This window comes from Oncorhynchus tshawytscha, linkage group LG12 (genome assembly GCF_018296145.1).
Source record: "Oncorhynchus tshawytscha isolate Ot180627B linkage group LG12, Otsh_v2.0, whole genome shotgun sequence".
NCBI classification, from domain to species: Eukaryota; Metazoa; Chordata; class Actinopteri; order Salmoniformes; family Salmonidae; genus Oncorhynchus; species Oncorhynchus tshawytscha.
The window spans coordinates 16,740,107-16,862,002 of record NC_056440.1 but is presented as its reverse complement, the minus strand read 5'-3'; the positions used below and the strand labels follow the sequence as shown (position 1 = coordinate 16,862,002).

At 43.5% G+C, this 121,896-nt stretch overlaps 7 protein-coding genes and 1 long non-coding RNA gene across 10 annotated transcripts in view; 5 read left to right on the top strand and 3 right to left on the bottom strand.

Annotated features, from left to right (window-relative positions):
• Positions 1-640: 640 nt before the first annotated feature.
• Positions 641-58,073, bottom strand: LOC112262620 (G protein-coupled receptor kinase 5). Of its 3 annotated transcripts, none has more exons than XM_042331390.1 (17): positions 57,353-58,073; positions 41,538-41,564; positions 19,801-19,896; positions 19,564-19,676; positions 7,155-7,232; positions 6,979-7,076; positions 6,499-6,591; positions 6,223-6,286; positions 5,989-6,129; positions 5,666-5,856; positions 5,356-5,393; positions 5,140-5,229; positions 4,740-4,948; positions 4,365-4,502; positions 3,926-4,063; positions 3,603-3,757; positions 641-1,677 (listed from the first exon to the last, which is right to left on the bottom strand). In XM_042331390.1, exons 1-17 carry the CDS (start codon positions 57,402-57,404, stop codon positions 1,629-1,631), a joined length of 1,770 nt encoding a protein of 589 aa, XP_042187324.1. In that variant the 5' UTR covers positions 57,405-58,073; the 3' UTR covers positions 641-1,628. The 3 variants fall into 3 exon arrangements, with proteins under 3 accessions (XP_042187324.1, XP_042187323.1, XP_042187325.1); XM_042331389.1 differs by having other exon boundaries at positions 3,626-3,757; positions 57,353-58,072; XM_042331391.1 differs by lacking the exon at positions 41,538-41,564 and having other exon boundaries at positions 3,626-3,757; positions 57,353-58,071.
• LOC121847924 lies at positions 21,591-25,062 on the bottom strand. Its single transcript, XR_006084795.1, has 3 exons — positions 23,468-25,062; positions 22,482-22,729; positions 21,591-22,380 (listed from the first exon to the last, which is right to left on the bottom strand). It is a non-coding gene; the product is annotated as an uncharacterized LOC121847924 (long non-coding RNA).
• Positions 58,074-61,155: 3,082 nt separating the features above from the next.
• Positions 61,156-63,477, bottom strand: LOC112262619 (U6 snRNA-associated Sm-like protein LSm1). The gene is made up of 4 exons (XM_024438261.2): positions 63,317-63,477; positions 62,975-63,043; positions 62,683-62,798; positions 61,156-61,696 (listed from the first exon to the last, which is right to left on the bottom strand). The coding sequence occupies exons 1-4, from the start codon at positions 63,360-63,362 to the stop codon at positions 61,526-61,528; spliced, it is 402 nt and encodes a 133-aa protein (XP_024294029.1). The 5' UTR covers positions 63,363-63,477; the 3' UTR covers positions 61,156-61,525.
• Positions 63,478-63,874: 397 nt separating this feature from the next.
• LOC112262618 (BAG family molecular chaperone regulator 4) lies at positions 63,875-68,536 on the top strand. The gene is made up of 5 exons (XM_024438260.2): positions 63,875-64,158; positions 64,744-64,866; positions 65,079-65,321; positions 65,407-65,676; positions 65,925-68,536. The coding sequence occupies exons 1-5, from the start codon at positions 64,030-64,032 to the stop codon at positions 66,396-66,398; spliced, it is 1,239 nt and encodes a 412-aa protein (XP_024294028.1). The 5' UTR covers positions 63,875-64,029; the 3' UTR covers positions 66,399-68,536.
• A 5,066-nt stretch (positions 68,537-73,602) lies between these two features.
• LOC112263969 (dual specificity protein phosphatase 26) lies at positions 73,603-78,437 on the top strand. Its single transcript, XM_024440593.1, has 3 exons — positions 73,603-74,102; positions 74,611-74,822; positions 77,657-78,437. Exons 1-3 carry the CDS (start codon positions 73,924-73,926, stop codon positions 77,866-77,868), a joined length of 603 nt encoding a protein of 200 aa, XP_024296361.1. The 5' UTR covers positions 73,603-73,923; the 3' UTR covers positions 77,869-78,437.
• A 2,107-nt stretch (positions 78,438-80,544) lies between these two features.
• Positions 80,545-84,755, top strand: LOC112262616 (gamma-glutamyl hydrolase). The gene is made up of 9 exons (XM_024438259.2): positions 80,545-80,716; positions 81,231-81,345; positions 82,527-82,577; positions 82,698-82,782; positions 82,946-83,084; positions 83,448-83,554; positions 83,653-83,746; positions 84,075-84,212; positions 84,392-84,755. The coding sequence occupies exons 1-9, from the start codon at positions 80,611-80,613 to the stop codon at positions 84,508-84,510; spliced, it is 954 nt and encodes a 317-aa protein (XP_024294027.2). The 5' UTR covers positions 80,545-80,610; the 3' UTR covers positions 84,511-84,755.
• A 1,233-nt stretch (positions 84,756-85,988) lies between these two features.
• Positions 85,989-107,451, top strand: rnf122 (ring finger protein 122). The gene is made up of 5 exons (XM_024438258.2): positions 85,989-86,372; positions 95,006-95,162; positions 102,913-103,000; positions 103,681-103,763; positions 104,777-107,451. Exons 1-5 carry the CDS (start codon positions 86,348-86,350, stop codon positions 104,889-104,891), a joined length of 468 nt encoding a protein of 155 aa, XP_024294026.1. The 5' UTR covers positions 85,989-86,347; the 3' UTR covers positions 104,892-107,451.
• A 7,456-nt stretch (positions 107,452-114,907) lies between these two features.
• LOC112262614 (chondroitin sulfate N-acetylgalactosaminyltransferase 1) overlaps positions 114,908-121,896 on the top strand; it is a 7,963-nt gene continuing 974 nt past the window's right edge. Inside the window, exons 1-10 of the mRNA XM_024438257.2 lie at positions 114,908-115,086; positions 116,760-117,352; positions 117,468-117,568; positions 117,714-117,886; positions 118,167-118,383; positions 119,987-120,088; positions 120,773-120,954; positions 121,065-121,159; positions 121,266-121,347; positions 121,447-121,896. The exon at positions 121,447-121,896 is cut by the window's right edge and continues 974 nt beyond it. Coding sequence (XP_024294025.1) covers positions 116,879-117,352; positions 117,468-117,568; positions 117,714-117,886; positions 118,167-118,383; positions 119,987-120,088; positions 120,773-120,954; positions 121,065-121,159; positions 121,266-121,347; positions 121,447-121,739 — 1,719 coding nt within the window. The 5' untranslated portion in view covers positions 114,908-115,086; positions 116,760-116,878 and the 3' untranslated portion in view covers positions 121,740-121,896. The remainder of the gene's footprint in view (positions 115,087-116,759; positions 117,353-117,467; positions 117,569-117,713; positions 117,887-118,166; positions 118,384-119,986; positions 120,089-120,772; positions 120,955-121,064; positions 121,160-121,265; positions 121,348-121,446) is intronic.

The window sequence follows — 121,896 nt, the reverse complement described above, 5'->3', positions numbered from 1 at the left end:
CCCTCGGAGAGTGGGGTCACGGCCAGGGACAGAAAGGCTAGTGACCTTTCGGTTACTGGCCCAACGCTCTAACCGCTAGGCTACCTGCCACCCCCGTGTGTGGGTGAATCATAAAGGAACAGATCCCAAGACTAAAAAACTTGTAAAACATTTCTGTGCACGTCATCTGGGAGAACAGGCTAACAAAGAGGCACTTTCGATTCTTAATTTGTGAAATTATTTCGGAATAATGTGTTAGGACACTTGCTTAATGTGATGAACTATTTATTGTCCAGTAAAATGAACATATATCAAATTCTAAAACCAAAGCTGTTCTTCCCTTTTGTTTGGGCGTGTTGGAAGGATTGTCTTAGTGTGGTCCCTTCACCAAGGACACTACCAGAGCCAAGGCATCTCACTAGTTTAACACGGCGTCCTCTCTTTGTCTCCTTTCCTTCATCTGAACTGGACTGGTTAAAGCTTATTCCCTGTAGGCATTGACCATATTTCTGCCAGGAATCCTAACCTTTCTTTTATGATCAGTGCAGACAAAGGAAAGGAGATGAGAGAAATGCCCCCATTGAAACGATTGAGATACACCCATGGTCATGATGGCAACACAAACATAAAACAGCACCAGCTCATTGTATATGACAACGGGTATATCACAGTAATATTTATTTAATGTCAGAGGTAAAACAACATATTTACTGTTAAAACATCTTAATTGGTGTATAAATGGTTCACTACTGGTTTGAAAAGACATCTCTTTTTGCTCAAGGTCAACAGGATGCCTGTGGTGGGGTATTAGCATGAGGGCTATGCAGGTGTGAGGATACTACACCTGTCTGGTCTCACACGTTTGTCCATGGTGTGAAAACACACTTGTTTGATTGTTACTTAGGTGTAACATAGCTGCAGATTCAATTAGTGATTGAATAAAGACCAAGCCATCCTCCAAAATCAATATGGCAACAATGACAGGCACACAACTGAGCTATGTCTTTGGCCTGAGGGTATACAAGGCAATATGCACATTGTTTCTTGAGGTTGGTGATGTTGTTGGTTGCATGCATATAAGTGATTAGAGTAGTGGGGGAAAGAGAAAGAGAAAGAGAGAGAGAAAGAGAGAAAGAGAGAGAGAGAGAGAGAGAGAAATAGATGAACAAATACAGAGTGCATTTGAGTGTGAATTAGTATTTATGCAAGGAATAAAAAATAAAAAAGCTACAACATTTCAACAAAGACCCCATCTTGTATTCCCTGTGGTGGTCTTTCTTAGACAGTGGATCCCCTGAATTAGATCGTTTTTTTCTTATTCATCAACAACCTCAGTGGCTCTTCTCTACTCCAGCAATCATGAGGGTAAGTGAAATGTCTGAGCATCGTTCTCAAAACGTCTTTGCATCATTGAACGTCCCTCTAATCATTTCCCATGGGTCGGTCTCTCAGGCCCCGGGTCATGGTCAGCATTTCCCCTAGGCTGACCGTGGGCGTGGGAGGGGTGCCTCCGGATGACTGACAGCTGGTCAGGCCGGGTGTAAACCAACCAGCAAGGAGGAGATCCTACAGGCTCCTCCTCTGTCTGTGTGGCGCCACACAGGGCCCTGGCCACTAGGGGGCAGAGTTTGACATGGAGTCCACCGAGTTCACACTGCAGGAAGACAAGCGGCTGTTGGCAATGGACACCTCGGGGTGCTGGAGGGAGAGAGAGAGACAAGAAGGGCCTTCTACGCCATCAAAAGGAACATAAAATTTGACATACCAATTAGGATCTGGCTAAAAATACTTGAATCAGTTGTACAACCAACCAAGAATTCACAAAATGGGACAAACACAAAATTGAGACTGCATGCAGAAATCTGCAAAAATATCCTCTGTGTACAACATAAAATACCAAATAATGCATGCAGAACAGAATTCGGCATATACCCGCTAATTATCTAAATCCAGAAAAGGGACGTTAAATTCTACAACCTCCTAAAAGGAAGCGATTCCCAAACCTTCCATAACAAAACCATCACCTACAGAGAGTTGAACCTGGAGAAGAGTCCCTTAATTATGTTGGTCCTGTGGCTCTGTTCACAAACACAAACAGACGCCACAGAGCCCCAGGACAACAACACAATTAGACCCAACCAAATTATGAGAAAACAAAAAGATCATTCTTTCCAATGTGTCAAGTAATTAACAAAAAAACTGAGCAAACTAGAATGCTATTTGGCCCTAAACAGAGAGTACACAATAACAGAATACCTGACCACTGTGACTGACCCAAAATTAAGGAAAGCTTTGACTATGTACAGACTCTGTGAGCATAGCCTTGCTATTGAAAACGGCCTCTGTGGGCAGACCTGGCACTCAAGAGAAGACAGGCTATGTGCACACTGGCTACAAAAGAAGGTGGAAACTGAGCTGCACTTCCTAATCTCCTGCCAAATGTATGACCATACTAGACCATACATATTTCCCTGAGATTACACAGACCCACAAAGAACTTGAAAACAAATCCAATTTTGATAAACTCCCATATCTACTGGGTGAAATACCACAGTGTGCCATCACAGCAGCAAGATTTGTGACCTATTGCCACATGAAAAGAACAACCAGTGAAGAACAAACACCATTGTAAATACAACCCATATTTATAGTGAGAGAGAGGGGGAGCGAGAAAGAGAGGGGGTGAGAGAGGGGGAGCGAGAAAGAGAACAGTGTGTGGGGGTGAGAGAGTAACTGGGGGAGCGAGAGAGACTAACTGTGCAGTGTGAACAGTGTGTGTGGATGTAACTGTGCAGTGTGAACAGTGTGTGTGGATGTAACTGTGCAGTGTGAACAGTGTGTGTGGATGTAACTGTGCAGTGTGAACAGTGTGTGTGGATGTAACTGTGCAGTGTGAACAGTGTGTGTGGATGTAACTGTGCAGTGTGAACAGTGTGTGTGGATGTAACTGTGCAGTGTGAACAGTGTGTGTGGGATGTGCAGTGTGAACAGTGTGTGTGGATGTGCAGTGTGAACAGTGTGTGTGGATGTAACTGTGCAGTGTGAACAGTGTGTGTGGATGTAACTGTGCAGTGGGAACAGTGTGTGTGGATGTAAATGTGCAGTGGGAACAGTGTGTGTGGATGTAAATGTGCAGTGTGAACAGTGTGTGTGGATGTAACTGTGCAGTGTGAACAGTGTGTGTGGATGTAAATGTGCAGTGTGAACAGTGTGTGTGGATGTAACTGTGCAGTGTGAACAGTGTGTGTGGATGTAACTGTGCAGTGTGAACAGTGTGTGTGGATGTAACTGTGCAGTGTGAACAGTGTGTGTGGATGTAACTGTGCAGTGTGAACAGTGTGTGTGGATGTAACTGTGCAGTGTGAACAGTGTGTGTGGATGTAACTGTGCAGTGTGAACAGTGTGTGTGGATGTAACTGTGCAGTGTGTGTGGATGTAACTGTGCAGTGTGAACAGTGTGTGTGGATGTAACTGTGCAGTGTGAACAGTGTGTGTGGATGTAACTGTGCAGTGTGAACAGTGTGTGTGGATGTAACTGTGCAGTGCGAACAGTGTGTGTGGATGTAACTGTGCAGTCGGAACAGTGTGAGACAGAGTATTGGTATATGTGTGTAAGTATGTACCGATCCTGTGTGTGTGCCCTCACATGTCTCCTGAAGATCCTGTCCAGCAGGCTGCGTCGGGGAGGCTCGGGGGGGGTGTTCCAGTCCAGATCTGGGGGTCTGGTCCCCTGGGGCCCAAACACGTTCAGATCACTGAAACACTCTGTATCTATCATCTATTCGGAGGGAGAGAGAACGAGGAGGGAGAGGGGTTCAGTATATTAGAGTTAGTTTAAGGACAGTATATCAAAACCACCAATAATTCAGTCTTTCAGGTTACGTTGCAGACTACCTCTGAGAAGAAACCAGAGGAGAGGGACAGACGTCTCAGTTAGTTCACCCACCTCGTGCTGCCATGGGATGGACACGCAGCCTGTAGAGAATTTGAAGTAAAAGTCGTTGTCGGTTTGGTCCAGATTTACTCCCTTGACTGTAGAGAACTGCTCAATGTCCAACACATCCTTACAGTACACCGCCCGGGGCTGATAGAGAGAAGAGAGGAATGGAGGAAGAGAGGGAATATGTATGGAGGGAAGAAGAAGAGAGGGAGGGAGAAGAGAGGGTAATATGTATGGAGGGAGGGAGGGGAGGGAAGGGAGGGAGGGGAGGGAGGGGAGGGAGAAGTAGAGGTAATCAACCCTGTTCCAATTCACATATTCATCCAGTCATGAATGTAACTGATTGAAACAGTTGGTTGGTTATATATTGAACACTTCCTGGACTTGTGTTTCTACTGCTGAAGCAAGACCAGAGATACAATCCTCCTCCTCCTCTTCTACTTACGTCCGGTACGAAGGAGGGCTCCTGGATGCCTGCCTCCAGCCTTTTAAAGTTGATGTTCCTGAAGAAGCAGTGAGCCTTCACCCCTGATGACCCCTCTGCTGTACAGCCCAGTCTCTGCTTAGGATCTTTGGTCAACAGCTGGAGAGAGAGAGAGAGAAGTATAAACGATGATGCAATGTACAGTTGCTTATTTTAAAATATAAATGGGATCAGCTACTCAGGGTGATTATCCAATATAGTCTGAGGATCCTGACGACACACTAACTAGGCCTCCGTCTGAGGTTCCTGACGACACACTAACTAGGCCTCCGTCTGAGAATCCTGACAACACACTAACTAGGCCTTAGTCTTATCAATCAATCAATGTGCTCTCACCACCCTACAGATGGCCTTGGTGTCTTCTGTAAACTTGTCGCTGTACTCCTCCTCTTCCTCTTGCACCCTCTTCTCCACCTCCTCCCGCTTCACTCGTTCTTTGCGTGCGCGGAAGGGTGAGCGTCCAGCGGTCATCTCGTAGATGAGACATCCCAGCCCCCACCAGTCTGGACTCATCCCATAGCGCTCGTTGTTGATCACCTCCGGAGCTACACACACACAGCACAGTACAACACCAGATTGTCCCAATGCCATGTTCTCATCATGCAGGTTTGATGATATCTTATTTGTATGGTAAAAGGTATAAATTGATAATGTATTACTATAATGTAAGGTTTTTGTTCAATGATTTTATAGATGTATTATAAATGTATTGTAATAGCATATGGAGGTGTCTCACCCATGTAACCCACTGTTCCCACTCTGCCTCGTATGGGGTCCCCTTCAGCCACTTTGATGGCCAGGCCCAGATCTGAGATCCGGATGTGTCCTACAGCATAGGGGAAGAGGTCAGGGGTCAAAGATCAGTCATAGTTAGCAGAGAGCCTCTCTGAGTTCAGACATTATCCCAGTAATTACTGTATGCTATTGTACAGTAGGAAGAAGGTTAACTCACCATTATCATCTAATAAAATATTCTCTGGTTTTAAATCCCTGAGAAAAAGTTCAAAAACCACAGTTAGTTTGGTGCATTTGACATTGGGACTAAACCCAATACATCATGTGTTGACATCACGTGATCTCTGTAGACATTGGTATAGCGAATGACAATCAGAAGAACAGACAGTTAATTAGGGTATAGGTGGAAGTAGATAGCAATGGGTTGCCCCCAACTGATCTGAAATATCTTGCAATCTGGAACTAGATCTGTGTTTAAGGGCACCTTCTATTCTGTGAGTGTAGGTGCTATGATAAAAAGCTGTCACCTGTAGACGATGGATTCCTGGTGTAGGTGGTCCAGGCCGCAGCAGATCTGGGCAGCATAGAACTGGACCCTGTCCTTCTCAAAGCCTGGAGTCCCCATGCTATAGATGTGGAACTTCAGATCTCCTCCATTCATTAAGGTCAACACTAGACACAGAGCGTCTTTGGTCTCATAGGCATACGCTAAACTCACCTAGAGAGAGGGGGCAAAGACAGAGGGGCAGAGATCAGAGATCAGACAGAGAGACACAGAGAGACAGAGGGAGAGAATAAAGTGAAAGTGTATTGTGTATGGTCATTTATCCTAATAAATGACAGGACTCACAACAAATCTGCTGTTGACCTTCTCTAGTATTTGTTTCTCATTGAGGGCCATGGACTCTCCTTTCCTCTTCTTAATCCTCTTCTTCTCTAACTTCTTACAGGCATACATCTTCCCTGTGGCTCGCACCTGGCACGCACACACCTGATAGAACGCACACAGTGTTATACCATGGGCCAGTTAATCTCACAATCACAATTTTCTAATAATTCTCCTCAGAGGAAAAATGTGCCTCACCTCTCCGAATCCACCTTTCCCCAGTACTCTGTACTGTCGAAACGTATCCTTGGCTATTGGCTGCCTGAAAACACACATCGGCCATTAATGTACAGCTGAATAATAGTACACCGTACATCATGGAGCATAATAATACTAGCCTGGGTGCAAGCCTGATCCTGCTTTAGCCAACTTGTAATGTTGCATGGAGAAAGTACCAGGCTAATAGTGAACAAATATTCTCTAAAAACATCAGACATTTATTTGATTTTGTAGGAGTTTTTAGGTAGCACTCACCTCTCCAGCATCTTCCACTGTAGGAAACGGTCAAAGTACATGCTGTTCTGATAGTCCAAGAAGGGAGCTCCTCTCAGGTAGTGATGGAGAGCTCTGAGAGCACAGACAACAAGAGGTTACTGGTTAAAGCCCTGAGACAACAGACAGCAGCTGCAGTTACAGTTAACAAGGGGCTAAGCCAGCTGGTGGTCCCTCCAGGGTGTTAGTGCTTCAGCCAACCCCTCTCTGTGTTTCTTCATTGTCAAACATGAACTTGTCCCCAGGTTCTTCCACAAGTGCATATACAGTGCTATGAAAAAGTATTTGTCCCCTTCCTAGTTCTCTACTTTTGTATATTTTTGATACTGAGTGTTATCTAATCTTCAACCAAGATCTAATATTAGGTAAAGGGAACCTGAACGAAGGGGGGAAGGAACAAGCTGTTTAATAATAAGATCATAGTTGATCAGATGTAATGCGAACAAAGGAAGATTCCCTTACTTGCGACAGTCACTGAAGATCTCCTTGCAGGGGTGGAGCTCCAGGTTCTCTCTACACTGCTCAGCAAGGCTCTCTGCTGCCTCCACACACTCGGACGACTACACACACACACACAAGTTATATTTCTCTAATAGCTACACATCTACATTCACCAATCCTCCTTTAGACTGACAAACCTGTTTAGACAGGAACTTCCCAATAATCTGATCTCCTCTGCTTTTCCGTTTCTCATCAGGCACCAGCTCATAGTCGTCCTAAAGAACACAACATCCCATTATTAAACACTGACAGTACATATCAGACCTGGATCAACACAACATCCCATTATTAAACACTGACAGTACATATCAGACCTGGTTCAACACAACATCCCATTATTAAACACTGACAGTACATATCAGACCTGGTTCAACACAACATCCCATTATTAAACACTGACAGTACATATCAGACCTGGATCAACACAACATCCCATTATTAAACACTGACAGTACATATCAGACCTGGTTCAACACAAAATCCCATTATTACACTGACAGTACATATCAGACCTGGTTCAACACAACATCCCATTATTAAACACTGACAGTACATATCAGACCTGGTTCAACACAAAATCCCATTATTACACTGACAGTACATATCAGACCTGGTTCAACACTACATCCCATTATTAAACACTGACAGTACATATCAGACCTGGTTCAACACAACATCCCATTATTAAACACTGACAGTACATAGCAGACCTGGTTCAACACTACATCCCATTATTAAACACTGACAGTACATATCAGACCTGGTTCAACACAACATCCCATTATTAAACACTGACAGTACATAGCAGACCTGGTTCAACACAACATCCCATTATTAAACACTGACAGTACATATCAGACCTGGTTCAACACAACATCCCATTATTAAACACTGAGAGTACATATCAGACATGGTTCCAAATATTATCAGTTCTTTGAAATACATCATGCACTAGCAATGTATCGCATAATGCAACAAATGGAATAGTCCCAAAAGTGAAAACCAAATCCAACTGGCATGCTGGGAAAAGTAAGCTAAGCAACTGTAGCATTTGAAAGAAAACAGTATACTATTTTGACCGAGGTCTGACTGGTACATAAAATAATATTCCATAATCAGGGGCAATATATAGACTAAACCATGTTTTGAATGATAGACATTATTGTGTGGCTATCAGTGTTGTGCAAACATGCAACTAGACAGTTTGGACTGCCTTTACTTGAAAATGATCAGTCATTATCTATACCCTTAGTAGCTTAGATATAGGAGAGGGAGAAGTGTATTGTTTGTGTAGTGTGGCAAGGTGAAAACTGTACTTTGTTACGAGTGCTAATTATGCATTTAATTGTTAAATGCAATTGATTTGTTTAATGTAAAGGGAGATACCTAGTCAGTGGTACTGAATGCATTCAACTGAAATGTGTCTACCACATTTAACACAACCCCTCTGAATCAAACATGTGCTTTGTGCACAGCACACATTCTTGATTTGATGTCTTCTAAGCCCGTACGGCTGGGCACCAACGGTTGTAAAGGTGTATACAGATGGAGAAATTCAGATAGGGTGTCATTGTTTTAGCACTATAAAAATAAATGAAGAGAGTCGCACACTCTATATAGATAAACTACCAGTCATTTATTGGGTAAAACACCAATAAATAATTGTTTTAGCACCATTCAGAGTTTCTATCCTACTGCGTGCAACATGGTTCAATGTGCCAGTAAATCTGCACAATCTACTTGTTCATTTTTTCAAATTGTCGCCGTCTTGGAGCTAGAATCAGGATCATGTAAACTCAGCTAATGCCCATACAAAAAAAGAGTAACGGAGAGCAATGTACAACACGGCGATCTGAACAAACAAGGCATTTGTAGTAAGTACATGGGGACCGCCATCTTTATGCCCCTTCGCCATTGGTGTACAACAATCAATCAATCATATATCAGCCACGAGTGTGAGAGTATTGAGTGTAGTTCAGCATTGCTAGGGCTGGAGGATAGTCTAGAGGTGAGTAGGTCAGCTGATTTGGGCATTGCTAGGGCCGGGGGATAGTCTCGAGGTGAGTAGGTCAGCTGACCTGGGCATTGCTAGGACTGGGGGATAGTCTCGAGGTGAGTAGGTCGGCTGTTCTGGGCATCGGTGATAATCCTTCACTCCCTGATCATTCTCTCTCCTCTCAATCCCCATTACGCAAGACGCTCCACTAGCCCACCTGCCCTGAAACACACACACACACACACACACACACACACACACACACACACACACACCTCTTTAACCCACAATCTGTTATTAACAGACACTCTCTATACTCCATATGTAATCCTGCGTTGCCTGGCAACCACAGTCAACACGGCAGGATTCCATGAGGTCCTGGAGTGTCACAGTGTGTCAGACCAGCATCACCAGCTTTCCAACACACACACACACACACACACGTCTAGAGTTTCTCTCCTGACCCGGGCTGTGGCACACTCTAGAGTGATCTACTCTGCTCTGAGACACAGACAGAGAGAAACAGAGCCAGAGAGAGAGAAACAGAGAGAGAGAGAAACAGAGAGAGAGAGAAACAGAGAGAGAGAGAAACAGAGCGAGAGAGAAACAGAGCCAGAGAGAGAGAAACAGAGCGAGAGAGAGAAACAGAGAGAGAGAGAAACAGAGAGAGAAACAGAGAGAGAGAGAAACAGAGAAACAGAGAGAGAGAGAAACAGAGAGAGAGAAACAGAGAGAGAGAAAGAGAGAAACAGAGAAACAGAGAGAGAAACAGAGAAACAGAGAAACAGAAACAGAGAAACAGAGAAACAGAGAAACAGAGAAACAGAGAGAGAGAGAAAAGAGAGAGAGAGAAACAGAGAGAGAGAAACACAGAGAAACAGAGAAACAGAGAGAGAAAAGAGAAACAGAGAGAGAAAGAGAAACACAGAGAGAAAGAGAAACAGAGAGAGAAAGAGAAACAGAGAGAAAGAGAAACAGAGAGAGAAAGAGAAACAGAGAGAGAAAGAGAAACAGAGAGAGAAAGAGAAACAGAGAGAAAGAGAAACAGAGAGAGAAAGAGAAACAGAGAGAGAAAGAGAAACAGAGAGAGAGAAACAGAGAGAGAGAAAGAGAAACAGAGAGAGAAAGAGAAACAGAGAGAGAAAGAGAAACAGAGAGAGAAAGAGAAACAGAGAGAGAAAGAGAAACAGAGAGAGAAAGAGAAACAGAGAGAGAAAGAGAAACAGAGAGAGAAAGAGAAACAGAGAGAGAAAGAGAAACAAAGAGCCATAGAAAGAAAGAGCCATAGAAAGAAAGAGCCATAGAAAGAAAGAGCCATAGAAAGAAAGAGAAAGAAACAGAGCCATAGAAAGAGAGAGAAACAGAGCCATAGAAAGAAAGAGGGAAAGAGAAACAGAGAGAGAAACAGAGCCATAGAAACCGAGAGAAAGAGAAACAGAGCCATAGAAAGAAAGAGAGAAACAGAGCCATAGAAAGAAAGAGGGAAAGAGAAACAGAGCCATGGAAAGAAAGAGAAAGAAACAGAGCCATAGAAAGAAAGAGAGAGAGAGAAACAGAGAGAGAGAGAAACAGAGAGAGAGAGAAACAGAGAGAGAGAGAGAGAGAAACAGAGAGAGAGAGAGAGAAACAGAGAGAGAGAGAGAGAAACAGAGAGAGAGAGAGAAACAGAGAGAGAGAGAGAAACAGAGAGAAAGAGAGAAACAGAGAGAAAGAGAGAAACAGAGAGAAAGAGAAACAGAGAGAGAAAGAGAAACAAAGAGAGAAAGAGAAACAAAGAGAGAAAGAGAAACAAAGAGAGAAAGAGAAACAAAGAGAGAAAGAGAAACAAAGAGAGAAAGAGAAACAAAGAGAGCCATAGAAAGAAAGAGCCATAGAAAGAAAGAGAAACAGAGCCATAGAAAGAAAGAGAAACAGAGCCATAGAAAGAAAGAGGGAAAGAGAAACAGAGAGAGAAACAGAGCCATAGAAGAGAGAAACAGAGCCATAGAAAGAAAGAGAGAAACAGAGCCATAGAAAGAAAGAGGGAAAGAGAAACATAGCCAGAGAGAGAGAGAAACAGAGAGAGAGAAACAGAGAGAGAGAGAAACAGAGAGAGAAACAGAGAGAGAGAAACAGAAACAAAGAGAGAGAAACAGAGAGAGAGAAACAGAGCCATAGAAAGAAAGAGAGAAACAGAAACAGAAAGAAAAGGAAAGAGAAACAGAGAGAGAAACAAAGAAAGAGAAAGAAACAGAGCCATAGAAAGAAACAGAGAAAGAGAAACATAGCCAGAGAGAGAGAAACAGAGAGAGAGAAACAGAGCCAGAGAGAGAAACAGAGAGAGAAACAGAGAGAGAGAAACAGAGAGAAACAGAGAGAGAGAAACAAAGAGAGCAACAGAGAGAGAAACAAAGAGAGAAACAGAGAGAGAAACAGAGCCAGAGAAAGAAACAGAGAGAGAGAAACAGAGCCAGAGAGAGAAACAGAGAGAGATAAACAGAGAGAGAGAGAAACAGAGAGAAACAGAGCCAGAGAAAGAAACAGAGAAACAGAGAGAGAGAGAAACAGACAGAGAGAGAAACAGAGAGAGAAACAGAGAGAGAAACAGAGAGAGAAACAGAGAGAGATAAACAGAGCCAGAGAGAAACAGAGCCAGAGAAAGAAACAGAGAGAGAGAAACAGAGAGAGAGAGAGAGAGAAACAGAGAGAGAGAAACAGAGAGAGAGAAACAGAGAGAGAGAAACAGAGAGAGAGAAACAGAACCAGAGAAAGAAACAGAGAGAAACAGAGAGAGAGAAACAAAGAGAGAGAAACAGCACCATAGAAAGAAAGAGGGAGAATCAGAGAGAGAAACAGAGCCATAGAAAGAAAGAGTGAGAAACAGAGAGAGTAACAGAGCCATAGAAAGAAAGAGTGAGAATCAGAGAGAGAAACAGAGCCATAGAAAGAAAGAGTGAGAATCAGAGAGAGAAACAGAGAGAATCAGAGAGAGAAACAGAGCCATAGAAAGAAAGAGTGAGAATCAGAGAGAGAAACAGAGCCATAGAAAGAAAGAGTGAGAATCAGAGAGAAAAACAGAGCCATAGAAAAAGAAAGAGACACAGGGCCATAGAAGAGAGAGAAACAGAGAGAGAGAAACAGAGAGAGAGAAACAGAGAGAGAAACAGAGCCATAGAAAGAAAGAGGGAGAATCAGAGAGAGAAACAGAGCCATAGAAAGAAAGAGTGAGAATCAGAGAGAAACAGAGCCATAGAAAGAAAGAGGGAGAATCAGAGAGAGAAACAGAGCCATAGAAAGAAAGAGTGAGAATCAGAGAGAGAAACAGAGCCATAGAAAGAAAGAGTGAGAATCAGAGAGAGAAACAGAGCCATAGAAAGAAAGAGTGAGAATCAGAGAGAGAAACAGAGCCATAGAAAGAAAGAGTGAGAATCAGAGAGAGAAACAGAGCCATAGAAAGAAAGAGTGAGAATCAGAGAGAGAAACAGAGCCATAGAAAGAAAGAGTGAGAATCAGAGAGAAACAGAGCCATAGAAAGAAAGAGAGGGAGAAACAGAGAGAAACAGAGCCATAGAAAGAAAGAGTGAGAATCAGAGAGAGAAACAGAGCCATAGAAAGAAAGAGAGAGAAACAGAGAGAAACAGAGCCATAGAAAGAAAGAGTGAGAATCAGAGAGAGAAACAGAGCCATAGAAAGAAAGAGTGAGAATCAGAGAGAGAAACAGAGCCATAGAAAGAAAGAGTGAGAATCAGAGAGAGAAACAGAGCCATAGAAAGAAAGAGTGAGAATCAGAGAGAGAAACAGAGCCATAGAAAGAAAGAGTGAGAATCAGAGAGAGAAACAGAGCCATAGAAAGAAAGAGTGAGAATCAGAGAGAGAAACAGAGAGAATCAGAGAGAGAAACAGAGCCATAGAAAGAAAGAGAGAGAAACAGAGAAACAGAGCCATAGAAAGAAAGAGTGAGAATCAGAGAGAGAAACAGAGCCATAGAAAGAAAGAGAGAGAGCCAGAGAGAGAAACAGAGCCATAGAAAGAGAGAAAGAGACACAGGGCCATAGAAGAGAGAGAAACAGAGAGAGAAACAGAGAGAGAGAAACAGAGAGAAAAACAGAAGAGAGAGAGAGAGAAACAGAGAGAGCCAGAGAAGAAACAGAGAGCCAGAGAGAGAAACAGAGAGCCAGAGAGAGAAACAGAGAGAGAGAGACAGAGAGCCAGACAGAGAGAGAGCCAGAGAGAGAGCCAGAGAGAGAGAAACAAAGAGAGAGAGAAACATAGAGAGAGAGAGAAACAGAGAGAGCCAGAGAGAGAGAAACAAAGAGAGAGCCAGAGAGAGAGAAACAGAGAGAGAAACAGAGAGAGCCAGAGAGAGAGAAACAGAGAGAGAGAAACAGAGAGAGAGAAACATAGAGAGAGAAACATAGAGAGAGAAACAGAGAGAGCCAGAGAGAGAGAAACAAAGAGAGAGCCAGAGAGCGAGAAACAAAGAGAGAGCCAGAGAGAGAGAAACAAAGAGAGAAACAGAGAGAGAGAAACAGAGAGAAAAACAGAGCCAGAGAGAGAAACAGAGAGAGCCAGAGAGAGAAACAGAGAGAGAGAGAAACGAGCCAGAGAAAGAAAGAGAGAGCCAAACAGAGCCAGAGAAAGAAAGAGCCAGAGAGAGAAACAGAGAGAGAGAAACAGAGAGAGAGAAACAGAGAGAGAGAAACAGAGAGAGAGAAACAGAGAGAGAGAAACAGAACCAGAGAGAGAGAGAGCCAGAGAAAGAAACAGAGAGAGAAACAGAGAGAGAAACAGAGCCAGAGAAAGAAACAGAGAAAGAAACAGAGAGAGAAACAGAGAGAGAGAAACAGAGAGAGAGAAACAGAGAGAGAGAAACAGAGAGAGAGAAACAGAGAGAGAAACACAGAGAGAGAAACAGAGAGAGAGAGAAACAGAGAGAAAACAGAGCCAGAGAGAGAAACAGAGAGAGAGAAACAGAGAGAGAGAAAGAGAGAGAGAAACAGAGAGAGAAAAGAGAGAGAGAAACAGAGAGAGAGAAACAGAGAGAGAGAAACAGAGAGAGAGAAACAGAGAGAGAGAAACAGAGAGAGAGAAACAGAGAGAGAGAAACAGAACCAGAGAAAGAAAGAGCCAGAGAAAGAAACAGAGAGAGAAACAGAGAGAGAAACAGAGCCAGAGAAAGAAAAGAGAGAGAAACAGAGAGAGAGAAACAGAGAGAGAGAAACAGAGAGAGAGAAACACAGAGAGAGAAACAGAGAGAGAGAAACAGAGAGAGAGAAACAGAGAGAGAGAAACACAGAGAGAGAAACAGAGAGAGAGAGAAACACAGAGAGAAACAGAGAGAGAGAAACAGAGAGAGAGAGAAACAGAGAGAGAGAAACAGAGAGAGAGAGAAAAGAGAGAGAGAAACAGAGAGAGAGAGAAACAGAGAGAGAGAAACAGAGAGAGAGAAACAGAGAGAGAGAAACAGAGAGAGAGAAACAGAGAGAAACAGAGCCATAGAAAGAAAGAGTGAGAAACAGAGAGAGAAACAGAGAGAAACAGAGAGAGAGAAACAAAGAGAGAGAAACAGCACCATAGAAAGAAAGAGGGAGAATCAGAGAGAGAAACAGAGCCATAGAAAGAAAGAGAGAGAAACAGAGAGAGAAACAGAGCCATAGAAAGAAAGAGTGAGAATCAGAGAGAGAAACAGAGCCATAGAAAGAAAGAGTGAGAATTAGAGAGAGAAACAGAGCCATAGAAACCGAGAGAAAGAGACACAGGGCCATAGAAGAGAGAAACAGAGAGAGAGAGAAACAGAGAGAAAAACAGAGAGAGCCAGAGAGAAAAACAGAGAGAGAGAAACAGAGAGAGCCAGAGAGAGAAACAGAGAGCCAGAGAGAGAGAAACAGAGAGAGACAGAGAGAGAGCCAGAGAGAGACAGAGAGAGAGCCAGAGAGAGAGCCAGAGAGAGAGAAACAAAGAGAGAGAGAAACATAGAGAGAAAGAGAAACAGAGAGAGCCAGAGAGAGAGAAACAAAGAGAGAGCCAGAGAGAGAGAAACAGAGAGAGAAACAGAGAGAGCCAGAGAGAGAGAAACAGAGAGAGAGAAACAGAGAGAGAAACAGAGAGAGCCAGAGAGAGAGAAACAGAGAGAGAGAAACAGAGAGAGAGAAACAGAGAGAGCCAGAGAGAGAGAAAGAGAGAGCCAGAGAGAGAGAAACAAAGAGAGAGCCAGAGAGAGAGAAACAGAGAGAGAGAGAAACAGAGAGAGAGAAACATAGAGAGAGAAACAGAGAGAGCCAGAGAGAGAAACAGAGAGAAAGAGAGAGCCAGAGAGAGAGAAACAAAGAGAGAGCCAGAGAGAGAGAAACAAAGAGAGAGCCAGAGAGAGAGAAACAAAGAGAGAGCCAGAGAGAGAGAAACAAAGAGAGAAACAAACAGAGAGAAAGAAACAGAGCCAGCCAGAGAAACAGAGAGAGAGAGAAACAGAGAGAAAAACAGAGCCAGAGAGAGAAACAGAGAGAGCCAGAGAGAGAAACAGAGAGAGAGAGAAACCGAGCCAGAGAAAGAAAGAGCCAGAGAGAGAAACAGAGAGCCAAACAGAGCCAGAGAAAGAAAGAGCCAGAGAAAGAAACAGAGAGAGAAACAGAGAGAGAAACAGAGCCAGAGAAAGAAACAGAGCCAGAGAAAGAAACAGAGAGAGAAACAGAGAGAGAAACAGAGAGAGAGAAACAGAGAGAGAGAAACACAGAGAGAGAGAAACAGAGAGAGAGAGAAACAGAGAGAGAGAGAAACAGAGAGAGAGAGAAACAGAGAGAGAGAGAAACAGAGAGAGAGAGAAACAGAGAGAGAAAAACAGAGAGAGAAACAGAGAGAGAAACAGAGAGAGAGAGAAACAGAGAGAGAGAAACAGAGAGAGAGAAACAGAACCAGAGAAAGAAACAGAGAGAGAGAAACCAGAGAGAGAAACAGAGAGAGAAACAGAACCAGAGAATGAAACAGAGAGAGAAACAGAGCCATAGAAAGAAAGAGTGAGAATCAGAGAGAGAAACAGACATAGAAAGAAAGAGAGAGAATCAGAGAGAGAAACAGAGAGAAAGAAAGAGTGAGAATCAGAGAGAGAAACAGAGCCAGAAAGAAAGAGTGAGAATCAGAGAGAGAAACAGAGCCATAGAAAGAAAGAGTGAGAATCAGAGAGAGAAACAGAGCCATAGAAAGAAAGAGTGAGAATCAGAGAGAGAAACAGAGAATCAGAGAGAAACAGAGCCATAGAAAGAAAAGTGAGAATCAGAGAGAAACAGAGCCATAGAAAGAAAGAGTGAGAATCAGAGAGAGAAACAGAGCCATAGAAAGAAAGTGAGAATCAGAAACAGAGCCATAGAAAGAAAGAGTGAGAATCAGAGAGAGAAACAGAGCCAAAGAAAGAAAGAGTGAGAATCAGAGAGAGAAACAGAACCAGAGAATGAAACAGAGAGAGAATCAGAGCCATAGAAAGAAAGAGTGAGAATCAGAGAGAGAAACAGAGCCATAGAAACCGAGAGAAAGAGACACAGGGCCATAGAAGAGAGAGAAACAGAGAGAGAGAAACAGAGCCAGAGAAAGAAACAGAGAGAGAGAAACAGAGAGCGAGAAACAGAGAGAGCCAGAGAGAGAAACAGAGAGAGCCAGAGAGAGAGAAACAGAGAGAGACAGAGAGAGAGACAGAGAGAGACAGAGAGAGAGCCAGAGAGAGACAGAGAGAGAGCCAGAGAGAGAGAAACAAAGAGAGAGAGAAACAGAGAGAGAGAGAAACAAAGAGAGAGAGAGAGAGAAACATAGAGAGAGAGAGAAACAGAGAGAGCCAGAGAGAGAGAAACAAAGAGAGAGCCAGAGAGAGAGAAACAGAGAGAGAGAGAAACAGAGAGAGAGAGAAACATAGAGAGAGAAACATAGAGAGAGAGAGAAACAGAGAGAGAGCCAGAGAGAGAGAAACAGAGAGAGAAACAGAGAGAGCCAGAGAGAGAGAAACAGAGAGAGAGAAACAGAGAGCGAGAAACAGAGAGAGACAGAGAGAGAGCCAGAGAGAGACAGAGAGAGAGCCAGAGAGAGAGAAACAAAGAGAGAGAGAAACAGAGAGAGAGAGAAACAAAGAGAGAGAAACATAGAGAGAGAAACATAGAGAGAGAGAGAAACAGAGAGCCAGAGAGAGAGAAACAAAGAGAGAGCCAGAGAGAGAGCCAGAGAGCGAGAAACAGAGAGAGAGAAACAGAGAGCGAGAAACAGAGAGAGCCAGAGAGAGAGAGAGCCAGAGAGAGAGAGAGAACAGAGAGAGAGAGAGAGAGACAGAGAGAGAGAGAGAGAACAGAGAGAGAGAAACAGAGAGAGAAACATAGAGAGAGAAACATAGAGAGAGAGAGAAACAGAGAGAGAGCCAGAGAGAGAGAAACAGAGAGAGAAACAGAGAGAGCCAGAGAGAGAGAAACAGAGAGAGAGAAACAGAGAGAGAGAAACATAGAGAGAGAAACATAGAGAGAGAGAGAAACAGAGAGAGAGCCAGAGAGAGAGCCAGAGAGAGAGAAACAAAGAGAGAGCCAGAGAGAGAGAAACAGAGAGAGAAACAGAGAGAGCCAGAGAGAGAGAAACAGAGAGAGAGAAACAGAGAGAGAGAAACAATAGAGAGAGAAACATAGAGAGAGAAACAGAGAGAGAGAAACATAGAGAGAGAAACATAGAGAGAGAGAGAAACAGAGAGAGAGCCAGAGAGAGAGCCAGAGAGAGAGAAACAAAGAGAGAGCCAGAGAGAGAGAAACAGAGAGAGAAACAGAGCCAGCCAGAGAAAGAGAGAAACAAAGAGAGAGCCAGAGAGAGAGAAACAAAGAGAGAGAGAAACAGAGAGAGCCAGAGAGAGAGAAACAAAGAGAGAAACAGAGAGAGAGAGAAACAAAGAGAGAAACAAACAGAGAGAGAGAAACAGAGCCAGCCAGAGAAAGAGAGAAACAGAGAGATAAACAGAGCCAGAGAAAGAAACAGAGAGAGAGAAACAGAGAGAGAGAAACAGAGAGAGAGAAACAGAGCCAGAGAAAGAAAGAAAGAGAGAAAGAAACAGAGCCAGAGAAAGAAAGAGAGAAAGAGAAAGAAACAGAGCCATAGAAAGAAAGAGAGAAAGAAACAGAGCCATAGAAAGAAAGAGAGAAAGAAACAGAGCCATAGAAAGAAAGAGAGAAAGAGAAAGAAAGAGCCATAGAGAAAGAAAGAGAGAAAGAAACAGAGCCATAGAAAGAAAAGAGAAAGAAACAGAGCCATAGAAAGAAAGAGAGAAAGAAACAGAGCCATAGAAAGAAAAAGAGAGAAAGAAAGAGCCATAGAAAGAAAGAGAGAAAGAGAAAGAAAGAGCCATAGAAAGAAAGAGAGAAAGAAAGAGCCATAGAAAGAAAGAGAGAAAGAGAAAGAAAGAGCCATAGAAAGAAAGAGAGAAAGAGAAAGAAACAGCCATAGAAAGAAAGAGAGAAAGAAACAGAGCCATAGAAAGAAAGAGAGAAAGAAACAGAGCCATAGAAAGAAAGAGAAAGAAACAGAGCCATAGAAAGAAAGAGAAAGAAACAGAGCCATAGAAAGAAAGAGAGAAAGAAACAGAGCCATAGAAAGAAAGAGAGAAAGAGAGAAAGAGAAAGAAACAGAGCCATAGAAAGAAAGAGAAAGAAAGAGAGCCATAGAAAGAAAGAGAGAAAGAGAAAGAAAGAGAGAAATAGAAAGAGAGAAAGAAAGAGAAAGAGCCATAGAAAGAAAGGCATGGGGTGAAAAGGCCAGACTTCAGTGATTAGATCTGTTCCTCTGACCTTAGTGGTGTGTGTGTGTGTGTGTGTGTGTGTGTGTGTGTGTGTATATATAAGGGTGTATACACAAGTCTGCCAAAAAGCCAAGGGGGCGTCTCCGTTTCCCTTCAGCTAACCCCTAGGGGTAACAATTGGGAAGCTCATTCTGTGTAGTTGTGTGTGTGTGTGTGTCAACGCATACAGACTTTGGCCAACAATAGCCAATCATAATTCGCCAGCAATCACACATACCCCCCTCCCTCTGCACTGACGTCAGAGGAACCACAGGGACCCCAGGCACATTCCTTCCTTCCTTCCTTTGCTCTCTCCCTCTCTCTCTTGTCCTCGCTTATACAGTATAGTATCTGTTTCTCCTTCACAAAAAAATGACCCCACAAGAGTATTTGGGTGATGGAATCTAGATGTCTGATTCCATCATCTCTTCTTTCTCATAACATTGTGTTTTACCCTCAGATCTAGTGTGTGCGAGGGTAATTTCCCTCTGAGCGCGTGACGGTCCTTTTTAGGTTGGTGGGAAGGGGTGCGGATGGGAAGGGGGGTCTGACCAGAAACAATCCTCTCATCCAGTCACATGATAATGGGGAGGCTGAGGGCCACTGTTGATATTGGGTCTGATGGTTTCTTCTCTACAATGTAAAACCTGTCATCTGGAACACTGTGTCTCTGAGTAAAGGAGAGGCTGTTAGTATAATCCCTTCTCAATTTGATTATCTTCTCTCAGTCAACTGAACATGATCAGTCATTTTTGAGATAGTGTTTAATCCAAGTGTGTGTGTTTACCATGGCGTCCAGTAGGTGGATGCATCGTAGCAATTCAGGTCTGGTCTCACAGTACAGGCGGAACAGCAGTCTGCCGATAGGCTGCTTCTCACACAGGCTTATGTAGTCCCGATCTGCCACAAACAAACAAACCACACACACATTTGGATAGACCTAGGCACGTTTACAAACACTTACAGCACACCAGCAAAGTGGCACACAAGTAATACTTGCAAAAACACACACACAGTAATGTACCGATGCTGTTGCCCAGCTCAGTGCATTGGCTGATGTGGGGGAAGCGAAGGATCTCCTTCCATTTCTTACTCCTCCCTTTCCGCTTCCCTCCTCCACCTGCAGAGAGAGAGAAAACAAGGGATGAGGGGGACGATCAACTACAACAACTGAGGTTCTGTGCTCACACACACACCAACAACTGATATGTTCTGTGCTGAGGCGCACACACACACGCACGCAAAGAGAGAAAGAGATGGAGAGCTCTGCAACTGACAAATGAGTGCAGATCAGGGCTCTGAATGAACTCATAGCCATTGTGTTTATGTATCATTTATACATTATGTCTCACTTCCTCTCCAAATCCCTTCTCTCCCTTTCCTTTTCGTCCTCTGTGTAATGTGCCGGGGAATGTGGCCCCCGAGGCAGAACAGTGTGCGTGTGTGTTTAACAGGGCTTCCATCCCAGTCAGACAGATTCCGGTCGGAACATAGAGCTTGGCCAAAGCAGATTCCATCACTAAATAACCCAGAATATGCTTCCAGCAGAGGGCTCTCACACACACACACGCATCAATATCATATGATTAACCATGTTTGCTACTGAAATGGTGCTAATGTTCGCTAGGTTTGCCCTTCCCCGTCTCACACTCACATTGTGTAGGATAGTCTGGTATGAGAGTGATGGAGAGCGAGGTAGAGGAGAGAGCGAGATGGAGAGCGAGGTAGAGGAGAGAGCGAGGTAGAGGAGAATAGCGAGGTAGAGAAGAATAGCGAGGTAGAGGAGAATAGCGAGGTAGAGGAGAGAGCGAGGTAGAGGAGAGAGCGAGGTAGAGGAGAGAGCGAGGTAGAGGAGAGAGCGAGGTAGAGGAGAGAGCGAGGTAGAGGAGAGAGCGAGGTAGAGGAGAGAGCGAGGGCTACAGACAGATGGACATCTTTAATCAATAATCCAGGAACACTCCAACAGGTATGTAATGTGTTAACCACTCACTGTGTGTAAACGCTTTAGCAGCTTTTACATCCCTTTCCTCTTTACTTACCCCCCCAAACTCTTTCTTGCACACTGACTGCTGCCACCAGACCCTCCCCTCAGGCATCAGTCTAACCTAGGTTACACAACAGGCCTCCCTCCTCACCTCAGGCATCAGTCTAACCTAGGTTACACAACAGAACTCCCTCCTCCCCTCAGACCTCAGTCTAAACAGGGTTACACAACAGAACTCCCTCCTCACCTCAGGCATCAGTCTAAACAGGGTTACACAATGGGCCTCCTTCCTCCCCTCAGACCTCAGTCTAAACAGGGTTACACAACAGGCCTCCCTCCTCCCCTCAGACCTCAGTCTAAACAGGGTTACACAATGGGCCTCCTTCCTCCCTCCCCTCAGACCTCAGTCTAAACTGGGTTACACAACAGGCCTCCCTCCTCCCCTCAGGCATCAGTCTAACCTAGGTTACACAACAGGCCTCCTCCCCCCTCAGACCTCAGTCTAAACAGGGTTACACAACAGGCCACCCTCCTCCCCTCAGACGTCAGTCTAAACTGGGTTACACAACGGGCCTCCCTCCTCCCCTCAGACCTCAGTCTAAACTGGGTTACACAACAGGCCTCCCTCCTCCCCTCAGACCTCAGTCTAAACTGGGTTACACAACGGGCCTCCTTCCTCCCCTCAGACCTCAGTCTAAACTGGGTTACACAACGGGCCTCCTTCCTCCCCTCAGACCTCAGTCTAAACTGGGTTACACAACAGGCCTCCCTCCTCCCCTCAGACCTCAGTCTAAACAGGGTTACACAATGGGCCTTACACAATCCTCCATCCTCCCTCCCCTCAGACCTCAGTCTAAACTGGGTTACACAACAGGCCACCCTCCTCCCCTCAGACCTCAGTCTAAACAGGGTTACACAATGGGCCTCCTTCCTCCCTCCCCTCAGACCTCAGTCTAAACTGGGTTACACAACGGGCCTCCTTCCTCCCCTCAGACCTCAGTCTAAACAGGGTTACACAATGGGCCTCCTTCCTCCCTCCCCTCAGACCTCAGTCTAAACTGGGTTACACAACAGGCCTCCCTCCTCCCCTCAGACCTCAGTCTAAACTGGGTTACACAACAGGCCTCCCTCCTCCCCTCAGACATCAGTCTAAACTGGGTTACACAACGGGCCTCCCTCCTCCCCTCAGACGTCAGTCTAAACTGGGTTACACAACAGGCCTCCATCCTCCCCTCAGACCTCAGTCTAAACAGGGTTACACAACAGGCCACCCTCCTCCCCTCAGACCTCAGTCTAAACTGGGTTACACAACAGGCCTCCCTCCTCCCCTCAGACCTCAGTCTAAACTGGGTTACACAACGGGCCTCCTTCCCCTCAGACCTCAGTCTAAACTGGGTTACACAACAGGCCTCCTTCCTCCCCTCAGACCTCAGTCTAAACTGGGTTACACAACGGGCCTCCTTCCTCCCCTCAGACCTCAGTCTAAACTGGGTTACACAACAGGCCTCCCTCCTCCCCTCAGACCTCAGTCTAAACTGGGTTACACAACAGGCCTCCCTCCTCCCCTCAGACCTCAGTCTAAACTGGGTTACACAACAGGCCTCCCTCCTCCCCTCAGACCTCAGTCTAAACTGGGTTACACAACGGGCCTCCCTCCTCCCCTCAGACGTCCAGTCTAAACTGGATTACACAACAGGCCTCCCCCTCCCCTCCCCTCAGACCTCAGTCTAAACAGGGTTACACAATGGGCCTCCTTCCTCCCTCCCCTCAGACCTCAGTCTAAACTGGGTTACACAACGGGCCTCCTTCCTCCCCTCAGACCTCAGTCTAAACTGGGTTACACAACGGGCCTCCTTCCTCCCCTCAGACCTCAGTCTAAACTGGGTTACACAACAGGCCTCCCTCCTCCCCTCAGACCTCAGTCTAAACAGGGTTACACAATGGGCCTCCTTCCTCCCTCCCCTCAGACCTCAGTCTAAACTGGGTTACACAACAGGCCACAGGCCTCCCTCCTCCCCTCAGACCTCAGTCTAAACAGGGTTACACAATGGGCCTCCTTCCTCCCTCCCCTCAGACCTCAGTCTAAACTGGGTTACACAACAGGCCTCCCTTCCTCCCCTCAGACCTCAGTCTAAACAGGGTTACACAATGGGCCTCCTTCCTCCCTCCCCTCAGACCTCAGTCTAAACTGGGTTACACAACAGGCCTCCCTCCTCCCCTCAGACCTCAGTCTAAACTGGGTTACACAACAGGCCTCCCTCCTCCCCTCAGACCTCAGTCTAAACTGGGTTACACAACGGGCCTCCTCCTCAGTCTAAACTGGGTTACACAACAGGCCTCCCTCCTCCCCTCAGACCTCAGTCTAAACTGGGTTCAGACCTCACAACTGGGCCAACGGGCCTTCCTCCCCTCAGACCTCAGTCTAAACTGGGTTACACAACAGGCCTCCCTCCTCCCCTCAGACCTCAGTCTAAACTGGGTTACACAATGGGCCTCCCTCCTCCCCTCAGATGTCCGTCTAAACTGGGTTACACAACAGGCCTCCTCCTCCCCTCAGACCTCAGTCTAAACAGGGTTACACAATGGGCCTCCTTCCTCCCTCCCCTCAGACCTCAGTCTAAACTGGGTTACACAACAGGCCTCCTTCCTCCCCTCAGACCTCAGTCTAAACTGGGTTACACAACAGGCCTCCCTCCTCCCCTCAGACCTCAGTCTAAACTGGGTTACACAACAGGCCTCCCTCCTCCCCTCAGACCTCAGTCTAAACAGGGTTACACAATGGGCCTCCTTCCTTCCTCCCCTCAGACCTCAGTCTAAACTGGGTTACACAACGGGCCTCCTTCCCCTCAGACCTCAGTCTAAACTGGGTTACACAACAGGCCACCCTCCTCCCCTCAGACCTCAGTCTAAACTGGGTTACACAACGGGCCTCTTTACTCCCCTCAGACCTCAGTCTAAACTGGGTTACACAACGGGCCTCCTTCCTCCCCTCAGACCTCAGTCTAAACTGGGTTACACAACGGGCCTCCTTCCTCCCCTCAGACCTCAGTCTAAACTGGGTTACACAACGGGCCTCTTTCCTCCCCTCAGACCTCAGTCTAAACTGGGTTACACATTGGGCCTCCTTCCTCCCCTCCTTCACCTCACTGAACTGACATTGAATTGACAGGTGAAAGCTATGTATTGGAACCCTTGCAGAGGTAAGCCTTCCAGGCAACACATGCCCTGACCAGGAAAAACAGACAGGCTATAACTATGACCCAGAGATGTTCCTGGTTGGGTCACATGGAATATAAGGGAAATGTAACTCCAACAAGTCAACAGGTGTAACTAGTGAATTATTAACCCTGACCTTAAACATCCTAAAATAACTATTGGGCCTAAGCAACAGTAACTATGACATTCTTACCCCAGCCCACTTCCCTAGCTACGTTCACACAACTTCTCAGAGAACAGAAATACAACTCTTTTTGATTCAAATGGGGGAAAGTAATGAATAAGTGACAGACAGGTGAGACGCAGTCAGGCTTCTCAGAAGGCTAGGCTGGTTAGAGCAAGAGACTATGGTGGACATCATATCATAGATGGTAAACATGTAGTCTACGAGGCTCATAACAGAATGAGGCCCATCAAATAGAGAATTACAACATATCTAATTCTCTCTCCTTCTCCACAGTGTTCTCTCATTCATTCCCTTCATGGATTTACAATGAATAAACAGGTGTAAGAAAGATGGTGTAAATAGCTTGGTCCTCCACCCTGTCTTTCAATACAACACGATGCTGTTGTTACACTGTAACAACACTGTAAGAGCAGAATCAACAACCTCTGCATAATCAAAACAGTTGCTTTGTGAGATGTTAAAGTTCACAGTTGGCCATTGTTATGTAAATGCAGGGTTAAAAGTACCAGTGGCCTGGCTTTGGCCCCAGGTGAGAGAAGGTCCACCGAAGCCATGACCCAGTCAGACGACAGGGGTGTCAGCCTGCGTAGGTGGAAACATAAAAGTCTGATCCTTTTGGGTAAAAACACTAGGGTAAATTGGGTAAAACACTAGTGTAAATCCTGTATGGATGTACTTGACCACAATACTCCTCCTTCCCTCTGTGGTGGGCAAACGTTTTGGCTCGTTTTCGAAATTCAAAGGGTGGCCGCACAGATTTTTGAGGATTGATTTGTTTGCAGGCCAGAAAAAAAGGGCAATTATTTAAAAATATATACGTTCATTATAATTTCTGCATACTTTCTATCTAGTTGCAGACATTCAAGAGAAGCTTGGAGTGGTTTTGGCACATAATAATACCCCCCGGATTGAATGGGCTCGCAGGCCGGAACATATAAAAAATCCTACAATGTGATTTTCTGGATTTTTTTCTCATTTTGTCTGTCATGGTTGAAGTGCACCTATGATGAAAATTACAGGTCTCTCTCATCTTTTTAAGTGGGAGAACTTGCACAATTGGTGGCTGACTAAGTACTTTTTTGCCCCACTGTATATCTGAGATGCAGTAAGGAATGGTTCAACTTATACAGAGTTTTTAGTCATTCGATGTGCAATTGTCAGGAGTGAAATGTATAGTTATATATTTAGCATATCAGTCCATTGTTTAAAAAAATTATTTGTTAAAGGACCACATTAATAGATTTCTAATTCTATGGTTAGGACAACGCAAAATAACCATAAACTTGCCCTTTAAAAGTCATTGAGAAAACCTACTGATCAAAGCACAAAGAACAAGTGTGTCTATGGGCAAATGAAACCTGAAAAGTATCTGAGTGACTTTTACTTTGGTGTTCAGCTGAAACTAACAGGGACAAAGTCTACATGAAGGAACAGGCTCAGGCCTCTGTGTGTGTGTGTGTGTGTGTGTGTGTCATTTGAAAGAAAGCATTTAGAACTGCTTAGCAAACTCTACCAGTACTAATTTCAGTGCAGTTAATTGTTAGCCGTAACAAACAGCCTTAGGATGATCCCATCTAAGAGTACAGGTGATGGATGCTATAGATCTTAAGAAACAGCGGAACCAGGGGCCAACACTTAGAACATTACTTGCAAGCCAGTACTGCCATCAAAGAGAGCCCAAACTAAATACTGTGTTGAGGGGTGGGCTCCATGAATTCACTTCACAGATTCCAGACAACATTAAAACAATGACCAAATCAGGCACACACACAGCATCACAGAAACACAGAGAGGAAGCTATTGGGGGGATCAATAAATGACACACTAAAGTGTGACAAAGAGACTTTAAAATACATTACCAGTATAATTCTAGTGCATAGTATGTCATTACAGCATGAAATTAAACTACATGGTAGCAGTGTAACTAAAGAATGGTTTCAAACTAAAATCCATTCTGGGAACACATTTTCTTTTTTACAATAGCAACCTCACCAGAAGTGTGTATAGCATTCAGTGCTACCTACAGCATGTAGACAGGAAGACAAAATAACCGTACTTTTCATGACAATAAGTCTGCGCCATATTGGGAGCAGAAAACATGACCCCATTACTTTCACGAGTTATCATTTTATGTTACTTCCATGGCAGCTGGCCATCGCTGCCTAATGAAGGGGAAACATTAACATGAACATTCCAAGACCGTCTGCAATGGAATGCATCTGGCACTGTGTGATAGTGCTAAGCCTTTGTGGAAATGTGAAACTATAATAAATGAATATGCTCAGATTTCTAACCATAGTATAATGTTTAAGTTCAGTAAAAGCCTGTGTCAAGCAGCACAGTGTCTGGGTTTGTTACTGTAGCTTTCTGTTTGACAAAGTTGGGTTGTAAAAGTATGAATAGAGTCATAAAAGTCTTATGTAAACTTTCTCCTCTCTCTATCACTCTATTCTGTAGCTCCCTTTCTCACAGTGTGTTACTCTCTCACTCACTCACTCGCTCGTACACACACACACACATTCCGGTGTGCGCTCATTGCGTACAGGAACCCGTCAGTGTAATTTGTTCCATGCGGGTTATGCGGACTACTCCCTTTGTGTGTTTCTGGTTTACAGCTCTGACATCATCAGTGCGAGCCGAGCAAAGTAAAAATAATGTCAGAGAGAACTACATCTGTAGAGAATCTGGAGAGAAACCAGGGGGTTACCATCATCATACTCACGTGTGCGTTTTCAGTGTTAGTTAAATAAAAATAAATAAAAATGTAATTAGAGAGGAGGGTGTGTACCATCATCCTACTGTCCTAAGTAAAGGGAACTTTGTGAAGTGTGTGTGTGTGTGTGTGTGAGTGAGAGAGAAAGTGAAGTTTGAGGAGTACTGTGAGCGAAGAGAGCTCCACTGTGGACTTTGTAGCGATGAGCTCATCCTGACTACGTGGGATGGCAGGCCAGGAGAGGCCTCGGGCACAGTAGGTATGTACTGGATCTGTCACACACAGTTAACAAAAAATAATAATATATAAAAAATTATATATATTTATATATATACACATAAATAAATAAAAGACACATGATCAACACAACACAAACCTCACAATCTAATGTAAAAGTGATTGCTAGAAAACCACATCCTGACATTTTAGACCAGGGGAAGGAAACAAATTGACAACAACTAAGTCCCCCAAAAATGTGCATTTGTAAATAACAATAATTTCCTACCTTGATCGCATTGAGACACGATCGAGACTCTTTTTTGATTCGTAGGAATATTTGGGAACAGATTTCCTAAATTAAACAAATGTTTTGCTCTGTTCCTGGTGATTTCCTGGTGATTTTCCTGGTGACTGCATATGCTGCCATAGAAATATAATTAATATACCGCACATCCCCATTCAAGTCAATGATGGCATAATGGGTGGACTAGAGGCTATTGTGAGTGTATCCATAAGGGCAAAGCAGGAAGTAAAAGCAGGAAGTAAAAGCAGCAAGTGTACCCATCGATATAGATGCGGTAAAGAGGTCACTCAAACTCGATCAAAACAATGGATTTACTATGGAAACACATGGGGAAAGGGCCATGGGGGGGGGGATCCAGTCTCCTCATTTCTCCCCTGCAAAATGTCTGTATGCTGGCTATGCTAAACAGCTTAAACCAAATGGGAGTTAGCATTCACTTCTAAACATGAAAAAGGACAGCTTCTATATGTTATGCAGTGAAAACAGCCTAATATATCCAGATCGGACTTTAGTAACCACATTGTGGGCCTATTAGAATACATGCAGGCCTTTAGAAAGTATTCACACCCGTTTCATTTTTTCAGATTTTGTTGTGTTACAGCCTGAATTTAAAATATATTTAATTTAGATTTTTTGGGGGCACTGGCCTACACACAATAACCCATAATGTCAAAGTGGAATTATGTTTTTTGAGTTTGAGTCAATAAGTATTTAACCCCTTTCTTATGGCAAGGTTAAATAATTTCAGGAGTAAAAATGTGCTTAATAAGTCACATAATAAGTTGCATGGACTCAATGTGTGCAATAATAGTGTAATTGTGAATGACTACCTCATCTCTGAACCCCACACATAAAATGATCAGTAAGGTCCCTCAGTTGAGCAGTGAATTTCAAACACAGAAATCAGGAAGGTTTTCCATTGCCTCACAAAGAAGGGCACCCATTGGTAGATGAGAAAGAAAATAAAGCATACATTGAATATCCCTTAGAGCATAGAAAAGTTATTCATTACACTTTGAATGGTGTATCAATACACCCAGTTACTACAAAGATACAACCGTCCTCCCTAACTCAGTTGCCGGAGAGGAAGAAAACCACTCAGAGATTTCACCATGAGGCCAATGGTGACTTTAAAAGAGTTACATTGTAGTCCCCGTGCTGTGTACGAAGACCAAACAAACATGTATACCAAACACAGGGTTGAGACCCAAACAAAATAGCCAGGAGTACCTTGACTAAATACACAGTCGCACAATGATTATCACATGGGACGAGACCCGTAATTATCGGCACAATACACGTGGCACGAAAGCCAAAACAATACAGCACAGGTACTCACACGACCAACGGACATTGGAACAATAAATCGACAAGACAACGGTGAACAAAGGGCACACTTATACAATTACTAATCAATGGGAATAGGGGCCAGGTGTGCGTAATGACAGTTCCGGAGGGATCCGTGACAAGAATACCAATATTACAAAACATGTATTCTGTTTGCAACAAGGCACTAAATGAATACTGCAAAAAATGTGGCAAAGCAATTCACTTTTTGTCCTGACAACAAAAGTGTTATGTTTAGGGCAAATCCAATACATTACTGAGTACCACTCTCCATATTTTTAAGCATAGTGGTGACTGCATCATGTTATGGGTATGCTTGTAATCATTAAGGACTTGGGAGTTTTTCAGGATAAAAATAAATGGAATGGAGCTAAGCACAGGCAAAATCCTAGAGGGAAACCTGGTTCAGTCTGCTTTCCACTCGACACAGAGATTAATTCACATTTCAGCAGGACAATAACCTAAAACTCAAGACCAAATCTACAATGGAGTTGCTTATCAAGAAGACAGGGAATGTTCCTGAGTGGCCGAGTCACAGTTTTGACTTAAATCTACTTGAGAATCTATGGCAAGACCTGAAAATTATTTTCTAGCAATGATTAACAACCAATTTGACACAAAGTTTGAAGATTTTTTTTTAAATAAATGGGGATACGTTGCACAATCCAGGTGTGGAAAGCTCTTAGAGACTTACCCATCAAGACTCACAGCTGTAATTGCTGCCAAATGTGTTTCTACAAAGTATTGACTCAGAGATATGAATACTTATGTAAATACTATATTTCTGTTTTTAATTTTCAACACATTTGCAAACATTTCTAAAAACATGTTTTCACTTTGTCATAATGGGGTATTGTGTGTAGATGGGTGAGAAAAATAATATTTAATCCATTTTTAATTCAGGCTGTAATAACAAAATGTGGAATAAGTCAAGGGGTATGAATACTTCCTGAAGTCATTGTAAATAAAATACTATTTTATTTGTCACATGTGTCGGATACAACAGGTCTAGACCTTACAGTGAAATGCTTATTTACAAGTCCTTAAACATCAATGCGTCAAGCAGTTAAGAAAAATAAGTGTTTAAGTAAAAAATTGAAAATAAAAATGTTAAGTTACAAATAATTAAACAGCAGCAGTAAAATAACAATAGCGAGGCTATATACAGGGGGTACCGGAACAGAGTCAATGTGCGTGGGCACCATTTAGTCGAGGTAATATGTACATGTAGGTAGAGTTAAAGTGACTATACATAGATAATAACCAGAGAGTAGCAGCAGCGTAAAAGAGGGGTCTGGGTAGCCCTTTGATTAGCTATTCAGGAGTCTTATGGAATGTGGGTAGAAGCTGTTAAGAAGCCTTTTGGACCTAGACTTGGCGCTCCGGTACCGCTTGCCGTGCGGTAGCAGAGAGAACAGTCTATGACAAGGGTGGCTGGAGTCATTGACAATTTTTAGGGACTTCCTCTGACACCAACTGGTATAGAGGCCCTGGATGGCAGGAAGCTTGGCCCCAGTGATGTACCGGGCCATACGCACTACCCTCTGTAGTGCCTTGCGATCAGAGGCAGAGCAGTTGCTATACCAGGCAATGATGCAACCAGGATGCTCTCGATGTTGCAGCTGTAGAACCTTTTGAGGATCTGAGGACCCATGCCAAATCTTTTCAGTCTTCTGAGGGGGAATACGTTTTGTCGTGCCCTCTTCACGACTGTCTTAGTGTGTATGGACCATGAGAGTTTGTTGGTGATGTGGACACCAAGGAACTTGAAGCTCTCAACCTGCTCCATTACAGCCCCATTGATGAGAATGGGGGCGTGCTCGGTCTTCCTTTTCCTGTAGTCCATAATCATCTCCTTTGTCTTGAACACGTTGAGGGAGTTGTTGTTTTCACCACATGGCCAGGTCTCAGACCTCCTCCCTATAGGCTGTCACATCGTTGTCAGTGATCAGGCTTACCACTGTTGTGTCGTCAACAAACTTAATGATGATGTTGGAGTCGTGCCTGACCATGCAGTCATGAGTGAACAGGGAGTACAGGAGGGGACTGAGCATGCACGCCTGAGGGGCCCCCGTGTTGAGGATCAGCGTGGCGGATGTGTTTTTACCTACCCTAACCACCTAGAGGCGGCCTGTCAGAAAGTCCAGGATCTAGTTGATGAGGGAGGTGTTTATTCCCAGGGTCCTTAGCTTAGTGATGAGCTTTGAGGGCACTAATGGTGTTGAACACTGAGCTGTAGTCAATGAACAGCATTCTCACATAGGTGTTCCTTTTGTCCAGGAGGGAAAGGCAGTGTTGAGTGCAATAGAGATTGCATCATGAGTGGATCTGTTGGGGCAGTATACAAATTGGAGTGGGTCTAGGGTTTCTGGGATGATGGTGTTGATGTGAGCTATGACCAGCCTTTCGAAGCACTTCAAGGCTACAGACGTGAGTTCTACGGGTTGGTAGTCATTTTGGCAGGTTACCTTAGTGTTCTTGGACACAGAGACTATGATGGTCTGCTTGAAACATGTTGGTATTACAGACTCAGTCAGGGACAAGTTGAAAATGTCCGTGAAAACACATGCTAGTTTGTCAGCGCATGCTCGGAGTACACATCCTGGTAATCCGTTTGGCCCTGCGGCCTTGTGGATGTTGACCTGTTTTAAGGTCTTTCTCACATCCGCTAAGTAGAGCGTGATCATAACAGTCATGTTACTTGCCTCGAAGTGAGCATAGAAGTAATTTAGCTCATCTGGTTGGCTTGTGTCAATGGGCAGCTTGCGGCTGTGCTTCCGTTTATAGCCTGTAATAGTTTGAATGCCCTGCCACATCCTACAAGCGTCGGAGCAGGTCTAGTATGATTCAATATTAGTCCTGTATTGACTGCTTGATGGTTCGTCGGAGGGCATAGCGGGATTTCTTATAAGATTCCAGGTTAGAGTCCCGCTCCTTGAAAGCAGCAGCTCTACCCTTTGGCTCAATGCGGATATTGCCTGTGATCCATGGCTTCTGGTTGGGGTATGTACGCACGGTCACTATGGGAACCGTACGTGATGGATTTGACGAATATCCACTTTGTTGGATCAGATTTGTTGAATATGCGCCAATCCGGTCAATGGAACGTCTGTGTTCCATTGACCTTTATCGCATCTACTGTATGGGAAAAGACCCATTCAATATGTGCTGTGATTTGTTGATACAAATCAACTGACATTCCACTGCATGAGCCACATCAATTAACATCATTTGAATGAAAATTCTACATTACCAAAGAAACTATTGCATCACAATACCAGGCAGCCATTGTGGGTGTACATATGACATTACCAGTCATGGGTACAGTTGCCAGGGTATTTGCCAGGGTTAGAGATTCCAAGCCCGTTCTATTCATTCTAGGCAACCGGAGACTCGAATGCAACAACAGGTTGTGAAGAGTCCATGTTACCGCAGAAACGGACTCAACCACACAAATGCCAGGCTGTCCCGTCTTCAGACAGCTGTTTGTTTCAAAAAACAAAACACATGACATTCTTCATCCATAACCATCGGTTACACAGTTACACGGTAACTGTGCCAGCTCTACCTGATAGACCAGTGGTAGTAAATAGTGTGTGCAATGTGTAACCTCTGGATCGTTGGGAAGGGCTTCTTAGTAAGCATTTCACGTAAGAAAGGCTACACCCATTGTACTCAGTGCATGTGACAAATAACATTTGATATAATTTGACAGAACCGAAGGACAAATTAATTTCCTGTGTTGAATGACAGTGGGCTCCTTCAATGAACGTTCAGTTCCATTTCTGTTCTAGTTCCCTTGGCCCTTAAACCTTCAAATGTTCCCCGATGTGAACCATTGAGACCATTAGGTAACTAACTATATTAGGTACTGAACCAAACACCCAGCAGCAGGACCATAAGCAGAGCTATAGGTAAAACTAATCACCATAATGTCCCCACGTTAATATAAGCCAAAGCAATCCTGTCCTTTCCCTGGGCAGCACCGTGAGGTGTCAGACATGTCAGTGACCTGACTCCTTCTCACAATCAGGATGCAAACACTGTTTTATACTGAGCAAAAATATAAAAACGCAACATGCAACAATTTCAAAGATTTTACTGAGTTACAGCTCATGTAAGGAAATCTGACAGTTTAAATAAATTAGCACCTAATCTATTGATTTCACATGACTGGGCAGGGGCGCAGTCATGGGTGGGCCTGGGAGGGCATATTGTCCCAAGCACCTGTATAATGATCATGCTGTTTAATCTGCTTCATGATATGCCACACCTGTCAGGTGGATGAATTATCTTGGCAAAGGAGAAATGCTCACTAACAGGGATGTAAACAAATTTGTGCATTACATTTTAGAGAAACAAGCTTTTTGTGAGTATGGAACATTTCTGGGATCTTTAATTTCAGCTCATGAAACATGGGACCAACACTTTACATGTCGCGTTTATATTTTGTTCAGTGTAATAAGAGATGTCACAAATTATAACATTGCCTAACAAGCTTTTTCGGATTATTGTAAACGGGATATGATGTTTATATGCATTAACTCACAAACTGAATAGTTGAATATCCAGAATAATAAGGGGATCTTGCTGTGCATGTAAATGTGGTCAGTGTTATCCTGAGAAAGTACATGCATGGTGGTCAGAGGATAGGGAGGTGTTCTTTCAGGTCTGTGCTTCACACACTGCCAATGCAAAACTAACAGGCTGAATTACCAGGTAGGTAAACTGGATTAACTTGATATCAAGGGAGGATTGTTGACTCTGAAAGATCCATTGGTTAGCCAAAACAAACATCATATCCATTTCTCCTCAGAAGGACATGGCGATAAGAGATCTTTATCCTTCCACTGAAACAAAGAGCACACTGAGTGCACAGGGCTAACACAGGCGTACTTGGAAATACACGTCAGACTGTTTCCAGCACACATGCTTTAGGCTATGTGTTAGCCAGGTGTGTGTGTGTGTGTGTGAGATACTGAGAAATGCTCTGTCCCGCAATCAGAGTGAAACGGGGGACTATGGGAGGAAGAGCTAGCTATGTGTTGCCCAGTTCCTCCGTAGTAATGTCATTGTTAGTATTTTGGGGGATTATAAAAAGGGACCTGGTGATAAATTGTCTTTTAGTAATAATGAGATGTTCCAAGCAGCTGTAACATCTGTTAGTGCACTTTAAGCAAACATCAATGACGTACGCATGGCCGTAGCATTCACACGGTACTATTCTTCGGAGTGTCTTTTGTCTCATTGTAAACTACTTAGTGGGGGTCATAGACTTAATATTTTTCATAGCTAGGGCCAGTAGTTTTTTACTGGTCATGTGAGCTGAGCAGGAAAAACTCTGGACTGACCAGTCCCGTCTACTTATAGCCTGAGTATGTGACCTCAGCTGACTAGGAAAAACTCCTGGCTTTACTCATAGACGATTAATGAACACAGAAAGAATGACATACACTGAGTGTATAAAACAATAAGAACATCTGCTCTTTCCATGACAGACTAACCAGGCAAAATCTATGATCCCTTATTGATGTCACGTGTTAAATCCACTTCAATCCGTGTAGATGAAGGGGAGGAGACAGGTTAAAAAAAGGATTTTTAAGTCTTAAGACAATTGAGACAAGGATTGTGTATGTGTGCTATTCAGAGGGTGAATGGGCAAGACAGAATATTTAAGTGCCTTTGAACGGAGTATGGTAGAAGGTGCTGGGCTTTTCATGCTCAACCGTTTCCCATGTCTATCAAGAATGGTCCACCACACAAAGGACTTCCAGCGAACTTGACAACTGTGGGAAGCATTGGACTGAAGATGGGCTCATGCACCGACGAATTGAGGCTGTTCTGAGGGTAAAAGGGGGGGCTACTCAATATTAGGAAAGTGTTCTTAATGTTCTGTACACTCAGTGTATGTTCCATGCAATACATATGTTGCTACAACTTAAAGCTGTGGTCACCAACCTTTTTGGAGTCGAGATCACTTTGCGAGTCAAAATGCAAGCCGAGATCGCTCGTCATTCTTTTTAAACATGAACCTATTTTAAAAAAGAGTACTGTAGTAATGAGGTGTGTGCAGTAGGCTATAGGCCCAAAACATTATCACAGCATAATGGCTTTGCTTGAATTTCCCTGCCAATGCATTCTTCTCAGACCATTTGTTTTAAATAAATATTTCAACATTTGAGGTAAGCTATATGGAGGTAGGCTATATGGAGGTAGGCTATATGGAGGTAGGCTATATGGAGGTAGGCTATATGGAGGTAGGCTATATGGAGGTAGGCTTTATGGAGGTAGGCTATATGGAGGTAGGCTATATGGAGGTAGGCTATATGGAGGTAGTCTATATGGAGGTAGGCTTTATGGGGGTAGGCTATATGGAGGTAGGCTATATGGAGGTAGGCTATATGGAGGTAGGCTTTATGGAGGTAGGCTATATGGAGGTAGGCTATATGGAGGTAGGCTTTATGGAGGTAGGCTTTATGGAGGTAGGCTTTATGGAGGTAGGCTATATGGAGGTAGGCTATATGGAGGTAGGCTATATGGAGGTAGGCTATATGGAGGTAGGCTATATGGAGGTAGGCTATATGGAGGTAGGCTATATGGAGGTAGGCTATATGGAGGTAGGCTATATGGAGGTAGGCTATATGGAGGTAGGCTTTATGGAGGTAGGCTATATGGAGGTAGGCTATATGGAGGTAGGCTTTATGGAGGTAGGCTATATGGAGGTAGGCTATATGGAGGTAGGCTTTATGGAGGTAGGCTATATGGAGGTAGGCTTTATGGAGGTAGGCTATATGGAGGTAGGCTATATGGAGGTAGGCTTTATGGAGGTAGGCTATATGGAGGTAGGCTATATGGAGGTAGGCTATATGGAGGTAGGCTTTATGGAGGTAGGCTATATGGAGGTAGGCTATATGGAGGTAGGCTATATGGAGGTAGGCTATATGGAGGTAGGCTATATGGAGGTAGGCTATATGGAGGTAGGCTATATGGAGGTAGGCTTTATGGAGGTAGGCTTTATGGAGGTAGGCTTTATGGAGGTAGGCTATATGGAGGTAGGCTTTATGGAGGTAGGCTATATGGAGGTAGGCTATATGATAACACCGGTAATGTATCAGTTGTTGCATTACTCGTGAGGCACATCTGAGTGATCATACATATAAATCCTTTCCTTTTTATTTTACTGGGTAGAAGGAGAGAGCAGCAGACTAAGGGTCCGCCTCTCAACGTCCCTCCCCTCTCCCTTTCCTCCACTGACACTGACCAAAAGGGGACACAGTCTTCCAGCTGATGGCAAAACTCAAGTCACATTATTTCTGCCTCTGCACAAATTCATGTTGTTATTCCTATGACCAGAGAAAGTGAAATATTCCTCTATATAAAGAAGACCCAAACCGCTAATAATAACAACGCAAGCTTATGGATCCACTTTCCTACTCATTCATTACAACTGCAGTGCTGCAAGTAGGAAGAACGCACATTTTATGGTTTATAAAAGTGTTGAATACAAAGTGTTGACAGTGCTGAGTGAGAACTTAAACATGAACTCACTCAAAAACAGCATCTCTGGGCGGAGCTAGCATGTTGGAGTGAACGGCTGTGCGTGAGAGGCTCCTGCAACTTTTTTGTGAAATAATCTAATTTAACCTACTTTATGACACTTTTTACAACAAACGTTTCTTTCTAATACAAGATTGTAACTTTTTATATGAAAATGCCGAATAATAAGCGACCAAAGGACAATAAATCCACAGCGGAGGCCTACTCCCCACTAAACAACGAGACAGACATGGCGGGAGGCACATGCAACAACGTGACACTTACAGAACTTACCCGGGCTCTGGGGGAGCTACGTTTTGCTATAGCTGAGGATCTTAAGGCCACTATTGCTGAGCTGGACACCAAAATCGAGAGCGTCATTCGAACGGTCGCTTCACATGGCCAGAGTATTGTGGACCTTGAGAAAGCTTCTGAATTCAACCCTGGTAGGATCGACGAGTTAGAGAAGCTATGCACGTCATTGCAGGATACTGTGCAGAGGCTTTCTGTGAAAGTGGTGGACCTGGAGGGCCGATCCAGACGTAATAACCTTCGCGTTGTTGGTCTGGCAGAGGGGGTAGAGACGGGCTCTCGCCCCACTGACTTCTTCGCCAAGCTATTGAAGGATGCAATGGGATCGGATGTTTTGGATTCGGATCCCCAGCTGGACCGCGCACATCGCTCCCTTGTCCCAGTGCCTGGACCGGGCCAACGTCCTCGCCCAGTAATCATCTGTTGTCACAGTTTCAAGACCAAGGATCTTATCCTGCGTGAAGCTCGAATGAGGGGCAACCTGTCACATAAAGGGCATCCACTCCGTATCTATGAGGATTATGCGCCCAATGTGGCAAAGCATTGCGCCGACTACAGAGATGTCATGACCAAACTCTACAAACTCCATCTTCGCCCAGCCTTACTCTTCCCTGCAAGACTAAGAATTACCCCGCCTTCCGGTGAGAAGATTTGGCTCTCCTCGGTTTTGGACGCAGAGAAGTTTATCCGGGGATATACACCAATCCCCCGTACAGGTTAGAGTGCCTTGTTATTGCGTGTTAGGGTCTGCTCAAGGACTCGAATCCATACTATACCATATTGGGTGAAAACGTATTAAACGGGCTCAACAAGGGCTACCGAACATGTAAGACGCTGAGCAGACCAATGAATGGCGGTCAGAGCTCTCATTTAACATTAAATTCACTTTCATCCCGGCTGTGGTCAGAGCGATGCATATTTTTTACTTCCAGGTTTGATCACTAACACCTTCGGACGGATATACATATATTCCCCCACTTTCGTTTTGTTTCGTTATTTATTTTACAATCCTTACATTATTCTTACTACCATACCAGTTATTTATTGCTTGCGGGGGACTGGGGGTGATGGTTGGGAGGGGGCAGACACCTGGTTAGCAAGTTGATGTTTTGTGCCGTTCTGCCTTTGTCTGGCCGTGGGCCTCTCTCCCGACTAGAGTCCCACCAGCCCTCTGCAGTGCTTATGTCTGTGTAGGTGTGCGTACATATAATTACTATTTGTACTTTATTACTATTTTCTCTTAGCATTATGTATGTGTATATTTTAAATCAGTGTAGATTGTTATTCTGGGGTATGAATGTGTGTATATGTGCATATGGATGTATATACATATTCTTTAAATATATATTTTTTATATATGATTTTTTTGTGTGGGTATATGTACATACATGTATATAGGTGTGTATGTATGTATATGTATGTATATGTGTGTATGTATGTGTGTGTATGTATGTGTGTGTATGTGTGTATGTATGTATATGTGTGTATGTATGTATGTATGTGTGTGTATGTATATATATGTATATATGTACCGTGCTTCTACACCTGCATTGCTTGCTGTTTGGAGTTTTAGGTTGGGTTTCTGTACAGCACTTTGAGATATCAGCTGATGTACGAAGGGCTATATAAATACATTTGATTTGATATGTGTGTATGTATGTATGTATGTATGTGTGTACATGTGTGTGTGTGTATGTATATATACACAGTGCCTTGCGAAAGTATTCGGCCCCCTTGAACTTTGCGACCTTTTGCCACATTTCAGGCTTCAAACAAAGATATAAAACCGTATTTTTTGTGAAGAATCACCAACAAGTGGGACACAATCATGAAGTGGAACGACATTTATTGGATATTTCAAACTTTTTTAACAAATCAAAAACTGAAAAATTGGGCGTGCAAAATTATTCAGCCCCTTTACTTTCAGTGCAGCAAACTCTCTCCAGAAGTTCAGTGAGGATCTCTGAATGATCCAATGTTGACCTAAAGGACTAATGATGATAAATACAATCCACCTGTGTGTAATCAAGTCTCCGTATAAATGCACCTGCACTGTGATAGTCTCAGAGGTCCGTTAAAAGCGCAGAGAGCATCATGAAGAACAAGGAACACACCAGGCAGGTCCGAGATACTGTTGTGAAGAAGTTTAAAGCCGGATTTGGATACAAAAAGATTTCCCAAGCTTTAAACATCCCAAGGAGCACTGTGCAAGCGATAATATTGAAATGGAAGGAGTATCAGACCACTGCAAATCTACCAAGACCTGGCCGTCCCTCTAAACTTTCAGCTCATACAAGGAGAAGACTGATCAGAGATGCAGCCAAGAGGCCCATGATCACTCTGGATGAACTGCAGAGATCTACAGCTGAGGTGGGAGACTCTGTCCATAGGACAACAATCAGTCGTATATTGCACAAATCTGACCTTTATGGAAGAGTGGCAAGAAGAAAGCCATTTCTTAAAGATATCCATAAAAAGTGTTGTTTAAAGTTTGCCACAAGCCACCTGGGAGACACACCAAACATGTGGAAGAAGGTGCTCTGGTCAGATGAAACCAAAATTGAACTTTTTGGCAACAATGCAAAACGTTATGTTTGGCGTAAAAGCAACACAGCCCATCACCCTGAACACACCATCCCCACTGTCAAACATGGTGGTGGCAGCATCATGGTTTGGGCCTGCTTTTCTTCAGCAGGGACAGGGAAGATGGTTAAAATTGATGGGAAGATGGATGGAGCCAAATACAGGACCATTCTGGAAGAAAACCTGATGGAGTCTACAAAAGACCTGAGACTGGGACAGAGATTTGTCTTCCAACAAGACAATGATCCAAAACATAAAGCAAAATCTACAATGGAATGGTTCAAAAATAAACATATCCAGGTGTTAGAATGGCCAAGTCAAAGTCCAGACCTGAATCCAATCGAGAATCTGTGGAAAGAACTGAAAACTGCTGTTCACAAATGCTCTCCATCCAACCTCACTGAGCTCGAGCTGTTTTGCAAGGAGGAATGGGAAAATATTTCAGTCTCTCGATGTGCAAAACTGATGGAGACATACCCCAAGCGACTTACAGCTGTAATCGCAGCAAAAGGTGGCGCTACAAAGTATTAACTTAAGGGGGCTGAATAATTTTGCACGCCCAATTTTTCAGTTTTTGATTTGTTAAAAAAGTTTGAAATATCCAATAAATGTCGTTCCACTTCATGATTGTGTCCCACTTGTTGTTGATTCTTCACAAAAAAATACAGTTTTATATCTTTATGTTTGAAGCCTGAAATGTGGCAAAAGTTCGCAAAGTTCAAGGGGGCCGAATACTTTCGCAAGGCACTGTATATATGTATGCATATATTTTTCTTTCTTTCTTATTAAACATGTTTTTTATGGGGGGAACGTTTAATTTAACAAATCCTTGTTCCGATCTCCTGACCCACAGTACGTAAAGGTACGGCTGACTATGTCGGTTGCGGATGGTTTATTTTTTGACCGGCAGTGCTTAGCAATATAATCTTGAGGCTATATCTTGCTTATCTCTGGGATTGACCCAGGATGATGCTTAAATGCGCAATATGTTTAAGTTGCAACTTATTCGGTTTAGGTTTATTAGATGCTACCTGAACACTTAACTCGCGGGAGCCTCCTCAGTTCATATGTTAGTAGAAGTTCTAGGATAGTGAGAGGTGAACGTATAGTTGGGATTTTATTTTTGTTTTACCTCTTGTTCGAGGTCGCGCCATGCTTTTTTGGCATCGGCCAGACAATGTGTTTATTATTTTTATTTTTCCTTTTTTTTCTCCTGTTTGTACATGCCTGTTAAATGTGGGTTGATGGGGGGGTAAGTGTTGGGGAAATTAGGGGTACAGGGTGGGAAGTAAAGGTGCTTGCAGGGGGGAGGGGTGGGTTGGATACTGCTCGGGTGTAGGTGCTACATATGCTGATCGTGATGGTTTGGTGCGCTTTCTTACCTTTTTATCAAGTTACATGGTATGCAGGCCACCATAGGAACTACAAACGAGAGGAGGGCGGGGCTTACATTCACTTCCTGGAATGTCAAGGGTTTAAACGAACCAATTAAGAGGGGCAAGGTCATAGCCCACTTGAAAGCACTCTCGTCTGATATTATATTTTTGCAAGAAACCCATCTGAAGAATAACTCTCATTGCAGACTTAAGTGTAGGTGGGTGGGGCAAGTGTATCGGAAAGGAATTCCCTTTCTACATAAAACCACTATTGCGGATAAAGAGGGTCGGTATGTGATCGTAATAGGAGAAATCCACTCTACCTCAGTAACTCTACTAAATATCTATGGGCCAAACATTGACAACCCCTCTTTTTTCAAAAGAGTCCTTGCCCTGATTCCAGATATCTCCCATACTAACCTGGTCATTGGAGGGGACCTTAACTGTGTGCTAGACCAATATTTGGATAGATCCTCTACCCGGCGAACCCCTACCTCCTATTCAAGCGAATTCTTGAATACCTACATTAAAAAAAAAAATCGAACTTATTTGATATATGGAGGATCGCTAACCCTACGGGTAGGGAATACTCCTTTTACTCTCATGTTCACAAGGTTTACACTCGAATTGACTACTTTTTGTTGGATGCTAGACTACTCCCCTATACCTGTAATGTGAGGTATCATGATATTATAATCTCCGACCACAGTCCACTCACCTTCTCCCTGAGATTGGGTGACATTGTACCAAATGAGAGGGTCTGGAGGTTGAATCCTCAGCTCCTCACAGAACCAACATTCTGTGAATATCTTAAAGACCAAATTACATTTTTCTTTGATACCAATGACAACACAGAGACCTCCCCAGCATTATTGTGGGAAACACTGAAGGCTTATCTGAGAGGCTGTATCATCTCCTTTCAGGCTGCCAGGAGTAGGTAAAACAGAGGAAAACTGGAAGAACTGGAGGGACAAATTCACTTACCGGATAGGGAGAATGCTAGCCACCCATCTATGGAGAAACATAAAAAAATTACCTCTTTAAAATTTGAATATAATCAGATTCTCTCAGCTAAAATTGCTAAATATTTTCTCTATGCCAAGCAAAAATATTTTGAGTTTGGTGACAAACCACACAAATTACTCGCTAGACAACTTCGAAAAAATGTGAGTGACCGAATGATTCACAGGGTTAAATCTGCATCTGGGGAATTACTCTCTTCCCCCAAAGACATCAATGACAGATTCCGGCAGTTTTATGAGACTCTATATACATCTAAAGCGGATCCTAACCCCTTAATTATGCAAACATTTTTGGAGGACTGTAATCTTCCTGCCCTGAACCAGGAAGATTCTAACTTCCTGAATAAGGAAATATCTCGATGAAATTCGAGAAACAATTAAATCTCTAAAGAGTGGCAAGACCCCGGGCCCAGATGGACACCCTGGTGAATTCTATAAAACATTCAGCAACATGCTCTCTCCCTACCTGCACAAAATGTTGGTTCAGGCCAATGAGGATGGAGCTCTCCCTTCTACTTTGGACGAAGCGTTCATTACAGTTATATATAAGAAGGGTAAAGATCCAGAAGAGGTAGGGTCATACAGACCAATATCTCTCCTTAATACAGACCAAAAGATTTTAGCAAAAACTCTGGCTAACAGGCTTAGCACTTTAATTGGCAAATTGGTCCATTCGGATCAGACCGGCTTTATCCCTAACAGAAACTCATTCTTCAATCTCAGGCGCCTCTTCAATATTATGTATTCTCAGAGGTTACCCAACGTGGACCTTGCCGTCATATCTCTTGACGCCGAAAAGGCCTTTGACCAAGTTGAGTGGCCCTATCTATTGAAGGTCCTACAGAAATTTAATATTGGAGATAGCTGGATCCAATTTATGAACCTTTTATATAGGAACCCCTGTGCCAGAATACTCACTAACCAATCATTGTCGCCCCGATTTAACCTCAATAGGGGGACAAGGCGGGTTGTGCGCTGTCGCCTATGCTCTTCACCCTAATTATCGAACCGCTCGCTCAGACGATTAGATCTCATGCAGCAATACACAGCTATAATACTAAAGATACCCTAAATAAGATCTCCCTATACGCAGATGACATCCTCCTCTATGTAACAGAACCCCAGGCTAGTATTCCAGCTATTCTTGATGTGATCAATTTGTTTGGTACCTTCTCGGGATACAGAATAAATTGGAACAAGAGGGAATTAATGCCCATACGGTCGCAAAACACCTCCTGGCTAGAACATCTCCCATTTAAGTTATCTTCAGAAAAATTTACCTACAAAGGAATTGTAGTTACCAAACAATACTCTTTACTATTTAAAGAGAATTTCCCCTCTCTGATACAAAAACTCAAAGCAAACATACTATTTTGGAGAACTCTACCAATTTCTCTGCTCGGAAATATTAATGCCATTAAAATGGTCTTCCTCCCACAACTGCTCTAGCTATATCAGAACATCCCAGTATTCATACCTAAATCCTTTCATAAACAACTGGACTCAATTATCAATCCTTTCATCTGGGATTATAAAACACACAGGATAGATAAAAAACACCTCTGTAAATCCAAGATGGAGGGAGGATTGTCTCTCCCAAATGTTATATTTTATTACTGGGCCGCTAACCTCCGCGTTGTTACGTTTCTGTTGGACGACGTACTTCCGGCATCCAGTTGGCTTAGCATGGAACGTGAGGAGTGTCACCCCTTCTCTATTGGCGCTGTGATTTTGTCACCTGTCAATCTGGAGATGTCACTTTATTGTAACAATCCTACTATACATAGCACAGTCCGAATCTGGAAGCAAATTAAAGTCCACTTTGAGCTTAGACCAATGTCATTCATGCTCCCTGTCGCCAGGAATCCCTCCTTTGCTCCTTCTAACCTTGATAACACCTTTGAGCGATGGGGAGAGTTGGGGATAAGTACCGTAGGGGATTTATACATAGAGGGGACCTTTGCTTCCTTTGAGTTGCTGAGGGAAATTTATAATCTTCCCAGAAGTAATTTTTTCAGATACCTACAAATTAGAGACTATGTTAGAAAACACCTCCCAACATTTGGGAATGCTAAACCTTCCATGTTTGACGGATGCATAAAAATATGCCCCACCTCAGATAAACTGATATCGTGTCTATATGATGCTTTTCAATCTGTTAGCACACCTTCTACAGATGCCATCAAGGCAAAATGGGAGGAAGAACTAGGGACTGACATCTCGGTGGCAGACTGGGAAGAGAGCTTGGAGTATATCCACACATGCTCCATTAATTCCAGACATCGTCTCACACAATTCAAGGTATTACACAGATTACACTATTCCAAAACTAAACTGCATAGGATATTTCCTGACACATCCCCTACATGTGATAAATGTCAGGCTGCACAGGGTACACTACTCCACTGCTTTGCCCTATGCTCTAGCTTGCATGGTTATTGGTGTGGAATTTTTGGGATCCTCTCTGAAGTTTTGGAGACTTCAATAGATTCAGACCCGCTTCTGATAATCCTGGGAGTATCTGAGTCCCTAAACGGATTAACCAACCCCCCAAAACAGCTAATCTCGTACGGTCTCATCTCGGCAAAAAAACTAATCTTGTTGTTTTGGAAAAGGAGGGAAGCGCCCTCTACCAAATTATGGCTCAGTGAATTGGCAAACACTGTACACTTAGAAAGAATTCGATATATTCTGAACAATAAATTATCAACATTTGATCAAATCTGGCAGCCTTTCCTCTCCTACTTGGACAAGTCGGCGCTGTGAATTTGTACTTATTAACGCACTCTCAATTGTAATATTTTAATCTACCTTTGGGCAGCATGTGCTGGCCCTGCCACCCGAGCAGTTGGGAGGGGGGGGGGATAGGGGATGGGATCTTCCCTCTTTCTTTCTACGTGTCCTTGTTTTGTATGTCGTGTTTTGTATAATTTGTTCTGCACCCAGAACTCTGGGTCTTGTTGTTCCTATGTGCTCTTTATGTTTAGATAATAATTGTATACCTGTCTTGTATACCTGTACACCATTCTTGTGTGTGTTTAATAAAAATATTTGAAACAGAAAAAAAAACAGCATCTCTTTGCTGTATTCATTGACCGTCTCTCTAGTCATGGTTTTAAAAGTTTAGAAATCTCAGTATCAGCTTTGCTGTAACTTTCTTTTACGCCTGCTACCTTGCTGCAGACACGGTAATCTGAGCCAGCTGATTGGCCAGTGATAGGTCTATAGTGCACTTGATTTGCTCGCCACGGGCCCGCCAGAAAGCCAGTTTGTACCTTCAGACATATGAAATGGTTCAAGGAATGCCTTGGTTGGTGACCACTGACTTAAAGCATAGTTTGGTACAGTGACAATGACTTCTGTTTTGGTGTTGTTAAATTGTGTGATTTTTTAAATTTATTGAGATCACACAGTCATACAGGGGAAAAATAAAGACCGATAACAGGATTTACACTCTGTTACATGACATACTTTGTACAAATCATGATCAATATATCAAACGTCAAAAATGTACAGAGTAACAAAATAAAAATAGTAGTTTCATCAACCAACTCCAGGGAATTAATTCTGAACACAATGGCCTGAGCGTAACAGGTTGGATCTCTTCGCGCGTTTCGCGGCGTCTTGGCAACCAACGGTGATGTTAGAAATAGCGTCTGTCTGAGGGCTCTAGCTGTCGGCCTGTTAACGCAGGCTTGCCTAGAGAGGCCTTTGACAGAGGTGGTCAGACCGGCCCCTGACCTCACAACCTCTGAGATCTGATGCTTGTCTCTCTTACAACACTGTGTGTCTGTGTGTGTGTGAAGTCCCCACAAGAATAGTAAACAAACAACAATTTGACCAACTGGGGACAAATGCCTTCAACTGAAATGTGTCTTCTGCATTTAACCCAACCCCTCTGAATGAGAGAGGTGCAGGGGGCGCTGCCTTAAATCGACATCCACGTCTTCGGCGCCCTGGGAACAGTGGGTTAACTGCCTTATTTCTAGGGGGTTTAAGGTTAAGGTTACAGTTAGTGTTAGAATTATGTTTAAGGTTTTAGGCTCTCGAGTGGCGCAGCGGTCTAAGGCATTGCATCTCAGTACTAGAGGCGCGTCACTGCAGACCCTAGTTCGATTCCACGCTGTATAACAACCGGCTGTGATTGGGAGTCCCATATGGCGGCGCACAATTGGCCCAGTCGTCCGGGTTAGGGTTTGGCTGGGGTAGGTCGTCATTGTAAATAAAAATGTGTTCTTAACAGACTTGCCTGGTTAAATAAATAATAAGGTAAAGTATAGGTTAGGGAAAATAGGATTTTGAATGGGACTGAACTGTCAGCTGTACAAGATTGTGTGTGTGGACTAATAAACAAAAAAAAATTGACCAACTGGGGACATTTTGTTAGTCCCTACAAGGTCAAATGCTATTTCTAGGGGGTTTAAGGTGAAACTCTTAAGGATCCGCCCCTTTATTTCAATTTCTGCCTAAAATTACATACCCAAATCTAACTGCCTGAAGCAAGGATATGCATATTCTTGGTACCATTTGAAAGGAAACAGTTTGAAGTTCGTGGAAATGTGAAAGGAATGTAGGCAAATATAACACAATGGATCTGGTAAAAGATAATACAAAGAAAATAAAAAACGTTCTTTTGTATTTTTTTGGTATCATCATCTTTGAAATGCAAAAGAAAGGCCATAATGTATTATTTCAGCCAAGGTGCAATTTAAATGTTGGCCACTAGATGGCAGCAGTGTATGTGCAAGGTTTTAGACTGATCCAATTAACCATTGCATTTCTGTTAAAAATGATTTATCAAGACTGCCTAAAATGTGCCTAATCTGTTTAATAACTTTTTATGTTAAAAATTGTGCACTCTCCTCAAACAATAGCATGGTATTCTCTCATTGTAATAGCTAATGTAAATTGGACAGTGCAGTTAGATTAACAAGAATTTAAGCTTTCTGACAATATTAGATATGTCTATATCCTGGGAAATGTTCTTGTTACTTCCAACCTCATTCTAATCACATTAGCCTACGTTAGCTCAAGCATCCCGTGGAAGGGACACCAATCCCGAATACATTTTTTAAGGTTAGAATTGGAGAGTGAGTGAAAGAGGAGGGGGGGGTTACTCTCCTGTACGGGAAAGTGTCAGGTGTCACAATTTTCCTGTTCTATAAATATACCACACATGAAAAGTGATAAAAAATTGCATTGTGACAGCTGAGGGCACACTGGGTGACATACGCTATACATCTACAAGAGAGGAACAGAACAGTCCACCAGCACTAGGCCTACTGCTCTGAATCCTCCAAAAGGAACAAATGGTACAGACTAAACCTTTGACCTGATCCAATCTTAGGTCAAAAAGATCAAATAGGGGGCACTTAAATTTGCCCTGTTTCACACATGTACATAACCTCTACAAGTGTGTGGTGAAATGGAAATGTGTTTTTTTGCATATCCCATTCTCCCTGAGACTCCCTTGGAGAGTGAGGTCATGAAATGGGATCACCCAGATAATACATTAAGTTCGTTGGAAGTTGAGGGTACGTACGTTTTTGGTTTCCCATTGGTTCTGGGAAAAAGCCATAAGTTTCCTGACCGTTTTTAACGGTGTCAATTTTGCCTGTTCTGGGAACATACATGTCTAGGTTGTAGGGACGTTCTGAGAACATTTTACCATGGTTTGCTGAAAGTTTTCCTGGGAGGTTTTATTAACATTCTGAGAAAGGAAACTCTGAGTTATTTTAAGGTAATTAAATCATGTTCTGAGAACATGTTTCATTTAGGTTAACTGTTTTGAACCCTTAGCACTGATAGGACACATGGAAATGTATTTGCTTAGGCATTAATCATGCAAACAAATTCCTTTTTTGATTGTGGCATGGCATCAGTGAGATTCAAACCTACGATCTTCTGTTCTTTAGTCCTGGAATTAGTCCACTGCGACACCAGGACAGAGCTAGCATTCCATTTTTTTGTGTGTTTAAAAAAAAAACTCATACAAAGCTCTTAATTTCAGTCTATTCAGACAGACCCCATTTCAAAGAAAACAAGGCACAGCCAACACACCTGAACACACTAACCAAGATAGCAGATATTAAGTTTTGTTGATGCTGACATTCTGAACATTACTCATTTTTTCTTGTGGTTTTTATGGAAAGTTTTATTCATGTGCTGAGAACATGACTTTAAATAGAACCATGAGGAAACCTGTAGAAAACGTTATGCTGAAGTACTGAATTTTCCACAGAAGAAAACTGTTTCTTAACATTCTCTGAACAATTTGAAAACATTTTAAATAGAACCATGAGGAGACCTGTAAGAAACATTATGCTGAAGTACTGAAAATCCCACCTACGAAAAACATGGTTCTGAGAACATTATGTGCTAGCTGGGCAGCCATTATTGACAGCACTCTGTGAGCAATTAGGGCTAAGGTGGGCAGATTGTTTTACAAAGTCAGTTCACGGATTCGAACTAGTAACTTTTTGATATCTGGCCCAACGCTCTAAACACTAAACACTGCTGCCCCAGGATAGGACTGATTCTGTCCAAAAGGCTATTGTCTCCAACACACACAAACAGACAACCATCAAACCACAACACACAAATAAGTGCACAGCTCACGCGCATGGACACACAGACACACAAAATGACAAAATCAAAGATAGTTGCCTCACACAGCAATTCCGGAAACAGGGTTAAAGTGATTACGATGGCCCTCTCTAGGCTCTTCACTTCCTCTACAGCTGTTCTCCATATCCTTTCCTGTGTGTACACAAACACACACTTCCTCTGTCTGAATGCTCAAATCCTCTTCTCTCTATGAAAGCTCATCCATCCTCTTTCTTCTACCAGAGTTCACCCTCTCTTGGTTCATCAACCTCTCCTCTCCTGGTTCACCCCCTCTCCTCTCCTGGTAGATACCTTCACCTATCCTCTCCTGGTTCACCCTATCCCCTCTCCTGGTTCACCCCCTCTCCTGGTTCACCCTCTCTCCTCGTAGACCCCATCACCTCTTCTCTCCCCTTTCCTCTCCTGGATCGCCCCCTCTCTTCTCTTGGTTCACCCCTCTCCTCTCCACTCTTGGTTCACCCCTTCTCCTCTCCATTCCCCCATCTCCTCTCCACTCTTGGTTCACCCCTTCTCCTCTCCTGGATTCGCCCCATCTCCTCCTCTCCTCTCCTGGTTCGCCCCATCTCCTCTCCTCTCCTCTCCTGGTTCGCCCCCCATCTCCTCTCCTCTCCTGGTTCGCCCCATCTCCTCTCCTCTCCTGGTTCGCCCCATCTCCTCTCCTCTCCTGGTTCGCCCCATCTCCTCTCCTCTCCTGGTTCGCCCCATCTCCTCTCCTGGTTCGCCCCATCTCCTCTCCTCTCCTGGTTCGCCCCATCTCCTCTCCTCTCCTGGTTCGCCCCATCTCCTCTCCTCTCCTGGTTCGCCCCATCTCCTCTCCTCTCCTGGATCGCCCCCTCTCCTCTCTTGGTAGACCCCCTCTCCTCTCTTGGTAGACCCCCTCTCCTCTCTTGGTTCACACCCTCTCCTCTCTTGGTAGACCCCCTCTCCTCTCCTCTCTTGGTTCACAACCTCTCCTCTCTTGGTTCACAACCTCTCCTCTCTTGGTTCACAACCTCTCCTCTTCTCTCCTGAATCGCTCCCCTCTCCTCTCCTGAATCGCTCCCCTCTCCTCTCCTGAATCGCTCCCCTCTCCTCTCCTGAATCGCTCCTCTCTCCTCTCCTGGATCGCTCCCCTCTCCTCGTTTGTCCCCCTCTCGTTATTTGCCCCCCTCTCCGGGTTCACACTCCCTCTCCTCCCCTGGTTCACCCCCTTTCCTTTCCTCTCCTGGTTCTCCCACTCTCCTGGTTCTCCCGCTCTCCTGTGTGATTAATGGATACAGAACACAGTCAGATTGTTTGTTCATCTGAAGAGAGTAGTGTTAACTGCCTGGTCATGCACTGCTGAAACCAAACACATCTGAAAGTCCAGTGTCACTGCTGCAGTATGCCAAATACCACACAAGACATTCCCTCTCAGGAAAAATAACCAAGGTAATTTGATATTTGGAATATATGGTAGTGATCTCCTAAATAGCTCATTCTGTTGTGCCTTCCCCTGACCTCCACTCTCTCTCGCTTTGTATGCCAACATTCTCATACAAGTATCGGACTTGCAACCCTCTTCTTCTTAATATACCCTTTCTGTGTCGTGCTGGGGGCTCTAAAATTAGTGATGGATCTGGGGCATACCAATGGACTCAGGAATACCAAAAACAGCCTTTAAATAGATAACTCTGATAAGGTCTGGGAACTGGGAAAACAGCCCAAATTTAACAACACTAAGAGGCCACTGGGTCAATGTCTACCACTTAACTACTACATGTTCATTCCCTTTTCTGGTGTGTGTGTGTGTGTGTGTGTGTACACAGTGAATGTACACAAGCCAAACTCAGAGATGAGTAGTCCTATAGATATTGATAATTTTCCACTTCAAACATTAAATATTCATCGGGTTTGTCTAAAGAGATTCAACATAGATGCACGGACAGACACTAAAATAACAAAGACAATTCTCCTACACAAGGCAACACATGACAGCACAAAGTATAGAACCATAGCTACCTTTCAGCTTCATGAGGGTGGGGGCTTGTTCATGAGGGTGGGGGCTTGTTCATGAGGGTGGGGGCTTGCTCTGTAGCTATGTGTGAGCGACAGCTAGTATGTAAAACATTTTCCGTATTTTTCTCTGTGTCCACACAAACAAACAGAAGCACACAGAGAGGAAACGGGCTGGCCTGGGCCTCTCAACTATTCTTTCATGGATGGGATTCTCCTCCCATTAACGATCTTCAGTTGTCTCCTGAATAAAACTCCTCAGCATTATGTCATGGCTCAGCCCTCTGAGAGAAGCCCTGAGGGAACACACTCCAGGCTGCACACACAAATGCACTGCATAGTGGATAGGTGTTCATCATGACTGATCCTGCCAGATTAGTCACCATGGAAGTCAGGACACGAGAAGGTAATAAGCTTTTTTAGGAAAAACTACTGCAAAATAGCCAATGATGTCTGAAACTAGACATGATTCTTTAGGGAGCATAAATCCTGTTTTTTTTTCTCCTGTGGCTTGCTGAGACTTGTGCTATAACACGATCGAGCAGCATTTTCTCACCTTACAACAAAGGCTCCTCACAAAGTAAGCCTGAGGTGAGATCCATCCGTATTTCTTTTGTATTATTATTATTATTTTTTAATACTCTGCATCGTTGGGAAGGGCTCGTAAGCAAGCCTTTCACGGTAAAGTCTACATCCGTTGTATTCGGTGCATGTGACAAATAAGAAAAAACCTGTAGCTAGATAGTGCCTAGTTGACAATCTAACCACAGTTGTCTGGAGCGTGCATGGTGCTTGCAGTACTACAGTAGTTGGATTCCTGCATGGGCCACATATACTATACTGAATGTGTTGACTGTGCATCTACTACCATTTTACACTTTGCAGGTATATTTTTAAGACAAAATCACTCTCACTTGCAGTAATAACTACTATCCAAATGTTTATCAAGGATTTTTATTTTTACCGCTCTACCATGATAGGGTTTTTCACACACCCTACACCTTCCAGCACCCTACACCTTCCAGCACCCTACACCTTCCAGCACCAGCACCCTACACCTTCCAGCACCAGCACCCTACACCTTCCAGCACCCTACACCTTCCAGCACCAGCACCCTACACCTTCCAGCACCCTACACCTTCCAGCACCAGCACCCTACACCTTCCAGCACCAGCACCCTACACATTCCAGCACCAGCAGCAATGTTCCCTCTAAACTGCGCGGCCACGCAGCAGCCCCGAGACTGCTGCACAAAGCCCAGAAGAACTATCAGCCCAAGGAGAGAAGCATGAGATTTTACTTCACTCAACTTCGTAGAGTTTTCCCTGTTAGTTAACACTATCAACGTTTCCCTTTACTGTGGCAATTGTGATCGAATCATCTCAATATTAGCCACTTCCCATTCAACATACCGAAACAAAATGAACTATGCAAGAGATTTTGCTGAAGACAGAAAACATCAGAGTAGGATTCTACTGAGCACGACTCAGCCTGTACTCTACACAGACCGCTGCAGCATAACCAAATAACGCTGCAAAAGGCCTGTATGCAAATAGACCATTGCCATATACGGATCTGTGCCATACAGCTGTGGTCGTGAGTAGTTTAGCTTCTTTTGAGATCAAAGCAAGAGCTGCATGTAGCCTCGTGTGCACATTTTGTTTATATCCTTTGCTAGTTAGTGAGTTATTAGCCCAGTTAGGTAAAGGGGCAGTGTTGTATTTTGAGACTGTCTTGAATAAGCTAAGTAGCCAATAGGCAGAGGGTAGCATCATTTGTCTGATTCTCTGTAATAATGGTATGGGAATAATAATGCATTTTATTTTGTAAAGTGGTTTCTTGCATCAAACAACAAAAAAACATTTTCAGTCACCTCCTTGTCTGAAGGACAAGTGGATAAACAGGTTTAATGCCAAGCCCTGCAAGTTTTTCCTCAAAAGGCTCATGGAATGCAGGCCTACATTGAACACCACACATTGGCTGGAAGTTGCACAGAATTTTCAATATTCAAGTTTGCGCTCAGCAGACCGGAAATTTGCTCAGTACCCCAAAAGATTTGAGGCAACATTGACCAGCAGGCATCTTCTATTACCTAAAACTGTCCTTTTCCAATATTGTTAGAATGTATTATTAATAGTCTCATAATGTTCAACTTCCTTCATGGGCACTGCCAGTATAACCAATGAACCACTCAGCACAAGTCAGCTGACAAGACAGCGTGGACATGGTCACACCGTAATCAGTCAGCTATGACATGCAGGACTACATCGGGTTTAGTGACAGAGTTAGTGGCTCACACTATTTCACAATGCCCAGTGCCCACTGTGTACACTCACTCTTTTACTCTGTCTGTCTTGCTTTCCTTCAAAACCATCTTAAAGATCCATCATCTTGTCTGTGTCTATCTCATTACATATTGCTGAAGTAAAACCCACTGATTCAGCAAACAGCCATATTATCTTGTGCCTGGGAATAAATGGTGATTAACATTCCAATAGCATTCATCTGCATAGATGTAACCGCCATTTAACTAGGCAAGTCAGTTTAGAAAAAATTCTTATTTACAATGATGGCCTAGGAACTGTGGCAGAACGACCTTATCAGCTCGGGGATTCAATCTAGCAATTTTTCGGTTACTGGCCCAACGCTCTAACCACTAGGCTACCTGCCGCCCCAGAGTGGCAGGTACCTGCCGCCCCAGAGTGGCAGGTACCTGCCGCCCAGAGTGGCAGGTACCTGCCGCCCAGAGTGGCAGGTACCTGCCGCCCAGAGTGGCAGGTACCTGCCGGCCCAGAGTGGCAGGTACCTGCCGCCCCAGAGTGGCAGGTACCTGCCGCCCAGAGTGGCAGGTACCTGCCGCCCCAGAGTGGCAGGTACCTGCCGCCCAGAGTGGCAGGTACCTGCCGCCCCAGAGTGGCAGGTACCTGCCGCCCCAGAGTGGCAGGTACCTGCCGCCCCAGAGTGGCAGGTACTTGCCGCCCCAGAGTGGCAGGTACTTGCCGCCCCAGAGTGGCAGGTACCTGCCGCCCCACGTCAGAGGTAGCTGTTGGCTTTAGAAAGACAGCTGCCATTTTCTCACCATGTTTCTCCTCAGTAGAAGTGAGGGGAATGCTTGTCTGTGTTTGTGACCTTTCAATGACAGACAGATGGTGTTGTTTGTACTACAATGTTTGGTTTATTGTCTGTTTTGCCAGTTTAAGATAGAGCCCTAAAATCTGCATGTTTGTTTTCATCAGACGATCCATCAATTCATTCCTTTTCCTCTATTCAAGAAAACTTCTCAGTTTAAGAACATGTTCGCATTTCATTCTAGATACAACACTCGTCCCTTCATTCTAGAACATTTGTTCCTTCACTCTAGAACACCTTTTATTCTAGAACAGAGGTTGAACAAGACAATTGCCTCAGGTAAGAGGAGGCCATCCATCCAACATAGCTTTGTTACCAACTTCCTCGATTAAAAAAGGGCAACAGTATCTGAAAACAGGGAAGACATGGATCGGCAATGCTATTCTCTTAGCCTGTTCTGTTGGCCAACAACGGAGGCATGAATCTAAAATCGCAGGCTGGCACCTAGGCTACAATTCTGTTGCTACACGTCTGCTATCCCAACAACACATCGGAATTCAACAACACTTTTCCCTGTACTCTCCTTCATTTAAACCGCTGATGACGTTCGTTCAGGTGGCTTGGGTTCCACGGCTGCTGCCAATGTGACAGTTGTGAATGGGGAAGCGCGTATACACATATGCAGGCATCATGAGCACAGGGTCTACTGCAGGATGTTGCCCTCGTCAGAGCTAAGATTACACACACACACACACACAGGAATTCACACGCTCCTTACACACACATGGCGATGCCTCCCTTCCACAGCTCAGCGAATAGAAGAAGCAGATCTCAGAGGAAATGCTTCCTAAAAAATCAAGAACAAGTGACGCTTAGTATTTTAACAGGAAGAAACACTGCTGCCCTCGCTGTTCTATAACCCTTCCAGGGTAGTCTGACATGTAAAACACTTCTGCTTTCACATTGATGAAACTAGCATTTAAGGCACAATGCGGATGCTCAACTTCCAGTTACTATGTCTTCTCAAGACGTTTTGGAGGACTGAGGGGAAAGGTCTTTGTGAGTGCAAAGGCACAAAATGCAGAGGAACAGGACAACAAGCGCAGTAATTGTGTGTTTTAATTCAAATTGACTGTTTGCACTTTCCCCATTGTCACAAGAGAAGTAGAAGTTTTGGATTGTACCTTTATTATTTCTATGTTCAACACGTCAGCATCTTCCAACACTGTGGGCTGTGACTGGTAATATGAGCTGTTAGGTGATCCTCAGCAGAGATGAGATGGCTGAATGGAGGTTTGGATTTCACTGCATCATCCCCTCAGGATCCTCCACAAAAACAAGAATACTGGACACCAGGGAGAAACGGAGGGAGATTTCCTGATTCTGAATTATACTCCGGTCTTACTAGCTACTCTGTTGTTTGTTGGTATTTGAGACAGAGCAGGTGAGATAAACTTCCTGGAATCTCAACTGTGATGTCATCAAAGGTCCTCTTCAGCAGGCCTGAATAAGTTCTACTCCATCCTCTGGCCCCTTAACAAATCCTCCCTTGTGATCACTTATCTTACATGACTGAATTGGCTATCGTGAAGCTGCGCTTAGACCAACTCAGTCGTGTCAGATTAGTGATGATTACTTACTTCAAAGGAATACAGGAGAACAGAGGGATGCATTTACCAAGTACTGGAATAGGGTCTCTCTCTCCCTGGTCAGCTCTGCAGAAGGCAGGGGATATTGATGGCTTTTTATTTCTCTGCTTGGCTACAGTTCACTTTATTCCAGTGATTTGGGAAGTGTGAGGACGCTGGCGTAAACACTGGGAGCTGAGTGGAAACTGGGCTTTACTGTTGTCTCTCTGACTCTGGGAGCATTCGGACAGGGAATGAGGATCTCTCCGTTCAGCCTTGGCTGAGACACACTTGCATAAACAAACAGGAATATGTATGGTTCTCTCTTCTCCATTCACATTCTCACTATGTCCCTGTGCTGTGACCTCAACCAGCCTCGGCATACAGCGTAAGTACACAGCACACACACACAGATAGGAGCATCCCTGTACACCCCGGACTTTGACAGAATCTCACAGGCATTCATTCAACCGTTGGCACTCTGGGCTCTGTCAGTTACGGCCCCTAGTCATTCTAACATTTCCAGGCAAAATCTAAACAACTAAGCACTCATTAGACTCGATACACAACACACTCCAATCAGCAATGAATCACAAAAGATAAGTTGACAGTTGATCACTTGTTATGGAGCAATCTTCAACGAGATCTTATAAATAAACCATCAGCTCTTCATAGTTCAAATCTCTGTTGATCAGGTCTGCCTTTTCACTATCAACTCTGAGCAAAAAGCAACAGTGAATCCACTGATGACCAATGAAAACCCCTTTCAGTTTTTGGGATGTACCAGACCATGGTTTACACACTGTTGTGCCAACCCAACCCGTACTATGCTGGCTCGGGTATAGAGCAGCTGGGACAACAAGGATCTGTCATGGGTCGCCATGTCATCTTCTTATTTCATTCAATTTAAAGGGACACCACCAAAAAATGACTTCAAAATAGATATGTTATTTTCATTATCTTGCACATATCTGAACATATGACAGTTCCATGTTATTCAGATTAGAGAACACTATACCACTCCTGGACCAGCAGTGGTTCACAATCATGACTAAACTATTTAATATTTTTGGATCACCTGAGGACTGGTTGCCAAATACAGTACCTGTGCTATAGAAACTGTTTGATGCTCTGATTTTCTTTGGAATCATCTGTGATCTGGCCGTTTTTATTTGACACTAATAGACTGGTTTCAAGCTGCATCTCAAAACAACGAAGGACCCTTGTATGGCAGTGGTACACTGACTGCAAACATCCTTCTCTTTCTCTCTGTCTGTCCTATCTTTGACCCAGAGTGCAGCCAATCCATAAGTATGTCATTATTACTGTGAGATAACCACTAGGCCAGCCATAGGAACACTGCCTTCTCCTGCGTCACTGCTCAACTCCACAGAGATCCTGTAGCCACATTACACCATGCACAACTGTGTGTGTGTGTGTGTGTGTGTGTGTGTATCTAACGGTACATTTCTCAGAGTGAGAGGAACACAGCCTTCTCAGTTTTTTTTCTGTATTCAGATAGACGGGACGCTGTATCTTATGACATTAACACGACATAAGAGCCATAACATTCTCATTATTTTATGGCAAAAACGACATAAGAGCCATAACATTATCATTAGTAACGTACTGCAATGCCAATAATTTCATCAGTTTGGATCCTTGGTCGAGTCTGAAGTGAAGGGATAGGCCTATGTGCACGTGAAAGGATATTTCCTTAAAGATGAATGAAGGTTAATAACTAAACAGCTCCGAAACTCTCCACCTGCCGAACACACAGATTATGACCTAACACAAACAGACGGTAAAAATGAAATTGACAGAACCTAAGTGCCCAATCACACGGTTGTTTGGGGTATCGAAGTAAAAAAGGCTGCATTTTGCTGCACGGAGACCACCATAGCATTTAGATTCATATCACGTCATAGATCATCATACATGTGCCACTGCCAACTGTAGCAAATGATCATCAGACCAGAGTTTGACCCCAGTTCTAGTCATACTGTCTGAACATGTCGAATATTGCGAAAGAATGGTTACGGTTTCACTGGTGGGCTCTACTACAGTCTAATCATAATCACGCAGAAAACAATTTGTTAAACAAAACGTAAGGCTGATGTGCGGGGTTATTTTTTAAATTACATTTAGAGGGACCTTTGTGAACAAACGTAGGGACTGTCAAACGATTTTAACCTACAGGCCTAAACATACATCGGCTAGATTGGACATCCATTGAGCTAGGAATGGATACATTGAAGGGTTTAAAAGCCTATCATAAGCAATAAAACATGTGGTTTGGTGATGATGAAGGTGGTGGTGTATGGTATAAAGTAGATTTGAGCAGCATAGCATCTATAAATATCATGTTCAGAGACAATTTAGATTGCATCACTGTAGCATTCAACATAAAATGGAATTCGAACCCCATTCTACGCGTCAAAATGGTTCATTCATTTTATTAGGCTGTTTGAAGACCTACCTTCTCTTGCTTTTAACAGTACCGTATTGGCCACAATATTCTCCAGCTCCATCTAAAATCCTTTGATTTTGCTGAATAGATGCGTTGTTGTTTTTACGTCGGCACAGCAACACCTTGCTCTTCACGGCTAAATTGCTTTTCGTTTTACTCCAAATCCGAATCAAATGTATACATTTCAAATTCCTTGAAAGTCTATACACAGGCTATCGAGGAAATCCTTGTAATATTAACTAGGGCATGGTTCATATTGTCGGCTCCGAATACAGCGTCCGGAGGGCATTTCCATTCCAATTCCGGAGACTGTTGTGTTTCGTGCGAAATTTGGTGGATCAAAGAAGGATAGGACTGTTGAGCCATCAATACATCCCGAAACAGCCCGAGACCTCGGCAAGACCTACATCCTTTGGTAACGCATTCGTAACAGCGGCTGAAGCACAGACCAGTAGCACTGGTGGGAGTTGGTGAAGTGTACTAGACTCAACGTGCTCCACCTCTTGGTACGTAATAAAAAAAAAAAGGGCTGGGTTTTTTTATCTTGGTTGTAAACGTTTGGCGGAGCTCTAAGGAGTTTCCCCCGTGGTCCTGGTCAATATGTCGGTTACATTTGGATGTGTACAGTCTATGGAAGTTCAATCATTTATAATAAGAGTTCGCAAATCTTGATCCACCAAGTTGGTGGTTCCAATATTCCATTCCATCGCCCGTGGAACACACAGCCAGTCGGAAGGGGAGTGTTCATATCTGGCCCATGACGTATGCGTTGCTGAGTATGCCTGTCTGGGTGTCAAAGACATCTGATAGCGGCACATTCTTGCCATCCCCTCCCAATGCAATGCCAAGCGGTAGAACTGAAGATGAAAGACCTTGGGAGAAAGAATGATATTGATAAAGGTGATGTTCCCCATACATAGGCTATTGGTCCGTTGTTCAAATGCTGTTTTTCATCTGACATGGAAAGCCTAAGAACCGCGGTGCACAATAACATATTTTAACTATGAAAACTGATCAAACACAACATCCAATTATCTCAATGATCTCATACAGGCCTACCAGTAGACTTTATGCCATTGGTGATTCTCTGCCTGTCTTCTTAGGTTCATATATACTGAACAAAAATATTAACGCAATATGCAAGAATTTCAATGGTTTTACTGAGTTACAGTTCATATAATGACATCAGTCAATTGAAATGTATTCCTGAGGCCCTAATATATGGATTTCACAAGACTGGGCAGGGGTGCAGCCATTTGGCAGCCAGGTCCACCCACTTGGGAGCCAGGCACAGCCAATCAGAATGAGTTTTTCCCCACAAACAGTCTTTATTACTGATGATCCCGCAAGTGAGGAAGCTGGGCTGGCGTTTGTACACGTGGTCCACGGTTGTGGACGTACTGCCAAATTCTCTAAAACAGCATTGGAGGCAGCTTATGGTAGAGAAATTAACATTCAATTATCTGGCAACAGCTCTGGTGGACATTCCTGCAGTCAGCATGTCAATTGCACGCTCCTTCAAAACTTGAGACATCTGTGGCGTTGTGTTGTATGACAAAACTGGAACACACTCCATCACTCTCCTTCTTGGTCAAATAGCCCTTACACAGCCTGGAGGTATGTTGGGTCATTGTCCTGTTGAAAAACAAACAATATTCCCACCAAGCGCAAACCAGATGAGACTGGACATTTTTACTAAGATTAAATGTCAGGAATTGTGAAAAACTAAGTTTAAATGTAGTTGGCTAAGGTGTATGTAAACTTCCCGACTTCAACTGTATGCTGAGCACTTGTTGGCTGCTTTTCCTCCACTCTGCGGTCCAACTCATCCCAAACCATCTCATTTGGGTTGAGGTTGGGTGATTGTGGAGACCAGGTCATCTGATGCAGCACTCCATCCCTCTCCTTCTTGGTCAAACAGCCCTTACACAGCCTGGAGGTGTGTTGGGTCATTGTCCTGTTGAAAAACAAATGACAGTCCCACTAAGCGCAAACCAGATGGGATGGCGTATCGCTGCAGAATGCTGTGGTAGCCATGCTGGTTAAATGTGCCTTGAATTCTAAATAAATAACTCTGACAGTGTCACCAGCAAAGCACCATCACACCTCCTCCTCCATGCTTCATGGTGGGAACCACACATGCAGAGATAATCTGTTCACCTACTCTGCATCTCATAAAGACACGGCGGTTGGAATCAAAAATCTCAAATTTGGACACACCAGACCAAAGGACAGATTTCCACCGGTTTTATGTCCATTACTTGTGTTTCTTGGCCTAAGCAAGTGTGTTCTTCTTATGGGTGTCCTTTAGTAGAAGTTTCTTTGCAGCAATTTGACCATGAAGGCCTGATTCACGCAGTCTCTTCTGAACAGTTGATGTTGAGATGTGTCTGTTACTTGAACTCTGTGAAGCATTTATTTGGGCTGCAATTTCTGAGGCTGGTAACTCTAATAAACATATCCTCTGCAGCAGCGGTAACTCTGGGTCTTCCTTTCCTGTGGCGGTCCTCATGAGAGCCAGTTTCATCATAGCGCTGGATGGTTTTTGATACTGCACTTGAAGAAACTTTCAAAGTTATTGACATTTTCCAGATTGACTGAACTTTATGTTTTAAAGTAGTAATGGACTGTTGATTCTCTTTGCTTATTTGAACTGTTCTTTCCATGATATGGACTTGGTCTTTTACCAAATAGGGCCATCTTCTGTACACCATCCCTACCTTGTCTCAACACAACTGATTGGCTCAAACACATTAGGAAGGAAAGAAATTCCACAAATTAACTTTTAACACGGCACACCTGTTAATTGAAATGCATTCTAGGTGACTACATGAAGCTGGGTGAGAGAGTGTGCAAAGCTGTCATCAAGGCAACAGGTGGCTACTTTGAAGAATCAAAAATACATTTTGATTTGTTTAACACTTTTTTGATTACTACATGATTCCATTTCATAGTTTTGATGTAGTTACTGTTATTCTACAATGTAGAAAATAGTAAAAATAAAGAAAAACCCTGGAATGAGTAGGTGTGTTGGAACTTTTGACTGGTACTGTACATGATATACGATTGAATCCGTGTTCATGCATCTCACTGTGCCCGTACCCATATGGGGAATAAAACTTAATGACTTGCGCCTACATATCGACAAGCATAGGGTATTACAGTTCTTCAGGTCCCATTGATAGGACAGTCTTGAACGAATCTCGTCTAGGTTGTTCTCCCATGATTAAACATTCACCAATAGAACAGAGGGTAGAGACTTGTTATTCTCTATATCGCCATATTTTCATCTTCTGTGTTAGGGATTAGGGCCTGGTCCCAGGTGAGCATTATGTCCTGTGCAGTCGAATCATTGAAGTAGAATTCTTCATCCAAAGTGAGGTCGCTGTTCTGATGTCCAGAAGCTATTTTCTGTAATAGGAAATTATGGTGGAAACATCATGTACAAAAAAACTTTAGGATCAGCACAAAAAGAAAAAACACAAAATAGCATATTTGGTCAGGAGCCCGTAAAATGGACGCTATACATCCCAGCGCCATTCTCCGTCAGATTAGCTGATCCCACCTGATCATCCGGTTGGACATGACTTCAACAGGGTCACCAAGAGGGATCAGCCAATGAAGTTGGAAGTCCCACCCAGTTGACTACATTAAAATGATGGAAGCCCTCAATGGCACTGCCCATGCTAATATACTAGAGACCTCCATCACTCTATGAGAGACCACAGTGCCTCCTGCAGTAGAGCAGTGATCCATAGTCAGACTCAAATGAAAAATCCCATTTACAAATTAAACAAAGCAGACTTCAGTAATAAAATAACAAAAACTTTTATGGAAAACAAATCTTGCCATTACAATGTGTCTGCTTACACTAACAGAGTTCATCACTATATACTATTGACTTAGTTCTCAGTGCTATGGTATGAAAATCATAATTGATTTCTCATCAAATGTCTTGTAGACAATCTAGGTTGTGTGGTCTACCCTCAAATCATGCATCACTTAATTCATTGTTTGCTTTCAAACCAATGAGTCATAATCTAAATTAAATCAGTACAGTATTTAGTGTGACTTGCGTCATCTACAAAGCACACATTCTTCTCATAGTCTTCAAAATAATCCCCTATTCAACATATAACTGAGGAGTCCAGTATTACGGAAGAAAATGGAACAGAAGTGCCTTCAGTATTCATCGAGATTATCTGCTTTTGGGATGGATAGGCCTCTGTCCTTCAGTGCGGTCACCTTGGCTTTCTCTGTCTTCTGCTTGGCTTGCTGTTGCAATCGCTGCTCCTCCAGGATCTCCTCTATAGAAACTTGCTGCAAGACGTTGTCACACAGCTTATCAACGTCCTAAAGTGGGATTATATTAAGCATACTGTCAACGTACATGTCATGCATGTCCTTCTGGAGAGTAATAGCAGTGGCACATGTGTAAACCCCAGCAACTGATTGTTCTCAACTGATCAAATCAAACTGTATGTCACATGCACCAAATTCAACAGGTGTAAACCTTGCCGTAAAATATTTACTTACAAGCCCTTAACCAGCAATGCAGATTTAAAAAATAAATAATAATATTTGCTACAAAAATGTATCAAATATAAAGTACAAAAAAAGTACCAATAAAATAAAGAGGCTATATACAGTGGGGACCGGTACCGAGTCAATGTGTGGGGGTACCGGTTAGTCCAGGTAATATGTACATGTAGGAGGGGTAAAGTGACTATACATAGATAATAAACAGTGAGTAGCAGCAGCGTAAAAAAGGGGGTCAATATAAATAGTCCAGGTATCCATTTGATTAACTGTTTAGCAATCTTTTGCTTGGGGGTAGAAGCTGTTAAGGAGCATTTTGGATCTAGACTTGGTGCTCTGGTACCGCTTGCCATGCGGTAGCAGAGATAACAGTCTATGACTAGGGTGGCTGGAGTCTGACGATTTTTAGGGTCTTCCTCTGACAGCACCTGGTATAGAGGTCCTGGATGGCAGGATGCTTGGCCAGTGAGTTCAAGCAAAGACCATCTTAGAACGATAGGATCCTATATTTCTACTGATGAATATAGCCTTAATATGCTTTTGGGAAACCAGGCCCTGTGTGAGAATCAACCATGCTACGTAGGTGACAACTAAAGTTTGGGCTGAAGTACTTACTAATCATGTGAGTATATTGAAAAACTGCTACACATTCAACTAATTTGTAATATATCCCCTCTGGTCTAATCAACAGGCTTACTTTAGCACAAACAAATGACTGTGTAGGCCTACTCTACTAAGGAAACTAAAACAGCCTTGAAGTACTGATAAAGAACAAGAGGGTGGCATGGATGAATACTTACTATTTCTCCAAGCAAAACAACGTTCTCTCCTCTCACAATGAAGATTCCTCTGGGGATGTCTCCAAACTTCTTGCCCACATGGATGCGCTCGACTGTTTGATGAAAAACTAGGTTGGCTGAAAGAGAAGGTGAAGAGATGAGATAGGGAAGTTAAGATCATTTTCCCTTTGATTGCCTGAATGTACCTACTTGTGAATAAGTTACATTATCTGAGTATTGACAACATCAAACTAAGTTAAGAAGGCTAGTGTTTAAACTGAAATATTATAATTTTTTTGTTAATTTGCCATACCAAACTGGTCAATGCTTCTCAGAAACCCAATTAGCGTTCGTCCATCTCGAAGAAGTACAAGATGCTTTTCTGCAAGAAAAAAAGGAATGTTTATAGTTGAGCCACCGCACGTGGTTACAATGTATCCAAACGTTGCCCCCCACGCCCCACAGTGAGTTTTGAATACAATGTTGCAAGGTCGCCGCGTGTCAAATGATGAATAGTTAACAAGAAGGGCTTCATAATTCACCAGTGACTGTATTTGATCATTATCATCATCACGGTTTTCGAACGTTGGAAATGTTTTGGGCTTTTCACTCACTTCTGTCTCAACTCAGCCTAACCTTCGCTATCCCAACTTACTGTCTATGTCATCGATGAGACTCGCGGTCCCTGGCATGTAGTTCATTTTGATCGTGTGGAGTTAATCGCCGTGTATGACATGTGTCAAGACAAATCGTTAAAATGTATATCTGTATCCTCTCTACAGGAAGAGCAGGGAACGCATGCTCAGGGAAGCCCTTCCTGTAGAATTGTAACCCATTAAGCGCCGATAGCACCGCACATTGGAAAATGTTCTTCTGTAATTTATTATTGTATCCGATAATAGATAACATTGTTATTGTATTTGAATTTCGATATAGTTATTAAAGTGACAATTTCGGCTAATATAACTTTAATAACTGATATATATTTAGGACATTTCATTTTTATAATAATGTAATACTTTGAATAAATATGCGTTTGGTTTTTAATAAGACACAAATATTAGACCATTCAAACAACTACCGCGAATTGTAACCATCGCAATTTGTTTAAACAAATTATTGGTTTAAATCGACTCATTCGGTGGGCTCTACTCTAAACTCTGAGCGCCTATTGGTCAAAATACCAAATATTCCACGCACGTGGAAAAAAGGAAAAGGGAGGGGCGAAAATTAAAGGGGCAAACAATGATATATTTAGCTGCCCATGGTCAATGCCTTCAACAACTCGAGAATTTCAATAAAGCTTTTGTTTTTCATAGCAGTCAGAGCGCTCCGATTTGACAGTCCATTTTATCACGATTTCTTTTAATGACAAACGACAGAAGTGCTGGGGACGCTGCTTGGGTGATGCATCATCAAATGCAGTCGAATCCCAAATCCGCCTGGCCCTCAAATTTCAACTCGGAAAATAATAACGTGAACTGGAATAACGCTATGGTACGACACATTGTATAGCTAATTCATGTCAACACGTAGATAACTAGTTATGTTAATCACATTTTAGAACATACGATTTAATGTTCGTCAACACACGTTAGTATTTTTGTACTGTATACAGTTGAGCGTTCATTAGCTAGCTAGCTAGCTAGTTAGCCTGCGTTCTAGCCAGCCACTTTAGCTAGCTAACCATCTTCTGACCGTTTGTCCCATCTACCTAACTAGTGATGTCCTATATTGCTAGCTACCTAACTTGCTTATTTGGTTATATTTGACATGCAGATTGTCTAGTTATGCAGTTTGTAGTGTATGATTTATATCCTAGCTAGTTAATAGCTACTGTTTTGTGATTCTTCCGCTGCTAGCTAACCTTAGCTAGCTATTATGTAATACAGTAGGAAATGCTTTTGCATTCGGTCAGTGTCTTGCTTCATTACTAGACGATTGGATACTTTAGTCAAACAAGTTCTTGAAGTGACGTGACAATAGAGGTCTGGGGTTACTGTTTACTCATGTCAATATAGTTGACTATTTAAACATTGCGGATTTTGAGCCCAGGTAAAATTTCTTATCATATGCCTACAGGACGCTTCCCAATACCCTGGTTACTCCTCAAACTACTGGTATCCCCAGACACATTCCACAGCAGGGCACTATCCAAATGCCTACCCTTCAGGATCTGATGTACAGCCACCTTACAACCCACAGGTACAGTGCGGCCTCATGTTATGTCATAGCAAAGGCCCTCTAAATCCACCTCTATACATGGGGATTAAGTCCTAATCCGTCATCTCAAGGGCTCTCACCCTTCCTTGACACTTTGTTACTCACGCACGAATATTTTCACAGACTAGCAGTCTGGCACTCACATTCAAACCCTTACTGATGTATGCACACATTCCCTCTCTCTCCCTATCCAGGCAATGCAAGCATATCCAAATGGCCACGGCGTCTATAACACTGGTCCAGGCCAATATCCGGCAAATTCTTTCCACCCATCCAACCCATTCTACTGTGCAGAGCAGATGTCTCCCAGGCAGGCAACAGGCCAGTACCCTAGCCAGGGCTGCCCAGGACCAGAGCAGAGCACAGGCGGGTCAGGACAACCCCACACCCAGCACCAACATCAGCACCACCACTACCCTGGACCACACTGTCAAGGGGTAAGTGCATTCAACCAGGGCAGTGTTTAACAGTGTCTGAGGTAAAGGCAGTTGGGCATAATGGCTCTTGTCTATTTTCTCCCAGGCCCCTAGCTATCCTCCTGGGTCTTACACACACTATGGGGAGGGTGGTCCTGCATTGCCTGCAAACCCCCAATACCCCACTGGACAGGCCCTTCACCCTAGGCCGCAGGCTGAGGCTTGGGCCCACTCAGGTGGGTATGGGCCCTCACACCAGCAGTGGCAGCCAGGCACCCAACCTCTACACAGCAACTATGGGAACCCTGTCCGCCCACAACACCCCCCAGCCTGGCCAGGCACTGGCACTGGAGCCCCACCCCCCTATGAAGCCAAGGTACGTGTGGAACACAAGGGAGGCATCTCAAAGACCTAAATTGGCCTTTGGTCGTCTCCTCCTTTATTTGAACATATTGTTTCTAAAATACCCTCTAAGTGGTACTAATTTTGTTCTTCTTGGAAGAAAGGGGATAGTTCAGAAAAGCTCATTACCCTCCTCTGGTACCATAGCAGTCTTGGGTCTGAATTAATTTAATTTCTATTCATTACACACTAATTGTGTAAGAATCTTTTTTACCTCCTCAGGACCAGCACTACCCAGGACCCCACCAGCACCAGTGTGCCCCACAGGTGGGACCCAAACCCAGACCAGCCCCCTCCCCTAACCCCACTAATGGCAAGCCCGTCGACTTCAGCTCACCTCCCCAGATGTACAACAAACCAGGACGAGGGGGGGTGCAGGAGCCAAAGCCTTCCCAGGGTGAGCCTCCAACCCAGCCCCAGGGGCCAATCGGGCCCCAGCCCCTGAGCGACAACCCCAGCTTGGCCAAAGTCCAGCAGGTTATGGCCCGGGTGCTTTTGCTCCATGAGGATGTGGATGAGTTTGTGGGTAAAAAATCGGACAAGAGTTACCGATACCTGGAGGAACTGCTGACCAAGGAGCTGCTGGTTCTGGACTCAGTGGAGACCCAGGGACAGGAAGTGGTCAGGCAGGCCCGGAAGGAGGCTGTGCAGAGGATCCAGGCCATCCTGGACCGGCTGGAGAAAAAGGCCTTCTGAATTGGACCGGTTCTGGTTCTAAGGGTCTTACTGTTCTTTTTTTGTGACATTTGAATCTAAACCGGTCCCTTGGAATTAAATGCCCAATTCTGTTTGTTGACTACATCTCCTGGATCGTAAAGGTTTAGATAGACTGGTTCTCAACAAGGACTTTTGGTTTGGAATCAGGCCAGCTTATGCTACTTCACGCAGGTGTGATCAGGAACATAAGAGATGCCATGTCAAAGTATTCATGATGGCAAATGTAATGGTTGTACATATCAAGTCATGACTAAGTTATGGTGTTGTTGGGTTAGTTGTCATAACCCGACATTAGTGTCCATGATGGCTTAAAGCATCGGTTATGTCATGCTTGTGCCAGTGTAATGTAGTCTTATAATGGTGGTTTCATATAGTGTCACCATGTTCATTTCAAAGTAGGTAAATGTTGCCCCTTAATCACTGATAGGGTGAGATGTTTTTGCTTGGTTAATAAGGCTTGGATTTGGCATAGGCTAATCTGATCCTAGCTCTGTGTTCAAAGGCCACTTCTACCATGAGTGATCCATTCACCATGTTTTCTTACATGTTGTGAACCATTTGCACTACCATGAGATTTTCCCTTTATCACTCACCCTAACCTTATCACCCACCTGTCATTGTAAGCAGAATGCAAACAGTGTGCATTCACACACAGCCTTCCAAATTGCCGCAGGGATTTACATTAAGGGTTGCCCCATTGCCTTTGTCAAGTTAACTGTGCGGTCATGCAAGTTGAGCCTGCTCTGAGGTTGCGCCATTAGTCAGGTGATATGTTTTTAAAAAGTGAATACAACCAAACTGCAAAGAATTTCAATAGCCTAAAACGGATATCCCTTTAGGTGAAAGACAGGATTTATGGCAGTTGGGCAGGTCACACTTTTTTTAAATTTTTTACTGATTTAAAAAAAGTGAAAGGCATATGGCGCTTCTGCTTAATTTACATTTGAGCAAGTGATCACAAGATTTGAGCAACCAAAAAAATGATCCTGACTTGCCTTTGTAGACTTTAATATCAATCCCTAGGTGGGTAACGTTACACACACAGTATCTACAAAGGTAGAGTCAATTGCTTTTCAATGCGGTCGGTGGAAGAAATTCAATTAATGACTTAAAGTTGCTCAATGGAAATATTGAGGAAGTTTCAATTCACTCCCTGAATAAATTCATGTTTTAATTCCATCTATCCTAACCCTGGTATGTATGTATAGTAGTTGGTCTACAACTCCTCCACAATGCTTTTGCCATTGATTGGTGATAGACATTGTAATTAAGTGCAGGCCTAGGATCAGTTTAGTGTTCTTCTTCAAAGGACGAAAAGGAAAACTGACCTTTTAGACCCTGTTCAATTACTTCCTTCTTTAGAGTAATCTCTGACCTTTCTACCACAGTTTTACCTTTCATGTTCATATCAGACCAGGACCCATATCCATAAATCGTCTCGGAATATGAGTGATGATCTCGTATCAGGTCCACCCTGTCCATATAATCTTATTCATTATGATCTAAAAGGTGAAACTGAACCTAGATCAGCACTGTAGAGGCTTTGTGGATACGGGCCCAGTGATATTTTAAGGAAGAAGGATGTATTGAAACAGGTGGTTGGGGTCAGCTTCATCCTACAGCACTATGATTGGATGTTTATTTATTTCAAAACCACAAATCAAATCACTTTCTTAGATTGTGTTAATTTCTTAGAAATCAGCTACTTTGTTGATCAAAATAAATAATAATAATCACGAGTGCCATAATATCGGCAGGTGCTTTTTCAAATCGTTATAAAAAATAAACTTAATCTCTTAAGCTTTGCATGGATCAAAATGTTCTGTTTGTCATGTTTCTTTTTTTCCTGTGATGTTATTTTTGTGTTCAGATAGGGAACCATTCGCTAACTAAAAAATATCTATATTTGTAACAGGGACCAAGGTCCTGTCTACAGCGGTTTCTGACGTAATGCATGTTTCCAACATAAGATGGGACTATTTTCCTGACTGATTCAGAAATGACTACAGCTCAAACAGATGAATTGCATTAAATGTCAGTACATTTTTCAAATGTGTTATGCATGTTATTGTATAGTCTTTTGGAAAACATACCATAAACACTTAAAATTAACAAGAGTTTGTCATATGATAGATGGGAGAGAGAAAATGAAAGATGTTTGAATGAAGTGAGGGGTAATGAAAGTGAGACAACACACTGCAAGCTGATACACAGTACCAGTCAAAAAAGTTTGGACACACCTACTCATTCCAGGTTTTTCTTTATTTTTACTATTTTCTACATTGTAGACTTAAACAATGAAATAACACATGGAATCATGTAGTAACCAAAAACTGTTAAACAAATCAACATATTTTATATTAGATTCTTCAAAGTAGCCACCCTTTGCCGAGTGGCGCAGCGGTCTAAGGCACTGCATCTCAGTACTAGAGGCGTCACTACAGGCCCTGGTTTGATTCCAGGCTGTATCACAACCGGCTGGGATTGGGAGTCCCACAGGGCGGTGCACAATTGGCCCAGCGATGTTAGTGTTTGGCTGGGGGAGGCCGTCATTGTAATTAAGAACTTGTTCTTAACTGACTTGCCTAGTTAAATAAAAAAGGACAGCGTTGCACACTTGGTGCTCTCTCAACCAGCTTCACAATGTAGTCACCTTGAATGCATTTCATTTAACAGGTGTGCCTTCTTAAAAGTTCATTTGTGGAATTTCACTCCTTCTGAATGCGTTTGAGCCAATCAGTTGTGTTGTGACAAAGTAGGGGTGTATACAGAAGATAGCCCTCTTTGGTAAAAGACCAAGTCCATATTATGGCAAGAACAGCTCAAATAAGCAAATCGAAATGACAGTCCATCATTACTTTATGACATGAAGGTCAGTCAATCCGGAAATGTTTTATAACTTTGAAATTTCTTCAAGTGCAGTCGCAAAAACCATCAAGCACCATGATGAAACTGACTCTCATGAGGACCACCACAGGAATGGAAGACCCAGAGTTACCTCTGCTGCAAAGGATAGAGTTAACTGCACCTCAGATTGCAGCCCAAATAAGTTAAACAGACATATCTCAACACCAACTGTTCAGAGGAGACTTTGTGAATCAGGCCTTCATGGGGAAATTGCTGCAGAGAAACCACTACTTAAAGGACACCAATAAGAAGAGACTTGCTTAGGCCAAGAAACACAAGCAATGGTCATTAGACCGGTGGAAATCTGTCCTTTGGTCTGATGTGTCCAAATTTGAGATTTTTGGTTCCAACTGCCATGTCTTTGTGAGACGCAGAGTAGGTTAACAGATGATCGCGGGGCGTATGTCTTATGGCCAACGTGACATGGTGTGATGAAAGAAACATACAGGAACTCAAATCCTTCTGTTCACCTGATTTAGAATTCCTCACAATCAAATGTAGACCGCATTATCTACCAAGAGAATTCTCTTCGATTATAATCACAGCCGTATATATCCCCCCAAGCAGACACATCGATGGCTCTGAACGAACTTTATTTAACTCTCTGCAAACTGGAAACGATTTATCCGGAGGCTGCATTCATTGTAGCTGGGGATTTTAACAAGGCTAATCTGAAAACAAGACTCCCTAAATTTTATCAGCATATCGATTGCGCAACCAGGGGTGGAAAGACCCTGGATCATTGTTACTCTAACTTCCGCGACGCATATAAGGCCCTGCCCCGCCCCCCTTTCGGAAAAGCTGACCACGACTCCATTTTGTTGATCCCTGCCTACAGACAGAAACTAAAACAAGAAGCTCCCGCTGAGGTCTGTCCAACGCTGGTCCGACCAAGCTGACTCCACACTCCAAGACTGCTTCCATCACGTGGACTGGGAGATGTTTCGTATTGCGTCAGACAACAACATTGACGAATACGCTGATACGGTGTGCGAGTTCATTAGAACGTGCGTTGAAGATGTCGTTCCCATAGCAACGATTAAAACATTCCCTAACCAGAAACCGTGGATTGATGGCAGCATTCGTGTGAAACTGAAGGCACGAACCACTGCTTTTAATCAGGGCAAGGTGTCTGGTAACATGGCTGAATACAAACAGTGCAGCTATTCCCTCCGCAAGGCTATCAAACAAGCTAAGCGCCAGTACAGAGACAAAGTAGAATCTCAATTCAACGGCTCAGACACAAGAGGTATGTGGCAGGGTCTACAGTCAATCACGGACTACAGGAAGAAACCCAGCCCAGTCACGGACCAGGATGTCTTGCTTCCAGGCAGACTAAATAACTTTTTGCCCGCTTTGAGGACAATACAGTGCCACTGACACGGCCTGCAACGGAAACATGCGGTCTCTCCTTCACTGCAGCCGAAGTGAGTAAGACATTTAAACGTGTTAACCCTCGCAAGGCTGCAGGCCCAGACGGCATCCCCAGCCGCGCCCTCAGAGCATGCGCAGACCAGCTGGCCGGTGTGTTTACGGACATATTCAATCAATCCCTATACCAGTCTGCTGTTCCCACATGCTTCAAGAGGGCCACCATTGTTCCTGTTCCCAAGAAAGCTAAGGTAACTGAGCTAAACGACTACCGCCCCGTAGCACTCACATCCGTCATCATGAAGTGCTTTGAGAGACTAGTCAAGGACCATATCACCTCCACCCTACCTGACACCCTTGACCCACTCCAATTTGCTTACCGCCCAAATAGGTCCACAGACGATGCAATCTCAACCACACTGCACACTGCCCTAACCCATCTGGACAAGAGGAATACCTATGTGAGAATGCTGTTCATCGATTACAGCTCGGCATTCAACACCATAGTACCCTCCAAGCTCGTCATCAAGCTCGAGACCCTGGGTCTCGACCCCGCCCTGTGCAACTGGGTACTGGACTTCCTGACGGGCCGCCCCCATGTGATGAGGGTAGGCAACAACATCTCCTCCCCGCTGATCCTCAACACTGGGGCCCCACAAGGGTGCGTTCTGAGCCCTCTCCTGTACTCCCTGTTCACCCACGACTGCGTGGCCATGCACGCCTCCAACTCAATCATCAAGTTTGCGGACGACACAACAGTGGTAGGCTTGATTACCAACAACGACGAGACGGCCTACAGGGAGGAGGTGAGGGCCTCGGAGTGTGGTGTCAGGAAAATAACCTCACACTCAACGTCAACAAAACTAAGGAGATGATTGTGGACTTCAGGAAACAGCAGAGGGAACACCCCCATCCACATCGATGGAACAGTAGTGGAGAGGGTAGCAAGTTTTAAGTTCCTCGGCATACACATCACAGACAAACTGAATTGGTCCACTCACACAGACAGCATCGTGAGGAAGGCGCAGCAGCGCCTCTTCAACCTCAGGAGGCTGAAGAAATTCGGCTTGTCACCAAAAGCACTCACAAACTTCTACAGATGCACAATCGAGAGCATCCTGGCGGGCTGTATCACCGCCTGGTATGGCAACTGCACCGCCCTCAACCGTAAGGCTCTCCAGAGGGTAGTGAGGTCTGCACAACGCATCACCGGGGCAAACTACCTGCCCTCCAGGACACCTACACCACCCGATGCTACAGGAAGGCCATAAAGATCATCAAGGACATCAACCACCCGAGCCACTGCCTGTTCACCCCGCTGCCATCCAGAAGGCGAGGTCAGTACAGGTGCATCAAAGCTGGGACCGAGAGACTGAAAAACAGCTTCTATCTCAAGGCCATCAGACTGTTAAACAGCCACCACTAACATTGAGTGGCTACTGCCAACACACTGTCAATGACACTGACTCTACTCCAGCCACTTTAATCATGGGAATCGATGGGAAATGATGTAAATATATCACTAGCCACTTTAAACAATGCTACCTTATATAATGTTACTTACCCTACATTGTTCATCTCATATGCATACGTTGATACTGTACTCTATATCATCGACTGCATCCTTATGTAATACATGTATCACTAGCCACTTTAACTATGCCACTTGGTTTACATACTTATCTCATATGTATATACTGTACTCGATATCATCTACTGTATCTTGCCTATGCTGCTCTGTACCATCACTCATTCATATATCCTTATGTACATATTCTTTATCCCCTTACACTGTGTATGACAGTAGTTTTTTTGGAATTGTTAGTTAGATTACTTGCTCGTTATTACTGCATTGTCGGAACTAGAAGCACAAGCATTTCGCTACACTCGCATTAACATCTGCTAACCATGTGTATGTGACAAATAAAATTTGATTTGATTTGATTTGATCTCTGCATGTGTGGTTCCCACCGTGAAGCATGGAGGAGGTGATGTGATGGTGCTTTGCTGGTGACACTGTCAGTGATTAATTTATCATTCAAGTCACACTTAACCTGTATAGCTACTACAGCATTATGCAATGATATGCCATCCCATCCGGTTTGCACTTAGTGGGACTATTATTTGTTTTTCAACAGGACAATGACCCAACACACCTCCAGGCTGTGTAAGGGCTGTTTGACCAAGAAAAGTGATGGAGTGCTACATCAGATGACCTGGCCTCCACAATCACCCGACCTCAACTCAATTGAGACGGTTTGAGATGAGTTGGACCGCAGCATGAAGGAAAAGCAGCCAACAAGTACTTAGCATATGTGGGAGCTCCTTCAAGACTGTTGGAAAAGCATTCCTCATGAAGCTGGTTGAGAGAATGCCAAGCGTGTGCAAAGCTGTCATCAAATCAAAGGGTGGCTGCTTTTGAAGAATCTAAAATATATTTTGATTGATTTAACACTTTCTTGGTTACTACATGATTCCATATGTGTTATTTCATAGTTTTGATGTCTTCACTATTATTCTGCAATGTAGAAAATAGTACAAATAAAGAAAAACCAAAAGGTGTCCAAACTTTTGACTGGTACTGTATTTTCTCTATGGATTTAATGTATTCTGTCATTCATTCTGTGATTAGTTTACCTCCCTAAAGAAACCCTATCTCAGAATGACTAGCCATGAGAAAAATGAAATGAATGTATTTTGGTGAAGTTGAGACGGAGGCACATACACCCTTGCCTGCCAACTAGCTTTCAGATCTTTAAATAGGTAGCTATTTTGATGCGAAAGCAAAACAGTCTCTGCGAGCCTTGTGGAAAACGCATTGAATTTGATTTATGGGACAGGGCATCAGATGGCTCTGAAGACTCCCAGGAGCGAGCAACTCTGAAGCAAAGCACCGGTATAAAACCTACACCTGTTCATCTCTCTTTAGGATCCCTGTGAAACAAACCTACAATCATTACTTTTGCTGCTCTAGAAAGAAGTATGGAGATGTAGTCTGCCTCCCTTGCATAGTGATAGACAAGATCCTTTATACAGTAGGGCTCATTTACACTGTTCTTTCCAAGGTCCGGTTCCAGCAAAACGCAGCAGCTGCAACATATATATTGTTTAATTATCTTCATTCTCGGCCTGGGCTTCAAACCATTTTGAAGAAAAACTGGATTTGTATGTAACCTGCGGAGGTATTGTATCAGAGCTTTATCAGATATTTTAAAAGCAGAACAAAATGTCTTTTATCTCCAAACTCCCCCCGTCCTGGAACGACAGACCCCCTCCTCGTAAGGTGGAGATTGACCTGAGTTCACCAGGGCTGGCTGTGTTGGAGCTGGAACGACTCCTGTTCACTGGGAAAGCCATCAACAACCATGCAGACGAAGTGTGGCCCAGACTTTACATTGGAGACCAGTAAGTGCAGTGACAATACTTTTCCTTTCATATTGGTTGACACTGGAATTTAACCTAGGGTCACTTTAAGTGGACAAGAATTTTGTATGTCGTCGGCTCCATAGAGACTAATCCAAGGCATCATTTGGACAAGGCTCCGATGTGTGTAAGGGGAGCTGATCATAAATCAGTTTTTAAATGCTTGGGCCCTCTAAAGTAACTTGAGTGTGTTCGGTGTTGGGAAAGTGCATAGGTTTATCTGATAATAGTTCCCAATGTGGACATCGGTAGTGTGAATTCTTAATATCAGATTGCCAGATATTTGCTCTTATCCAATCTATATAGATCTAGCATAAACGTAAGGCCTCAGTGTCCAGAACTTTGTCAACAGACCTGGAAATTGTTACTTGTTCATTGTAGACTGCATTTATTTGTTTATTCTAGTCTTGTCCTCAACATGTGCAAACAACCATTTTCATAGTTATGCAATACTGTTTTTGAATAATCTTGAAACTTGTGGTTTTCATAGGGACAGTGCTACGAATGTCCGCCAGTTGGCCAACCATCATGTCACCCACGTCTTGAATACAAACCACAGTAAACGGCGAGACGGTGCGGAGACTTACCTGGGAATGAACATCAAGTACTTTGGCATCGAGGCTCATGACTCCTGTAACTTTGACATGAGCGTCAACTTCCAGACTGCAGCAGACTTCATCCACAGGGCCCTCAGTGGAGGAGGTGAGTGGAAGTCCAGACCAGGGGCTTGTTCAGTGGAGGTGAGTGGAAGTCCAGATCAAGGGCTTGTTCAGTGGAGGTGAGTGGAAGTCCAGATCAAGGGCTTGTTCAGTGGAAGAGGTGAGTGGAAGTCCAGATCAAGGGCTTGTTCAGTGGAAGAGGTGAGTGGAAGTCCAGATCAAGGGCTTGTTCAGTGGAAGAGGTGAGTGGAAGTCCAGATCAAGGGCTTGTTCAGTGGAAGAGGTGAGTGGAAGTCCAGACCAGGGGCTTGTTCAGTGGAGGTGAGTGGAAGTCCAGATCAAGGGCTTGTTCAGTGGAGGTGAGTGGAAGTCCAGACCAGGGGCTTGTTCAGTGGAGGTGAGTGGAAGTCCAGATCAGTGGGTTGTTCAGTGGAAGAGGTGAGTGGAAGTCCAGATCAAGGGCTTGTTCAGTGGAAGAGGTGAGTGGAAGTCCAGATCAAGGGCTTGTTCAGTGGAAGAGGTGAGTGGAAGTCCAGACCAGGGGCTTGTTCAGTGGAGGTGAGTGGAAGTCCAGATCAAGGGCTTGTTCAGTGGAGGTGAGTGGAAGTCCAGACCAGGGGCTTGTTCAGTGGAGGTGAGTGGAAGTCCAGATCAGGGGCTTGTTCAGTGGAAGAGATGAGTGGAAGTCCAGATCAAGGGCTTGTTCAGTGGAAGAGGTGAGTGGAAGTCCAGACCAGGGGCTTGTTCAGTGGAGGTGAGTGGAAGTCCAGATCAGGGGCTTGTTCAGTGGAAGAGGTGAGTGGAAGTATTTTTTTAAATTGAACCTTTATTTAACTAGGCAAGTCAGTTCAGAACAAATTCTTATTTACAATGACGGCCTGCCTACCCTGGCCAAACCCGGACGATGCTAGGCCAATTGTTCGCCGCGCTTTGGGACTCCAAAGCGGAAGTTCAAAAAGGGAGTTTAAAAGTTAAGTACTGCCTCATTGATTGTACTAAAGTACTTCATCATTTATTGTATGTTCTAGTTTGTTACAGAGTAATACATTGTTCCAATGGAAAATGCTTGTATAATGTTAAAAGTGTGGTATGGCCAAGTGTATGATGAAATGTGCATTGTACATGTCAAAGAATTGTTTCCTATGCAAACATGACATTTCTATCTGCAACGCAGTGAAATGTCACACTGAAAGGAAGCAGGAGTTTCCAGAGGGGAAGTTACAGTACCACACTGTGCTTAATGGGAAAAATCCATGTTCTCTACCCTCTACCCCCCCCACCTCTCCCTCTTTCTACCCTCCCACCTCTCCCTCTTTCTACCCTCCCACCTCTCCCTCTTTCTTCCCCCCACCTCTCCCTCTTTCGACCCTCTACCCCCCCACCTCTCCCTCTTTCTACCCTCCCACCTCTCCCTCTTTCTACCCTCCCACCTCTCCCTCTTTCTACCCTCCCACCTCTCCCTCTTTCTACCCTCCCACCTCTCCCTCTTGTTCCCCCTCACCTCTCCCTCTTTCTTCCCCCTCACCTCTCCCTCTTTCTTCCCCCCCCCACCTCTCCCTCTTTCTTCCCCCCTCTACCCCCCACCTCTCCCTCTTTCTACCCTCCCCCACCTCTCCCTCTTTCTTCCCCCCACCTCTCCCTCTTTCTACCCCCCACCTACCCCTCCACTCTTTCTACCCCCACCTCTCCCTCTTTCTACCCCCCCATCTCTCCCTCTTCTTTCCCCCACCGCTCCCTCTTTATACCCTCTACTTCTCCCTCTTTCTACCTCTCCCTCTTTCTACCCCCCACCCCCACCTCTCCCTCTTTCTACCCCCCACCTCTCCCTCTTTCTTCCCCCACCTATCCCTCTTTCCCCCCCCCACCTCTCCCTCTTTCTTCCCCCACCTCTCCCTCTTTCTACCCCCCACCTCTCCCTCTTTCTACCCCCCACCTCTCCCTCTTTCTACCCCCCACCTCTCCCTCTTTCTACCCTCTCACCTCTCCCTCCTACCCCCATCTCTCCCTCTTTCTTTCCCCCACCGCGCCCTCTTTATACCCTCTACTTCTCCCTCTTTCTACCTCTCCCTCTTTCTACCCCCACCTCTCCCTCTTTCTACCCCCCCACCTCTCCCTCTTTCTTCCCCCACCTATCCCTCTTTCTTCCCCCCACCTCTCCCTCTTTCTTCCCCCCACCTCTCCCTCTTTCTTCCCCCCACCTCTCCCTCTTTCTTCCCCCCACCTCTCCCTCTTTCTACCCCCCACCTCTCCCTCTTTCTACCCCCCACCTCTCCCTCTTTCTACCCCCACCTCTCCCTCTTTCTACCCCCTCACCTCTCCCTCTTTCTACCCCCTCACCTCTCCCTCTTTCTTACCCCCACCTCTCCCTCCTCTCCCTCTTTCTCCCCCTCACCTCTCCCTCCTTCTACCCCCCACCTCTCCCTCTTTCTACCCTCTACCTCCTCACCTCTCCCTCTTTCTACCCTCTCACTTCTCCCTCTTTCTTCCCCCCACCTCTCCCTCTTTCTACCCCCCACCTCTCCCTCTTTCTACCCCCCACCTCTCCCTCTTTCTACCCCCCACCTCTCCCTCTTTTCTACCCCCCACCTCTCCCTCTTCCTAACCCCCCACCTCTCCCTCTTTCTACCCCCTCACCTCTCCCTCTTTCTACCCTCCCACCTCTCCCTCTTACTACCCTCTACCTCCCCACCTCCCTCTTTATACCGCCCACCCCTCCCTCTTTCTACCCTTTCTCCCTCTTTCTAACACCCACCCCTCCCTCTTTCTACCCTCTACCACCCCACCTCTCCCTCTTTCTAACACCCACCCCTCCCTCTTTCTACCCTCCCACTTCTCCCTCTTTCTACCCTCTACACCCCCCCCCCACCTCTCCCTCAGGTATAGTGCTAGTGCACTGTGCAGTGGGGGTGAGTCGTTCAGCCACCCTGGTTCTTGCCTACCTGATGCTGAGACAGAACCTGACCTTGGTGGATGCCATCTGCGCCGTGAAGGACAACCGCGGTGTGATCCCCAACAGAGGCTTCCTCCGACAACTCATCAACCTGGACACCAAACTGTATGGCCACCTCCGCAACACTACCTACACCTAGAAGACTGATTATATCAGCTTCTATTCTATTCTCTTTCGTCTATTTGAGCAGTGGGTCACGAACCTTTTCTTTTTTGGGAAACATTTATAAAAAATAATCATACTGTGACACTTTCTGTATTTTCAAAGTTCTATATCTTGAAAATGTAATTGCTGACATGCAAAACATTTTGGTACTGTACCAGCAGTGGACTAATGAAACAAATACCAAAATATAGTTTGAGTGTAATTTTCCTTTAAGTTGGTGAAGGCTATGTGGGAGACTTGCATTCTAGTTCCCAGTATTCAAAGTTTAGCTGTATTCCATGTTCTGCTTTTCCTAGCAGTGTCTGGCTGTAGAATTATTTGTACATACCTCCCTTTAGAGATAAGACCGCTGATGGTTTGGAGGTCAAACTTGAGAAACCTGTCTTATTGGGAAATAAGTGGCAATATTATGTAGCCTACTGTAACTTAAGCTTGTGCTGTACACATTTTTGGCAACATACATTTGTTTATTGAGTATTTTGTATGTTTCAAGCTGATATGAGTATGCATTTACTATGACATATTAAAGTATGTGTGAATACATTTTCCCAGTACTTCCCGGTTTCTTCCTCGTGTTGCAGAAGCTCCGGGTTCCAACCACAGAACCTGTGACTTCTCTATTTTCTCCCAGCATGACACCATGCCCCATGACATAAATACTGTACCTCCACATCTCAACATCATGGCGTCGGTTCATCTGTAAAGGCTTTGAATTTAAATGTAATTTAATATTTCAATGCATGTCTCTTCTAATTCTACAGGGTTAGCCTATATGAAAAGGTGACACCTTAAATTAATAGCCTATTCATTCAGCAGGTCAAAATTCACAGTCTTGTCTGGAGCCTATCCTCTACTGCCCTTTAAAGGTCCAATCCATCCGTTTTATCTCAATATTAAATCACGCCGACTCGGTCTCAGCCTTTAAGTCTTTATTGAAGACTCATCCCTTCAGTAGGTCCTATGATTGAGTGTAGTCTGGCCCAGGAGTATGAAGGTGAACGGAAAGGCACTGCAGCAACGAACCGCCCTTGCTGTCTCTGCCTGGCGGGTTCTCCTCTCTCCACTGGGATTCTCTGCCTCTAACCCTATTATGGGGGCTGAGTCACTGGCATACTGGTGCTCTTTCATGCTGTCCCTAGGAGGGGTGCGCCACTTGAGTGGGTTAAGTCACAGACGTGATCTTCCTGTCCGGGTTGGCGCCCCCCCTTGGGTTGTGCCGTGGCAGAGATCTTTGTGGGTTATACTCGGCCTTGTCTCAGGATGGTAAGTTGGTGGTTGAAGATATCCCTCTAGTGGTGTGGGGGCTGTGCTTTGGCAAAGTGAGTGGGGTTATATCCTTCCTGTTTGGCCCTGTCTGGGGGTATCGTTGGATGGGGCCGCAGTGTCTCCTGACCCCTCCTGTCTCAGCCTCCAGTATTTATGCTGCAGTAGTTTGTGCTGGGGGGCTAGGGTCAGTCTGTTATATCTGGAATATTTCTCCTGTCTTATCCGGTGTCCTGTGTGAATTTAAGTATGCTCTCTCTAATTCTCTCTTTCTTTCTGAGGATCTGAGCCCTAGGACCATGCCTCAGGACTACCTGGCATGATGACTCCTTGCTGTCTCCAGTCCACCTGGCCGTGCTGCTGCTCCAGTTTCAACTCTTCTGCCTGCGGCTATGGAACCCTGACATGTTCACCGGACACGCTACATGTCCCAGACTTGCTGTTTTCAACTCTCTAGAGACAGCAGGAGCGGTAGAAATACTCTGAATGATCGGCTATGAAAAGCCAACTGACATTTACTCCTGAGGTGCTGACCTGTTGCACCCTCAACAACCACTGTGATTATTACTATTTGATCTTGCTGGTCATCTATGAACGTTTGAACATCTTGGCCATGTTCTGTTATAATCTCCACCCGGCACAGCCAGAAGAGGACTGGCCACCCCTCATAGCCTGGTTCCTCTCTAGGTTTCTTCCTAGGTTTTGGCATTTCTAGGGAGTTTTTCCTAGCCACCGTGCTTCTACACCTGCATTGCTTGCTGTTTTGGGTTTTAGGCTCGGTTTCTGTACAGCACTTTGAGATATCAGCTGATGTAAGAAGGGCTTTATAAATAAATTTGATTTGATTTCTGGGTCAAAACTAACTAGCTTACTGTGATTGTTTTAAATTAAAATTGTCATAAAGACAATCTGAGTTGGGAGGGGGAAACTGAAAACTAGTTGTTATTGGCAGAGAGGTTTGGAACTCTTTCTTATTGGTCTATTAAACTAATTTACCGCCTGGTGATGACAATATAGTGTATATATAGTGTATATAAAACACAGGAAAATCGGCACTGGGCCTTTAAAACAGAATTACCTGGTTCCACTGCTAGATATGATGTGGCTCATTAATGTATCATCTGGGACTTACCAGCTAATGCAAACAATGACCACATACACATTTTGCAACAAAGGAGTCTCCATTTCCAATTATGTTATGGCTCAATTAACCACCAGATAAATATGTTTGTCTGGTGGAATTACAGATATTTTTACCTGACAATACAATAGTGCACAGGACCGTGTGCTTCAAGAAATCTCACATGTTAAACTGGAATCTCCTGACTTCCCCCTTGCACATTGCGTAGGAGTTGTCATGCAGGCTTTTTCTATAAGCGCTTCCTCCTTTTTAGTTTTTAATAACACACTGTCATACAGGGAGACAGATCTGTTCGACCTGAACTGTGAGAAAATGTTACTCACTTTGGTGTTGTGTTTACCTGTAATTTTTGTCCCGTGGAGCGACTCATTACCGACGAGACGACAGCCGGGTCCAGTCAACAACCGACCGATTATTGGTGCGTAAAAAAAAGAATAGTTTTTTGTTGTTGGGTAAAACGATTAAAAAAATATACAATATAGAAAAAACTAACAAATTGTATACAATGGTACAAACATTACAAACAGTCAGGGGAATACCGACAATACATTATAAATACCTGTACAAAGATTGAGTTTTGATTGCTATGAGAAGAAGAACTTGTGTTAATATACAGCTAAATTGGTTTTCGACTCATAAATGTACATGTATGAATATGGAATTTAGCTAAAAATAACAATTAGGTTGCATAGAGCAATAACTTTGTTTTGAAGAGGAATAAATTCAATACATGTAAAATTGAAATTGTTATAGAATTTATATATTAATGAAAATGAATGGACTCTAAAGGCAGAAACTGAAGACAGGGAATTACTTTTGCTCATTATGTAGTCCACAGATACTCTCATCAAACTTCACTGGAACGTTTTGAGAAGTCCTGATGGATGGATACAGTTATGGACTGTAGCTTATAATGTCTGTATGTCCCACAGGAATTTTAACTCAAGAAGTAGAAGATGATGTGATGAAGCCGTTTGGAAAGACCTACATCCCTGCTTCCTATGTCAAGTATATAGAGTCAGCGGGAAGTAGAGTGGTACCTATCAGGTAGGCCGACATAAAGTTCTCAAGTTCTCACTTTTGATAAGTATCCTTTTTCTTCTGTTTCATGGACAAAGCAAAATCCATACCCCAAGGGGGTACATACCAATATTACATCTACACTGCCATAAAAAATATTTGCCCATTTCAGAATTTCTCTATTTTTGCATATTCTTGATAGTGAATGTTATCAGATCTTCAACCAAAACACAGCTGGGCCATAAAGCAAGACAATGATCCAAAACACACAATCAATTCTAGATGAAAATGGCTAAAAGGCAACACATTTGATGTTTTGGTCCAGACCTTATCCCAATTGAGATGTTGTGGCGGGACTTCAAACGAACAGTTCATGCTTGAAAACCCACAAATGTAGCTGAGTTAAAGCAGTTCTGCATGGAAGAGAGGGCCAAAATTAATCCACAGCGACGTGAGAGATTGATCAACAATTTAAGGAAGATGGGCCTCCCGGGTGGCGCAGTGATCTAAGGCACTGCATTGCAGTTGTGCTAGCTGTGCCACCAGAGATTCTGGGTACGAGCCCAGGCTCTGTCGCAGCTGGCCGCGACCGAGAGGCCCATGGGGCGGCGCACAATTGGCGCAGCGTCGTCCGGGTCAGGGAGAGTTTGGCTGGCAGGGAGGGTTTGTCTCATCGTGCACGGGCTGGGAGCTGACCAAGATGCCAGGTGTACGGGTTGGATGTGCATTGTGTCAAGAAGCAGTGCGGCTTGGTTGGGTTGTGTTTCGGAGGACGCATGGCTCTCCCGAGTCCGTACAGGAGTTGCAGCTAATTGGTTACCACGAAATTGGGGAGAAAAAACAACAACTACAGGAGTCATTATAGCTAAAGGTGGCAACTGGTGACAACCAGTTATTGAGTGTAAGGGGACAATTCCTTTTTCACACAGGGGCATTGGGCATTGCATAACTTTGTTTATGAAATAAAGTAAATGTGTAATTGTTGTGTTATTTGTTAAGTCAGGTTCCCTTGAGCTAATGTTAGGCTTTGGTTGACGATCTGATGACAATCACTATCAAACATGTGCAAAAGTAGAGAAAATTTGAGAGGGGGCACATCCTGTAAATAACTGATTGAACATAGCAGCCTATAACTGCATGGCTGGTCATCCAAAATGTATTTCTCAAACCTTCACCCCTTTTAATCAGTGCCTGTTCCTCTCCTACAGGTTGACTCAGAGTACTGCCGAGTATGAGAAGATTTTCAAGTCAATTAATGGGTAAGCTATTGTATTATAATTTCTTTCCTATATAGGAATTGTGTGTATTTTATTTGATTTTACATGATTGCAAACCAATGTAAAATGATTGATTGATTTATTGATTGATCGATCTCACAGCCTGCTGCTCATCGGAGGTTCGTCAGATCTCGAAACGTCAGACTTTGCAAAGGTGGCAGGGATCTTCTACAGGCTTGCCCTCAAGGTCAGTGGTGCTGCTGAACAAAGCTGGCTACTGTCTGTCTATCTAACGCTCTGTAGGCCTCTTTTTTACATCTGTCCATTTGATTGTATGTATGTTTACCATCAGTAAACATCTCACATTATCCCAAAAGTGTCTAATAGCCTGATGTGTTCCCTTGTTTCAGGCCAATGATGCTGGAGACTCCTTCCCTATCTGGGGCACATGTCTAGGGATGCAACTGCTGACTTGTCTGGTGGCTGGAGAGAATCTGCTGACCAAAACCACAGCTGAGAACATGGCCCTTCCTCTGAACCTCACCAAAGGTATGGCCCAATCCTTTCACACCTCTGTAGGGGAGTCAAGTGCTAAGAATAAGGTCAAGGATACGGTTTGGGACTGGGTCTGAAGCATAGACCGTATGGTCTGAAGACTTCCTTATGATGCACATGCTAAAATGGACCACTGGAGGGCAGAGAATACTTCCGATCAAGACAGAAGAAGAGTGGTCTTATGCCAACATTTCAATGAAGCTCATGAGGGAAACTACATCCTGACAACTCCCACACTTATTGTAAAACCGTTTCTATCTTCACGTTGTGCATTTATGCTTCCTCTTGAAGGAGTTTTGCTCCCTATGGTTGTAACCTAAAGAACTACATTGGAATGTCTTTCCTCTCTCCCTGCAGAGGCCCATTCCAGTCAAATGTTCCAGGGGTTCCCCAGTGATGTCATGAAGGCATTATCCCAGGAAGCTTTGACAGGGAATTTTCACCAATATGGAGTGACCATGAAGGTGCAATCAGATTTCAAATGAGTATTGGTTAGTGTACAGCTCTGTTGAACACAATATGACTCTGTACTGGTGTTGACTATTAACTCCTTTGCTTACAGACATTCAAGGAAAATGAGAAGTTACAAAGTTTCTTCTCCATCTTGTCCACGAACACAGCTGAAAATGGTGCCATCTTTGTCTCAACCATGGAAGGTATAATCAACTACAAGTAGAATTACAGTTTTAAATGTGTCATCCATTCAGTGAATAAAATGGGCCTGTAACAGATCACAGTGATTTACATAGTTTTTTTGCATAAAGCAGTTTGGGTGGGCTGCATAATCTGTATGAGCTATGCTGTACATATGAATGGTTGTTATCATTATAATAATTGTATTCACTAAATTGTATAGTGTAATGATACTATTGCTCTGATTGCTCACCACCAGGAAGGACGTCTAAGGAAATAGGGTGTAGTCTGCTTGCTGTCATAAGGTAACGTGAGATCCTGTGTTGAGTTTGGAACTGTCTTCCCCCCCAGGGAGGACCTACCCCTTCTATGGGGTCCAGTGGCATCCTGAAGTGAACCGTTTCCAGTGGGACCCCAAACTCAACTTCCCCCACTCCTCAGACGCTGTACGCGTTGCCTCCCTACTGGCTGAGTTCTTTGTCAATGAAGGTGGGTAATCAGATCACACCTATTGAAGTTTAATCGTTGTGTTCTTTACAGTCAGACAGATACAGTATATTGTATTATACATGTTATTCTATGACAGTGTTGTGTTAACTAGTGAGGTTTTGTAAATCGTGAAATTTGGCCTTTTGGATGCACAATAAAGTTCTATTCTGTGTTAAAAGGCAGGAGAAGTTTGCATCACTTCGACCAGCCTGAGGAAGAGGCCGTGTCACTCATATACAACTACACACCAACCTACGCTGGCAACTTCACTGGATACGAGCAGATCTACTTCTTCTGAGATGTTGAAGTTCTGCCCTCACAACTCTATAATTCATCCCTGATGTTATTATGGGATGTTATGAGAAGTTTACCATGGGCACTAATTGTTGTTGGGCGTAAATTGCTGGAGATTGCTGTTGGGCGTAAATTCTTATTGTTGAAATGAATTCAACCTTCTGGCCCAATCAACACTGAACAAAAATATAAACGCAACATGTAAAGTGTTGGTACCATATTTCATGAGCTGAAATAAAATATCCCAGAAATGTCCCTTTGCCAATTTTTCTTTGCATTTCTCCTTTGCCAAGATAATCCATCCACCTGACAGGTGTAGCATATCAAGAAGCTGATTAAACAGCATGATCATTACACAGATGCACCTTGTACTGGGGACAATAAAAGGCCACTCTAAAAATGTCCAGTTTTGTCACACAACACAATACCACAGATGTCTCAAGTTTTGAGGGAGCGTGCAATTAGCATGCTGACTGCAGGAATGTCCACCAGAGCTGTTGCCAAAGAATTGAATGTTCATTTCTCTACCATAAGCCACTCAAGTCTTTTGAGAGAATTTGGCAGTATGTGCGGTTGTGAGGGGGCGAGCGGTTTGCTGATGTCAACGTTGTGAACAGAGTGCCCCATGGTGGGTATAAGGTTTAAGCTACAGACAACGAACACAGTTGCATTTTATCAATGGTCATTTGAATACACAGAAATACCGTGACAAGATCCCGAGGCACATTTTTTAAGGAATCTGTGACTAACAGATGCATATCTGTTTTCCCAGTCATGTGAAATTAATAGATCAGGGCCTTTTGAATTGATTTAAATTGCCTGATTTCCTTATATGAACTGTAACTAAAGTAACATCTTTGAAATTGTTGCAGGCTGCGTTAATATTTTTGTTCAGTATAATAACATCGTATGCGAGCCTACGACCGACCAATCCATCCAGTCTTAGATCTCTCTTCATGTAGTGTTGTAGTGTATCTAGTCGTAATGTGTGTTTTGACCTATATTTTTTATTATCCCCGCCCCAAGCCCCCGTCCCCTTTTGCCTTTTTATAGGCTGACATTGTAAAAAATAATTTGTTCTTAACTGACTTGCCTAGTTAAATAAAACAAATAAAAAATCCACCCGCGCCGTAACAACACAAGGAACGTGGTCAGCAACGGGTCGTCACTAGTTACCACAGCCACAAACACAAACCCCGCCTATTTCCATAATATGTCTTCTTAAAATTAGATTTGAATCCTAACCATATCATTTACCCTAACCTTAAATACACTGCTAACCTTATGCCGAATCCTAACCTTAAATGAAGACCAAAAAGCACATTTTTGTTTTCATTATTTTTTTAAACAACATAACCAATCTTGACTTTATGGCTGTGCTATCTAGTGGAAACATTCCAAGTGGGGCCAGGACAGGTAGCGATTGGACCATCTGGATGTCTATCGGGGGGGGTCAGTTATATACAGATGCTGGGTCAGTTATATACAGTCATTGGTTTGAAGCAGCTTGCGAATATATCCAATTATTGAAGGGTAAATCAGTGGTAGCCTATATAATTGAACTGTGGAAGGCTGGAATTTATTTTCGAAGTTAGCAACGACACCAGTATCTTGAAGATGAACCGCCGCGTAAATTATCGCTCCATTTTGCCTTTACGCCAAGAACTTTACTGATAGGCTACATTTAGCGCCATACGGTGTTTTTATTGGATATATGCTATATTTTCTATTTTGGGCTGGATATCGAATCATACGGTGATTTGAATACAGCCAACTGCAGGATCAACCGTTTGTTGATAAACACGAATCCTTTCTCATACAAGACCACCTCCGGTGCATTGATGCACCCGTTTCAGTGGTTTAACGGTGAGCGTTAATTTTTCTCTGATGTTGACCGAAATTGTATGTGTTAAATGCGAAGGACTATTCGACTCTTATTTCAAGGGTTATTGGACTATAAAATAAAAACAACTTAATTTATTATATTTGGTTGATATTTTTAATTTGGCAAGAATGAAGGAGATTAAATACATAAATATTTTTTTGCAATACAAGGTATGGTCGTTTTCTTTAATTGTATTAGCCTACAGTTGAATATATTTGTGCCACTATGGCTTTCAAGTGGGATTGGTTAAATTTAAATGGCAATATTGAAACTGGTAGTCTAGGCTATCAATCCATTATTTATTCACACAGTCATATTCTATTTATTCAGTGCTCTTGCTATCAACGTTTATTGACTATAGGGGATCCACTCAAACTGGGCTTGACCTGTATTGCTATTTCAATAATTCATCCCTTCATTATTTGTCATGTAATCTCATTGCTTTCTTATTGCTGCTTGATGTTCCTTGTTCATGATTCCTCTGCAACTTTCATGTAATCTCATTGATTCTCTTAGAAAGAGCTATGGTGAACTTCAAAGTGGTGTGGTTGGAGAATGAAGGTGTTTAGAATTCACATTTCTTCATTCTCTTAATGGTCCAGTGTTTGGCTAGTTTGAGTATTTGTACTTTCTTTTTTTTAACATTTATTTTGCAGCACACTAATTTTTGAATTTATAAACTATGAATATAGATTGGAGTGCACATGTTATTCTGAGATATCTTGGGCTGAATATCATGCCTAGATCTATAAAATATATGCAGCCACGGTTTGACAAAAATGGACGTTTGGAAGATGTTTAAAACTAAAATGAACACGTTTCTGATATTAAAGGCTCCATCAGGCTGCAGACCAAGACAATGTATGCCAGACCGCTTGGCCTCCTCTGAATGTCATGCCAAACACTCCTCACAATATCAGTGTTGTTTCCCATGGCCTTGACATAACCTTTCGTGACATTTAGTGATGATTGAATTTGAGGAGGAGAATCTCCACACTCCGCCAATACCAGGATCTATTACTATATCTTTAGGTCACAATACAGAGGTGATTTGTATTCCTGGAGAGTTACTGTATATCTCTATAGCCATAATAACATGACAATGACAAAGGAGCTGGAAGTGGAACCAGACTGGCAACCAGGCAAGTATATCCTCATTCTGTAGGTCAGGAGATTGGAATTTCATGCAACTACAGGAGGCCTACAAAATGTTACCTGCTGTGGCCAGGAACGATAGGATACAGAAAAAACATATGCTAGTAAATTGGCTGATACCACATTACATGTATCTACTAGTATTCGGCATCACTAAATGCCATCTATGGCAGTATACAGCTGGTTTTGAAATCCTAACATGCTCCCCGAATTAGAATACTTCTGATCGGAGGATTTTTAAGAGCAGGTGCAGAGGGTGGACCTTCAGCAACCCTCATGGCTGGGCTAGATAAGTGGTTGTTTCTAGTGTCTTACATGTACTGTACACAGACTGATCTGCGTGTGGTTCTCATCTTTTCTTTTTCTTGAAAGCACAGATGAATGCTTGTGCTCATGTGAGCTGATTAATATTTGATTGAAGCTCTGTCTGTAAAAGGAGGCAGCAGTAAAAGCCTTGTGTGAGTGTAGTCCTCAAACCTCTCCTTAAATCTGCAAAAGTCATTTCAACCCACTACCCAAGCCTTTACCTTTTGTGAAAATGTTAATGGCTCATTGAGAAATCAGCTCTGTTCTAGAATGAGAACATTCGTGCCACAGTTTTAGATTTACAATGTTAGGAGCAGTTCTGGACTGAGAATGTTAGAGCAGGGGAACGGTTTTAGAATGAGACTGTCAGAACAGGAGAACAGTTCTAGATTCAGAATATATAACAGCAGGAGAACAGTTATGCATTCAGAATGTTAAAGCAGGGTTTTCTATGCATCATCTGGCTCTGGTGCCATGGCAACGGGGGTCCCTCTGGAGAGTGCCAATATAGGTCATTGGTCATGGGGGCTCCTCTCACAGTCAGTTAGCTAGTGCACACACACACACACACACACACACACACAGAGACATTCATGTACGACCCACATTTGAGTCTGAGTGCAGAGGCATTACAGGTGATATGTTTCATCAACTGTGAACAGATATGAATACACAGACAAGGACTCTCTTTTGACTTCTCTCTCTCAATGAGACTGAAGAGCTTTCTCTTTCTTTACCTCTTTCTCTCTTTACTTTAGCCCCCCCCTCCTCATGAAACAACCTCTGTTACACACACACACAGAGGGCCATGTCTAATAGACGTCCCCTTAACAGAGGAATAAGATTGTTGGGTGAGTCACCTTGTGTGTGTTCAGAACTAGACCAACATATAATTATCTTTATCCAGTTTACCACTGTTCTCTATGATTCTCCACTCTCCTTTTGACATGTCCAGATATGATGAGAATGCTATAACCACACAGAAACAGTGTCACGACACCAACCAAAAACAAAGAGACAATCAACCTGGTCTCATTCAAGACAGTAACCCTAATCCACCTAGAGTTCAGCTGTAGAGGAGTGTGTAGCTGGTGTGCGTGTGTGTGTCACTGGCATATTGCACGAAAAACATTGATGACAGTAAATCTCAGTGAGATAAAAATAATGGTGTTCCAAAATGCCATCTAGACACCGTTTCCCTGGAGCACACAAAAAACGACACGTACCCCGGCCTAAACATCAGCGTCATAGGTAACTTCCACAAAGCTGTGAACGATCTGAGAGACAAGGCAAGAACGGCCTTCTATGCCATCAAAAGGAACATAAAATTCAACATATCAATTAGGATCTGGCAAAAAATACTTGAATCAGTTATAGAACCCATTGCCATTTATGGTTGTGAGGTTTGGGGTCCACTCACCAACCAAGAATTCACAAAATGGGACAAACACCAAATTGAGACTGCATGCAGAATTCTGCAAAAATATCCTCTCTGTACAACGTAAAACACCAAGTAATGCATGCAGAGCAGAATTCGGCATATGATCAAAATGCAGAAAAGAGCCATTAAATTCTACAACCACCTAAAATGAAGCGATTCCCAAACCTTCCATAACAAAGCCATCACCTACAGATGAACCTGGAGAAGAGTCCCCTAAGCAAGCAGGACATGGGGCTCTGTTCACAAACACAAACAGACCCCACAGAACCCCAGGACAACAACACAATTAGACCCAACCAAATCATGAGAAAACAAAAAGATCATTACTTGACACATTGGAAAGAATTAACAAAAAAACATAGCAAACTAGAATGCTATTTGGCCTAAACAGAGACTGCACTGTGGCAGAATACCTGACCACTGTGACTGGCCCAAACTTAAGGAAAGCTTTGACTATGTTCAGACTCAGTGAGCATAGTCTTGCTATTGAGAAAGACCTTAGGCAGCCCTGGCAATCAAGAGATGACAGGCTATGTGCACACTGCCCATAAAATGAGGTGGAAACTGAGCTGCACTTCCTAATATCATGCCAAATGCATGACCATATTACAGACTCATACAGTGCCTTGCGAAAGTATTCGGCCCCCTTGAACTTTGCGACCTTTTGCCACATTTCAGGCTTCAAACATAAAGATATAAAACTGTATTTTTTTGTGAAGAATCAACAACAAGTGGGACATAATCATGAAGTGGAACGACATTTATTGGATATTTCAAAAAAATTTAACACATCAAAAACTGAAAAATTGGGCGTGCAAAATTATTCAGCCCCTTTACTTTCAGTGCAGCAAACTCTCTCCAGAAGTTCAGTGAGGATCTCTGAATGATACAATATTGACCTAAATGACTAATGATGATAAATACAATCCACCTGTGTGTAATCAAGTCTCCGTATAAATGAACCTGCACTGTGATAGTCTCAGAGGTGCGTTAAAAGCGCAGAGAGCATCATGAAGAACAAGGAACACATCAGGCAGGTCCGAGATACTGTTGTGAAGAAGTTTAAAGCCGGATTTGGATACAAAAAGATTTCCCAAGCTTTAAACATCCCAAGGAGCACTGTGCAAGCGATAATATTGAAATGGAAGGAGTATCAGACCACTGCAAATCTACCAAGACCTGGCCGTCCCTCTAAACTTTCAGCTCATACAAGGAGAAGACTGATCAGAGATGCAGCCAAGAGGCCCATGATCACTCTGGATGAACTGCAGAGATCTACAGCTGAGGTGGGAGACCCTGTCCATAGGACAACAATCAGTCGTATATTGCACAAATCTGGCCTTTATGGAAGAGTGGCAAGAAGAAAGCCATTTCTTAAAGATATCCATAAAAAGTGTAGTTTAAAGTTTGCCACAAGCCACATGGGAGACACACCAAACATGTGAAAGAAGGTGCTCTGGTCAGATGAAACCAAAATTGAACTTTTTGGCAACAATGCAAAACGTTATGTTTGGCGTAAAAGCAACACAGCCCATCACCCTGAACACACCATCCCCACTGTCAAACATGGTGGTGGCAGCATCATGGTTTGGGCCTGCTTTTCTTCAGCAGGGACAGGGAAGATGGTTAAAATTGATGGGAAGATGGATAGAGCCAAATACAGGACCATTCTGGAAGAAAACCTGATGGAGTCTGCAAAAGACCTGAGACTGGGACGGAGATTTGTCTTCCAACAAGACAATGATCCAAAACATAAAGCAAAATCTACAATGGAATGGTTCAAAAATAAACATATCCAGGTGTTAGAATGGCAAAGTCAAAGTCCAGACCTGAATCCAATCGAGAATCTGTGGAAAGAACTGAAAACTGCTGTTCACAAATGCTCTCCATCCAACCTCACTGAGCTCGAGCTGTTTTGCAAGGAGGAATGGGAAAAAATTTCAGTCTCTCGATGTGTAAAACTGATAGAGACATACCCCAAGCGACTTACAGCTGTAATCGCAGCAAAAGGTGGCGCTACAAAGTATTAACTTAAGGGGGCTGAATAATTTTGCACGCCCAATTTTTCAGTTTTTGATTTGTTAAAAAAGTTTGAAATATCCAATAAATGTCGTTCCACTTCATGATTGTGTCCCACTTGTTGTTGATTCTTCACAAAAAAATACAGTTTTATATCTTTATGTTTGAAGCCTGAAATGTGGCAAAAGGTCGCAAAGTTCAAGGGGGCCGAATACTTTCGCAAGGCACTGTATTTCCCTCAGATTACAGATCCACAATTAATTAAACAACAAATCCAATTTTGATAGACTCTCATATCTATTGGGTGAAACACCACAGTGTGCCATCACAGCAGCAATATTTGTGACCGGTTGCCACAAGAGAAGAACAAACACTATTGTCAATACAACCCATATTTATGTTTATATATTTTCCCTTTTGTACTTTAACTATTTGCACATTATATGATATTTGAAATATATTTTATTTTTTGGGAACTTTTGTGAGTGTAATGTTTACTGTTCATTTTTATTGTTTATTTCACATTAGTTTTTTTATCTACTTCACTTGCTTTGGCAATGTTAACATATGTTTACCATGCCAATAAAGCCTCTTAAATTGAATTGAGAGAGAGAGCGCTTACTTTGTTTTCTTTCGTTGGTGAGTTATTATAAATACATCAGAGGTCAATGAATTAACAGTCTGTCTCATGGAACAAAATCTCTGATTTAATTAAAATGCCACCAAAAACTTTCTGTGAATTGAAATGGCTCTAGTTCAAACTTGCAGTAGGGTTCATTTGACCTGGCTCACACAAAGACCTCTCTGTCAGCCTACCCGTGTCTCATTAATTCTCCACGGTCAGCCTTCCTCTCTCCCCCACAGTTCCTCTCCCTGTCCCGGTTCTATCTCCCCCCCTGACCTTAAACTGATCATCGACCGACTTGAATGCTTCAGTGATAATGTGGTCTAATAGACACACACATACTGCACACACAGATGGGCTACAGACAACACACCCACGTGGGCGGACAAACCTTCTCTGCGTGGATTTCATTGGTGAATATATGTGCATAAAAATAGAATCAAATGATCTCCTAGTTCTATTTCTATGTAGATGCGTGTCTTTGATGTGTAAGTAGCAATTTAGGGGGAACGGCCAGAGTAGTCCCTCAACCCTGCCGTTAACGGGCAAGCACACTACATCCTGAAACAGAAAGGTCTTGGCAGAAGCATTAGTACACTTCTCTGTCCTATTCAACAAGTCATGTCCACCAGCCTTGGAATTGGACATTTTCTTTGTCTCCTTGGCCTGTTCTTCTGAGTTGATTTAATTTAAATGCAGTTGACCAACACCTTTCAGGACCTTGTATGTTTTATTGGAGTATTCCCTTGTTTGTCTTTCTCAATCAAGGCTTCCTGCAGACATCAAGTCATTTTTCCCAAACAATGCTGCCAAATAGAGGACTCAATATTGTCCTGAGAAATGTAAACCACTTTAAATTGATACGAAGTAAAGGCCCTGATGTGTAAAACAGTTAGACTTTTCTCTGTGTTTGATGAAAGAGTGTGTTTGTGGATATTTTGGGAAGGCGTAGAAACATCAAAAGCTACATGACGTCATTCATGTCTTCCAAGACATTGTGCATTATTTATAAATCAGTTAGTCAGATCTTATCTATATTCTCCTATTAATATGGTTTATTTTATTGCAAAACAAGAAAGGAATTTAAATTAATTGAACAGCTTAAATTGCTTTGTCAACAATGCCATTATGTCTTATTTTCTCTGTTTTATCAAACAATTAGTTCTGTTGTAAGTCTTAGAAATCAGGATATGCCTTGTATGATGTCGACTAGTTGCCTAGATACCGTTGTGTACCATTGTCTTGGAGCAGAGATGGAGCCATGTTCTTTCATGGAGCGTAGACGCCATGTTCTTTAATAGAATGGAGATAGCATGGTCTTTCATGGAGCGTAGACGCCATGTTCTTTAATAGAATGGAGATGGCATGGTCTTTCATGGAGCGTAGACGCCATGTTCTTTAATAGAATGGAGATAGCATGGTCTTTCATGGAGCGTAGACGCCATGTTCTTTAATAGAATGGAGATGGCATGGTCTTTCATGGAGCGTAGACGCCATGTTCTTTAATAGAATGGAGATGGCATGGTCTTTCATGGAGCGTAGACGCCATGTTCTTTAATAGAATGGAGATGGCATGGTCTTTCATGGAGCGTAGACGCCATGTTCTTTAATAGAATGGAGATGGCATGGTCTTTCATGGAGGTAGACGCCATGTTCTTTAATAGAATGGAGATGGCATGGTCTTTCATGGAGCGTAGACGCCATGTTCTTTAATAGAATGGAGATGGCATGGTCTTTCATGGAGCGTAGACGCCATGTTCTTTAATAGAATGGAGATGGCATGGTCTTTCATGGAGCGTAGACGCCATGTTCTTTAATAGAATGGAGATGGCATGGTCTTTCATGGAGCGTAGACGCCATGTTCTTTAATAGAATGGAGATGGCATGGTCTTTCATGGAGCGTAGACGCCATGTTCTTTAATAGAATGGAGATGGCATGGTCTTTCATGGAGCGTAGACGCCATGTTCTTTAATAGAATGGAGATGGCATGGTCTTTCATGGAGCGTAGACGCCATGTTCTTTAATAGAATGGAGATGGCATGGTCTTTCATGGAGCGTAGACGCCATGTTCTTTAATAGAATGGAGATGGCATGGTCTTTCATGGAGCGTAGACGCCATGTTCTTTAATAGAATGGAGATGGCATGGTCTTTCATGGAGCGTAGACGCCATGTTCTTTAATAGAATGGAGATGGCATGGTCTTTCATGGATAGACGCCATGTTCTTTAATAGAATGGAGATGGCATGGTCTTTCATGGAGCGTAGACGCCATGTTCTTTAATAGAATGGAGATAGCATGGTCTTTCATGGAGCGTAGACGCCATGTTCTTTAATAGAATGGAGATAGCATGGTCTTTCATGGAGCGTAGACGCCATGTTCTTTAATAGAATGGAGATAGCATGGTCTTTCATGGAGCGTAGACGCCATGTTCTTTAATAGAATGGAGATAGCATGGTCTTTCATGGAGCGTAGACGCCATGTTCTTTAATAGAATGGAGATAGCATGGTCTTTCATGGAGCGTAGACGCCATGTTCTTTAATAGAATGGAGATAGCATGGTCTTTCATGGAGCGTAGACGCCATGGTCTTTGTACTTTCTTTGAGAGAGAGTGAGGTATAGACAAAGGTGTGTGTGTGTGTGGTCTGTGTGTGCGTGCTTACGTCTGTATCAGAGGTGGACACAGCTACAGCACTGGCAACCCTGACCCTTAGCTGTGATGGCAGTGTGTGTGTGTTAGTGTGTGTCTATAGTCTAAACCCTATATTTATTACCTTTTAACATGCCTCTGTGCTCTCAAAATTGTACTTGTTGCCTCTGCACGATGCCTCTTAATTCTCAGCACTTTGAGGGTGCTGAATGTGTCAGATTATAACTGTGTGCTTCATCCCTCTAGGGTGTTTATTTGTTTCTAACACGGTACACTGTGCATGTGTACTTATCATCTTTGGAGGATGCCTCTTTAACACTATTCTTGTCCCAATGGTGTTTCTATGGTCATAACACTACACTTGTCCCCTGTGTAGGGTGCTACTATGTTCTAAACACTTTTCTCGTCCCCTGTGTAGGGTGCTTCTGTGGTCTGGGACTGGTCTACTCCAACAAGTCGTGCACCATGCCTCCCATCACCTTCCAGGACCTGCCCCTCAACATCTACATGATCATCTTCGGAACAGGCATCTTCATCTTCATCCTCAGCCTCATCTTCTGCTGTTACTTCATCAGGTGAACTTTGTACAGAGTGGAATAGAATAGTGGGTCAGAGAGCCTGTTGGCTGCAGGGTAAGAGACATCCACACAGACATGCTGTCAGAGCGGTCCACATGCTCACCTCTGTGATACCTTTTCCTGTTAAGAGAGAGAGAGCTGACATTTCCTTCTGTTGACAATGAACTCTCTGATAAGCTGAGTGGACAACTGTGAGGAAATGAGGCGGCAGGAAGCTGCCTGCCACAGTGTGAGGACAGACTTCACTGGAACTAGGGGAGTGGGGTTCAACGTAACACCCTTTGGAACACCAAAACCCGATGTATATTCAAATCAAGTCAAATTTTATTTCTCACATACACATGGTTAGCAGATGTTAATGCGAGTGTAGCGAAATGCTTGTGCTTCTAGTTCCGACAATGCAGTAATAACCAACGAGTAATCTAACCTAACAATTTCACAACAACTGTACATGTGACTTAAGTGTGTAGTGGTATTGTATTTTCTGTATTGTTATATGGTGGTAGGCTAAAGTATACAGTGCCAGTCAAAGGTTTGGACACACCTCCTCATTCAAGGTTTTTCTTCTTTATTTGTACTATTTTCTACATTGTAGAATAATAGTGAAGACATCAAAACTATGAAATAACACATATGGAATCACGTAGTATTAAACAAATCAAAATATAAACTCAGCTAAAGAAAGAAACATCCCTTTTTCAGGACCCTGTCTTTCAAAGATAATTCATAAAAATCCAAATGACTTCACAGATCTTCATTGTAAAGGGTTTAAACACTGTTTCCCATGCTTGTTCAATTAACCATAAACAATTAATGAACGTGCACCTATGGAACGGTCATTAAGACACTAACAGTTTACAGACGGAAGGAAATTAAGGTCACAGTTATGAAAACATCAGACACTAAAGAGGCCTTTCTACTGACTCTGAAAAACAGCAAAAAAAAGATGCCCAGGGACCCTGCTCATCTGCGTGAACGTGCCTTACACATGCTGCAAGGAGGCATGAGGAATGCAGAAATAATTGCAATGTCTGTACTGTGAGACGCCTAAGACAGCGCCACAGGGAGACAGGACCGACAGCTGATCATCCTCGCAGTGGCATACCACGTGTAACAACACCTGCACAGGATCGGTACATCTGAACATCACACCTGCGGGACAGATACAGGATGACAACAACTGCCCGAGTTACACCAGGAACGCACAATCCCTCCATCAGTGCTCAGACTGTCCTCAATAGGCTGAGAGAGGCTGGACTGAGGGCTTGTAGGACTGTTGTAAGGCAGGTCCTCACCAGACATCACTGGCAACGTTGTTGCCTATGGGCACAAACCCACCGTCGCTGGACCAGACAGGACTGTCAAAAAAGTACTCTTCACTGTCGAGTCACGGTTTTGTCTCACCAGGGGTGATGGTCGGATTCGCGTTTATCGTTGAAGGAATGAGCATTACACAGAGGCCTGTACTCTGGAGCGGGATCGATTTGGAGGTGGAGGGTCCGTCGTGGTCTGGGGCGGTGTGTCACAGTATCATCGGACTGAGCTTGTTGTCATTGCAGGCAATCTCAACGTTGTGCGTTACAGGGAAGACCTCCTCCTCCCTCATGTGGTATCCTTCCTGCAGGCTCATCCTGACATCACCCTCCAGCATGACAATGCCACCAGCCATACTGCTCGTTCTTTGCGTGATGTCCTGCAAGACAGGAATGTCAGTGTTCTGCCATGGCCAGTGAAGAGCCCGCGTCTCAATCCCATTGAGCATTTCTGGGCCCTGTTGGATCGGAGGGTGAGGGCTAGGGCCATTCCCCCCAGAAATGTCTGGGAACTTGCAGGTGCCTTGGTGGAAGAGTGGGGTAACATCTCACAGCAAGAACTGGCAAATCTGGTGCAGTCCATGAGGAGGAGATGCACTGCAGTACTTAATGCAGCTGGTGGCCACACCAGATACTGACTGTTACATTTGATTTTGATTCCCCTTTGTTCAGGGACACATTGTTCAATTTCTGTTAAGCACATGTATGTGGAACTTGTTCAGTTGATGTCTCATTTGAATCTTGTTATGTTCATACAAATATCTACACATGTTAAGTTTGCTGAAAATAAACGTAGTTGACAGTGAAAGGATGTTTATTTTTTTGCTGAGTTTATTTTATATTTGAGATTCTTCAAAGTAGCCAAACTTTGCCTTGATGACACGCTGTTGGCATTCTCTCAACCAGCTTCATGAGCTAGTCTCCTGGAATGCATTTGTTAAAAGTTAATTTGTGAAATTTCTTTACTTCTTAAAGTGTTTGAGCCAATCAGTTGTGTTGTGACAAAGTATGGGTGGTATACAAAGGATAGCCCTATATGGTAAAAGACCAAGTCCATATTATGGCAAGAACAGCTCAAATTAGCAAAGAAAAATGGCAGTCCATGATTGACTGACCTTCTTGTCTTAAAGTAATCTGGAAAATGTCAAGAACTTTGAAAGTTTCTTCAAGTGCAGTCGCAAAAACCATCAAGCACTATGATGAAACTGGCTCTCACAAGGACTGCCACAGGAAAGGAAGACCCAGAGTTACCTCTGCTACAGAGGATAAGTTTATTAGAGTTACCAGTCTCAGAAATTGCAGTCAAAATAAATCTTCACAGAGTTCATGTAACTACACATCTCAACATCAACTGTTCATTAGAGACTGCATGAACTTGGCCTTCATGGTCCAATTGCTGCAACAACAAAAAAACGACTAAAGGACACCAGTAAGAAGAATCTTGCTTCGGCCAAGAAACACAATGAACATTAGACCGATGGAAAACTGTCCTTTGGTCTAATCTGTCCAAATTCTAGGTTTTTGGTTCCAACCGCTGTGTCTTTCTGAGATGCAGGTGAATGGATGATCTCTGCATGTGTAGTTCCCACTGTGAAGCATGGAGGAGGAGGTGTGATGGTGTGGAGGTGCTTTGCTGGGGACACTGTCCATGATTTATTTAGAATTCAAGGCACACATAACCAGCATGGCTACCACAGCATTCTGCAGCGATACGCCATCCCATCTGGTTTGCGCTTACTGGGACTGTCATGTGTTTTTCAACAGGACAATGGCCCAAAACACCTCCAGGCTGTGTAAGGGCTTTTTGACCAAGAAGGAGAGTGATGGAGTGCTGCATCAGATGACCTGGTCTCCACAATCACCCAACCTCAACCCAATTGAGATGGTTTGGGATGAGTTGGACCGCAGAGTGAAGGAAAAGCAGACAAGAAGTGCTCAGCATACAGTTGAAGTCGGGAAGTTTACATACACCTTAGCCAACTACATTTAAACTCAGTTTTTCACAATTCCTGACATTTAATCTCAGTAAACATTTCCTGTCTTAGGTCAGTTAGGATTACCACTTTATTTTAAGAATGTGAAATGTCAGAACAATAGTAGAGAAATTATTTATTTCAGCTTTTATTTCTTTCATCACATTTCCAGTGGGTCAGAAGTATACATTCACTCAATTCGTATTTGGTAGCATTGCCTTTAAATTGTTTAGCTTGGTCAAATGTTTTGGGTAGCCTTCCACAAACTTCCCACAATAAGTTGGATGAATTTTGGCCCATTCCTCCTGACAGAGCTGGTGAAACTGAGTCAGGTTTGTAGGCCTCCTTGCTCGCACATGCTTTTTCAGTTTTGCCCACAAATCTTCTATGGGATTGAGGTCAGGACTTCAGTGATGGCCACTCCAATACCTTGACTTTGTTGTCCTTAAGCCATTTTGCTACAACTTTGGAAGTTTGCTTGGGGTAATTGTCCATTTGGAAGACCCATTTGCGACCAAGCTTTAACTTCCTGACTGATGTCTTGAGATGTTGCTTCAATATATCCACATAATTCCCCTTCCTCATGAAGCCCTCTATTTTGTGAAGTGCACCAGTCCCTCCTGCAGCAAATCACCCCCACAACATGATTCTGCCACCCCCCTGCTCCACAGTTGGGATGGTGTTCTTCGACTTGCAGGCCTCCCCCTTTTTCCTCCAAACACAACGATGGTCATTATGGCCAACCAGTTCTATTTTTGTTTCATCAGACCAGAGGATATTTCTCCAAAAAGTACGATCTTTGTCCCCATGTGCAGTTGCAAACCGTAGTCTGTCTTTTTTATGGCGGTTTTGGAGCAGTAGCTTCTTCCTTGCTGAGCGGCCTTTCAGGTTATGGCGACATAGGACTCGTTTTACTGTGGATATAGATACTTTTGTACCGGTTTCCTCCAGCATCTTCACAAGGTCCTTTGCTGTTGTTCTGGGATTGATTTGCAGTTTTCACACCAAAGTACGTTCGTCTTTAGGAGACAGAACGCGTCTCCTTCCTAAGCGGTATGACGGCTGCGTGGTCCCATTGTGTTTAAACTTGCGTACTATTGTTTGTACAGATGAAAGTGGTACCTTCAGGCGTTTGGAAATTCCTCCCAAGGATGAACCAGACTTGTGGAGGTCTACAATTATTACATTTTTTCCCCCCATGATGTCAAGCAAAGAGGCACTGAGTTTGAAGTTAGGCATTGAAATACATCCACAGGTACATCTCCAATTGACTCAAATCATGTCAATTAGCCTATCACAAGCTTCTAAAGCCATGACATCATTTTCTGGAATTTTCCAAGCTGTTTAAAGGCACAGTCAACTTAGTGTATGTAAACTTTTGACCCACTGGAATTATGATACAGTGAAATAATCTGTCTGTAAACAATTGTTGGAAAAATGACTTGTGTCATGCACAAAGTAGATGTCCTAACCGACTTGCCAAAACTATAGTTTGTTAACAAGAAATGTATGGAGTGGTTGAAAAATAAGTTTTAATGACTCCAACCTAAGTTTAGGTTCTGACTTCAACTGTATGTGGGAACTCCTTCAAGACTGTTGGAAAAGCATTCCAGTTGAAGCCAAGAGTGTGCAAAGCTGTCATCAAGGCAAAGGGTGGCTACTTTGAAGATTTTCAAAGCAAAACATTTTGGGGATTTGTTTAACACTTTTTGGTTACTACATGATTCCATATGTGTTATTTCGTAGTTTTGATGTCTTCACTATTATTCTACAATGTACAAAATAGTCAAAATAAAGAAACCCTGGAATGAGTAGATGTGTCAACTTTTGACTGGTACTGTTGTATTCCCGCTCAATACACAATGACAGTTGCTGCTGTTAGTGTTGGGTTGGAACATAAGCCTTAGTGAAAGAGAAAGAAAAGGAAAGAAATGCATTCTCCACAGTGTCATCTGGCAATGATACCTGTCATCCAGGCTGAGGGTCCATTGTAATAAGCTGGGGTTCATTTAACAACAAAACAAAATAGCTCTGACTGGAAGAATCTAGGAGAAATCATATAAACCGCTTCCAGACTAATCTCAGATAGACATGGTTTTCATTTCACTTTGTGTATTTTGTGTATGGTTGTAAATCATTTGTTGTTCTATATTCATCAGAGTAGAAAGCGAGGGAGAGAGGGTAGTCAATAGAGAAGTGGGGATATTGTCATTGTTCTGACAACTTGGTTCATATTTTTTGAGCAAGTGTGAACGATGGACTGTTTAATTAACTGCCATTTTTGAATATGAACTCCTAAGACTGCAGACAGGGTATATGATTCTCTGTATGGCCAAGTAAATATTTACCTGTAGATAATGAATCACATTGTCAAAGCCAAATTGTTACACACACATAATGAGTGCACTGCGCTTCCCAGGCCCCTAAATAATTTTCCAACTCAAACAATGGAGAGCAGATCTCTATCACTTCGCTAACTGTATCTCTTATGTTTTGGGGTCCTTTAATCTGCCCCAAAATGACAGGACATTTATATGTAGCCCAGCCAAGCACTATAGTTGTTGTTTTGACCAATTTAGTGTTGTTGATGACTGATAACATTGCACCATGTAGAACAATGTGAGGATATTTGCTTTATATACATGGTGTTTTCCCAGGCCTTAAAGAATGTAGTGAACTGGGTAGACACGTGCACACGGTACAGTGAAATGGCTGCTTGCTAACTCCTCAACAACGGAGTACAATAACAATATCAATCAAGAAAAACATTCCAAATACAGAAGTAAAAAAGTAACAAGTAGAAAGAAAATGTACACCAGTGGCAGTCGGTGCTGTTTAAGATGAGGGAGGAGGATTATTTTTTTTACGAGCGTGGCCTTATTTCTGTTACAGCATATTGGATGACTGTCATTCATATTCCATTCACCCAGTTCACTGTAACATCGATAGCTTTAGGCTTCTACATGATACTCAAATTTTCCCTGTACCCATCATGAGGTTGCTACAACCTAGCCTATGACTGAACGTTTACAAAGTAGGTGCACAGGTCGAGAGAAATTTGAGTAATCAAGGTAAGAGACATCGACACATTCAATACCGCGTTGAACACTCTTGCCTGCATCTAGCTGATCTAGGGTGTAATCATTAGTCCAACAGTTGCAAATGTGAGTTTCTATTGGACAAATTCAGGTATGTTTATCCCCGTTTCGTTCCATTTGCTTCCATTTAAGAAATGTTTTTCGCCTGTCTGTGACCAGGCGAAAAAACACTTTCCAAGCCAAACCTTCATGTCATGACTGCTAACCACTACACACAGCCTACATCATTGTCATAGTCAACATAGCTACTGGAACTAACACATTGGTAAACCAGCTACAATCATGCAGTACAGTCAGCAAGCAGTTTACACTGGCAGGCCACAGTGGCAATAAATACCTTGACTTGGAGAAGATCCAGTGTCGGATAGCTATAGCCAGCTAGCATAGCTAGCATCTTTGTTTGAGCCAGGTGTTTGAGTAGCCTAAACTAGCTAGCTAAATTGTGAAAGTAAAAAAATAAAAACACAACCAAATATACTGTAACTATCTTTTTTCTTTCTCTCGCTTCTTTTTAATTTTGGAAGAAACTTTTAAACAATTTTCTTTCCCTCTTTTTGAGTCAACTACTCACCATATTTTATTCACTGCAGTGCTAGCTATCTGCAGTTTATGCTTTCAGTACTAGATAAATTATCTGATCTATTGATTGGTCGGACAACATGTTAGTTCATGCTGCAAGTGCTCTGATAGGTTGGAGGAGGTCTTCCGGAAGTTGTCATAATTACTCTGTAAGTCTATGGAAGGGGATGAGAACCATGAGAATGAGAGTGGCGCAATGAACTAACATGTTATCCACCCGTGTTGTCCTAGGTTTGTATTGAAGTCAGTGTACCCAGAGGAGGACAGAAGATAGCTGTCCTCCTGTTACACCATGGTGCTACCCCACAGAGTGCTGCTGAGGCTACTGTAGACAGTGCAAAACAGTGTGTTTTAATCAATTATTCGGTGACGTGAATATTTTTAGTATAATTTTATATAAAAAGTCAACTTAAACAATATATATATATATATTGTTTCACTATTTTTATGAAATTCACTGTGGAGGATGGTCCAACCCTACCTTCTCTGATGTACATAATATATCATTCAGTATGATTGATTTATCAAAATGAACGCTGATTTATACAAGTAAAGTCAAGGTTACATTCACTGATACCCGTACCACCGTTTGATACAAACAATTGTAAATCATTTTCTACTGAAGGTGTACTACCTTCACTGCTCTGACCAATATAAGCACAGAGATTGATTTGATTTCTGGATTGCTTGAGGGACTGGGACTGCTTGCAAAAACACACTCTTACCAATGACATACAGTAGGTCATCTCTAATGGTTGTACTTTGTGTGTTTGTTCACCTACAGTAAACTAAGACACCAAGCCCAGAGCGATAGGTTTGGCTACAGAGAGGTGGTTTTAAAAGGAGATCCTAAGAAGTTGAATCTCCATGGGGTAAGAATAAAATCTACTTTTACATTACTGATTGTGAATAGTTACAATGTCTGTCAGTCTTAGTAACAATACTAGTGGGACATAATAAAACATATCTGATGCCACCTCAACCTCGCCTCTGTCTGTCTCTCTGTCTCTCTCTCTGTCTCTCTCTCTCTCTGTCTCTCTCTCTGTCTCTCTGTCTGTCTCTCTCTCTCTCTCTCTCTCTCTCTCTGTGTCTCTGTCTCTATGTCTATGTGTCTCTGTCTCTCTGTCTCTGTCTCTGTCTCTCTCTCTCTCTCTGTCTCTCTCTCTCTCTCTGTCTCTCTCTCTCTCTCTCTCTGTCTCTCTCTGTCTCTGTCTCTCTCTCTCTGTCTGTCTCTATGTGTCTCTGTCTCTCTCTCTCTGTCACTCTCTGTCTCTCTGTCTCTGTCTCTCTGTCTCTCTGTGTCTGTCTCTCTGTGTCTCTCTCTCTGTCTGTCTGTCTCTCTGTCTGTCTGTCTCTCTGTGTCTCTGTCTGTCTCTCTCTCTGTCTCTCTGTGTCTCTGTCTCTCTCTCTCTTTCTCTCTGCCTCAATCTTTCCCTTCTTTTGCCTCCTCTTTCTTCCCATTGCGCCACTCTCTTTCTCTTGTTCTCTCTCTTGCTCCCTCAACATATCCTTCCCTGTGTCTCCTCTGGTCGTGTCTCTGTCACTCTTACAGCAGACGTGTGCTGTTTGCCTGGAAGACTTCAAAGTCAAAGATGAGCTAGGAGTGTTGCCATGCCAACATGCCTTTCACAGGAAGTGAGTACCATATTAGGAGGAAGGAGGTCACTGCCATTCATTTCAGTCAGCACACAGTTTTTGAATGGAGAGATTTGTCACTGACATACCCACAGTTATGAAATGTTTCCAGGTCACAGGAAGACAATACTTGTCTGACTAGAGAGGCACCTCTTGGTGAACACTGAATCCCATTTGAAGCCCTTTAATGTGCAACATTGTTTTTCTTTTTTTAGATTCTATCTCTTACTCTGGAATTCCCTTTGTGATGATCCGTTGCTACCTTTGTGATGTCATCAATTAGACATAATTGGACTTAATATTACAGATGTTTCCTTTGTGATAATAATAATAATTTTGGAGGGTACTTATATTTGCCCCGCCTTATATTTGCCCCGCCAAAAAAAGTGCATATCACAACTCCACATCCTTGGAGAGTGGGGTCAGGGCCAGGTTAGGAACTGCCAGATGCATCATAATAACTGCCAGAAGTAAAGCCAAATTTGAAATGTAATATTTTTTTGTTGTCATTTAGCCACTCTTATCCAGAGCAATTAGGGTTAAGTGCCTTGCTTAAGGGCACATTGACAGATTTTTCACCTAGTCAGTTTGGAGATTCGAACCGGCTACCTTTCGGTTACTTAACCACTATGCTACCTGCATTGAATACATGGAGCAGGTTGGGAAAAAATCGCATTAAAATACAATTTAAATGTATTTTTGGAAGGGCTATGGTCAGCATTCATGAAATACATTAAATATATACAACAGACGGTATTGGGGAGCAATTTCATAGTATGCTTAGCTCTGTATGTTCCTAGGGGCCAGGGTCTGCCATCATTTTTCTCCTTGTCGGCTTATGGATTCAAACTAGCAACTTTCCGGTTACTGGCCTGAGTAACGCTCCAATTGCTAGGCTGTTACTCTAAATGTCAACAATTACACTGAATTTTACAGATGTATCCTTTGTGATGTCAAAAATTACAGTTACTTGGAATGTTTAGCAAATTATACAATTTCTGTGTGTTTCTTAGGTGTCTGGTGAAATGGCTGGAGGTGCGCTGTGTGTGCCCCATGTGCAACAAAACCATTGCAGGACCCCCAGAACAGCGCAACAGCATAGGAACACTACTGGACGAACTGGTGTAACCTAACAACAAGCACGGCGTGGGCACTGTGAGCTGGTGTAACCTAGCAACCAACAGAAAGTGAACGCTATTGTCTGGTGTATCCTAGAAACCGCCCACAGATGACTGTGAAATGGTGTAACCTAGCTACCACCTGGAGAGGACTGTGAGAGCTGCTGTTACCTAGCAACCAACACAGAGCTGCATACATGAGTCTACACCACACACCACAGACAGTCTCCAGCTACCCACACTTCACCCTGTCACTCTTTCTCTTTGTCTCTGACTGTCTCACTCTTTTTCTCTCACTAGCCTTCTCTGTCCTTTCTGTCACGCTCTCTATTTCTGTCTTTCTTCTGTTGTCTCTTTGATCTCTCTCTATCTCTCTGACACTCATTTTATCACCTTCTCTCTTTTCCTCTCTTTCTGTCTTTTACTTCCTCAGAGGTGTGTTCTAGTTCCAAAGTCAGCAAGAGGGAAGAGCTCCAGACAGTTGGAGAGTGTAGGAGCAGGCAGTTGATTTGAATGTGTAAAGTCAAGAGTGGAACTATAAGAACCATGGTGTTGAGAAAATACAAAGTGATGTTCTATGGGCATGTGTGTGTTGTGTGTGTGTTGTCGCACAGAGGAGTCTGTTTGGGTTTGTCACTTGTTGTATTTCTTTTTTTGTTGATAACATGTTTGTTTTATATTATTGTACATGGACCAAGGCAATGTGAGTGACGTGCATCACCCTCTCACCACAACATTTTTGTTCTTGGCTGAAAGGTGTTTGTTTTTGATGTATTGCACTCTGACACTCTGTGTTTTATATACCTCCTGCCAACCAATGTGTGTATCGCACTGCACAGGTGGTTTAGTGAAACATGCTCACATGCTTTATAACCTTGCCTGACACCTGAAGACTCGTTTTAGCTCCCAACATTATTGCCCATGCTGAAATGTGGAGACAGCCTGAATTTGATACCTAGCCTGAATTTGATACCTAGCCAATCACATTGATAGATTGAGGTATCTAAGAACTCAAAGGCAATGCACCTGCTGTTTTCTGTCGTATTACTGGTGCAGTATACCTGTGACATTACTTTTATAAAGCAAAGGGTTCTTCGTAAGTTACAGTAGTTTAGAGGTTCAATGTTGTGTGATTATATCTCAAGAACAACTCCATCTGATGGAATACAGCATATGTAATTTTTCTCAGTTTGCAATTCTCTCCCTCTTTGAAGAATATGCTTTCACATTTTTTTACGTGATGTTTAATGGCTCCTTTAATGGCTCCAGTCGAACACATACCAAGTAAGCACTGCTTAAATTGAGCACTACTCCTCCCTATGCAACTGGGTCCTGGACTTCCTGACTGGCCGCCCCCAGGTGGAGAAGGTGGGCAACATTACCTCCTCGACACTGACTCTCAACACGGGCCCAAGGGTGCGTCCTCAGTCCCCTCCTGTATTCCCTGTATACCAACGACTGCATGGCCTCAGACAGTTCCAACTCCATCATCAAGTGTACTGACGACATGACAGTAGTAGGCCTGATCAACAACAACGACCCCTACAAGGAGGAGGTATGCACGCTGACGGCATGGTGCCAGATTAACAACCCCTCCCTCGACGTTACCGAAAGAAAGAAGCTGATTGTGGACTTCAGGAGGAACCAGGCTGTCCTCATCACTGGGGCTGCCGTGGAGACAGTCAATAACTTAAAATTCCTTGGCATTCACATCTCAGAGAAGCTGAAATGATCTAACCACATGGACAAAGTAGAGAAGAAGGCACTACAGCAACTCTTCAACCTCAGGATGCTGAGGAAATTCAGCCTGTCCTCGAGGGCCCTCACAGTGTTCTACAGGAGCACCATCGAGAGCATATTGTTGGGCTGCATCACAGCCTGGTACGACAACTCCACCGCCGCAGACCGCAAGGCTCTTCAGAGGGTGTACATGCAGCCAAATGCACCATGGGGTGCACACTGCCCTACAGGACACCTACAACACCAGGTGTCGCAGGAAGTCAAGAAGATCATCAGGGACCCCAGACACCAAACCATGACCTGTTCTCCCTGCGTCAATCACTCAGACATGGCAGTACAGAAGCATCATGGCAAAAACTGAAAGACTGGCCAATAGTTTCTGCCCTCAGACCATCAGGCTGCTGAATAGCCACCACTAGTCAGCTACCAGCCCCCCACCCCACCCAAACAGACTTTTATTCTGCCCCCTCACCAATGGCATTTTATCACTGTTGCTGTTGTTAATATGTATATTTTAAATTGTATTAAAATGTTGATTGTTTTATTGTGCACAATGGTCATGCTGCTGCTCCCCCTATGGTCATTCCACCCCAGCCCCTCAACAGTCTTTACTCTACCTCCACCCCAATGGACATTTATTTATTCCTCACTGCTACACTTATTATGTTGTGTGTATATAGTGCTATTTATACTGTTGTTATTTCTATTTCATTATTTTATTTCAAAAGTCCTGCATGTTAATGCTCAAAGACTTTCACTGTACCCTGCAATCCCACCTGCAAACCCACCTACAACCCTGTACATGTAACTATTAAACACCCTGAATCTGATTCTCTACCACTCCCCTGGTCTCTGTGTTTTATCTGTAGTGGAGAAATTCAGAAAGTATTCAGACCCCTATCCCTTTTTTCACATTTTGTTACGTTACAGCCTTATTCTAAAATGGATTAAATTACATTCTTACTCATCAATCTACACACAATGCCCCATAATGACAAAGTGAAAAGTTTTTATTTTATTTTAGCAAATGTATTAAAAATAAGAAACAGAGGTGAATCCAGGCCCTTCAGTGCCTAGCTCCACTTCTATTCCCCAGGCGCTCTCTTTTGATGACTTTTGTAACCGTAAAAGCCTTGGTTTCATGCATGTTAACATTAGAAGCCTCCTCCCTAAGTTTGTTTTATTCACTGCTTTAGCACACTCTGCCAACCCAGATGTTCTAGCCGTGTCTGGATCCTGGCTTAGGAAGACCACCAAAAATTCTGAAAATTTCATCCCTAACTACAACATTTTCAGACAAGATAGAACTGCCAAAGGGGGCGGTGTTGCAATCTACTGCAAATATAGCCAGCAGAGTTCTGTCCTACTATCCAGGTCTGTACCCAAACAATTTGAACTTCTACTTTCAAAAATCCACCTTTCTAAAAACAAGTCTCTCACCGTTGCCTTCTGCTACAGACCACCCTCTGCCCCCAGCTGTGCTCTGGACACCATATGTGAACTGATTGCCTCCCATCTATCTCCAGAGCTCGTGCTGCTAGGCGACCTAAACTGGAACATGCTTAACACCCCAGCCATCCTACAATCTAAGCTTGATGAAACACTTCAGCGAGCAGGCCTTTCTAATCAACCTGGCCGGGGTATCCTGGAAGGATATTGATCTCATCCCGTCAGTAGAGGATGCCTGTTTTTTATTTTTAAATGCCTTCCTCTCCATCTTAAATAAGCATGCCCCATTCAAGAACAGATATAGCCCTTGGTTCTCTCCAGACCCGACTGCCCTTAACCAACACAAAAACATCCTATGGCATTCTGCGTTAGCATAGAACAGCCCCCGTGATATGCAACTTTTCAGGGAAGCTAGAAACCAATATACACAGGCAGTTAGAAAAGCGAAGGCTAGCTTTTTCAAGCAGGAATTTGTTTCCTGCAACACAAACTCAAAAAAGTTCTGGGACACTGTAAAGTCCATGGAAAATAAGAACACCTCCTCCCAGCTGCCCACTGCACTGAGGCTAGGAAACACTGTCACCACTGATAAATCCACTATAATTGAGAAGTTCAATAAGCATTTTTCTACAGCTGGCCATGCTTGGCTGGCTACCCCTACCCCAGTCAACAGCACTGCACCCCCCACAGCAACTCGCCCAAGCCTTCCCCATTTCTCCTTCTCCCATACTAGTCAGCAAAATCAGGACCCCTACAAATCAGCCGGGCTAGACAATCTGGACCCTTTCTTTCTAAAAAATGATCTGCCGAAATTGTTGCCACCCCTATTACTAGCCTGTTCAACCTCTCTTTTGTGTCGGCCATCCCCCTCTTCAAAGGGGGGGACATTCTTGACCCAAACTGCTACAGACCTATATCTATCCTACCCTGCCTTTCTAAGGTCTTCGAAAGCCAAGTCAACAAACAGATTACCGACCATTTCGAATCCCACCATACCTTCTCCGCTATGCAATCTGGTTTCAGAGCTGGTCATGGGTGCACCTCAGCTACGCTCAAGGTCCTAAACGATACCTTAACTGCCATCGATAAGAAACAATACTGTGCAGCCGTATTCATTTACCTGACCAAGGCTTTCGACTCTGTCAATCACCACATCCTCATCGGCAGACTCTACAGCCTTGGTTTCTCAAATGATTGCCTCGCCTGGTTCACCAACTATTTCTCTGATAGAGTTCAGTGTGTCAAATTGGAGGGCCTGTTGTCCGGGCCTCTGGCAGTCTCTATGGGGGTGCCACAGGGTTCAATTCTTGGACCGACTCTCTTCTCTGTATACATCAATGATGTCACTCTTGATGCTGGTGAGTCTCTGATCCACCTCTACGCAGACGACACCATTCTGTATACTTCTGTCCCTTCTTTGGACACTGAGTTAACAACCCTCCAGACGAGCTTCAATGCCATACAACTCTCCTTCTGTGGCCTCCAATTACTCTTAAATACAAGTAAAACTAAATGCATGCACTTCAACCGATCGCTGCCTGCACCTGCCCGCCTGTCCAACATCACTACTCTGGACGGCTCTGACTTAGAATATGTGGACAACTACAAATACCTAGGTGTCTGGTTAGACTGTAAACTCTCCTTTCAGACGCACATCAAACATCTCCAATCCAAAGTTAAATCTAGAATTGGCTTCCTATTTCGCAACAAAGCGTCCTTCACTCATGCTGCCAAACATACCCTTGTAAAACTGACCATCCTACCAATGCTCGACTTCGGCGATGTCATTTACAAAATAGCCTCCAATACCCTACTCAATAAATTGAATGTAGTCTATCACAGTGCCATCCGTATTGTCACCAAAGCCCCATATACTACCCACCACTGCGACCTGTACGCTCTTGTTGGCTGGCCCTCGCTTCATACTCGTCGCCAAACCCACTGGCTCCAGGTCATCTACAAGACCCTGCTAGGTAAAGTCCCCCCTTATCTCAGCTCGCTGGTCACCATAGCAGCATCCAGCTGTAGCACACGCTCTAGCAGGTATATCTCTCTGGTCAACCCCAAAACCAATTCTTCCTTTGGCCGCCTCTCCTTCCAGTTCTCTGCTGCCAATGACTGGAACGAACTACAAACATTTCTGAAACTGGAAACACTTATCTCCCTTACTAGCTTTAAGCACCAGCTGTCAGAGCAGCTCCCAGATTACTGCACCTGTACATAGCCCATCTATAATTTAGCCCAAACAACCTCTTCCCCTACTGTATTTATTTATTTTGCACCGCATTATTTCTATTTCCACTTTGCATATTCTTCCACTGCAAATCAACCATTCCAGTGTTTTACTTGCTATATTGTATTTACTTCGCCACCATGGCCTTTTTTTGCCTTTACCTCCCTTATCTCACCTCACTTGCTCACATTGTATAGACTTATTTTTCTACTGTATTATTAACTATGTTTGTTTTACTCCATGTGTAACTCTGTTGTTTTGTGTCAAACTGCTTTGCTTTATCTTGGCCAGGTCGCAATTGTAAACGAGAACTTGTTCTCAACTTGTCTACCTGGTTAAATAAAGGTGAAATAAATCAAAATAAAAAATGTCTTTACCTAAGTATTCAGACACTGCTATGAGACTCGAAATTGAGCTCAGGTGCATTCTGTTTCCATTGATCATCCTTGAGATGTTTATACAACTTGACTGAAGTCCACCTGTGGTAAATTAAATTGATTGGACATGATTTGTAAAGGCATACACCTGTCTATATAAGGTCCCACAGTTGAAAGTGCATGTCAGAGCAAAAACCAAGTTCAAAGGATTTGTCCTAGAAGTCCGAGACAGGATTGTGTCGAGGCACAGATCTGGGGAAGGGTACCAAAAAAATGTCTGTAGCATTGAAGATAGTTAAATAAATAGAAACAAGGCAAGTCAGTTAAGAACAAATTCTAATTTACAATGACAGCCTATCCCAGACGACGCTGGGACAATTGTGCACCAACCTATAGGACTTCCAAGCACAGCCGGTTGTTATACTGCCTGGGATTGAACCCCAACCTATAGGACTTCCAAGCACAGCCGGTTGTTATACTGCCTGAGATTGAACCCAGGTCTGTAGTGACACCTCTATTACTGTGATGGAGTGCCTTAGAGAGCTGCACTACTCATTGGCCTCCATCATTTTTTTCTTTTATCCCATTTTCTCCTCAATTTCATGGTACCAAATTGGTAGTTACAGTCTTAACTCCCATACAGGCTGTGGAGAGGTTAAGCTTGAGAGCCATGCATCCTCCAAAACACAACCCAACCCAAGCCAAGCCAAGCCAAGCCAAGCCAAGCCAAGCCAAGCCAAGCCGCTTCTTGACACAATGCCCTCTTAACCCAGAAGCCAGCCGCATGGAGGAAACACCGTGCATCTGGCGACTGTGTCAGCGTGCACTGCGCCCAGCCCACCACAGGAGTCGCTAGTGCATGATGGGACAAGGCCATCCCTGCAGGACAAATCCTCCCCTAACGACGCTGGGCCAATTGTGCACCACCCCATGGGTCTCCCGGTTGTGGCTGGCTGTGACAGAGCCTGGACTTGAACCCAGAATCTCTGGTGGCACAGCTAGCACTGCGATGCAGTGCCTTAGACTGCTGCGCCACTCGGGAGGCCCTCAATCTTTCTTAAATGGAAGAAGTTTGGAACCACCAATACTCTTCCTTGAGCTGGCTGACCTGCCAAACTAAGCAATCGGGGGAGAAGGGCCTTGGTCAGGGAGGTGACCAAGATCCCAATGATCACTGACACAGTTCCTCTGTGGAGATGAGAGAACCTTCCAGAAGGACAACCATCTCTGCAGCAATCAGGGCTTTATGGTAGAGTGGCCAGACGGAAGCCACTCCTCAGTAAAAGGCACATGGTCTGATGAAGCCAAGATTGAACTCTTTGGCCTGAATGCCAAGTGTCATTTGTGGAGGAAGCCTGCTACCATCCCTACGGTGAAGCATGGTGGTGGCAGCATCATGGTGTGGGGATGTTTTTCAGCGGCAGGGACTGGAAGACTAGTCAGGATCAGGATCATTTATTTTAAATAAATTTGCAAAATGTAAAAACTGTTTTTGCTTTGTCATTATAGCCTATTGTATGTAGATTGATGAGGGGGGAAAAAATGTAATACATTTTAGAATAAGGCTGTAACGTAACAAAATGTGGAAAAAGTCAAGGGGTCTGAGTACTTTCCGAATGCACTGTATGTAACGTTTGCCTGTGCCATGGGGGTACATCCCAGTACTGACCATGGGATAAAGATAACTACTGGAGAACTACTGTGTAGTGTCACGAACCAGCTATACGTTCTTGTTACAACTTGATTTTAGCACGTTCCATATCTTGTTTAAATGCCAATTCCTTTTCATATTTTACACGATCATGCTCCAGCTGTAACAAAAGCAGTTCTTTCTGCTGTTCAAAAGGAAGGCTACTAGGGCTAACCGATGGAATGGCCATTGTAACGTTATGGGGAGACGACAAATCCTCAGCAGAGGCTGGCCCAGTGGTAACTTCAAGAATACCACTCTCCATCAGATTGGCCTTCAATATCAACCTAATAGAATTCTTTAGACGTTTATCACTAATCTCAACCTTGTAGTGTTCCGCGACCTTCAACAGCTGTTCTTTAGTACCTACATCTAACAATTCCTCTGATGGAGAGCGAATGAACTTATCTACATAAGACGCCATAATCACAAAAAAAAAATTCTCGCTCTTCCCTTCTGCTGAGCACACCAGACCACAACCCGAGAATTGACAATCACCCTGAGCACCACAGAAGAGAGATGAGATATGGAGCTTCCCCAAAACCTACAATAACTCAACCCTAGTCTTCGTGCAGATTTGCGGTGGGAATTTACGCACTGTAGCCCGCTGGCAAGGAAAAACTCCCCAGCATGCTGGCAAATTCCACCAAGCCACGGATGTGCCCCCGAGACAACTGCTCAGTCCACAGACACCACACAAAAATAACAAACATTAACCATGCCCAACATATTCCAAAAAATGAAACACGTCGCTAAACCTATCAGGGGAAAAAGGCTATAGCTCCGGGTAGCAAGTTCCATTACCCTACCCAAATCTCCCACCGAGGTACACAGCCGATTACTCACCTCAGACTGACGTCCCAACAGAAAGAAGAACAAGAGTTCAGGCTAGGCAGGGCCTGGAAACTAACCATTATACTCTCTCCAACACTGCACACAAACCAAACAACAAAGGCAACCAATACTGGGCCTATCAAACTCAAACAAAATATGCAAACCAAACACGTACCTCCACGGTCTCCCAAACCAATAGTTCAAAGATCCCGGATGAGCCCCCACTTGTCACGAACCGGCTCAAAGCCCGTAACAAAAGGGAGACAACGTGGAGATAAGGTGTAACAAAAGATATATTTATTAACTAAGGAAAATATACAATGGTGTGTGTAATCAGTAATCAGTAGTGTAAGTGAGTGTTATGCATGAATGTGATAATGCAGGGTGTTGAAAGATGTTGTCGCAAACAACTCAAAAACCCCCAAGAAACACCAAGAAACACCAAGAAACACCAAGAAACACCAAGAAACACCAAGAAACACCAAGAAACACCAAGAAACACCAAGAAACACAACAAAATCCATAAAGGTGTCTGCATGGAGAGAGTCTCCTCCATGAATGTGGAAGAGGTCCATTTATCCTGGGAGACACCTGGCCCAGGTGTTTCCCATGTAGCTGACGACCCTTCCAACTCCGCCCACCGGCATCCTAATAAGGAAACAAGAACAAAGACAGAATATGGCAGACAGAGTGGGAGGGTCGTCACAGTAGCACCACCTACAGCTCCTGTAATGTGCCTGAGGTTTGTAGACACTTTTGGTTTTCCTACACCAGCCACATTGCACGTTTTTAAATCAGTCGGCATACACAAATGTGACTTGAATAAATGGAGGGGTTTACCCTTCTTCTTAGTTTACTACTTTACAAGTTGTTTATTTCTTGACTACGTTGTCTAGTGTGTCTGTGCTTGTGTGTGTGCATGCTGAGCATGACAGTGTCTCTGGCGCCACCCTCTGGTACAAGATAAGAGTAACATCTGAAGTGTTATTTCTGTAAAGGATACTCGTGGAGACATGCAATTCTGCTGCTTCCTCAGTCTACATCTAATATATGAATTTGATTATCTCCTTATCTCAACAAAAACTGTTCAATGGTCTTATATTATGAAAATTAAACTCCCTTTATGTCACTCTTGGACAAATATGTTTAATCTGGTAGAGCTCAATTGGAATGTAGATGCAGCATATACATTTCCCTCACACTTAATCCTACAGCTACCAATGATCTAGTAAGAAATTAGGATAGCGTGGATGTGTCAAATCATCATAAAGCTTCTAAAGCCAGTTCCCACTCGTACTACTAGTTTGATTTTACTGTCAAAGAGACTGAAACTTTTAAAAGGGGGGATTTCAAGAAGAGGATTAGGAGTTTGAGATTGGAGCTCAGGTTGTGTCCCAATAGTCTTTATAATCCTATCTACTTCTCCTTTCCTAATATAGTTTCCTTTAGTACCACTAATAGGTGAACGAACTGGTAGGAAAGGAAGTTACTTCATACTACTGATACAACCCCACACTAACAAACACTGCTCTCATGGTGAGAATGAGGGAGGAGAGGGAGTGGTGGGGGAGGAAGAGGAAGGCTGAGACAGAGGGTGCACTCAGCAGCAGTGAGCTCAGCCAAAGAGGGCCATTTCAGCTCTCTCTGTGTCCCCCCTCTCTCTTTTTCGCTCTCTCTCTCTCTCTTGCTCTCGTTCTCTCTCGCTCTCAGGCGTCCTAATGAGAGAGAGAGAGAGAGCTCTGTCGTGGGCTAATATGAAGGAAGCGCAGAGCTCTGTGCAGTAAGTTTGCTAACTCTTAAAAGAGATGCATGGCGATTATTAAATCATGATGGATCTGTCTTATCTCTGCTATGTTGCATGCCGAGAGATGGAGAGCAGTTGGTGAGTATACATCGTTTTATATTGAATAAGAAGTGTTTAGTTATTGAGGGCATGTGGATTGCAGACTTGTTTGTCTGTTTCTCTGAGTAAAATCAGAAAGTTCATGTCAAACTGTGAATCAGAGAGAGAGATATGTTAGTTAAATATGAATCTTAGTATCAGTTTACTGATACGTGCGTAGATATGATATTTCAGTGAAGATCCCTTCATCGGATGAAGATCTGTATCTTCATTAAAAGTATGTATTTTCAACTCTGGTAGCTGTCCTGCAACATGACCAAAGTCCATGTCACTATATTTAGAATGTGTTATAATGATGGGTCAATGTTTCATTGCAAAGCTCAGTTCGACAAGATTGCTAGCATAAGCATAATAACTGGAGTAAAAAATAAATCTGAAATGCAGTGCACTACAGAGTATCAGGATAAAAATAACATAGTTTTTACACATTTCTGACAAAAACTGACACACACACACACACACACACACACACACACACACACACACACACACACACACACACACACACACACACATACACATACACATACACATTAGCAGGCTGTATAATATCCTATAGTGTGGACTGGATCTAGGATCTAGGATCTTAATTTGAGCCAGTTTTCTACAGCAGGAAAATAATCCTAGAGCAACAGGAAATGTAAATTGTTATGTGGATTATAATTAATGGACATTTTTGTAGGGGTTGACATATTTTTTCTTAAGGGAAAATCAAGTTTGAAATTTCAAAGTGGATATTACAAACTTCAGAAGCCTTTTTAAACCTCAAATGCAATGCACTTTTTACATGTATCCTGCAACAGGGTGATCAAATTAAGATTCTACATCTGTAGGCTGTCTGTATCCTTTCTGAGAAACACACACACACGGGTGTGTACTGCAGGCTATGTGTATCCTCTCTGACAGTTCGAGTGGACCTGGAAACATAAGCAGCTCTTTCATGAGTTCAACCTCTACCTGGTCTATAAAGGGCTAACTGTGCTGAGAGTTAACGTTAACTAACAAAACACACATACACACAGATATAGAGAGAGGTTTGTGTCCTGCATTTTCTTCTACAGCGCTGTGGTTCTGCAAGAGTATTTAAGTTCAGGTGTTTCTCTGTATGTCTTATATTAGTCCAGTCTGACACACACACACACACACGCAAACGCACACAAGTGCGACACGATCACATCTGCCTCTTTTTAATTTGTGTGAATAGTTGGGATCAGATTTCCTAAATTACATAAATTTTTAGCTGAATTCCTGGTGATTTTACAGTATTTTTTGGAAGAACTATAATGCCCCACCATCCCCAAATATATATTATTATTTTTTACTAAAAACGTTCGGCCCCCAAAAAAACACTTGTGGGCCAGTTGCCTTTTGCCGACCACTGCTCTAAATCGAATCATCGTCTTTTCTGATACTGTAACGTAAATATAATATTCTGCTTCTTTCATTTGGAACAGTATGTCATTCATCCACAGTCCACACATTGTCAGTCATACAGCTACTGAATGTAGGAGCCTAACAGGAACCTGACTTTTGCTTGGATATGTACTGTCCCATAGCCTGATTCTGTAATCAGGACTCAGGTTTTACTACAGTGTGTTTGTTAAAGCTGCAATTTACTATTAGAAACTTAATACATTTGTTTTCCATTTCAGGCAAGGAAGAATGCCCTTTAACCTTTAATATGGCATGAATATGCTGTGATGGACTTCATCTATCGGTGGAATGAGTGTCGTGGGACATTAAGACCATTCTGTCATGGGGGACTTGAGAGATGAGTGTGGGCAGTGAAGACGACGGGAAGGATGACCTCTATAAGCTGAAAGCCCCTACCGTGCTCCAGAGATGTGCTGTGTTAACGCTAATGTGCTCTGAATCCGCAATGCTCCGGAGGTGGCTGTTAGCTCTGGTGGCCCGTGTTGGGGTCATAGCACTAGTGGTGTGCTGCTGCCTGTCTCTACTCTACCTGCTGGCTTGCAAACCCCAGAGCAGCTACAGCCATGAACAGGCCCAGGTCTGGGCTGGAGGAGCCACCAGTAAAGAGGGTTACCTGGCGCTACTGCAGGAGAGCGAGGACACACACAGGCACTATATTAACAGTCTCAGTAAGCAGATAGCTCAGCTCAAAGAGGCTCTTCAGATGAGGACCCAGCAGCTGCAGGAGTCTCTGGAAAAGGCTAGGGCCAAAGGGGTTCTACCTATGGGGCTGGAGGGCCTGCATAGGCCCCAGACACACACCGACCTTCAGGTGAGTGTGTGTGTGTGTAAGTGTCTGTGTGTGTGTGTTATTGCATGAGTGTGTGCATGTGCATGTGTGTGTGTGTGTTCATCTTTATCAATCAGTATGTCAACTCTTCCGGCAGGAGTTCTTCAAGGCCCAATTGAGCCGGGCTGAGGTCCAGTCTGGTGAGAAGTTGCCCAGTGAGTACGCCGTGATTCCCTACGAAAGCTTCACCCTGCACAGGTCAGTCAAGTGACCTTTGACCTTATGTATTTCAAAGGCCTTATAATTAGACCCCTGAGCTCTTGACCATACTCATAACTATAAGCACGTTTCCATGTTGAGGTACAGTATAAATGCAGTGCTACTCAGGATGGTTATTTTCCAGGGTGTACCAGCTCGAGATGGGCCTGACCCGTCATCCAGAGGAGAGGCCTGTGAGGAAGGACCGGAGAGACGAGCTGACAGGCACGCTAGAGATAGCCCTGCAGGTCCTCAACGGACCCCGGAAACACGGGGAGCGCCGCCGACGCTCCTATTCACCATCGGACTTCATAGAGGGTGAGCGTATTGGGCCCAGCTAAGTGTACTTTGCCCTCCTGTTATCTAGGTAGAATTTTAATATGAAAAAGGAGGAATTTTTCAACAAATTGCTTACAAGTTTGAAATCCTCTCAGATCTCCAGAGAGCCATGAAGACAATTTGCAATTGGTTAAATGATTTGTACTTGCTGATGTTTGTCTGTTGTCCACCTGTCCGTCCGTCCGTCCATCCGTCTGTCTGTATGTCTGTCTGTCCATCCGTCCGTCGGTCCGTCGGTCCGTCGGTCCGTCCCTAACAGGGTTGACCCGTACAGAGCGTGACAAGGGGACAGTGTATGAGCTGATGTTTAAGGGCGAGAGGCCGCAGGACTTCAGACAGCTGGTGTTCTTCAGACCCTTCGGCCCGGTGGTCAGGGTGAAGAATGAGAGAGTGGACACACGCCACATGCTCATCAACATCATAGTACCACTGTCCAGGAGGGCTGACACATTCAGACAGTTCATCAACAACTTCAGGTTCGAACAAAAAGAAACGACATGGCCCACAATCTCAGGCGGTTTTGGAAGTAAAGATAACCATTTACGTTGTATATACAAGAGTTTTTCTCTCAGCATCAACAATTGTAATGTCAGGTGTTTATGACCATCAAGTTCTTGAAACATTCTGTTTTGACTGACCATCATGTCTTAAAGTAATGATGGACTGTCGTTTCTCTTTGCTTATTTGAGATGTTCTTGCTATAATAGGGACTTGGTATTTTGCCAAATAGAGCTATCTTCTGTATACGACCCCTACGTTGTAACAACACAACTGATTGGCTCAAACGCATTAACGAAAGAAATTCCACAAATTAACTTTTAAAAAAGCACACCTGCTAATTGAAATGCATTCCAAGTGACTACCTGGTTGAGAGAATGCCAAGAGTGTGCAAAGCTGTCATCAAGGCAAAGGGTGGTTACTTTGAAGAATCTCAAATATAAAATATGTTTTTATTGGTTTAACACTTTTTTGGTTACTACATGATTCCATATGTTATTTCATAGTTTTGATGTCTTCACTATTATTCTACAATGTAGAGAATAGTACAAATAAAGAAAAACCCTTGAATGAGTAGGTGTGTCCAAACTTTTGACTGGTACTGTATGTATGCTGGAACATTGGTAACATTGTAGGAGGCAGCCCATCTGTTTAGGGCAGGGGTGTCAAACTCATTCCATGGAGAGCCTAGTGTCTGCAGGTTTTGAGGTTTTCCTTTCAATTAAAACCTAGACAACCAGGTGAGGGGAATTCCTTACTAATTAGTGACCTTAATTCATCAATCAAGTTCAAGGGAGGTGTGAAAACCCTCAGATACTCGGCTCCCCGTGGAATAAGTTTGACACCTGTGGTCTAGGTTGACTATAACACAGAACCCAAACCGGCTGCGCGCGTGCGCCATCGTGCATAAATGTATTTTGTCCCCCCACACCAAACGCGATCACGACACGCAGGTTAAAATATCAAAACAAACTCTGAACCAATTACATTAATTTGGGTACAGGTCGAAAAGCATTAAACATTTATGGCAATTTAGCTAGTTAGCTTGCACTTGCTAGCTAATTTGTCCTATTTAGCTAGCTTTCTGTTGCTGGCTAATCTGTCATGCGATATAAACATTGAGTTGTTATTTTACCTGAAATGCCCAAGGTCCTCTACTCCGACAATTAATCCACACGTAAAACGGTCAACCGAATCGTTTCTAGTCATCTCTTTTCCTTCCAGGCTTTTTCTTCTCTTGACTTTATATTGCGATTGGCAACTTTCATAAGGTGCATTACCGCCACTGACCTAGTTCGTCTTCAGTCACCAACGTGGGTATAACCAATGAGGAGATGGCACGTGCATACCTGCTTCTACAAACCAATGAGGAGATGGGAGAGGCAGGACTTGCAGCGCGATCTGCGTCAGAAATATAACTGATTTCTATTTTAGCCGTTGGCAACGCAGATGTTCGTTGGCGTGCGCGAACAGTGTGGGTGCAATAATTGAATAACATGGATTTCTAAATGTATTTTGCAACTCTCACGCACGCGACGCGAGCGGTGTGGTCAGCCTGTAACTGCCATCTTGCTGTTTCAGAAAGGTGTGCATCCAGCAGGAAGGGAAGACCCACCTCACTGTGGTCTACTTTGGCAGGGACCAGATTGACGAGGTCAAAGCCATCATGGATCAGACATCCAGGTAATACACTCTTCTCAGCTATACCATGTTTGTAAGTAATTACAAGTTCAAATATACAGCAAGCTTACTCCATCAAACAGGGCTCAAAGGTCAGAAAATCTTATTCTTAAATTTCAGCTCCACGGTGTACTGTCCAACAGCATATTGCCTTCTAATGAATGCATTGCTCCTCTGGAATTCCTAATTAGGGATGAGTCCGTGCTGCATTGCGGTCGTTGGTGGATAGCAGATAGTGTAGATATAACTCCAATGAGATATACAGTAACTGTTAATGTTCTTTAATCAGCACATCTATTCAAGCATTAGGAGCCAGGGGAGTTCTGCAGAGCTAGGAGACTGTAAGGAGAGAAGTTAGAGTAATCTCCTGATTGTAGCAGATCCATACATATACAGATACAGGATAACCAACAGGACTGGAATGATAAGGGCAGAAGTTGTTTGACCTCAGACAGGGCTTATTGTATGTGAATATGTGGAAGTGTGTTAAGTTAAACAAACCCATATTTTGATTTGATTACATTTCCAAATTTTCGTATGACCCACTCAAATGATGAAACTCAGTTTCTAGCCACAACTGTGTTTGTTTAGATTTGACCTAAGGCTTGAGGACCTCCAGTTGGACTGATGACCTTTTCTCATTAAACACTGATTTAGATGACCTCAGCAAAACTTTCCCTTCCCCAGGGAAACCCAGTTCCGAAACTTCACACTGATCCAACTGAATGAGGAATTCTCTCGTGGGCGGGGCTTAGAGGTGGGCGCACGGGCCTGGAGGCGGAGCCACAACGTGCTGCTCTTCTTTTGCGATGTCGACATCCACTTTACCCTAGACTTCCTCACATCCTGCAGACTCAATGCAGAGCCTGGTGAGGAGCGGGAGCTACGAACTATCTATCAATCTGTCGGTGTGTCAGCGTGTCGGCCTGTCAATGGAAGTTTTAATGGAAGATGCATGTCTTTGTTTTTCAAACTTTAGGTAAGAAAGTGTTCTACCCAGTTCTCTTCAGTCAGTACAATCCATCTCTTATCGACAATAACCAGAGTCCCTTCCCTTCTATTCAACAACAACTGGTGAGTCTCTCTTGCCGTTGCACCTGTGTGTGGAAATAGGAAAAAGGTATTATACATTACATAGTGTTTTTTTATGATACTTTTACTTTGTGTCTTTCTGCAACAGGTGATAATGAAGGATGCTGGATTCTGGAGAGATTTTGGGTTTGGCATGACTTGCCAGTATAGGTCTGATTTCATCAACATAGGTAATTAAACGATATGTTTCTTCATTTATTGACTGACTGACTGACTGATTGTTAATTTGATTGATTGAGTTTGTCAATTTATATCTCTGATCTGCACAGGTGGGTTTGACCGGAACACCAAAGGCTGGGGTTTGGAGGATGTTCACCTATACAGAAAGTACCTGCACAGCAAGCTGATGGTGATTCGATCTCCCTCCCGTAGTCTCTTCCACTTGTGGCATGAGAAGCAATGCGCGGACGAGCTGCAGCCAGACAAGTATAAGATGTGTATGCAGACCAAGGCCATGAGCGAGGCCTCTCACGGCCACCTGGGGGAGCTGTTCTTCACACAGGAGATCCAGGAGCACATGGAGAGGCAGAAACTACTGAACGACTCAAGTCATTTGAGGTAGAGGTTGCCCCATAACCACAGATCTAAGATCAGAATACCCTACCCCTTATCCTAGCCTTAACCATTAGGAGGTTGAACTATATCTGACCCTGGACCTGTGGTCAGAGTTAGGAAATCAGAACGTCTGGAGAGGTTCTGTTGAGAGAACAATGATCTCA

Coding starts and splice junctions, on each gene's coding strand:
- LOC112262620 (XM_042331389.1), bottom strand. CDS start 57,404: ATGGAGCTGGAGAATATTGTGGCCAATACGGTACTGTTAAAAGCAAGA. Junction 19,897..41,537: donor GCTAGCATTCTCCCTATCCG/GTAAGTGAATTT, acceptor CTCTCTCTGCAG/GTGGAGGAGGGAAGCGGAAA. Junction 1,678..3,625: donor ACAGGATCTTCAGGAGACAT/GTGAGGGCACAC, acceptor CTCTCCCTCCAG/CACCCCGAGGTGTCCATTGC.
- LOC112262619 (XM_024438261.2), bottom strand. CDS start 63,362: ATGAACTACATGCCAGGGACCGCGAGTCTCATCGATGACATAGACA. Junction 63,044..63,316: donor TCTCATCGATGACATAGACA/GTAAGTTGGGAT, acceptor TTTTTCTTGCAG/AAAAGCATCTTGTACTTCTT. Junction 61,697..62,682: donor TTGTTTTGCTTGGAGAAATA/GTAAGTATTCAT, acceptor ATCCCACTTTAG/GACGTTGATAAGCTGTGTGA.
- LOC112262618 (XM_024438260.2), top strand. CDS start 64,030: ATGACAAACGACAGAAGTGCTGGGGACGCTGCTTGGGTGATGCATCAT. Junction 65,322..65,406: donor CTGGACCACACTGTCAAGGG/GTAAGTGCATTC, acceptor ATTTTCTCCCAG/GCCCCTAGCTATCCTCCTGG. Junction 65,677..65,924: donor CACCCCCCTATGAAGCCAAG/GTACGTGTGGAA, acceptor TTACCTCCTCAG/GACCAGCACTACCCAGGACC.
- LOC112263969 (XM_024440593.1), top strand. CDS start 73,924: ATGTCTTTTATCTCCAAACTCCCCCCGTCCTGGAACGACAGACCCCCT. Junction 74,103..74,610: donor AGACTTTACATTGGAGACCA/GTAAGTGCAGTG, acceptor TGGTTTTCATAG/GGACAGTGCTACGAATGTCC. Junction 74,823..77,656: donor CAGGGCCCTCAGTGGAGGAG/GTGAGTGGAAGT, acceptor CCTCTCCCTCAG/GTATAGTGCTAGTGCACTGT.
- LOC112262616 (XM_024438259.2), top strand. CDS start 80,611: ATGTTACTCACTTTGGTGTTGTGTTTACCTGTAATTTTTGTCCCGTGG. Junction 83,085..83,447: donor TCCTCTGAACCTCACCAAAG/GTATGGCCCAAT, acceptor CTCTCCCTGCAG/AGGCCCATTCCAGTCAAATG. Junction 83,747..84,074: donor CTTTGTCTCAACCATGGAAG/GTATAATCAACT, acceptor CTTCCCCCCCAG/GGAGGACCTACCCCTTCTAT.
- rnf122 (XM_024438258.2), top strand. CDS start 86,348: ATGCACCCGTTTCAGTGGTTTAACG. Junction 86,373..95,005: donor CCCGTTTCAGTGGTTTAACG/GTGAGCGTTAAT, acceptor TCCCCTGTGTAG/GGTGCTTCTGTGGTCTGGGA. Junction 103,764..104,776: donor CAACATGCCTTTCACAGGAA/GTGAGTACCATA, acceptor TGTGTTTCTTAG/GTGTCTGGTGAAATGGCTGG.